This window comes from Dicentrarchus labrax, unplaced genomic scaffold (assembly GCF_905237075.1).
Source record: "Dicentrarchus labrax unplaced genomic scaffold, dlabrax2021, whole genome shotgun sequence".
In the NCBI taxonomy this organism is placed as follows: domain Eukaryota; kingdom Metazoa; phylum Chordata; class Actinopteri; family Moronidae; genus Dicentrarchus; species Dicentrarchus labrax.
Window position 1 is genome coordinate 19,698,796 of NW_026136703.1, and position 121,606 is coordinate 19,820,401.

General features: G+C 39.8%; 4 protein-coding genes, 2 long non-coding RNA genes and 1 other non-coding gene across 22 annotated transcripts; all 7 read left to right on the plus strand.

Annotated features, from left to right (window-relative positions):
* Positions 1-769: 769 nt before the first annotated feature.
* On the plus strand, positions 770-37,083 carry dtnbb (dystrobrevin, beta b). 7 transcript variants are annotated; one of them, XM_051389438.1, is made up of 21 exons: positions 770-948; positions 3,565-3,611; positions 5,175-5,242; positions 5,496-5,576; positions 5,720-5,933; positions 8,391-8,476; positions 8,844-8,998; positions 9,088-9,193; positions 9,715-9,881; positions 12,609-12,733; positions 20,044-20,118; positions 25,068-25,158; positions 26,627-26,715; positions 27,661-27,774; positions 29,744-29,840; positions 30,250-30,270; positions 31,785-31,944; positions 32,169-32,258; positions 32,506-32,559; positions 32,716-32,739; positions 33,424-37,083. In XM_051389438.1, the coding sequence occupies exons 3-20, from the start codon at positions 5,176-5,178 to the stop codon at positions 32,727-32,729; spliced, it is 1,806 nt and encodes a 601-aa protein (XP_051245398.1). In that variant the 5' UTR covers positions 770-948; positions 3,565-3,611; position 5,175; the 3' UTR covers positions 32,730-32,739; positions 33,424-37,083. The 7 variants fall into 7 exon arrangements, with proteins under 7 accessions (XP_051245398.1, XP_051245395.1, XP_051245397.1 ...); XM_051389435.1 differs by lacking the exon at positions 32,716-32,739; XM_051389437.1 differs by lacking the exon at positions 32,716-32,739 and having other exon boundaries at positions 9,091-9,193.
* A 6,936-nt stretch (positions 37,084-44,019) lies between these two features.
* dnmt3ab (DNA (cytosine-5-)-methyltransferase 3 alpha b) lies at positions 44,020-95,298 on the plus strand. Of its 6 annotated transcripts, none has more exons than XM_051389382.1 (23): positions 44,020-44,188; positions 45,349-45,566; positions 49,433-49,540; positions 55,074-55,419; positions 60,633-60,679; positions 63,065-63,205; positions 70,764-71,123; positions 71,798-71,956; positions 72,204-72,311; positions 72,533-72,689; positions 72,852-72,998; positions 74,443-74,487; positions 74,824-74,903; positions 75,101-75,213; positions 85,550-85,733; positions 85,845-85,929; positions 86,304-86,449; positions 89,959-90,049; positions 90,148-90,296; positions 90,756-90,856; positions 91,251-91,320; positions 91,876-91,994; positions 92,136-95,298. In XM_051389382.1, the coding sequence occupies exons 2-23, from the start codon at positions 45,486-45,488 to the stop codon at positions 92,275-92,277; spliced, it is 2,979 nt and encodes a 992-aa protein (XP_051245342.1). In that variant the 5' UTR covers positions 44,020-44,188; positions 45,349-45,485; the 3' UTR covers positions 92,278-95,298. The 6 variants fall into 6 exon arrangements, with proteins under 6 accessions (XP_051245342.1, XP_051245362.1, XP_051245351.1 ...); XM_051389402.1 differs by having other exon boundaries at positions 90,756-90,841; XM_051389391.1 differs by having other exon boundaries at positions 44,020-44,161.
* LOC127357419 (uncharacterized) lies at positions 76,900-79,532 on the plus strand. Its single transcript, XR_007882259.1, has 2 exons — positions 76,900-77,406; positions 78,080-79,532. It is a non-coding gene; the product is annotated as an uncharacterized LOC127357419 (long non-coding RNA).
* On the plus strand, positions 81,610-83,615 carry LOC127357401 (uncharacterized). The gene is made up of 2 exons (XR_007882250.1): positions 81,610-82,019; positions 82,493-83,615. It is a non-coding gene; the product is annotated as an uncharacterized LOC127357401 (long non-coding RNA).
* A 1,975-nt stretch (positions 95,299-97,273) lies between the features above and the next one.
* Positions 97,274-109,639, plus strand: dpysl5a (dihydropyrimidinase like 5a). Of its 4 annotated transcripts, none has more exons than XM_051389445.1 (13): positions 97,274-97,485; positions 100,044-100,314; positions 102,486-102,644; positions 103,146-103,325; positions 103,456-103,524; positions 104,036-104,080; positions 104,180-104,255; positions 104,678-104,834; positions 104,951-105,092; positions 105,278-105,420; positions 105,553-105,760; positions 106,919-107,087; positions 107,856-109,639. In XM_051389445.1, the coding sequence occupies exons 2-13, from the start codon at positions 100,054-100,056 to the stop codon at positions 107,939-107,941; spliced, it is 1,695 nt and encodes a 564-aa protein (XP_051245405.1). In that variant the 5' UTR covers positions 97,274-97,485; positions 100,044-100,053; the 3' UTR covers positions 107,942-109,639. The 4 variants fall into 4 exon arrangements, with proteins under 4 accessions (XP_051245405.1, XP_051245403.1, XP_051245412.1 ...); XM_051389443.1 differs by lacking the exon at positions 97,274-97,485 and adding an exon at positions 97,667-97,813; XM_051389452.1 differs by lacking the exon at positions 97,274-97,485 and adding an exon at positions 97,903-97,921.
* A 1,095-nt stretch (positions 109,640-110,734) lies between these two features.
* mapre3a (microtubule-associated protein, RP/EB family, member 3a) lies at positions 110,735-117,858 on the plus strand. Of its 2 annotated transcripts, none has more exons than XM_051395756.1 (7): positions 110,735-110,875; positions 112,828-112,955; positions 113,038-113,183; positions 113,326-113,518; positions 114,518-114,660; positions 115,282-115,434; positions 116,393-117,858. In XM_051395756.1, exons 2-7 carry the CDS (start codon positions 112,835-112,837, stop codon positions 116,459-116,461), a joined length of 825 nt encoding a protein of 274 aa, XP_051251716.1. In that variant the 5' UTR covers positions 110,735-110,875; positions 112,828-112,834; the 3' UTR covers positions 116,462-117,858. The 2 variants fall into 2 exon arrangements, with proteins under 2 accessions (XP_051251716.1, XP_051251717.1); XM_051395757.1 differs by having other exon boundaries at positions 110,736-110,875; positions 113,326-113,482.
* Positions 117,859-119,649: 1,791 nt separating this feature from the next.
* Positions 119,650-119,722, plus strand: trnaa-agc (transfer RNA alanine (anticodon AGC)). Its single transcript has one exon. It is a non-coding gene; the product is annotated as a tRNA-Ala (tRNA).
* Positions 119,723-121,606: the final 1,884 nt, after the last annotated feature.

Sequence of the window (121,606 nt, forward strand, 5' to 3'; positions counted from 1 at the left end):
AGAAACATCAAATCACTGACCTTAAAACTCTGCTCGCTGCTAACAGCGATCTGAAGCTAAAGATCATGCTGATGGGAAAACTAGTAACAAAATCTGCATCTTAAATTCATTCACTTTTGGATTCTGGGTATTTTTTGGATGATTTAAGCAACTGTGAAGTGTTTTGAATGTGCTAATGCACTCTGACTGGATTCTTCTCCATGGCAACGGAGGCTGAGGCTCACTGTTGTATTTAGGGCCGTTCACTGGATGGACAAAACATGATTTCTTTATGCTGAGAAAAAATCAATAAACTGGTTACTATAACATATGCCTGCAGGGTCACTACAGTATTCCATGTTAACACTGCAGATATCAATACATTTAATTTGAAATGGGAATAGGCTACAGAATGGGGGGAAAACTTCCACACAGACGCTTGTTTGTTGCATTATGGGAAATGTAGGATCCAGTGTATTTGGAGCTTGACTTATAAAGTCAGGCTATCTCATCCTCTGCTGCTTCGATTGTTCATTGTTGTTTTTTGACTTTATGAAAGCACAATAGCAAACAGCTGGAGTATCCCTTTAAATCAAATTTAATCTGCGTTTCTTGTTTTTCCTCCACTCTATTTTGAGGATCATCATTCAGAGTACAAGCAGCAATAGTAGTAGTGCGCCTTTAACCAGCGTGCGTGCGCACAAGCGTAAAGTATAGTAGGTGGCCGCGCATGGCATCTCCGTGCCTGCTTTGCGCTCTGCTCTGCCGTCCTCTGCCGCTGGGTCGCTGATGATGCCGCGCGGAGCGGGGCGCTTGTACATTTCTGTGTGCGGCTACAACCGCAGTTCCCAAGATTGAAGTCGAATGAAACGGGAGAGGAGCTTGAAATACGATGATGGATCGTCCGAGCCGTTTCTCATCGCTCGGACAGCTGTAACGTCGGCGGACACACGCGTGGATTCATCAAAGGTGAGAGTGCGGCTGTGAATCACGGAGGAAATAACCTCCTTATTCACCCTGGACCACTTATCCTCCCCATCTGCTGCTGCTGCTGCTGCTGCTGCTGCTGCCGATGATGATGATGATGATGATGGTGAAGCTCTAAACGCAACCTGCGTGATTTTCCCTCCGGTAAAAGGCCAGTTCCCTGCTATGCCTCTCATTCGGCTGCTGAGACACAGTGAGAATTGAAAAGATGCAGGATTGCCATTGTTTCTTATCCACATTTTTTTTTACGGGCATCACGACACACCATTCCCATTGCGGAAATAAGGTAAATAGGCAGTTAAATCAGCAATATGGCTGCGTTTGTGCCCTGCCGTGGCTTCAGAAGTGATTTATAAGTGCTGTAGGATTGCTCACGGTGAGAATTGAGGCTTGTAGAAACCGAGGAGTGAATGATATCAGTGGAAGGGAGGTACTGCAGTAACCGAGTCCTTATGTTGACTCAAAGGATGTTGTCATTACCTCGAAGCTGAAGGTGCGGTTACTGTAAAATGCACCTTTACGGGCCTGTGATGAGAACCACAGTCTCACTGTGTCAAGAAAGGGCTGACATCAAAATAACTATGAGTTTATGGTTATTTATGGACAAATGAGTGAATGTAATTGAGTAAAAATCCCACTGAATTCAGACCTTTATCGCACTGATTCTGGTCTGTGTGGATGTGCTCTGGTCTGTGGATTCATTTTGTCTATGAATTATTAAGAACTTGTCTCTGTTTCCTTATCTGGCATGATATAATTAACTCCTGTGTTAAGCTGTCATTTCCTGCCATGTACTGCTTACATTTTTTTCTGAAGATTGCCTGCCAATTCAAGGCCTTCAAGTTGCCTACTCATGAATTTCTGCAGTTACTTCACAGGCTGAATATTTACAATGAACCATTGTGTTATTTTGCTGACATGTGTCTGTTGGGTCTCCCACTGCATAGCAAACGTTTTTCTACCCTTTCCCCAAAAGTACAGCAGTGCTTCTCTAACACATCTATCCCTGAAAATGCACAAATACAGTGTGTGTTGCCCCATTCAGGACCCCATTTAATATGTGATTAGGCTGACCAAGTGTTTTCAAGTTGCCAAAGTCGACCATTAATCCTGAGTTATTGTCATGATTTGCCCACTGAGCTATAAAGATCCATACGGCTGTCTTAAATCGCTGTTTAATGTAGCACCAAGTGATTTATTGCAGTCGTACAAAGCAGCAGTCATAATTAGAGCTGAAGCAAATAGTCAATTAATTGATAAGTCGCACAACAAACAATGATTTTTGAAACATTATCTGGTTTCAACTTCTCAAAAGTGAAGATTTTAAGCATTTCTCCTTTTAATATCATTGTAAATTCAGTATTTTGAGGGTCTTGGTCGAGACACTTAAAATATGTCACCTTGAGCTCCTTGAAATAGTGATGGGCAGGGCTGCTATTTTCATTATGGATTCATCTTACGGTTATTTTCTCAATTAATTAATTAATTAAAGACTTTTGTTTCTAAAAATGTCAGAAAATAATCAAAAATGTCCCTTATAACTTCCCAGAACCCAACGTGATGTCTTTAAACGTCTTACTTTTTTCCGACCAACAGTCCATAACCCAAATGTATTAAATTCACTATATGACACAGAAAAGTATTCAGTTCTTACATTTAAAAAACCAGTAAATGTTAAATTTGATTATCTAAATAGTTGCCATTTAGTTTTCTGTTGATTGACTAATCATTGCAGCTCTGGTGATGGGCTTATTGTTTTTGAACAAGTGAGAAAAAGATTATTTGATCATGTAAATAATGATTTTTATTACCTATTGTTTTAAATTATATAAGAAATAATGATTGAATACCACTTCATTTCAGTAGATGGGGTCCTTTTAAAGACCCTTGCTGGTGCCTCTAACCTGTAATAAAAACCACTCAACACAAGCCAGAGTAGCAAGTTAGTGACTGGAAAGGACCTCTGTCATAACAGTAGAGATCACCGTCAGAGTGTCTCTAAAACAAGGCTTCATGCGTAAGAAAAATCCCCAAAAATAGAAAAATTCTCCCTGTTTTTAGACTTCCTGAACGTAGCAGAACCCTGGCCTCTTCGCTCACACTCTGTTGGTCAGCTGATCCCAACCCACAGTCAGTGAACGCACCCTGATGTGATCCAGACATGTTTTTGGGGTGCCTGGGTCCTCCGGTCTGAGGCCGTCCCGGGCTTCTCACTCATTGGCCAGCTGTGATGTGCTCTGCGTCGGTCATCATTAAGTGGGTTCTTTGCTGCTCAGTCGGTGTCATTAGCCCACAGGATGCATTCACTGCTGAGCGGCACGTCATGGGGAATTATCATTTGCACAGGCCAGGAGGCTGGAGTGCTCCCCAGCCAGCTCACCAATATCTCTACAGGAAGAGAGGGAGGGGAAACAAAAGCACAAATTGAGAGTTAATGAAGTCCTCGAAGGAGGGGGAGAGGGGAGGTGTTAATTACTTATTTAAGAGTCATCTACATTTTGTCAGCGAGGAATTGCTCATCTCTCACAGTAACGGTGACATCAAGTCGAAAAAGACACCCTCGCTAACTCTTTCAATATTGCTTTTTCCCCCCCGCAGGGTCGGCGTTTAAGGCTTCACTTTGTTTGACATTCAGCCAGCGACAGGTAAATATTTTTTAAATCTTTGTAAAATTAAATGTACAATGCTAAAATGATGTCTTATGTGATACAAGACTAATGTATCTGTCATGTATGGGCTTACAACAAATTTTTCCAGTATATTCTACCACACATTTATGTCACTAATAAATGGATACTACTATTAATTACCTTCAGTTGAAGCTTCAAAATAAAATGTTCACTGCTTAAGGAAAATAACACCTCCTCTGAAGAAAACATTAAAATCCATGATGACACTTTCTAAACAATAGTATGAATGAAGGAATTGAACGAACCAAGGACACTTGTATTGTTTCAAAGGGAGTACTGCCGAGTACTATGTTGAAACAAAAATCAGACAGTGAATCCTTTTTGAAAGGACACAACAGAGCCGACGCTGAAGGTAAAACAGGCGTCAGAACAAAAGTTAGACTTTAAATTGTTCAATAGATGTAAAATCTTTGGTGTGCAAGAGATGAGTGTCCTCTTTGTTCCTCCTCCAGCATCTGATACTGCGTCCTGAAGAGGAAAGTCTTCATACATACATATCATTTTTGTGGCGTTGATTTTAACGCTAAATACAGATTGTCAACACACTTTAAAGAAATAGTTTGACACACAAATTGCCCTGACTAAGATATCTTCCAGCACACAACCCCCCATAAAACCACAACTTGTTGTTTGAACATTTTTGTTTTTTGTACAGATTAACTGAATGAGATATAACATGTTAATTAGCTAATCGGCTGTTGGCTGTAGCTTCATATTTAGTGTACAGACATATCAATCTTATATTAACTACTGGCAAGAAAGCAAATAGGATATTTCCCAAAATGTGGAACTTTATTGCTTTGGATAAAAATCTAATTTTTGTCAACATTACACTTTCTTAGTGGCCACCGAGCACATGCGCTGGTATTGGCTTCCCACAACACTTTGCTGTATAACTGAGCCAAGATAGGTAGAGATTTGAATTTATAAAATTAGGATTTATCTCTGGTTTTCACTATCTTCAGCTGCACTCCACATCTCTAATATTTCAGCGAGTGTATTAGGTGAAACAAACTGAAAGATCAGTCTGATTATTAGGTTAGCTAGTCTTTAAAATTGGTTACATTTGGCATTCCACTCAGAAAAACAAATAATTTCATCCCTATAGCGGTTTTCATCTTCTGATAAAAATCCAACTAAAGCCATATAATCTGTATGTTTTACAGTTGGAATGATGACTAATACAGTCCTTGATGTACAGGCTAAATGAGAAAGATGAAAGAACGTACTGTATCCTCTGGTATACCGCATTCAGGAGCTCTCATGTACAATATAGCTGACCACATAACACATACACACATAATCAGATCCTCTATATCATATTTATGTCTCTTCTTCCCACAAAAATTATAACTCATAGTCTGGAACATTTTCTTCGGTTGCACTAATAATAAATCATCCTCATTTTCAGGGTATGTGATTGATTTTGGACAATGAAAAGAGCTGTGTGTGGCATTTGTGAACATGCTCCTGTCTGTACAGTAAGCATCGCATGCTCTGCTGTTTGATGTGCCACAGAATGATCGAGGAAGGCAGTAAACGAGGCAAGGCCATGGTGGAGAAGAGGCAGCTCTTCATGGAAATGAGTGAGTGGAGTCGACTGAGAGAAAATCTCTTTTCACTATTCATAGTCAGCTGCAGCTCATGTAATTCTTTGACTGGCTCCAAGTTGCACAGGAGATACGTGGTGCCTCACACTTACAGTATAATTCCTCCCACGCAAAGACAGTGATAGTGTTTGAATGTACCATCAGTAAGCCCGCTTGTGTTTGGAAAAAAAACATGTATTTCATTAAACTGGACAGGTGTAGCATTAATCTGAGATATTTCGCTTTGCAGGAGCTCAGAACTTCGATGTAATCAGACTGTCGACTTACAGGACTGCCTGCAAACTCCGGTTTGTGCAAAAGAGATGCAACCGTAAGAGCATGTAGATTCTTAAAGATTTTCCTCTCTTTTCAACTGTGATGACACCGTGTAACCAATAGAAACATTTGTTCCAACATGAATACAGACTTAATTGATCACAGTCTGTCTGTGACTCCCCTCCTCCCCCCTCACAGTTCATCTGGTGGATGTCTGGAACATGATCGAAGCCTTTCGTGACAACGGGCTCAACACACTGGACCACAACGCTGAGATCAATGTGTCGCGGCTGGAGACTATCCTGTCTTCCATCTACTACCAGCTCAACAAGCGGTTGCCCACCACCCACCAGATCAATGTGGAGCAGTCCATCGGCCTGCTGCTCAACTTCATGGTGGCCACCTATGACAGGTATGGGTCTGGTGATCAGTGCAGAGGAACACCACACTTTATTGAAGTAACTTAATATGTCCTGTTGACAGTCAACTGGTTCATGATTGAGTCGTTTTTGTGGCCTATCAAAGTCAAAGTCAAGATTTTTCACACATTATGTATTAAATAAAGTGTTCTATTACTTTTTCTGCAAGTTTTATTTAAATTGAGCAGTTCAAGGACATTTCTTTCAACTAACTGAAACGTCATTAGTCTATGCAGTCTATTAAGCAAAGATTTGAAAACATTATCAGTGGTTCCAGCTTCTTCAGTATGAGCAATTGCTTCTCTCCCTCTTGAAGTATAGTAAAATTAAATATCTTTGAGTTTTGGACTACTGGTCAGACAAAAACGACACGTCTTAAGACAAATCCTTAGATCAAATTATGATTTATTCACTATTTTCTAATATGTATGAACTGAAAGACTAATCCACAGCCCTGCTCTGAATGAAATACTGTCACAGGACATTGTTTCTTTTCCCTATGATTAGTATCAGATTACATAGTTTTTGCTTTCCAGGAAACTTGTGGCAAATTGATTTTAAATTATAGACCTATAAAATAAACCGTTAGCATTTTATTCCCCAACACAAATGTTTAAATGATGTTTTAAAGTCCGCTGCACGCTGCCAGGAATGAAATTCTGGTATAAAAAAAAAGAAGCTGAATCCTTTGTTTAACGCAGTGTCAAATACTGGAATCAGCTGAAACAATACTGTCCATGTGTCCCACAATTGCCAGAATAATACGCAGCACATGACCTCATTGTCCTCAATGGTAGCTGTGGCCCAAACAATCCATCCAGCCAGGTTTTAGGTCTCAGAAATCTTGGCAATAAGCTGACAAATGTTGGAACCAATACAGATCTGAAGCATCCCTGGTGATGTTTTACTGTATTATGATCCCTTCTGTTAATGTCTGCTCTGTGCTTTACAGACCCCAGACACTGTGCATCCCGGAGTACAGAGGTTTATTATTGACCGTAAAGCTCTCTCTCATTATTGTACCTTGTGTGCTCAAATTGATTGGCTGCCTGCCCTGTCCATTCATTGACCCATTCAATTGCTTTACTTTTATCTGTAAGGCCATTCTGGTCCCGCTCCGTTATTATTCATGCTGCCGTATCTCTGGGAAACTTTGTGGAAATGACTGTCTGCGATCACAGGAAGCAGTATTGCTATCTGTCCCTGCGGTCCAAACTGAATTAGGGAGAGGAGCTTTCATGTACTCTGTTACCTCTGCTCGGAAGCCAGAGCTAAATGAATCTGAAATGAAAGAGCTGGTCTCTCTTGGCGAATTAAAAAGATTTTAAAGGGTCTTGACGCAGCCTAATAATGACTTGGCTATACTGTGTTAATCTGTGATTTAAGGTTTAGTTCATGATTTTTGACATTTTGATGCAACATAAGTGCATTGATATGTTTCAGTCGTATTCTGGTAAATGCATTGCTGTATGTTGTGTTTATCATGGTGCACATTTTTCTCTGCTTTCATCTCAAATTCATAATCTTAGCAGAATTCTCAGGTTAAATTAACAAAATAAAAGTGTAACTTTACTGTGGCTACAAGTTACAGTTGTGGGATAGTATTATATTCTAAAACATAGGGTGACAGTACAAGCAAGAAGGGTTGGTTTTCAGCTAACTCACAAAGCAAACATTAGCAACCAGAAGCTACTTGTCATACCAGACCAAGTAAGGCTGTAGTGGCAAAACCAGTCAGTGTATTGCAGTGGTGGAAAGTAACTAAGTACATTCAGTCCAGTAAAGGTAGTACTTTGTATATGGTACTACATCTCAGAGGCAACTTAAATGGTCTGACAAGTTTTTTGGATCACAGTTTTTCATATTATTTTTGTCTAGTGAAAATCATATATTTTCAGATTTGCTGATTCAGAATTTTTCTGATAAACTGAAAGATGAAATGTTCCTGTATTGAGCGGAGAAAATCCTCCTACTCCTTAAGAAAATGAAACAATGTAAAAACAATGAAAACGGAAAGGTTGACTTGTAAGAGATACATGGTTCTCACAGCACAGCAACATTACAAACATAAAATAATCTAATAGAATATCATGGATTGCTGTCGATTAAACTACCCAACAGTATATAAAGTAGTTAAAATTAGCACAAAGTTAATCATCTACAGCAGTAAAATGCAACATACACAATGCAATTGCATTGCATTATTAATCCAAATCCAAACATCATATAATAGTAAAACACAGGGACAAGGAACAAGTATTTCAGTGTGGTATTAGTACTTTAACTTAAGTTAAGGATTTGAATGCTTCTTCCACCACTGGTGTATTGAATTGAACAAAGGTGCATTTTACTGCTTATAAATTCAACTTATTTCTTCTTTAAAAAGTCACAAAGTCTCTTTACTGTCCTGTCACTTTAATACCCCAGTGAACCTTTCTCTCTGCTTGCAGTGAAAGCCATGGGAAGCTGACAGTTTTCTCAATGAAAGCCATGCTGGCAACAATGTGTGGAGGGAAAATTGTGGACAAACTACGCTGTGAGTACATGTCGAATCACTTTACACATACCATGTCAGGACATATATATGTGAACGAGCAGCATTTTTAAATAAGCTTTAATAATTTGTGCCTAATTTTCTAAAATCTGATGTCATGGCTACCTGAATGTATCTGGGTTTCCTGAGACGGCGACTGCCTTCATGTAGTTGCTGGAGTTAAACACACAGGGGCACTGTTGGAACATGTATACAGAGCAGAATTAATTTGCTTTAGCTGTGCATATTTTAACTCTCTGCAGAGTATGTGGACTGTGGATCAATAATATACATCTACAGAAATGTCAAATGCCTGTTTTGCCCTCTGTTTTTGCTAAGAATAATAAGTCTGACATTTCCCCTCTCTCAGATATTTTCTCACAGATCTCTGACTCAAGTGGAGTCATGATGTTTGCAAAGTTCGATCAGTTCCTCCGGGAGGTGCTGAAACTCCCCACAGCCGTGTTTGAGGGTCCTTCTTTTGGCTACACGGAGCATTCAGTGCGGACGTGCTTCCCTCAGCAGGTATGAGGAGGTTCTTCTTTTTCTTCCTCTTCGTCTTTTAAACATTTACTCTTCTTGTTTAATGCATGCATGTGTGTGTTTGTATCTAGAAGAAGATCATGCTGAACACGTTTTTGGATGTGTTGATGGCAGATCCTCCCCCTCAATGCCTCGTATGGCTACCACTCATGCACCGACTTGCTAATGTTGAAAATGGTAAGATCTGAACTCTCAACTGTTTATTTTTACACTGTACATCCACACTGGAATTTTTATTAAAAGTAGTTAGCATGCGAACAGAGAGACAAAATAAATACTTAAAAATGTCATGGATAAATATACATTCAGTTTCTGTACCACCAAGTGGGCATACAAATGAGAACTTGACCAGAGAAAGAAATAAAGGAGCAATGACAATTCCTGGATTACTATATGAAACAATATTTTTATATAAATCATAATGTTATAACATCCAATTTGAAATAATTTTAAATGAAGACATCTTCTGATGCTATTCATTCTTAATTAAAAGTACAGATGTATTATCGCTAATAGTGGTAGTGTTTCCACCGCAGCGTTTCATTGATTTCAAGGGGAATCAGACCAAATCTAACTAATCTAATTTGTAAAATACATGTAATGCAGTAAAAAGTACAATATTTCCTTCTGCCTTTTTGTTAGTAACTCTGTAAGTAAAGATGTCTCTTACAGAAAATCCCTCCTTTGTTGTTTTTCAGTCTTCCATCCGGTGGAATGTTCCTATTGCCGGAGCGAGAGCATGATGGGTTTCCGGTATAGGTGCCAACAGTGCCATGGCTACCAGCTCTGTCAGAGCTGCTTCTGGCGTGGCCATGCCAATGGTCCCCATAGCAACCAGCACCAGATGAAGGAGCATTCATCTTGGGTAAGGCAAAGCCCTGATAACTCATAATTTTACAGTGTGTTGTTCCCTTTTCTAAACAATCCAAAAGTCAATATCCGTGTGAGAGAGTGGAATGATTTTACAGCATAGCAGACTATTCAGCCGTCTCCCTATATTTCCTGTCCTTTCAAAACAATCCAAGAGGGATTATATGGGGTTTTACTCATTTTGGAAAATTAAATTGTATTGATTGAATTTTCTGCGTTGCCACATTCCCCCAAAGTTCGATCATTATGTTATAAATCGAAACAAGGGAAGTCACAGGCGCTGGATCCCAAATCCAATTCCAGTCCCACTCAGTTTTTTCACAGAAAAGAATGAGTGTTCATAAAGCCTCAGGACTTGGATAACATGCATGAGTGCATGAAACATAAAACAGTCTGTAATATGAAAAACCATTTATAACACTTATCACGAAGGTTAGGTGGGTGAATCTGTTCTGGATGTTTTCCTCCTTCTGTGACAAATTGATGTAAATTGTATGTCTATGAAACAGATCTGTGACGTTGTTCACTACATTTCATTTGGTTTCCACTGCTACAACCACCTGTAGTGTTTCGTTTGTGTATCTGGCAGCATTTTCCATCTGTCACTATTCTGATTACTGGTAGTGTGACTGGTCATTTCTCTTGCTGTGACAGAAAAAATGGCTGCTCATTCAGGAGGGAGACCAGTGCTGGGTCTGCTACTTAATGCCACACTCTGTCTTTTTGTTTGTGTCTGTATTGTAAGGGTCAATGGCACTATATAAAGGAAAGGCAATTTTATTCATTAGGTCAGGTAATTTCAAAGATCTCAAAACCTTCTCAAAAAGTCACACAAAATGATAAAAAATGTCTTCTTGAAATATTTTTGCCCTGTTAGATGTCTTAAAAAGCAGCTCCAGTATTTTAAAATATGGGCCCTATTTGTTAATTTTTTTGAGATCTAAATGATTAATAGGTACAAAAAAGTTTAGGAATTGCTCCAGTAGGTCACCTCAACCGAACAGCCCCTCACCAGGCTGCAATGGATGCAACATAATCTTGGAGCAAAATCTTGGGGTGAGATGTGCCTGTCACAGTACGTCCACTAAAAGTGCTTGTTTTTTTTTGCCACTGACAGGCTCAGATTAAAGAAATAGATTTAAAGGGTTGTTAAAACTCCAGAGTCACTCAAACAAACTCACAGATTGAGGCAGTGGTAGACCAACAACTCCCATGTTCTGCGAAGTAAAATTACTGTTTTTGTCAAAGGAGTCTGGTGGCTCTTAAGAGAGCAATATAACAGCTTCAGCTCCCCATTGGAATGGGCTGTCTGAAAAGGTATATCTCTGTAGGAATCCTTTCCATAATGTTGTCAGACGCTTAGAATAACAACCTGAGCCAGTCAGTGGCAAAAACAAAGCACTTGTAGTGGACAGGCACATTTGCCCCAAGGTCTACATTGCAGCCTGGTTAGTGGTGACCGATTTCCTTTTGTACCTATTAGTCATTTAGACCCCGAGCTATGTAAAAATAGGGCACAGGTTTAAAAATACCGGAATTACCCTTTAATTACAGTAGCGCGAAACTACAGCTTTCACTGACGTTTTTACACACATGCATTTCTACTATTTTGGACGCAGCTCATCTGTAGAAGCAATGTGGAATAAATGCTCAGTTGCCAGTTTATTATGTACACCTAGCTAAAAATAATGCACTCTAATTAGACAGTCCTGCAATAAATCCTACCTTTGTGAAGGTTAAAGTGTTCAGTTATGCAGTTGCCATTGAGCTGTATTGCGTTATACTATGAGGTCAACATTCAGCTTTACAATGTTTTGTTTGCTTTCTTCACTTTCCTAAATTAGTGCACATGCTACACTGATCATCCTGCCTAAAGGGACTGCTATCCCGAAGCCTAACCTTACCTACAATGAATTCATTAGTTTGTGTTTCTGTTTGTGTTTCACTGGAGTGTTAAATTTATTAAAAACTTATTTCAAAGACCCTGCTGAATAATTAAATTCTGGTCAGATTTGACAGATTTGACACTGAAATTGGTAATCAGTGATAATAATACTGTATGTAAAAGTACAGTTTCAAAAATTCTATCTATTATTGTATGGTATGTTATGATTGCCAATTTTAAACTTGTAAATAGCATTCAAATTGAAATTAGGACTAGGAAACTGGGAAAGGTATGGTTAATCCATGGCACCTAATAAAAATCCTTCAAGCCTGATTAAACCCAAATTTGATGTATATGCTATTGTTGTCTATGCAAAGTATATTTAACCTTTAAGCCGGAGATATACTGTTTGGTGGTTTGCTGTTGCGTTAATTTCTAAGGTAACACAACCAACGGTCCAAATGGATGCAGGATACACGAGGCAGCCATCATGCATACGTGAACATGTTGTTAAAAGCAAGTATATCTCCGGCCTTACACAATGAACTCTGTAATGTCTTCAGCTGGCCATATGACATGAAGGCAGAATAATGGACTCATGAGTTTTGGGACTGCAAGGCAGCCAACAAAACTGCATGTGAAGTAGCAGATACGAGCACTGAATATGCAGAAACTACTGCTGATCCACACTTTTGACACAGTAAACAAACAGTTGACCTACTTATGTAAATTACTTGTGAAACAGCTTAAAGCTGTTTCTACTATTCCAACACGATGACAGCAGTGGATCCAACACGCAAGGTGACAGATACTTTGTTTGTCCTGCCCTCCTCACAGAAGTCTCCGGCCAAAAAGCTGAGCCATGCAATCAGTAAATCTCTAGGCTGCGTCCCCATCGGAGAGCCGCCACATCCTGTGTTCCCCGAGCAGGCTGAGAGACCACAGGAACTCACCCATACTGTGTAAGTGCCATACCCAAAGCATTCGTTACCACTCTTTGTGTCATTAATGAGGGAAACCCAACTGATTTGCTGATTAACAGCACAGCAGGGCCCAGTGTGCTCACGATCTATAGTCTGTTCTTGTCATGTAACTGCCTCCATCTTTCCCATTTCGCTATCACTACATGACTGATAGAGTCCCAATCTCGCGAAAGTGTCAAGCCCATGATTATTTGCTAACATGGAAATGGTGATATACTATGCAGGTTCAGCCGTTAACAGCACAGTCGTCCTCATCAGTCTGTTGGCAATGAAATGGGGACGTTGGTATAAATCTCACACTCCAGGCTTTGAGGCTTCTGGAAATCATTACAGGAAATGCATTATATTCTGCTGCTGTCTTAAACCCCACACACTCATTTACATTTCAGTTGAAAAATACTACGATTTCCATAATCAATTCCACTGCCGAGATACATCCGCAGTAGTCCACATCAGTGTGGTCACTTCATATTTTTCTCATCATTGTTTCGCCGAAACTCTGACGCTTTTGGCCTCCACCAAGACAAAATCTAATAATGTTTCAGATTAAAAAAAAGTGATTTATGATTTTGCTTGTTCATGGCATTAATACGTTCACAGAAAAAAATCTCTCAACTTTCTCATTTGAGCTTTCAAACATATCTCATGACACATTTCATAACAAAATCCTGCTTCATATTCCAGTCACGACCATAAACCTAAGCTGTCTCTATATGCTTTTGCTGCTGGCAAGTGTCAGTGAGTAATTGATAGTGAGCTACATGATGGGTGAAAAACTAGCTCAGTGAATGCCAAGAAAAATAGACACAACGTAAATGCATCAACATGATTTCCTGTTTTAGTGCCTGATAGAACCATCTTCTCTTAATCGGGCCTCACATCCAGGCTCTGCCCACTGGCAGGAGGATTTTTCTGCATTGTGCCCAAACTTATGCATTTAAGATGAAGTTTACATTTGCATAAATTTACAATTCATCACAACCTGAATTGTTTTCCTCTAGCTGAGAGATGAGGCGATTGGATTAGCCTGCGTGGTATAGGCTGTGTAGCATGAAATTACATCAAGTAGATTAATATTGATTAAAATAGAATTTGTGGCTAAACTACTTTGGATTATGTCTCTCCAGTGCCCTCAGCAAGCAGTAATCCATGTTGGTTTTTGGTTGTTGTTGGTTTTTTTTTACGATTTTGATTATTTCAGATGATGGAAGCCCAGAGAATATTGAGTTCTGTCCATTTGGGGCTCTTGGTTATATTGGATTTTATTGCACAAAGGCCTTTTATTGTAATTCTTTTCCTCAGAATGATTTTTCCATGAACCGAAGGGTCCAGTTTGAAGTCTTTTAGTGACTCATCTATTCAAGAACTGTATGTCATTTTGAGTATTTCCATTTTATGCTACTTAATACTTATACTACCCTATATCTCTGAAGGAAATATTGTACTTTTTACTCCACTACATTCAGACATAGTTACTACCTTTCAGATTTTACAGTAAAAAAATATGTAATAATCTTATGACATACAATGTATTGCAAAAGCTTGTGTCTAGTTGGGCATAGACATTTATCCTTTAAACTTCTCAAAAGGTTTCATTTGAATCACTCGTAGAAGCATAATCAGGTCAAATGATCCAATTTGGCAGAAAAAGAAAAGATTACACACAAGCAAAAAAATTCATACAGATTTGTGTCACAGAATTTTGTTTTTCTTCTTTCCTGTCCCATTATTAATCCCTCAGAGAGCCTGTATCCGGAAAGATCCAGTGGCATGCAGGTCTATGGAAATGTATCCAGATCTGTATATAATATGGTATAATATTATATAAAAATAAAAATTGTCAAAAATCCAGTCTGTAATCTTCTGGATTGTCCCTCGTATACTATACTATTTTTCAGCATTTATTCCAGCAACCCCCTTTGGTCACAACATAATTTAACTTCATATCAAGCTTGGTAACTTTATACAAAGTAGTTAAAACTAGCTTCACCTCAACCAGCTACAACTGTAAAATGCAGCTTGCACAGTGATGCACAAGCATTAACAATCTAGTACAGAAATATAATATTATTCCATGCACAGGTGATATTTATCTACAGAAAATGTACTTTTACTTCAGATACTTCTTCTGATAATACTAATATGCTTATAGGACGAATTTTGAATAGTAATTGTTGTAGGTACTTTTACTTGAGTAAATGGTCTGATTATTTATATATATTGATATGTATTAATATATATACAGTATATGTATATAATCTCTGTGAGATCTCTTAAATGGAAGTTTTGAGGTAGAAATTCCAGGAACTTCTTGTTATGTTCTCCTTTAAGAATTTAATGGACAAAGTGCATTCTCATGCTCTCGCAGATGGCATTTCAAGGTTGGTGGCACTATGGTGTGTGTGTGTATGTGTTCACTGACTTTTAGGATAATGGATGTGACTGTTGACCCCTGAGACTTGTTTGTATGGCTCTTCGTCTCTATTGTTATGTTTGACGCAGGGAAGGTATTTACCAAAAGTCCCCGTCTTTGACGATGGAAAAAGGTCTATTTTTGGTTCAAAAAGCATTTATGTTTTTTATCTGTGTGTGGTGATGAAGTAGCGGCTCTCATCAACCGTGCCATGAAAAGATGTTTTTTTAAACCTGACAACCATTCAAAATATGTATTCATCAGTGACTGCTATTCTCAATTTTGGTTCAGATTTAATGCTTCCATATTTATAACTGTGCATGTCTTTGAACTGCAGAATATATTGTTGACAAATCATATCCAAAGAGATGCCAGAGAGTCTATTTTTTACACACACAAGTCAAAATATCCAGATTTTATTTTGTTTATCAGTTTGGAATGTGACACATATTTTGAGATTATAACATTTAAGGGATGAGAAAATCAATACCACACAGTTTGTCTTTCATAACTGTTGGTTAAAAGCTAGCCTACAGCAAACAGACAGTTAGCATAGCTTAGCATAAAGACTGGAAATAGGGGGAAACAGCTTGCCTGGCTCTGCTCGAATGTTACAGGATACCTACCAACCTAAAGCTCACACATTAACATGTTATACCTCATTTATTTAATCTGTACAAACCAAAGTTTGTGCTTACAGGGACATTTGATGAGAAGATCAATATTCTCACATCTGTCCTCGATCCACTTTGCTGCTGTAACATTGGAATTTCCCCATTGTGGGACAAATAAAGGAATATCATATCTTATCTTATCTTATCTTATATGGAGTATATAAAGACTGGAAACAGTTAGCCTGGCTCCACAGCTAAAAAAGTCCACCTACCAGTACCTATATGTCACTAACGTATTTGTTTAATCCACCCAAAACAGATATGTTAAAGCAACAATTTGTGTTATAACCACCAGGCGGTCACTGCACCCGGCCATAACAGGCACATAACACCCCGTCCACTGCTACGTAGAATACAGCTAGCGTCCCATTGTTGCATATGCTGTATGGGTCAAACAAACACAAACTGTGCAGCTGTTAACTTGAGTGATCCACATGCACCTTCACATGCTAAGCTAAGCTAACTGGCTTCCCGCTGTAGCTTGATATTTACCAGCTAAATATGAGAGCGGTATTGATCATCTCATCTGACTGTTTGCAAGGAAGCAAATGAGCGTAATTCCGAGAAAGTTGACCATTACTTTAATCCGACATACCGACTGTAAATCTTCTGCACTCTTTGTAGCCATGGAAGGACGAGCTGGCACTAATGGAATAATTCCCATTAGTTAACGGCCTATTTCAGGGAAATTATGGCTGAATACAGTAATTTTCCGCCTACCATTCCCATGTTGATTTCCCTGCTGGCTACAGAAATCTTCCGTCAAACTGGATCCCTCAGATAATTAGTCACAGGAAAACTGCCAAGCCTCCAATTTTCTTCTACATTGACTTCAATTTATTGATGGTATATAGCACGGAGAGAAATGTGCTGCTGGTATTCTAAAAGTAGTGCAGCTAGTTGCCAATCCTGATGAATGTTGTCTGTGAAGAGGTGTTATTTAATGTTGTGAACCAGGAGACATCCATCAGCGTGGTGTCTCAGGTGTGTATGTGTTTGTGTGAGAGGCTGACGAAGCGCCTGTGAGTGAGTAATAATGGCAGAATCAGGGTAGAGCGTCAGGTTTGATCAAAACTCCCAAATCGAACGGACATGAGTCTCCCAGTTGTCCAACCCCTCGCACCGTCTTCAGACAAAGTGTATCTATTCTGATACTGTTTTGAAATATTTACTGGCGTCTGAAAGCAAAGACTAACAGCGAGCTGAGCTGTGAATTTCTCCCTCCACTCAAACTGTCAGCGAGATTCTTGGGGATTTGTGTTTTGGAGAGGAGTTATAGGTTTGGGATGCACCGTCTGTCTCAGGAACTTTAAATCTATGATACAGCTTCTTACCTTCAGATTTAGCACCGCTTCTGCCAAAAGACTTTAAGCACCGAAATAGTCTGGGAGTCGAAAATAGGCATCTTACCGTACTTTGCATTAATGTGGAACACACACTATAGCGTCACATTTTCAGTGCCATGTTTAATATTTAGCAACCAATTTTCCACTCTCTATATAATCCCCAGAAATCCCTTAACATTTTCAAAAGGCCTTCTTCTGTTTTACATCTTTTTTTATTCTCCGGGTCAATGCAAATTCCATCAATGTCATTAAAATGGAGAGAACAGGCATGTAATTCACTTTTCTGGGAGCGTGATCCATTGGGGTTTTTTTATGGCCTAGGTACTGACAGCCTCCCGGGGAAATAGGAGCACCTTTGCCAGCAGGAGAGGATGCTTCATGTTTGCGTATTATTTTTAGCCGGCTGAGGGCAATTGAAGGCAGCCATGCATCCGTCGTTGTCAGAAATAAGGTGAATGTGTGTATGTGTGTGTGTGTGTGTGTGTGTATGTGTGTGTGTGTGTATGAAGCTCTTGCAGACTTAATTTTCCCTGTACCCCTGCCAACTACCAAGTACAAGGAAAGGGTGGCACATTGTCATTCACTGCACGCAGGTAGCACAAGGCATAGCGCAATGCAGACTTTGATCTCTAAGTGCCTAAATGTTGTGTCAATTCACTCCCATTTGACCTCTGAGGCACCAGCTGAATGACTGGACTGCGCGTCCTTAATCAACATTTCTTCAGTCAGTGAACCACGAAGCTGCAGACACTGACGGGAATGAGTTAGGACGCCCGTTAGGATTAATCCAAATTCTAAGAGGAAAATGAAATACTTCTGCTGTCAAGCTTTTACATAAGAAGAAGCTCTTCTTTTATGGCGCCCTGCTGTTTCACAGCAGTTATATTGGTGTATTTGAAAGGGACTGATGATTATTTATAGAAAGATAGCTGTGAAGAGCTTTGACTTATGTAACTCACTGAAGATATGTAAATGCAATTATAGTATAGACTTTAGTATAGGCCAGTTTGTTACATGCTTTTCTCCTGAGAGAATGAGAATAGATTTGGGATTTTTTTAGAGGTTGTAATTGATTTTTTTTGTTTGTTTGTTTGTTTTTTGGAGCAAATGGCTTTTCCCTAATTTCAAGTGTGTATTTATGTGTTAGAGAGAGGTAAAAAAAAAGACAGAGTCAGAGCAGAGAGCTTCAGAGAGACAGAGAGGAGAGAGAGAGAGAGAGAGAGAGAGAGAGAGAGAGAGAGAGAGTGGAATCTACGTCGTCATAAAGTCACGTGACCGCCGAGTTTCCTTGGAGACAGCAGCAGTGTAGTACATTGAGATGCTCGCCTGCTCAGTTGAGGGCAGATTAGGCATCTGGCAACAGCAGCAGTTGGATGTATTTTGCCAGCCAGACAGGTGCTTTCTCTCCTCAAAGAGGTAAGTGTGGTGCCTCTTCCGTCTGGAGCTCTTCACCTTCGGGGTGGATTATTGTAACATAATGAGCGTTAAACGAGAGGTAAACATTTTTCACATGGGCTTTTACTTGGAGTGTTTGTGCTCACAGTCTGTCTGTGAAGGGGGACTAGAAGGCAGCATGTGCAGGTTTGAGTAGTGACAGTTGCTTTTCTTTTTCATGTTGTTAGATTACTGCTTTAAACATAAGAATTAGCAGGACTGTGTTTGTGCATATGGACCAAGGAACTTAAAAAATTAGGACTGATGAATTACTCATGCAGGACTGTCCACGGTTTTCTTTTGAATCTGTTAGGCTTGTCCTGAGAGAAATTCAAATTTATGGACTAATAAATAATTGCAGTTTGTCTTTAAAAAGAACACGCTAAACCCCACAAGCATCCACATGAATGCAGGGAATATGAAATTTGACTTGTGAACAAATAACGATGCCAATGATTTGAATACAATTAAGCGATCCAAAAATTATGCAGTTTCTCTTGCTCTTATTTTTGTTTTTTAGTAGGACAATAATATACAGAATGTTATGTTTGCTGTTGAGGCACTTTGTGGCACCATAGCTTAAAAAGAGGCTTTCAGTGCCTGATGCTGATAACAGTATTCTGCACAATGTGGATATAAATAGTTTGATTTTGGTCAGAAATGCTGATTGGACAAATAAGCATAATAGGACACAATGCTGCTCGGTGCTTTGCCTTTTATGTGGTAATGAGCGCTTTAAATAAAACTGTTACAATAGAATCAAGGCTGATAAACTACAAAGAGATACTATGTGCAGATGGAAGAGATGCAACTACAGAGACATGGAAATCGAGTGCTGTCGCGAGTGCCTGCTATTTGCTGCGCCGGGTGAAGTGTGAAGCTGAGATCACCTGAGATGTGCAGAGTGATATTTTGATCCCGTTAATGAGACTCTGTGGTCCGGGGGCTTGGGCTCCGATGAGCTTGCCGGGGCCACTGATTCAGCTGCCAGATGGACCCCATGGCTTTGTTTACTCTCACAAATTACCTCCCACAATGTCACCTTTCCTAGTTTTTCACAGACTTCCAGTTTAATTAGATTTCTTGTCTGCTGTTGTTGCTCTTGCTCATGTTAATTAGATTGAAGCTAATTGCCCTAAAAACATTTAGATTGCTGTTCCCGGAAAAGTCAATTACTTTACTACAATTTTAACTTAACTCAAGTACAACATGTTGCCTCTTTTGTGCAGCACACTCAGTAGTTTATAATGATCCCCCTTGCCTCCTCTCTTACCCTCTTTTGTACAGTTGGATTAAATTGCCGTCAAGATCGCTGATTCATGATTGCTAATAAAATGCAAATGCCCTCTACTCCATTCCCTGGTGACAAGCACCACAGGCATCTGCAGTGTAGCATTAAAGACCTCTAATCTTGTCTTTTAGTCAGCCGAAACCAGTGGCCAACAACATGAACGACACAATGCTCATGTCCTCTGGGGCACCTACTCCTACCAAAAGGTAAGCACTCCCCAGGCATAATGCACAATGTCTTTTTGAAGATATTATTCTTATGATTCCACAGAATTGCCTTCACTTTTGGGACTATTACCTCTAATATATTCTTTTTAGATGACAAAATGTCACTTTAAGTTACACACATGCAAAATAAGTTCTTTTAATCACGCACAGAATTCACTCTGTGCTCAGAATAGGTGACAGATTCTCTCCCATGAGTGGAAAAAACAAGGATAGCACGGCAAATCAGACTACAGATGTTATTTGTTCTCTCACACTTGACACACATTTTTGCATCTGAGCAGCATGCCCTTGTGAGTGTATTTTTAGAGGAAAATTTGTTACGCTGTCATGAAGAATATGTGAGCACTCCTACTTAAAGGGTTGATTTGACAAATAGATTATGATAGAATTGGAGCTTTATCGTGTAAGCAGAGAGCAGGCGAGGGCTCTGTGAAAGCAGCCTAATTGTCCTCTCATTTCAGCCTCTCTCAGTTAAAGGCCACCTCTATTATTATTTACTCACAGTGGTAATGAACCATTGTGGTTATGAATTCGATAATGGAGAGCACTCTGAGGCGGCTGTAATGTATCTGCACTCCGGTCTGCAGGTCTGTGCTGGGCGAATTTTCCTTTTGTGTCTGTCTATCGCATCTTTCCAGCAATTTGTGTTTGCAAGATGGGACTGCTCGGGGACTCAGGACATCCCGAAGCACATTAGAAGGGAAGAGACGTTACTGTCTGGTGTACAGAAAGAACAGAGGCCTGCATGTGTCTCTCTTTAAGATCAGTTGTTTGATTGAACTCCAAGACAGAGACTTTGGTAGAGGATTCAGGAAGAGCTTGAATGAAGTCTGTCTGTTGGCTGTTTTTTTCCACTTGTGCTCTTCTGTGCCGTGTTATTATACAGTACTACACCAAGGACCCTTCCCAGCTGAAGGGCAACATGCACACTGTAAAAAATGTCCATCACAGCAAGACTGAACCCTAGAATGTGTTTTAAACATACAAATCTGCCAATATTCTTTTACTTCTCTCTAGAAATTGATGTTACATTTTTTGTAATTATCTAACCTTGCTGTAAATTTTCCTTTCTTTGTTTAGGAAAATGAGACGCTAACAATCAATACCCGATTAAGTTTCTTGCCGAGATGAACATTTTGTGCAGTGCTGTCCTGTCTCAAAGGGCTAACAGTATCAAGATCAGAGCAGGTTTTGAAGGAAGCTGACAAGATAGGGACACCCAAGGCGGTAAACCATGCCTTGGTTCCAGACCCGTGGAGGTCAGTGGAAGGCCTCACGTGTTCCAGCATGTACAAGAACGAGGCGATGCTCTCCTGAGGTTTGTTTCAGTGTGGCAGTAATGAAGAAGCCTGATAACCTTTGTCTTGACATTTTGCTCTGTGAGTCAGAGCTGCTTTGGGAAGATGTCATGCACTGAAGATGCTGTTGCCTTGGGGGGGCATAACAAGTACAAAGCTGCCATATTTAGGGCAGAAATTGTGCATTAAGCCACCGTGACGCTTTTCAAAATAGTTTGTGTAGAGAGTCAGTGTGGATACCGGTAGATAAGGTGTTGAATGAGGAGGGAAGTAGCAGCCTTTGGTTGCAGAGAACAGAAGGCCAGTTCCTACCGGCCTCTCGCTGTGTCACATTTGGTTTGTAAATATTAATCTATTGTTATAATTACCCGGCACTGGCCTGCCTGCTTTCACATGAAGGGCCTATGAGTCAAAGATGCTACTGCTGAATAATGCAAAGCTCCTTGTGGCTCTGCCTCAGTTCAAGAGCCCCAAAACTAAAAAGCAACACCGGTGCTGTCCTTGTTTGTTGACCCTTTCAGATTCCACTTTTAATCAGAGACAAAATACATTCAGGATTGCGTATCAGTGCAGAGTCGAAACTGAATGCACCCTGTTTGAAAAATTTGTGCGTTTTGTGCTTCCAGCCTCCATCACAGTCTGCTCTCTGTTACTGTCTGCTCTGCTGACATGGCATCTGCTTCCTCCCTGTACCGCGCTCTCTCACAGACAATCGCTCACCACTAGCCGGTCCTCCAAGGGCGAACCGCAATTTATTACCTGTTAGTCATGCAGAACCACGGCGGCAGAAGATAAAATTTAAAAAAAAACGGAAAAGAAAATGTCTTGAGCTTGATGAGTTTTAATTCAGAGTTAACTGAGAATTTGACCAAATGTGAGTCAGCCAGGAGGGGAGCCGTTTGTGTTTCTATCAGCAGGTGTCATTATGTAAGACTTATGGACTTCCTAAATATGTAATTGAAGGACATATACTTAATATAAAAGATTAGAATAAAACATTTTATAATTAGTTTGTGTGTCTTATGGTGAATAAACTAACTCTGACTCTCTTTACTTCAAAATAACCACGATAAAATATGCTTAACACCTCAAATGGAAGTAGTCGGGGTCGGCAATAACTCAATATAATCAATGACTGATTTTCACTGGAATTGTATTTTAATGAAAGGATGATATTTTGTTATCATTTCACAAAATTCTGCCATCATAATTAATGACTCCAAGCTGATTTTAATGGAAAAACAAACAAATGAGTTTTGTTTACATGCGTGAAGAGTTTGTCTGATATATCACCGTGCATTGCAAGTGACTGTATTGCATTGAACATTGATTTAATTTCTTTAAACGTGATTTTGCATACCTGTAGCAACACTTTACTTTAAGTTGACAAATATATTAATAATCACTCGTATCTGCTTCCAATTACATTATAGTGTGATATAAACCATTTATCAAATGATTATTTATACATCTTACAGGATAAATGCTAAATAGTGGGACTCATTTTCATTAACTTGATATTTGTAGTTTTATTTAATGAGGTGGTCTCAAGGTTTCTTATTTAAGATAAAGCTGAGAACAAAACACAAAGACATTCAACAATCACAACAACCCGCTTACAAGAAACTGCTTAGGCAAAGTCAGACAAACAACATTCACATAAATATGCAATCATAAAGCTTTGAAGAGACCTTGGATGAACAAATATGTTAACTAATCTGTCTCTTTCTCTCCTGGAAGAATTATTATACCTCAACTTAGTACAATCCCATAACAGTGTTATCTTTTTCCTAAATTTCTTCATTGAGCTCTTTGGGGTGATTATTTTATGTAAGGTTACATGAGGCCAGGGATTGCTGTGGCTCTGAAACATGAGTCAGCATCTCTTGATGAATGTAACTAATAGCAGAAACACAAAAATATTATTAAGTGTTAAACTGTGTTTAATTTGGATCTGTCAAATCATGGCTGATTCCCAATACAGTTAATAAGCTAATCATTGTGGCCCTAACCAACGAAATATGTAGTTATAAAATTAATTCTTTGCTGAGTTAGAAGATTTAAAAAAGAGAAGAAATATAAGACTTTAATAGTAGGGAATTATAGATAATACTGTTAGAAAGTCCGTCCAACTTTGAGATACAGAGTAATGATGAGTATGAAATTTGTCTTCAGAGATATTTAAATAAGATGTAATATATATCAAATTCAGAAAACATCATTATATCAATCAATCAATATCATTAACATGATAATATCCACCATGAATGCTGCAAGATCAATTGGAATTATTCCTCTAGACAGTAAACAAATGTGTATCTCTGGCCTCAGACAGCCTTTAAAAAACAAAATCTCCACGTTTCTGACCAAAATAAGTTTGAGTAAAAAAATGTAGATATCTTCAAATGTGTGACAAAAATAAAAGATGCCTGGGAAAGATGCCAGTTCAGGAGGGCTTGAAGGCAGTTCATGCGTCTTCCAAAACCTGACGCGGACCATCAGGTGCTGCCAGGAAACTCCCTGATGAAACACGGGCAGGAGCAGGTTCTGTGCTGATAGCCTGAAGATCCAGACATGCAGTTCAGCTCCAAAAGACCTCGTAGGGTCACGGTATTTCCTGAGCCAACCCGAGCAGCTCCCTTACGTGCATTAATGTCTTACTTTAATCCTACAAGAAAACCTCAGGCTCCATGTATGCTTCAGCCCGAGGATAAGATTGTAAATTATTCAGAAAGTGTCCCATATAACAAGACATGTCTTGATATTTTCCTCAAAACAAGTGATTTGACACATTGGTGGAGTGATTTCAGTTTTGCCTAGTGCAGACCAAATGAATGTTTTTCGAGTCTGACACTATCTTCAAATGAGTCGAATGATCCGCAGAGTATTTTAAGATACCATCACTGGACTTAGAAAACTCTTGAAACAAGCGAGGTAGGAGCTGCAGCATCTAAAATTATCTCATCACACTGACAGCTTTTTCTATCTGCTCTGAGAAAGATAAGATTTTTTAATACAAATGTCAATTAAAAGGCTGGTTTGCAGTGTGTTTTGGACCTGGGTAGTCAAAGCTGCAGGGACTGTAGTTGTTGATGCAGCAGAGTTTGAAGCCAGATTGGGTTTAATGGTCTTAATCATCGCTCACTCTCCACTCAGAGTGAGATAGCGTCCAGCACCATTTCAGCTCTCCTTCACTCCTCATTGCAGACTGCGAGAAGGGACAGCATATGTCCTGTCATCTGTCCACGCCATATGCCACACCCATGGTCATTTAAAGTCTCATGCCTTATTTGACATTTCCCGTCAGTGATGAAATGGCCAGAATGGGCACTGGCACAGTGACAAATGCATTTGGCATGCTGCATTCTCTCTTATTCATGTCAGTTCATTGTTATGGCCAATTATTTCAGACTGTCTATCAACACTGGAGACAAAGCCAAATGTCATATAAGAAGGTCACCTCGAAGTTTATTTTATGCAAATTCCTTCATATAATCGCATAGACTGTACAAACTTTACTTACATAAGAGCTTTTTCACATTAGAGTCAGCGTTGCTGTATATATGTGTGTGTGTGTGTGTGTGTGTGTGTGTGTGTGTGATGTATTTCTCTTTCTCTGACTTTGGGCAGTGTCTTGGAGAGTCCCAGTCGGCTAGATGAAGAGCACCGCCTCATCGCTCGCTACGCTGCCCGCCTGGCAGCTGAGGCAGGCAACTCCACAGTGAGTGTCTCGCAGGACGCCCCGTGGTGGGCTTCACTCAACCTGCATTTCACGTTTAATGATTTGACAAGTTATTGTTAGGCATTTTGTTGTGGCTGGAGAACTTAAATGTTGAAGCTTCAGTGAAAAGACTACTCACACTTCCTGGCTGATTTGGCACCATCCACGGTCAACGTGGTAACAGCAAGTGCGATTTAATACTTCAGCAAACACTTGTAAGCAGCTACTTTGTCAGACATATAACAGAAGAGCAACTGGTGCATCTGTTTACAGTGCAGCCAAACAAGTCAGTTAATGATAACTGCAACCACACATCAGCAGGACACAGTAAAAGAGGTGGAGTTGGTTATCTTACTGAGGAACCGAAGGTGACAATATACATAGTGACAAATACACTGTGTTTTCTGTGACTGCTTCACAATAAAAGCCACCCTGCGTGTTGCCAACTGATGGCTTTTAATGTAAAGTAGCAGCAGTAGGAAAATGTTCTGTTTGCATTAGTGGTAACTTAATACTGCTTGAACAAGAGAATAAACAGTAAGGCTGATATCAATTAGATACATTTGTTCTGGTCACATGCTTTTTTCTTGTGAATTGAATTGTGGACTAGAGGTTATTAGTAAATGTAAATACATTAACGGCTATTGAAGAAAACTGCAAAAATGTGCTTTGCTTTCATAAAAGTTTTAACGATTATAACTGTAAAGCCTTTGAAAACTTGGTTTTCAAGTATTTCTCCAAATATTCATGAATAAATAAGCAATATTAAAGTTTAAAAACTATATTTCTTCTTTTGATTGACAAATACAAACAACTTCGTTAGAACATATGAGACAAGCTTGAGTAGGGTTACATAAAATTTGCAGGAGAAATTAACTACAACTTCCAAGTTACATTTTTATAATCTGCATATTAAATCAATGCACTTTTGGGGTCAACTGTGGGTGAATTCAGCAACTATGGCACCGCTTTTTGAAAGCTTTTGAAGCTCATGGGTTTTGTACTATTTAGAGCTCTCTGCTGTGCCAAAAATGACAGACAAGACATGAATTATCTGAAACGAAGTTGAAATAATTCCAACTGATGGTCGTAACGTAAACATATGTGAACATTTCATGAGGATATTGTTGAAAGGAAAAACTGAAATGGGAATACAGAACAGAGAAAAACAAAGCAACCCCCTACCACTTCGCAATGTCTGATTCAAACCAGTGAGAAAAGCACAGAAAAAGAAATATTTAGAAATCGCTCATGTAAAATAGCCTACATTTTCTAAGGCGGAAAATGTTCATGTTGCGTGGTAGTTTTTATTCAGAGGGATGAAGGAAAGCTGTGTTGAGCTGAAAAGGCTCCCTGTTTATACAGAAACATAATAAGTGTCCAGCAGCGAATCATTACTGCCCACTGTGGTCAGACGGTAGCTGTTGTTGTATTTTGACTTTTGACGTATGATAATTTTGTTTTTCAGCAACAATGTCCTCCGTCAGATCTGGGTTTCAACTTCGATGCCAATAAGCAACAGAGACAGCTGATTGCAGAGCTGGAGAACAAAAACAGGTACAATTTAGCATTTAAACTTCAGTGATACATTGGAAACAAATCTGTATTTATGTTGCTGGTTGGCAGTGGTTGAAAGCAACTAAGTATTATTAGTTTAGTTAATTTAGGTAATGTACTTGTACTACTATTACGGTACTTTTTATGCAACTTTTCTCTGATAATATTGCACTTTTTACTCCACTATAGTTATCTGTCAGCTATAATTACTACAGTTACTTTGTTACATGCAAAACAAAAGCTTATAAAACATACAAATGTAAACAATCCAGCACCATATACAATAGTTAAAGGAATAGTTTGACATTTTGGAAGATACGCTCATTTGTTTTCTTGCCAAGAGTCAGATGAGAAGATCAGTAAAACTAATTATATGGCTATAGAGAGCAGTCAGTTGGCTTAGCTTACAACACGGGGAAATAGCCTGGTTCTGTCCAAAGGTAACAAAATCTGCCTACCAGCACCTCTAAAACTCACTAATTAAAACGTTATATCAACAAGTTGGGGTTTTACGGGGAATTAATTGCCAGATAATTTCTTCTTGACATCACTGTGAGCACACCAGGCAACCCGTCGAGTGTAAGCGTATTTTCAAAAACAATTCTTTAAAAGGTCCATTGTGTAACATTTAGGACGATCTATTTCATAATCTATCTATGCACAACTATGTTTTCATTAGTGTGTAAGTCAAATAAATAAGAATTATTATGTTTTTGTAACCTTAGATGATTATGTTGAACTGCCATGTTTCTACAGTAAACCAAACACTGGCTCTAGATAGGGCTGTTTGCGTTTTTTTGCAGCTTTCACAGCCACCGTAGTTGCTTCTTCAGGCTTGGAAAGGGAGGGTGAAGCAAGGGAGTTGTAATCTGCAACTATACCGCTGGATACCACAAAATTTCTTCCAACACTTCAGTTTAGTTAACTAGTGATTAACTCATTCAGGGAGATCCTCCAGGAGATCCAGCGGCTGCGTTTGGAGCACGAGCAGGCCTCTCAGCCGACCCCAGAAAAAGCCCAGCAGAACCCCACACTTCTGACCGAACTGCGGCTCCTCAGGTATCATCCCCACCACCACCACACCGCTTATAAGGAGCATCTTCCTCCACACAACAGGACAAAAGAGCAATATATTAAGGAAATCAAGTAGTAAAACCACTCCAGGGCTGATGTATTTATGTAGCCGGGACCCATTCTTCAAGTAGAAAATAATGTCTTACTAATTCAGGAGGGTGTTTCTGAATTAGCTTCACCAGCTGCAGTCTGGGCATTTATCATGCTGGCAGGACGCTTTGGGTTCAGTTCTTGGAGGGAGACGCGTTACAGCACTTGTTGCCCTGAATGACTCATTGTTTGTCTGGTCTGACCTAAATAATGAATCAGCAATAAGGTTTATGGTCAACAACCTTAACCGAGATTTAAAATTTTATTTAATTTAATGTTTAATAACATAATTTATTGACTACCCTTCAGTGCTGCTCAATTATGTACAGTTACAGCAGAACCAGAGATGAATTTGAATTATACTGCCTCAGTTTCACCACCCACACAGCCCTTCATTAGCAGGTTAAGGGATTCTTATATCTACAGGAATTATATGTATAAAAACACGTGGTAATTAAACTGTAGAATAATTGCTTTATGTCACTGGAGGCTATATTTATTCCTCTTACTGTTTTCTCCCAGTGTAATTCAAACATATCTAGAAGCATTTTTCAGCTCACTGAGCCTGTTTGTGATTCAGGTTTTAGACCTGGATATTATCAAGTAGTAATTATTTCATCACAGACTTCGCACTGTGTTTGGAGCCCGGGTAGATAGTTCTGATATTGCCTTTATTCAGCCCGGGGATACATAACAGAGCAGCAGTGTTTACAGTCTGCAGATATTTGTGGTTTTTGATAGAATGACTCCGGACAGACAGAAGATTGTTACAGTTTTTTCAAAATGCAGTTACACTTTGTGAACACCAGAGGGTAATAATAAGCCAGACTCCACATCGAAAAGAGAGCCAGATATTTATATTTAACAGGGGTTACAAGCTCAAATTTCCCACGGGCCCACATTTATCTCTTTATTAAACAATGAATTTAAACCTTGTACACTCTGAAGCTGAGCAGCTAGTCTTTCCCTATTCCCTCTCTCACAAAGGTCACACTGCTCTGCTTGTTTAGATTGAGTTTCCTGGAGAATAGCACCTTTCTCCTTGCCGACGAGATGAGTAATAGTTGCAATGAATTAATAAGTACTCAGTTGTACATCTCACTTGCAACTGTCCTGTGCTCCAGGTCAGCATTAACCCTATCTTGGTTTTAACCGTAAATCAGTTCGGTTGGTCACAATAGAAGTACTTGTGTTGACTAGTAGTGCAACTAGGTGCAGCTTTGGAATGTTAAATGTAAAAAAAAGAGGCAGATTTTAAGTGATAACTGTAAAATAAAAGAAAGAATCACAGCAGGTTAGGCTTAGAAAATAATAAGAAATTGTGGGCCGGATTTAGCAGTCAATTAAACATGTTGGGGCTTTAATAAAATTGTCTTGTGGCCAGATGTGGCACCCCAGCGGGTGGTTTGAGTGCTGTGCTTTAGAGTGACCAGATGTGAAGTAAATGTCTTTTTTTTTGTGTTGAAGCAACCAATGACATGGAGACCAAATGGATAAACATTATTATACTAGACCAGAGCAACAGGAGCTTAAAACAGCGCAGTGGCAGGATGCAAATGATGCAGTATCAACACGTAGTATCTGTGTGTCTGCAGCTGATCCTTATTATTGGATCTGCTACACAAATAAATGAGTAACCTCCTCACATATACCTTTACTGGGAAGAAATATAAATATTGTTATTGAAATATATGTATTTGTGAAGTCATTTACAAACAATATGGAAACAAACAATCAAGGCTTTGTTAGAGAACTCAAAAACAGTTACATCTGCCCGTGCATTGTGCTTTAATACTATCAGATCCAAGCATCACTTCAACCCTTGTTTTTTAATGTATCCCCAAACTTCTTCCTTGTGCCGCAGACACAGGAAGGATGAGCTGGAGAGGCGCATGTCGGCCCTGCAGGAGAGCAGACGGGAGCTGATGGTGCAGCTGGAGGGACTCATGAGGCTGCTAAAGGTAAGACGATCACCTGTTTCTAGAAGATTTAGGTGTGATAAAAAAAGGCCTCTGAATCAGTATTAATAGCCTAGGATGCAGCATAAACACTGACTCATTTTCCTAAATATGCTATATATAGCATTTTACAGGTCTTGTCAGTTCTAATCTCGTTTATATGATTCGGTTTGTAAAGCTTGGTGGCATGTTTGATGAAATGAGATGTTGGCATGTTTGATTCTTTTAAACCAAGACATTGCATTGTTTTTTAAGTTTTGTTAATGTGCCTTATGGTGCATGCAGAAACCCCTTTCTCCTTCTTCTTCTTCTTCTTCTTCTTCTTCGTCTTCGTCTTCGTCTTCCGCTGCTTTAATTCTGTTGCTCTCACTCTTCTTGCTCTCTCTCACTGCTTACCTTTGCTGGCTGATAGGATGAGGAGCAGAAGCAGGCTGTAAGTTGCCCTTAATTCAGTTTGCAAGGCTCAATACCTGGCTCAGCACTTAGTTTAATGCTACTATAGGCCCCCCTTCACACAGATGTGATTGAAGGAAGTTTTTATAATAGATTTTTAAGCGGGATGTTAGCAAAGATAATAGGATTCCACTTTATAACTGGGTTACACTAATCTAGTCCTACACCACCACTTCCTTGCGACAAAATCTTCAAGATCAGTTTTGGTCTTTCATTTGGTCCTCGGTCCACACGAGTTGGGTGAACTATGTTTTTCTTAGCCCAAATGTCAGGAACCTGTTCCTTTCATCGGCACTAACAACCTCCCTTCTAATGTGACTGCAGTCTGGCCGGCCATCTGCTGCCTGGCTCCAAGCCATCGACCTGGGCCTGCACCAGTCCCAGAGACACACAGTGATCCTTTCTCTGAGATATATCTCTCGTCTCAGCGCAGGCCCCAGTTGCTCGCCCTCACATGGTTCTCATTACCCCCTTGATGCAGTAAAGGTGCACTATAGAGGCTACACAGTATATCCAGCCAGTTTAGGATTTCCAGAACGTTTCTTGCCTTGTTTTTGTTTGTTCTCCCTGTAAGGATTAAGTTCTTTAGGTCACATCTGTGTCTGTGTTTGTTTTAATAAAAGTCATCTTTAGAAGCAAAAAGGCCATCTCTCTCAGCAAAGCTGCAATCTGTGATTGCAATACGGCATCTTCCATTGAAATGTTCCAGAATTGGCTTTGTTGATGTAGAGCTTAATTGGAAAAAAGTTTTTTTTCTCTCTCTATCAGAAGCCCAGATTCACATGAACATTATTTGCTATCTATGCACCACCAATAAGTTGCCTAGTAACATCTAATCTTTTGCACCTGTCCTGGTAAAACATAATGTATATATCTCATTCTTTTGGTGATATAGTATTTATTTGCTTATGCAAATCAAGACTGCACCAAACGCATAAACATGTTTCAAAACCAACTTTCCCAAATTATTGTGAGCCTGAATAATAGTAAAAAAATATGAAAGAAGAAAATATGCATATTGCCTTATGTCTTATGGGATGAGTAAATATGATTTTAAAGAAAAAGTTGTACATTTTGGGAAATATGCTTTTTATTGCTTCTTAAGTTAATTGAAAGCATCAGTGCCTCTCGTGTCTGTACAGTAAATATGAAGCTACCCCAAGCAGTTGGTTAGCATAGCTTAGAATAAAGACTGTTAGCCTAGCTTTGTCCAAAAATCTGCATAAGCACCTCTAAAGCTAATTTAATTACATGTTATATCTATTTGTTTCAGTTCACTTGCGTATTTCCCAAAGTGTACATCTGTTTCAAGACTAACTGAGGTTAAACAAACCTGTATTGTGAGCTGACATATTTAAAAAGTTAATAACAAAAAAGAGGCATTTTCCATCTACATGTTAAACTCTTTGAGGCAATACGTGAAAAGACAAATTGTAAAGGTTAAATTTTTTTGCTGACGATACTGTAACTATCACGGGTGTTTTTTTGTTGCAGTCCCAGTCTGGAGGCTCCCCTCATTCTTCCCCCAGCCACGGTGCGGGCTGCTCCATGCCCATGCCCATACGCTCCACCTCGGCTGGGTCCACCCCAACACACACACCACAGGACTGCCTGGCAGGGGTGGGAGGGGACGTGCTTGAAGCCTTTGCTCAGGGTGAGTGTGCACCCCCACCTGAAACAAAGAGCTGTCATTGTGAAACTCCTGCAAATCTTTAACATACTGAGTAGTTATTTAGGAATATTTAAAAATATATAGAAGGACCCACATTCTCTTAATACTTCCCACGTAATGCACTTCAACCACCTTTGCCTATTTACACTTCCATACTAAAACTGCATTTGCTTTTAGTTTGATTTTAAAATGTCTTTGTTTTCTAGGTGTACCTAGAAATCTTCGGAATGATCTATTAGTTGCTGCTGACTCAATTACAAACACCATGTCATCACTGGTGAAAGAGCTGCACTCAGGTTTGTCCATACCACATGTTTAGAGTCTGTTTTATCATCTGGATTATGTTTAAGACTGTTTTGTTCCCTGGGTTTAAGTATCTAATAAGGAATTTAACACGCCATTACTGAGTTATCTTCAACACATACCTTTCTTTGCATTTATGTCATTCTTACACCCGTATCTGAAAAGTTTCCCTCCACATTTTTGAGTTTTTACATTCAGCAAAAAACAATATTACTGAAATCTTGGGTTTTATTTTTAAAGTGGATGACGGGGGAGACGAGGAGGAGATCAACATGAGGAACGGTGGGGACAGAGGTAAGTACATGCTAATAGTTTTCTAATTGAATCTTTCAGAGCCAGCCATACATATTTAGAGTAAGCCACTCAAAAACAGAATGCAGAATTATCATCATAAAGATTAAACAAAACATTGGCCAATAAAATGCAATATTCCCTTTCTTTTTTTTTCAGCTGAAGCAGAATGAACAACAAAAAGTAGGAATTAATTAATATTACATTATGCATATATAACATAATACAAAAGCCAAGAGCGGCCGTGGTTGTAACAATGATAATAATAAAAATTATGTTGTCTCGAGATCACAAGTTACTTATATTCTTATTTCAAGATACCAAAATATTGTGATGGGATAATTATCTCATTATCTCTAGAAAGCAAGCTGTTGTATGCCTTAATTATCCCATTATCTAAAAAAATCACATTGTTTTGTCGGGATAACAACATAATTTAACAACATAATCAACCTGTTATCACAAGAAAATGACTCTGATGATCTGAAAATTATTGCAACCACAGTCATTCTTGCATATATTAACTTTATATAAACAAGTCGCCTGAAGTACATTTATTTTCTGCAACTGAACGAACAGTAGTTGGTGCTAATTATGACAGCATTGCTTATTCGTTTGTTGGATTGGAAGAGTTGGCCGCAGCTAAACATTTGCACGACACCTTTATCAGCCAATAAAATACTTATTTGGCTCTTTATAATGAGCTTCTGCTTCAACCCTTCATCCAAAGTAACAAGGCACCATGGCACACAGCCACATACTCATTTATACCTTCTTTTTTTTTTTTTTTTTTTTTTTTTTACAAATTAATTCAGACTTTGCAGACTGTCAGCAGCACTAAATTTGCTCTTCTGTGTGTGTATCCAGGCACAGTTAGAGTACCGAAGCACTGAGGAAAAGACAACACCATTCCACCCTGTAAGGACAAACAGTCATCAAATGGGAAGAATCTGTAACAACAACAACAACAACAACAACAACCCCTGGCATTAGCACGTAGAGTAATGCATGCTGTAATCTAACAGGATTTCACTATGTGAAAAAAACAATTTCTTCACACCTTGCAGGTAGCAAGATGTGTCTAATTAGCGAGTGTGTATGTTGTTCTGTAAACAAAAACTGCTGTAATTACCCAATGATTTCCCTCATGACTGCTAAGGAATGGCTTGCTGTGCTTTCTCCCCCAACTGTTCCATCGCAGCAGATCATTCTGTATATAAAATACTGTAAAACACATGACCACGGGAACGCCCCCCGACATGAAGGTGACCTCCTGTCACACAACACGTTCCCTGTCATTGCTTTTGTATAATTAGCGCTAGTATTATTATTTTGTCTTCTTTTTTTTTTTTTTTAAATCATTTTTGCATGAAGTTGCACTCATGTCTGGATTTAGGTACTGTACCATGCTATGCCAGCTCTTTGTGGGTTTATGATGACAGCTGGGGTGTCAGAAGTGTCCTGCCTCAGAATTCACGTTGAGTGTGTTTACTCGCGCAACCATATTCTGAAAAAATTCTTGGAGTTTTGCCGTCACCGTGGGGGTGCCAGGCAACCAGCGGAGACTCCAGGAAATCTCTGTGCCAGCATATAATTCCCCCCTAAAAAACCCCAACTTGTCTTGGTTAAACAAACAAGATATAATGCATCAGAGTGAGCTTTAGAGGTGCTGCTAGGTGTCTTTTAACCTTTGGACGGAGCCAGCTGTTTACCCCTGTTTCCAGGCTTTAAGCAACCTAAACTAATCTGGTCATCCAAAGCCTTTGGCTTTTTTTAATTCATTTTATTTCTAATGCATTGTGTTCAATATTATACATACATGTTACCTTGGATGTATTATACCAGAGTTTGCTCCAAGATCATTTTCATCTGCAAATTTTAGCGTTTAAGTGTAAAAACAAGAAGTTGTAGTTTTTAAGGATGTTGGGGGCTGAACTATTTCTTGGCCAACCACAGTGACTTCCTGCAGTCATATTTTGAGAGGAGGTTGCCAACCAAAATAACCCCCGCAAAACCACAACTTCTTATTTTTATACAAATTAAACAAAGCCATAGCCAGGCTCACTGTTTCCCCCGTTTCCAGTCTTCATGCTGGCTGTAGCTTCATATTTCCTCACAGACACGTGAGGGGTAGTGATATTCTCCAAAAGAAAAAACATCATCAGATTTAATAAAGAAACTGTTAGTTGCAGCTCTTCCCAGAAGACCACTTCTTTGAATGTGTGCAGGCATATCTGTTATTGCAATATGAAGACACACATAAAAAAAACATGTCCCGGTTCAGACCTTAACCAGAAATAATAACTGGTATCCAGAATATTGCGTGCGTGTAAACACACTCCTTGAGTCACATACTGTACTGCTGCTACTGTGCTCTCAGTGAGCCACCCTTGCAAATAAGAGGGCTGCGCAATTAAGAGAAACCAAGGGGCTACTCCAAACACAATAATGAGCCGAGTCTCGTTGTTTCCTCCCCGTGAAAACTTAACTGAACACACCTGAATAGCTGGTAGTATTTATTGTTTTAAGTGTAGGGAAGCACCTCAGGATGTTTAAATAGTAATGAACTAGGCACTGAGTTTTAGTTGTGAGTTACAAAATGAACACTTATACAGTGCGTGGGGATGTAAGGTCGTAGTAAGCAAGTAGGACATGCTTTGATAGCTTTATTTAGTTAATAAAGGATTATTGAAAATGTTTATGTCCAATGAAGGTAGGTGCTCAGGGACTGCAGAGCTATACTAGGTGAAATGTGGTGGTGACGTCCTTTAAATGCTAGACGTCATTGGCCACAGAGGTTGAGGATGATTAATAATGGAGGGTTTCATTCCAAATACACATCCACTGTTCACAAATTCGTTGTTCAACTTCCTTGTAATCCCTGTCGTAAGATTGAGTTTCTCTTCCTAAAGACGTTCGTTTTATTCTCCCTTCACGAGTCAATTTGGTTCAATTTTGGAATGAAACTCTTTAAATATATAGAGGTGAAAACAACCGGAAGTGATTAAACGCAGGATAAAGAATGTGGATCCTTAGAAGGTGTTTTTTCTGAAGTGCTATTTTGGTGAAGCATGTTGTTGGATATAGTTTGTGTGTGAATTTGTGTCTTTCACGGAAAAAGCAAAGCTGTTGCAGAGGTAGCTGTCAACCAGAGAGGATGTTTGTTTTGAGACAGACAGAAATCAGGTCTAAGTTACCTTCACATTTTTGTCTTCTGGTTCAATGTTTTTTGTCTTTCAGGGTAGCTGTTCATCTCAAATAAAAATGAGCAATGTTTGCTTTTTAGTAAATGCAAATGTGAAAAAAGATCTGGGAGCAGTTTTTTTGAGTAATATGTTCCAGTTCTCAAAGCAAGTTGTGGGTAAAATCTGACTGAATTGAGCTGAAAAGCCTGAACGCTTTGTTTTGAGATTTGTACAGTAAGCCTATCCTATAAGCTAAGTATAAGGTTTCAGCAACCTGTTACACTGTGTCAAGAAAAAGAACAAAAAGAGGCTCCTCTGTTATCGACGTTCTAAATGTGATGTTTTCATTCAGTTCTCTGCTCTGCTCTATGTTATCATTATTGTTATTATTCTGGTTTACAGTATTAGTGGAGTATAGTCAATGTAATGAGTTTGTCAAATGCAGATTCATGTGCACACTCACACTTGCACCCGAATATAAATTACCATGAAGAGGTTTTTAGAATTAAAGTAATGTAATTTAAATAACAACTGCTGTTTATTCAGCGTAAAATGTCCAGAAATGATTAAAAATGCAGAGGTAAGAATTTAAACTGTCTTCCCCTTCATTCTGGCCATTTGACTTCAAAGGTTAGCTTTGTTTTTGTTCTTTCAGTTTGTGCCTGTAGCTGTTCCGTAAAAGTGCTGTATAAAGTATCCATTCAGCAAATAAGACCATCTATCAGCCTTTCTGTCTGTGACTTTGTAGAGATTTTATTTATTTATTAAATGTGTTCTGGGGAAAACTGATGCTCAGCCTTTACATTTGTGCCAAACTGTTTGCAGACATCGTGTTGTATTCAAATTACAGGTATATATCAAAGTATATCTGCATTAGTATGTTGTTGTTGCCCATAGTCTATTCACAGAATGCCTGGAGATGTTCACATGTTAATGTTTTCCACTGCTGGAAAAACTCACATTTAATAGAAAATAAAGCCAGAAAACACATTCCAAAACTACTGATAGAGAGTCACTGATGTCATTTTAGCCAATGTGAAGGCAATACTGTATACCCTGTCAGACCAAACTCGGGGTAATACGAATAAAACACAGCCGGTCATACAGAGGTGCATACATTGTGATCCTTTTATTGTTTGCAGAGAGACAACATGCAAAGAGGACGGCGTCGGCGACAACGCTCCCCTGATGTTATTTATCTATGTATGTGTTCTGTATGGTTATGCTTCTGGTACACATTTGTTTCTCATGTTGATTTTACAAAACATAGTTTTATGTCACAAAGCCACTGTCTTTTGTAAATAAATCAAATGTGAGATATATTAAAAAGATTTAAAATATGGCTTTACAGGGTCACGTCATTATTTTAAGTGTGTTTTTGAGGTTCTTATACTTTATTTGATATCTTTTTCTGAAATTCTACTCCACTACTACTACAGGAAATATTGTACTTTTTACTCTATTACATGATAGCTGGAGTTACTTATTACTTTTATTACAATTGTTACATTGTTACTACAAAATTAAAATGCTGCTTACATATATATGCATCAGTAATAATTCTAGCAAATATGCATTTTTTCTAAACTATTGAGAAAATATTCATTACGTTCATTCAATACATGAACCAAACATTACACACACTAAAAGTTGCAATGACTGTATACTTAATATTGTAAAAGTAATATGAAAACAAATAAAATTACACAACAAATACAATAGTAATATTATATAAAATAATATCTTAACATAGTGGTATCGAACACTTTTAGGTTCTGAATCTTCCACCATTGTTATTTATAAAGTCACTTCATAGACTATGAGAGACAAAGTGAAGTGACCATTGTAATATTAATGTAGGAATATAAGCATGTGATTTAAGCATCAGGAAGTGTTCTCACAGGTTTTTAAAAACCCCCTCTTTTTTTTTTTTAACCCCCCTTTTTTTTTTTTTTTTATTTTGTCATCAAGTAATTTAGACGTTAAACAGAACACAAAGGCATTACCTTCTGGGATGATTTATCAGAATCACCTCATCAGGATTCACTGAGGGAGATTTCAACATGAATTTTGTTTTCAAAGTACTGTCAATTAATATTTGTAGGTACTTTTAGCACTATTGTAGATTTCTATTTCATACCACTGTATACTTCTACTTTTCTCCACTACATTTATTTGGAGTATTTGAGCTTTAGTTGATATTTAGTTACAAAATCAATAAATAAATTATGTTGCACTGTTATTGATTAAAATACCCAGAGGTTTATAAAGTAGCTAAAATTGTCTGCACCCTGACCAACTACAATAAAATGCTGCTTACACATTAATGCATCAATAATTACAAATCAATAATATAATATATATCCTAATATAACACTCTGGAAGCAGGCTTTCTGCTGCATAATAAGTACTTTTACTTTGGCTGCTGTTGTCCTCTTTTTATTTCTCAACTTTTGCTGAAGTGAAATTTTGAATATAATATTATTGATTCTTGTGCGTAAGTTAAGTATTTCTTCCACCACCGAGGTATTTTATATTCTCCTGTCACCTTTTTGTGTTCATTATCCGGCCAGATAGATATAAATATTTCAGTCAGTTTCCTCGGTGTAGCCTGTAGTGGAGGGCTGGAAAGAACTGTATTTCTTTGTTGTTTTAAATTGTGCTCACTTTCAAGTGGTTTGTTTCTCAGGCACACTGAGGTAAATAAAACCCTTAAATTACACTGTGTCTCCTGTGCCTGACTATTCCCCTTGTTTCTCTTTTAAAGCAGAAAATGGGTAAACACTTCCTCTCAAAAGGGCAACTAAAAACAATGCCATATCCTGCTTCAACTACAAACCAAAATCAAAAACAATCTCCGGCCGTTTTCCTGTTGCTTCAGGCTCAGACAGTGGCAAAACAGGTGACATGAGGTCGAGCTACTATGACCTTATTAGCATCCTCCTCTGTGGGTTTCTTGGGCAATACAGAATTTCCACTAGCTGGTATCACACCCTCCTGACTGTAGATCATGTGGCATCGTCTTGCTGCTGCTGCTGCTGCTGCTGCTGTTGCTGTCCTCACATGAACCACTCAGTGCCATTGACTCAATGAGAAAGAGGAGACGTGGCTGCTTCCAGATCAGTGAACCACATCGGCCTGCTGCACACACAGTTCCTCTCTCTCCCTTGAGTCATTGTCCAAACACCCACACACTGCTCTCATAGGGAGTTGCCCTGTGAGTCTCTGGCTGCGTCCTGCAACCTCACGGTGTCTCCGTCTGGTGGGCATGTATGGGATTAATGTGGGTTGCAGTGGTAGGTTGGTGCTGTAGGGTTAATGGAAGGAAAGTGATAAGAGATTTGATATCTTGTTCTAGCTGCACTCTTCTAGGAAAGGAAACGAAGATGTGGTGCCAGATGAAGATTCTGCTGAGAGAATAAAATCTATAAAATTGCTAAAGATAAGACATACTCACCCGCTTTGATATTTAGATTTAAGGCCAAATAAATGATTAATCCAGTGCACTCAGGAATGTAACTGTTTTACAATAAGTAATGTGTAAAGTCGTTAGTATGTGTACTTGTGTATACTAGATATGTATACTAGGCAAATGACATATTTTTTCCCTCTTTCTATTAGTGCAGTTATGTTGCCATTATACAGCAATATTGTGCACAAATGACTGCTGTGGGACTGTTTACAATCTTCACTTTCATTTGGTTTTCAACAGCTGCATAAGTTTAAAGCCTCTTCTTGCTTGTTTCTAGTTTCTGTTATGCAAATGAAAATTTCCAGTTAAACTTTAGCCCAAACTGAGTTTTTACACACAAAAGACACAAGAATTTCCTGCCTTTAGTAAGAGTAACTCCATTATTCTGAATTTTACTAACATGTTTGATCAGCATGAGTAGCATCACCGAAGTACAAGTCTTTCCATCCAATACTTTACATATAGTTTTTGCTCATATGTTGTTGTATTCTCACATTAATCTTGACAGCGTCAAAGCACTCTTGTTTCTCTATTGCTCATAAATGAATCAGATGAATCAAAACTTTTTCACTGCAGACTTTTTTTGACTCGTCTTAGCAGGAAAAGCACAGCTGGAACAATAATCACGGCTGTGCTCCAGCAATGAGTGCAATGCAGCAATTACCAATGTTAGTAGTTACATCTGTGTTTGACCAGTCAAAATGTATGCTGTGAAAACAGTCAGTTCAACCCGGGATAGGACAAAAGGACACCGTATTTATCCCTGAACACAATTTCAAGGGTCACAGCAGCCAAAGAATTTACAGATCAAAATAGAAACATATGAAGAATAAACACATTTTATACAAGAATGACAAAGGAATGTCAAAAGTGTACCAATGTAACCACACGTACTAGAATTGGGCCTATATGGTGTAATAGCTGAGGTTTCTGTGATGGAATGTGCAAATGTCAGCAACCACTATATATATAAACTTAGCGCAAAGAGTAAGGAAATTTGTGTTTGGTTGATTATTTCTCTGTGGTTACAATGCTTTTTGGCAATAAATCTTATACCGTTGGAAAGCCTGTTTAGTTTCCTTTCAAATGGTGCCCCATTTGTAAGGAACATGCACTTGTGGGATGAGCAGCAGAGCTGAGTATGTGAGTTGCGCCCATGAAAAATGTGTCAAATCTTTTCTGCCATTGCCAAACAGGTTATTTTGCTGTTGCTACTGACACTTGTCTCCCCCCCTCCCCCCTCTGCACACTGTGTCAGCTAGTGATCCGATGGGCTTTAGGACCCTGCACAGTGCAGGCCGCTGCCAGTGTTGTCAAGTCCGCTTACTATAAGCGACTTTGGGCTTGTTTTTCTGTAAAGTCGCTTACAAATATTGGTTGTCGCGGGTCGCGTTTTTTTTTGGGGCTTGTTTCTAAAGTGTAGTTGCTTATTTGGGCTTGTTCCCAGCTCCATAATAAGATGTCAAGCAGATATTTTCTATATGTTATTCAAACGTAAGAGTTTGTCTTGCCTGCTCCCTCTGTCCCTCCCCTTTCCCCATACACACAGGAGACAGCAGAGTTTCTTCCCACCCACATCCTGCTTCTAATTGGCTCTGACCTAGATGGCAACGAGTACTAGCCAATCAGAGGCAGAGCAGGGCAATCTGTTTTTTTCTGGTTAGGAAAACGTCAGTGAGTGACGTTTAAATGAAAATACGCGCGACTGATGGTGGACTGTAGGAGAGTTTTTGAGGAACAAATGCCCGGGACAAAGTGGGCGAAATACGGGAAGAAATATAATAATATATACCCGTTTAGTTTATTTAAGTCTTTTCTATCTCAGTCATTTGTTTATCAGAGCAGGAGCCACTTTATTGCTGCACACTAAGATTATCAATAATTTGTTTTCTCCTGTTTCTGGGTTATAGTTATTTAAAAATGGGATCTTCTGCAGTCCCTGCAATAATAAATAAAGAATTTGTGAATTCAGGATGATATTTATTTGTGTGTGCAAATTTTATTTATCAGAGGTTTACTGTGTAGGCGCTTGCCTAGGGCGCCACTTTGTGAGGGGCGCCAAATATGCGGCGAGAAAAAAATTATAATTAAAATTATAATGTCTATTTACTTTTTCAACAGTGTTTGCCCTCCCTCTATCTACAACAATACTTTGACATAAAAAATAAATTAAACTTAAGAAAAAGAAATGACAATTCTGACGTGACCTTTAGCTGTTACACGTCACGGTCACAACGTGCTGCACAGTGAAAAGTCTATTATTACTGTCCATATAGCAAAATTAGATTAGATTCAGTTTTGGATTAGTTTTAACTTTACTGTCAAGTTCAAGTACCGTGAAATACAGTTTTACATCTAACCAGAGTGCAAACTAGTAAAGTGCTGAGTGAGTCAGTGCCTCATATGCAGATATCAACATGTGGACTTTATAGACAGAGGTGCAAAAGATAAGCATATGTTATATACTGATCAACAGAAATAAGTATAAGTTACATACTGATGGAATATTGTATCAAAAAAGTTATAGCACAATAATAGTAAAGCTGCAAGCAGCGTTGGGCGGGACCTCGCACTCCATGCAACTCGGGGCGTGCTGCGGCTGCGTCACATGCCGTCGTAACACGTTCGGACCACAACATGAAATTTTCGAGTCACCCCACTCCCAAGCCCTCATCGCCAGAAGCTGAGGGAGACCACTCTACCACGTTGTCACACGTTTCAGACACTGCAAAAGACTTACGCTTTCATAGAGAGACTCTTCACTGCAAAAGGTGAAAATTCAGCGCCATGCCACGGACACACAGTTTGACACACAGTAAATATTTGATTAACTCATGATCACCAATGTGTCTAGATTGCAGTGATCGAATTTGAAAATCACTGCAAACTGCTGAAAATGGCATCACAGTTTGACATTCGATTGATCCTGGCAAACTTTGATGTCATGCTACGGACACGCCCTTCAACGTACAGTCACAAATTGCACAAATTTTAATGAACAACATTTTTTGACTGTACTGACCAATTTTGAAGCAGATCTCAAATTCCCTACGAGGTGTTTGTTCGTTCAAATACAAGACCACGGAATTCAAAATGGCCAACTTTGATGGCATGCTACAGACACGCCCTTCAACATACAGTCACAAAAAGCGCGGCGTTCATTCAGCAACATTTTTTGACTGTACTGACCAATTTTGAAGCAGATCCAATAAATTCCCTAGGAGTTTGTTTGTTAAAATACAAGGCGAAAAAGTGCAAATGACAAACAAAATGGCCGCCGAGAGTGAAAATGAAAATGAAAATAGCCGACTTCCTGTGGGGTTTGGGGTATGGGTCCAAGAGGCTTTTCTGTAGGTCTCGGCACCTAACATGTGCCTACCGAGTTTTATACATATTGGTGACACGTGGCGCCAGGGCTGCTTTGTTGAAATACTGTAGGGGGCGCTAAAAACACGACAAACACGATTTTTGATATGTGAGCTAAAGGTACCAGTCTACATGTGTCCTGTCAATTTCATATTCATAACTATTACGGTCTCCGCAGAGTGATTTACCATGCCACCAGAGCGCCACCTAGTGGCCTGATTTTTTTTCCTTTTTAGGGGAGCCTCAGGGAGCCATGGGCAATCATCCTACCAAGTTTCGTTTTAATCACACTTGCCGATGTGGAGATATAAACTTCTTTATTTTAAAGAACGCCACCTTGTGGCGATTGCCTGAAATAATGCACGATGCCTAATGAAGACATGAGGAACTATTGACCCAAGGTTGGTGTCAATCAGACATACCAATGTGGAGGAATACCCCACTTCCTTTTTTGACGAAAAATCAACAGGAAGTGCAAATTTTATAACATGTTTATTTTTTGAAATATCAAAATACTTTAAATTACTTTTTTTCCCAGGACGGTCTCCAGATGCTACGTGCAACGTTTCATGCGAATTGGACAAAAGTGCATGGATGGAACACGAAAACGTAGTTTTTGGACATTTTGCGCTCTAGTGAAAGAAAAACACATCCTAAGTGAATTTATATAAAAAGAACGTCAAAATTAAAATGCTTAGCAACTTGATAATACACTTTAGATTCACTATTAAAATATTTGGGACCACCTGCAGCTGAATCATCAGACCGGGAACAGCCATGCGCCTCAGCTGCTCCGGTTTCCTCAGCTGAGTTTAATGTGTCAGTGAATGTTTGTGATGATAAAAATTTATTGACTTGCGTGAAAATGACAATATGTTGTGCCATGTCTCATCCAGTCAATGTATTTGCTCTTGTGTGTTCTCTCTCTGTTTATGCACCTAGAGCCACCAGAAGAGACACTACAAGAGCACGCTGCTCTTCCTGCCAACCTCACATCACATTTTACAGTGTCTAATTTTGCACACAATGTTTTATTGTTAGTTTAATTTTTTTGTTTTGATTCTTTAGTGTGCACTTTCTGTTCTCAGATGTTGCACTACTGTTTTTGTATATTTATTATTGAACAGGTTTATTCTTTTGCACATATTGTTATATTGTTTGTATTATCATTGTTTAAATAAATGTGCAATTCTTTGGACATGAGTTCTTTTCTCCTGGGGATGGGGCGCTATCAGTGAAGCTCGCCTAGGGCACCAAATGGTCTAGGACCGCCCCTGTGTGTATATAATGTACTTGGTACATCAGTTTATATTTGATATAATTTAACTCCCTCTTGTTAAACCGTGCACATAGTTAATTTGTTTTTCTCTTCCCGGAACCTAGGGGGGCTCAGTAGAAAAAGTCGCTTGTTTGGGGCTTGTTTTCACAGGCTTGGTTGATTATTTGTCTCGCGAGATCTGGCAACACTGGCGGCTGCGGCTGCAGTTAGAGCGGTGCATCTGGAAAGGAGCTCACCGGCTGGGTTGGTGGAGGACTGGGAGAGAAGAGGAAGGAGGCTCCGGGAGCAAGCGAGACAAAAAGGGTCAGGCCTGGGACTTGGGAAAATCGGGTAACGAACACACAGCGATTCACGCATTTAAATCCGTTTAACCCGGCACTAGTAACTGCGCAGGAAGGGTTTTTGTGTTAACAAAACCGTGAAAGAGCGGAAGGCGAAATGAGGAAATAGCCGATTTAGGGCTTTTTTTTTTCTTCTTCTTCTTTTTTGTTCTCGCTGATGTACTGATTGGACATCGCGATGTGCACTTGAACTTGAACCAAATTTACAGCACAGAACCAGGATCCGATCTGAAAACACTGACCTCATTAATTTAAAAAAAAGATAACGGGGATTTATACTTGAGTGGCCGTGGCCTGCGAAAGAGCCACCAGCCCCTGTGTCCACACTGCAGACTTCCCCTGCTGCACAGACGCCTAAAACTTTGCAATTTTTAACGCATAGCCAATTGAATATTAGGTGCAGTGAGACGATGGCAGGAATGTGAGCGTGTGGCCTGGTTGTAGCTTGATGTGTGCGTGGTGGAAATGTGACATTTAACGCCTCTGTGGCTCTATAATAAATTATTTTTCACCTGGTTGTTGCCTGCAATTATTTTTCCAGCATCTTATTAGACCTTTATTTTTTTTTTTTTTTTTTAAATAAATCATAACCGGCTGTCATCAATCTTGACTTAACCTCCTTGGAGGAAATTAAACACATCCAATGTGAATATAGATGCATTGGGGGTTATTTATTTTACGTGCACATTTTCCAGGAGTGTAACTGTGGCTACGCTATGTACGCATGGTTGACTAACTTTAACCCAGACACATGAGGTAAAGATATTAATAATTAAACAGCAATATAATATAACAATATAATCATCCTGGATTTATTTTGCATCGTTTTTCAGGTTATATATGGCACATAACAGCCATTTAATCTCGACTACTGTACACCAATACATCCATGTCGTGTAAAAAAAAAAGAAAAGTGGCCCTATAGGCGATAGTAGCTATACAGTGTTCTATAGCAGCCTGAGAGGATCCTATACATGACGTGCACTGAACAAATGAAAGCTGATGCTCAGAAAAGACAGAAAATAAAACTAAACTGAGTTGTGGAAATGTGCACAAAATGTGTCACTGCAGCATGCATTTAATTGCAAGTGTGTCTTAATGTCTGAGGAATGAACAAGTTGTCATTTTCCTTTTTTTTTTATCTTCCAGGAGAGCGGAGAGAAGAGGGGATCATCTCTCATTTCTTTGGTTGTTTTTTTTTTTTCCTTTTGAGAAGTTTATTTTCACCTCATCTACATCGCCCCATTATCAGACGTTACCCATAAAGCCCACAGAAACCTTCGAAGATGCCGTCCAACACTGTCACCAACACCAATACCACTGCATTCAAAAGCTCAGACTACGCTGATTCACCTGGAAAAAGAATGGTAAGATATAAACAAAAGTATGACTCAGGAGACTCTCTCGAGGTATTTTACGATACTCCTCTGGAGCTATGATGTTGGCGAATGACTTGATTTCTCAACTTTATTGCTAGTGGGTTCAAAGAGTTAATTCGTGTTCTGCCCTTTTTGAATGACTGCTGCCTATTAATTTTGGATTTGATTCTCCATCGCTGCAAAATGCAATTTTTTTTGGGACACCCTTAACTCAACAGAGCCTATTTAAAAGGAGATTACTCCCTCCAGGACTCATCCAGCAACAATGTAGTACAGTGTGCCTTTATAGTATTTTCCTAAAAATATCTCTTAGTGTGTGTATGTGTGTTTGTGTTTTAGTGTTATTGCTTTGATGTTGGGCGGCTGTGGCTCAGAGGTCAGAGGTAGAGCAGGTCGTTTCCTAATCCGAAGGTTGTGGGTTGGATCCCCGGTGCCACATGTCGAAGTATCCTTGAGCAAGATACTGAACCCCAAATTGCTCCCGATACCGTGCATAGGTGTGTGAATGTGTATGTGTGTATGAATGTTAGTTTCTGTTCGATGGCTGTGGCTCATTGCTGTGTGAATGTGTGTGAAAGGGTGAATGTAGCACGTAGTGTAAAAGCGCTTTGAGTGGTCGGAAGACTAGAAAGGCGCTATACAAGTACAGGTCCATTTACCATTTACCATGTTGCATTGATATAAGAGGAATGTGGCTTGTACAGTCACGTCAGGTCAAAGCCAATTAAAACCTCTCCCAATTTTATGAATGGAGTCCAGTCAGTCCAACTAATGCCTTATTGATCTCTGCAATCCTACGACTTACTGGAGCTGACTCAGTCGCATCAATGTCTTCTGTTTATTGACAAAATTGTCAGATTTTCACTGAAGAATCCAACAGTACGTGGAGTGCCGTGTCACCTTTCATAATGCAGACCGGCTCATTAACACAGTCTGTATGTAACTGCAGCATCACTGATGCTCCACAGTGGCAGCGGTAGCAGCATCACTGAGCAGGCAGAAGATGCAGCTGTATTATGAGACATTTGCTGTTGTAATGGTGGTTGGTGACGTGGGGCGTTGGCTGGTATAGGTTGTGCTGGAGCTGGAATGGCTCTACAGCTCTTTTACTGGGGGGATCTGTCCTCTTCCTCCACGTTCCCATTACACAGTACTGCCCTTAGTCTTGTTGCCTGGCAACAGACTTTGCCTTAAATAACCGGCTACCCAGACAGAAATAGTGCAGAGATATTGACAATGTAGGGTTCACTCCAGGCAACAACAAATCATATCTCAGGTTTTTCTGTTGTTTTTTTCCCCCAGAAAATATTAGAGTGAAGCTGTGTGTGAAAAATAGCGTGTTATTTCCATTCAGTGTGTTAGCGCTCGGGTTGGGAATTGGATGAGCGTTGTGGTGTGGACTGTTCCTACAGGCACCACTGAATTGTGTCATCCATGTAAGTGGTTCCCAAATGAGCCTGCACACCAGGCTGCACTCAAAACGTGTTATTATCTATGCAAATTCTGCACCAGGCTCTCTATTAGTAATCACACAATGAACGAGGACCATCTGCAAAACACGTCCCTTCACAAAAGCATCTGTATGTACATTTACAATAACCTTCGTTGGTAACCTCTGTATTTTTATCCAGAAATTCATTGATGAATATTCTGCGTTTTAAAGCAATGTTTATCAATTATAACCCTGTGCCCATTAATCACATCATCAGTTACTCTGATCGCATCTATCTCTTTATGCAAATCAGTTTATCGCCCTGGGACTCTAATGGATGATGGATTTATTCCATTTTAGCAGCAAACACTCTCAGGACGTAACATGGTCTGACCTTTGAAATTCCTGCCCGTGTTTATTAACATCCTCTATCTTTTAAATTATTTAACAAGTAGTGTCTGCTGGAATCTGGAGCGTGCACGGGTCCAGATTTGTAAGAATGTTTTTATGGTATTTTTGCTTTGCTGGGTAGTTGATGGGGAAAAAGTACAGAGGTCAGATTGTGTGACCTGATAAGAAATTTTGTCTGTATGGCAACTGCAACAGTTTTTGCTAAGTGTAAAACTGTATTTGTTTGCTGTTGCTAATACTGGTGACTCTAATTAGTTAGTTAGGAGTGTTATTTATTGTAGATACAAGTGCAAAACCCACATGGGCGAAACTATTGTTGCAGTGGTGAAACAAAACCCAAATGCTCTAGTATGTAGATATGTTAGGTTACATACGGTATTTCCATAGCAGTTATGAATGCTTAATAGTATCTTGATAGCGGTGATATATTATTCCAACCTGTCAATATTTGATCAGCATATCAATACTAGCATCACAGAATCTGACGGGTTCATCTCACAGCTTAATAGACTGCTCAACCACCAGGACTCCTCCAAAACCTCCTGTTTGCCCCACCACAAGCTCCATTTAGTACCTCATCTTCATCAGCGAATGGAGTTTTCCTAGTTGGAATTGTAGATGTTTGAATTTCCCCATTTATCTGAGCAGTTTAAGGACTTGAATGTGAAATATGAGGTTCATTCTTGAGTTTGGAAACAGCAGCAACAGAAATAATATTCTGGAGTTCTGGAGCTATACAATATCACATGATCTTCATAAGCAGATGGGCTTTGCCAAAGGGTTTAAATCTAACAAAGACAAGATAAGTCCTTAAAGTGCTTGGGAAAAAAGGGAAAATTAAACATCTACAATTCCATGACAACTGGGCAAACTCCATCAGCTTACAATGACCATGTGATAAGATCGAAAGCTCTAGAGCAGCTAAATGGACTAAGTGGCACATTTTTTCATGCAAAACTAATTGAAAGTTCCAGTAAAGGAATTGATATAGATGGCTAAAATACACCAGTGATTTCTCCGTTGCCTGGATAGCATCATGTTATAATGGAGTCTTGCAGGCAATTTTGTTTGCAGATAGCTTTGAAACAGCAGGCAGATGTATGTATGTAACATGTGTGCAGTGTCACTGTAGTTTCCTTCTGTTTGAAAGATTTAATAGGTGTCCGCACGTGTCCCTAATCTCCCCTGTTTGTCTTGCTGTATCTTACAGTAATCTTGTTTCATGTCATTTTACGCCACAGTGCCTAACATTAAAATGATGGTACTTAACAACAAGTCCTAGAATGACTTACAGTGCGGAGAGCCCATTTATCTTGGGGGGAATCTCACATTCAATACTAAAGGAATTTAATAAGGACCCCCCCCCGCAGCTGTCAGGAATGGCCTTGCAATCTCATTTGCATTCAGACCTGGTGCTGGTGGTCCTATTCAGCCAATATTGAAACTCAAAGCATCTACATTAGGATCATCTTTTCTCCCATCAACCCCAGGGGTACTTGGTTGTGGCGGACATGAGGCTTTGTTCATGGGGGTAGACAGTTTTATTAATCAAAGGGAAATTGCAGCGGGGGGAAGGTGGGGGCTGGTCGACGTCTTTGTAACGGTGTCAAGAGGGGATTGTCTGTGGAAGGTCAGCGCTGCGTCTGTGGAGATTTCACTTCAGCCTAGTTCAAAGGAACGTGCCATTCAGTTTCTATCTGTCTCATTGTCCACTCACGCCAAAGACACTCAAGGACTCACTGCAGTCCCCCCCAAATGTTGAAGTGTTTCAGTATGGTGCAGTTTTGTGCGTCTCCTGCAGATCCTGTATCACTCCTGCTGCATCTTTGGCTAAGGTGAAACTTCCACTTAGTTTACTGTATGCACTACTACAGTCTTTCACAACCTTGAAAAATGTATAAATCTTGTGCATCCAGGCCTCCTATAGATGTGGTCACACAATTATTACAGGATACTGACTTCAAATCATGGTTTACGTCATGTGTTTTGTTTTTTGTTTTTTCATTGACAGGGTGAAAGCACAATACTGGACATGGACCTGATGACAGAGGAGTACTCGGCTAAAAGTAGTACCTCTTGTAAAGTTGGCAAGCCTGGAAGAAAGCGCAAGCCGTTTCCTGTGAGTGTTGATCTGACATGTCCGAAACTACATCCATCCATCCATCCATGCATTCTTCTCGTTTTATAGTAATTATCAGCTCAAAGTCAAGATTAGATATCAGCTAGTCCTTAAGCACGTCAACATAAAAAAAAACAAAAACGTCATGTTTTACTTATTTATTGTTCGTTTGGTAGCGTTTCTTCGTGAAATAATTTCTAAATTCAAGGATTTTATGAAAATTTAATAAGAGTGGGTCTATGCCTTTTAAGAATCTTCCAACCCTTAAAGTATTTCTGTAACCTTGGTCTTAGGGAAGAGTTTTAGTGTCCTGTGCAGCTCTAAATGGGTTAAGGCTTTGGGTATACTCAATAAGAACTAGAATGCTAACTCGAATGCTTACAGTATGTGCCACATAGCTGCAATATCCACGGCTCTATTCCAGCCAGTGTCCTTTGTTCCCTGTCTGCCTCTTCAATGTCAAATAAAAGGCAAAAACATGTTGTCCAGTCACATCTTACAGCAGCTGTTCCCAACGTTCACACTCACAGGGTGAAAATCCTGCTGTCAGTATGAAGGGCGAGACGGCATTAATTATTAAATATAGTTATAAATAAATGCTGAGAATAAATGCACAACTTCTCAGACAGTCTTTCCTGGAAAACAGGCATCTTGTTGCACTCTTTTGTTCACATGAAAAGTGACACAAATAGTTGAGGAAAGACAGCATGAGAGGTTCAAACCTGGTTTACTTTTTCACTTCTACATAGCTGGCCAGTCACTGCATGAAGTTGGTGTGAATGTTAGAAATTGTTGGACATAGCCCTCCGTAGCTCTGTTATCAGAAAGGTGTGTGTGTGTGTGGGGGGGGGGGGGTGTTTCAGATGCTCTTTGAACCATCCAATAAGCACTTTAGTCGGAGCATAAATGTGGCCTCAGTATCCTTCAAACAAAGCGCTTGTTGGATCGTCAAACCGAGTTATAAACCCACTAAACCGACAATTGAGCATTTCATGCAGCGGCCAGATGTGTGGAAGGGAATAAGTATGCAGGGTCTAAACTCCTCTCTCAAGCTCTCTTTTTTTCATTCTTCTTCAAAATGAGTGCAATTCCATGAATTCCTTTGAGCAGTCCTTCTCTATGATAGTGGGCTTTCACCCCAGCATCAACTGTGACCTTTTGGGACGACTATAAAAACTTTTGCCATAATAGACATCATATGATAGAGTTTGTTTTGAGCATACCCAGGCTTTGTGGCACATGATGGTCTAAATGCTAATTCAGAGGCTTTAATTAGTAAAATGTCTTGGTGAAATTCTGGCAGATTTCTATGTTTTGCTGCTATGAAACTGAACGCATTAGAGAATATTACATTTCTGCACAAGATAACACCTTTTGAATAAAAATAAAGGTGTTGTTTCAGCCTTCCGAAACACCACATATACTACTTTGTACTCATGCATAAACATCACACAGTCTTCATCTTTCTCAGCTACGTACAAGCACTACACAAACACTATTTGTAACCTGTTTGTGATGTCTTTTGTAGTTAAAAGCCCTGATTTAATAATGACTCTTGGGCCAACATTCCCTGAGATCTTACCATTTGCATAAGCCTCTGCTTAAAATCATGTTAATTAATTCTCACAGTGTAATTCAATAAACCAAAACAGGGATTACAAAAATATTTACACATATGTATGGTATGGTGGGGGGGTTTGTGACAGTGTCTATTTAAAGCAGTTGAGTGGTACTACCAATAACAGATAAAGAAAAGCTATAGTCAGAATCAGAGGGCCTTAGTGAGTGTTTTAACAGCTGTGGGAGGATTGAGCACATGTGCCAGACGCACCAGTCAAATAGGTGTTTCATTTTTGTTCTTCTCTGCATGAGAGTCAGGCGTTATTTGTGTTTGAATCCTGAACTGACTAAAGGTTGGAGGTTTCGTTTTTTTTTTCCCCTTTGTGCTGATTGTTAAATGTCAGATAAAAGCAGAATGTAAAGCCTTGAACCTTTCCCATAAAGTACACAGACATAATGGACAAGGTCAAATTAGTTCCTGAGAGAAAATGTTGAATGAGTGCTTGAAAAATGCCAAACAAAGTTCAGTTCACAGGGTTTTATTTACATATTAACAGACCCTGCTGCCCTTTTACTATCACAGGTCCAGGCTGTAACATTTAGTGCCTTCAGCTAGTCTGAGGAAGGTTAAGAATACAGAATCTGTGTTTCACCAATCAAACGTAGTTGTGCAGTCTTGTCACGTGACCATACTCAATCTCAGCGGCGGGATGGGTTAGCGTTACAGTCGTAGCAAACAAAAATGTCAGAATCAACTGTCGGCAATGCAGACACAGATGAGGAGGAACACCCCTGGCCTCATATTGAAAGCATGTTTACCTTAGTAAAAGTGCAAAACAGCAGCTACATTATGCTGTGTCTTGTCACTCACACACACACACACACACACACACACACACACACAGTTTATGAGAGTTTATGGGCTGCCTTGCTCTAGTTCTGCCGGCAGAGCCTGCTAAAAAAGTATAAAGGTTTGGAAATTTGTGTTACTTGTGCTTATTTATTTTTTATTTATTATTATTTTATTTATTTTATTTTTTAAGTACTTGAATTTACCTGGATTATTTTAATTTAAGCTATTTTGTAATTAATTCATTAATTTTAATTAATTTTATTGATTGGATGAATTATAATTTGCCTAAAGATGATTATTTTGTATTTTTGTCTGTCTGATTGAATACTTGTGTTAAAAAATAAATCGGACGTTACTCAAAAGTTACTCAGTACTTGAGTAGTTTTTTCACCAAGTACTTTTTTACTCTTACTGAAGTAATTATTTGGATGACTACTTTTAACTTTTACTTAAGTAACAGTACTTTTACTTGAGTACAATTTTTGGCTACTCTGCCCACCTCTGATTATTTATATATATATATTTTTGAAACATACTGTATGATTTTAAGAAAAAAATCCTGCATTCTGGCATGTATCTTGGCCAAGTGGTTTCATTCATAAGATTAGGAATTAATTGATAAGTTGATTGAGAACTTACTGATCAATAAATAAATATATCTAAATATACATAGATGAATATATGCAGGCAGTGGCATGAATGACTTTAGTGAACCTGCTACTCTCAATATAACGCACATTTTCCACTCTTGTTTTAGCTCTATTTTTAATCTCACTATGGTCACCAGCTAGTCGCTTACTTTGTCTGTCTGCCATTTGGCGATGGGCAGGCAGCGTACAGTGGCTTTATCTGAGCTTGTTCGCTGTAAACAACTGCCTGATGCAGCTGTATGAGAGTGGTGAGCGTGAGCCTCAACAGTAAATCTATGGACTGCAAAACCAAAACAATGAGCTGAACACTAAAAATATTTGTAGAGCTGCGGGGAACTTCAAAGTTGGATGATAATTCTCCGTTTCTCAATACAAGTGATGCCTTTCGTTAGGGGTGGGCGATATGGGCAAAAAATAATATTTATTTTTTGGGGGATTTTGGTGATAATGCCCGAGTCATGTGACCCGAGTCATGTCATGTGACCCGACCTGAGTCATGTGACCCGAGTCATGTGACCTGAGTCATTATCGAGTATTTAAATTACTTCGCCACTCCTCACATCCACTTAATACACGGTGCAGCAACGCTCTCTACAACAGTGACGATATTATCGCAAGCGATATATATCGCCCACCTCTAGCTTTCGTGTTATACATAGTCATTTGTTCCATTGTTATTGATTGCTTTAACAGTTACTGAAACGTATTATGTGTAAGCTGTAATGCTGCAGCTGGATCAATCTGTCTGCCTGTCTGAGCTGCCTGATTTACTGACTGCGACCTTTGACCTCTGGCAGGGGCCACATGTAGTTCACTGGGTCAGTCATGTGTTGCGTAATTCTTTCAGCAACAGTTTTGTGTTCTGTTTGTCCCTGTGAGCGTATTGCATGTGTGCATGTGTCTGTCTGCACTTGTGTGGCTGTTTGCCTAAACTCACACACTCCAGTTGTGAGCTGTGTCAGAATATTAATAATGGCTGAGCTGCGGATTCGTTGTTTTCTTTCAATGTGTCAAACAGATTTACAAGGGTGCCACACTTTGTAGAGTGCAACTGTTCAACATTTACAGTTAATTTGTTCTCAGTTACTACAATGATGAAGTCATTTAGAGGTTTGTGGCCTGCGAGGAATGCTACAAAACCAACTTTGGCTTGATGTAGCTTGGTTTTTTACAATACAGTACAAGTTTGACTGAAGTTTATCTGTGTTCCGCATAATTTGCATTGCAATCATTACACAGACATTTTATAGGTCTCACGGTGAGATTAAAGCCAGTTTTGCATTGTGTTTTCCTCTTCAATCTGCAAGAATGAGATTACATTGAACCTTTTAGCTGGTAGCACAGGATCTTGTGTTTGTTAAATATCGTCTGCTGAAAGACAGATGTCTCCTGAGGCATCCCGCAGCGAGCCTTAAATGCAAACTGCTGTACCTACATCTACAGGAGATGAAAGCTTCAGTGTCGCTCTCATCAGTGTTGACAGTCTGATCTCACAAGACATGCTCCACTTTCTGCTCCCAGTGACCCAGTAATGGGATTGTCTGAGAAAGTGTGTTTTTTGAGGGCTATTTTTAGGCAGGAGCAGAGACACTATCACATTTCTTCAAAGTGTTGAGTTGAAACAAATCTTTTCTAGGTCTTCCAAGTCATTTGCTGCTTTTATTTTTAAAGTAAGGCGATGTTTAAGAACAGAATGTCTGCCGCTGAAACTCAAACTGCAGCTTTAGATGGGTCAGCGCTGGTTGAATTTAGTCCTCTGCATAGAATGAAATACTTTAACTGGGCTTTCCAAACTGAAAAACTTCTTTGTTGTCAAACAGCCAACATTCCTGAAACATTTTCCTGCTGATGTAATGATAAATGCACGGCTACAGGAAGCTCAGTAGTGTACCTGATGAACTCTAATGTAATCCCTTCCCTCACTCGCAAGTTAATGGCTGTACCGCAGATTTACTGGCACAGCATTGAAGTTTACAACCCTAGTTTAACAGAGCTGAATGGGAAATGCCATAATTCACTGACTAATAAGTGTAGAAGTTGAGCTACATGTTTGATTCTGTCCAGATAGAGCTGATGAGGCTTAAGGGAGGAAATTGAGCTTATCCAATATGAATGGATGAATGCTTTAATTCCCATTTTCTTTCAGATAGCCCATTTAGCCCATAGAGACTGAAGTGTTTATCCTTACTCTGATAATGCCAGCTGTTTATCATTGAGATGACCTTTTTTCAAGCATGCTGGGTGATTTGTGTTGTAACTCCTGAAAGGTTTTGTTTATTACTAGCTACAGTGGTGTGTGTGTGTGTGTGTGTGTGTGTGTGTGTGTGTGTGTATCCAGTGATATGTCATAACTGCTGTCAGGCACAACACTATGTCAAATTGTAACATACTGCTACAGCAATAATAATCTCTAAAGCTGATAGATGTACCAGGATGTTAACATTTAAACCTCCTCTTCCCCTGCCTGCAGGTCGAGAGCTGTGGCTCTATCAAAGGCAGTATGGGTGTGGGCAACAGCTACACTGGGATGGGTAGGCCGTCCATGGCACAGGTCTTCAATGGAGATGTGGACGGGCACAGAGACAGGACGTCCGACGCCTGCTTCCCCAAACAGGAGAAGAGGGAAGTGGAGAACGGGTTCCCGAGAGACCCTTCCTCCTGCCGGGCAGAGGATAGCTCCCAGGGTCAGAGCCCGTCCCAGGAGAACGGATTCCTGCCCAGCCGGGAAGAGCAGGACTCGGAGAAAGACAAGGACAACAGCCTGACGCCGCCACGCAAGAAACGAGGGAGGCGGAAATTGGAGCGCCCAACAAAATGTGAGTGTGTTTGGCTTCTGCTCGTTCAGCTCAGCTATGTTTTGATCTGCTCTCTGTGGATCCAGCAGGAAAAGTCATGTGATTAGTACAAGATGTTGAGTAAAGAACTGTAAATGGATGTCAGATACACAGAGCATGGACTCTACCAGGATTAGTAGCACTGAGGCTAAAAGTGTTGCATTCATGCTGCTGCACAGTGCTGTGAAGGAAAGGCACTAGTATATATTAGGGCTGCAGTGTAAATCAGACATAATTATAATATTTATACTGTTAATATTTATCTTATACATATTATACTGAATGTTATGCATGCTATGTTTCACTGCTTTTGAATTTCTTGGTGTGGTTTACCAAATGCTTTCAATATGCACAACCAGTTGACAAAATAACAAATAACATTCATGACTGAGAAAACAGGCAGCTGCAATGAAAAAGACAGCGAGAAACAATACATTGATTATCTCTGAAATCATGTGGCAAAAAGGGAAGTGGAGCCCTAATATGGAAATGTAGAAACATTTCAGTTTCTATAGGTTGATTTCATTGTATCTATGAGCAAAAGTATTAATGCAGTAATTATTTACATGTAGCACTAAAACAACTAGTTGACTGATTGATTGGTCATTTGACAGAAAATTAATCATTTTTCAAGTAAAAAAGAAGATTCTCTGGGTTCAGCTTCTTAAATGTGCATATTTGCTGCTCTACTTTATCTTAAGTCATATAAAAACAAGCAGTTGAGTTTGGATTGTTGGTCAGAAACAAGATAACTGTGATGGAACTTTTCTATTCTATTTTCTACTTTCCTATATTTTATCAAATGATTAATCGAGACAATAATGTCAGATTAATCTATTATGAAAACAGTTGTTAGTTAGCCCTAATTATGTGAATTTCTTGTTATTAAGGACACAATAACTAGCCAAGACAAGAGGAATGAAAGCAACATTATTTGTTCTAATGCAAAATGCAACAAAATATCCTCCTGAAATAAAAATTATAACTCAAATAATAATAAAATAAATGATTAAAATGCAAACTGTCCACATTTTTGTTAAAACAAATTATTTTAAATTGAGTTTTGGTCCTGCAGGAGTGAATCTGTACCAGCCACAGTGCAGCAGTAGATAACATTAGCCTATAAAGATGATATAAATCACGGGGGCATTGTTGGGAGAGAGTGGTGCTGACAGCTAGTTTTTAGTCCAAGGTGGAGATTAACAATATCACTTAGTTGCTCCCCCACTCTCTGCTTTTTAGTCCTCTCTCTCTCTCTCTCTCTCTCTCTCTCTCTCTCTCTCTCTCTCTCTCTCTCTCTCTCTCTCTCTCTCAGCCACGTGTCTCTCTTGTTCCTCTCTCGGCCACAGAGACACTGGCTATGACCTTGATGTTGGGAGCAGGCAGGTCTCTGCTGTGGCCGCCTCTCTGTCGGGGGCCCTGCCAGGTGGATGGCATGATCGTGCCCAGAACTCTTTACAAACTGAGTCTGCACTCTGCATTCACCTGATCTGTGCTTCTAGGATCTGTTACTTTACTTCAAAGCAGAAATCTGGGATAACCCTGTTTGCTTTTGGTGTAAATGGCTATAAACTGGTTTTGCTAAGCAGGTCTGCAAGTCTGCTCCCTAATCTGGGTTTGGGTCCAGTGATGTGCTTTAATATGACACAGTGGTGAACACAGAGGGCATGACAAATATCGAAAACTCTCATATTTACTTTAAAGATTATAAATACATGATACATTTTTAAAATGTTCAAAAACATTGTTTGATAAATGCCATCAGGGTAACAACAACAAGTCTGCTTTATATGATCATTAATATCTTTAAGTAAGTGTGCTAGATTTTGTGGCATCTAGCAGTGAGATTGCAGACAAAAGGAGAATTACATTGGCCACAAAACTCGCAAAAAACACAGAAGGGCCATGTGTTTGGTTTGTCCTTTCTGGGCTACTGTAGAAACATGGTGGTTCCACATGGCAGCCTCTGTAAAAGAGGACCCACTACCTCCGTAGGTAAGAATGGCTCATTCTACACACAATTCTATTCTTATTTGCAGGTGATTATACACTAATGAAGACATGAAGACCTATGTATATTATATTCCATTTCTGGTAGACCTTAACATGCTGTTACGATATTTTGTTTTCAAGTTTCAGTTAGAGCTTTTGTATGAAAGGTCCTCTGACTTACAGGAAGTGATGTCTTTCGCATTTCATTGAATGAACCGAAAGAGGAACTTTGTAGTCAGTAAAAGCAATGCGTGACATTCTCTCAAGGCTGCAGGCGAACCTCTGCAGTTACGTTGTAATGTGTGAACATGGTACAAGATGGGGAGGTGTTGATATTTGCAAGCTGCATGCACGCACGCACGCACGCACGCACGCACGCACGCACGCACGCACGCACGCACGCACGCCAATAATGGAGGATTAAGAAAGTAACAGGCACACTGTACAGGTTGTTGCAGGTAAGTGAGTGGACTTGGTGCAAAGGATTGTGGGAGCAGGCGACTTTAAAGCAAAATAGAGCAGGAGTGGGCATGTGCAATCTCTCTAAAAAAAAAAAAAAAAGGGCCACACAGACTTTTAATTTAGATTACATCAGCATCAGCCTACAGTACTGCCCAGAGTTTAATTGCCAAGTGATTTCTGGGAAGTGCAAAAAAAAACACCACACTCTGTTGCGCCTGCATGACGTCTCGGCTTACCTTAAATGCACTTAACAGCGAAATTTGGCTGTGACTAAAATATATTAATCCCACTATGAATACAGTTGCGAATAGAGGGAGCATTGGTATATTCATCTCAGAGAGGAGAGTCCTTGGTGGGGGGGCAGTGTGGTGGATCGATAGTCAGCTAAACAAGGTTTCTGCTATCCATCTGGAGGGCACAGGAAGGATTTGAGCTCCTGCTGGAGTGGAACTGAGCTCTAGCAATACGAGAGCTGGAATCCACTCAAACTGGCAAGGTATACTCTATGGGCAACGTTAGCCAGCTCCCCTCACAAACCCAATGACCTTGGCAGTCCACACTGCCTCACCGATTTGTTATATAGTCACTTATTCCCGATGAGGACGAGGAGACCAGACCAGAGCAGAGAGGGATGGAAAAAAGAAAAGAAAAAAGAGCAAGGGTGAGGGAGGAACAGGGGGCTCAGCTACACATGGAACCAACTTGAAGAGGCTGCTAAGAGAGCGGACTATTGTTTGGACAGGTCTGTAGGGTACTTCACTGACAAGCCAGAGTTGGCTGTGCAAAAAACATGCCATCAAAAGTTGTCCTTAGCCTCTCAGGGCTCAAGTGTTATGATAGTGTTTGGGCTTCGACTCGATGATAGTCATGTTTACTCAGGCTGTGCCATCATGCTAATTTAGGGCACAGCTGCTTGAATGATGTGTATACTCCACTGGTGTCATATCACTGAGCCCGGGCACTTTTAGAAACACTTGCGTACACTGAAATTAAACATTGTGAAAAGTAATACCAGAGGTGTTGGTTTGAGCTTCTGTGATGAAGCTGATTTTGGCTTCCTTATCTATTTTTCTTGTCCGAGTGTTTCAGTTGGGTGCTATCCATGCTCCCTGGCTAACCCCTCACTGCTCTGCTGAACACAGGAAAACAATGCAGTTTAACAATGAATAACATGGCCTTGTTGTTGTAGACCTACAAATCATGGCCAAGTTAATGGGAAATCCCAGATGGGGCATTTATTGTGTTACATTGTGGTTTCAGTGCATGTTTCACCAAATATTTTCTGTGCTTTTCTTCGACAATTTTAAAGCCTGCTGCTGCCTCTTTCACTTTTGGTTTTGCAGCTTTTTCTGCATATATGGGCACTGTCTTTCTTGTAGAAAGTATTTTTTCTTTGTAAAAAAACTGCTGATAATATTCAAGAGTTTTAAATCCTTACACCAGTGTTGGAAAAGTACTTAGATCTTTTATTTCACTAAAAGGAGCAATACTTAAATTTAAAAATAGCCCATTACAGGTCAAAGTCCTACATGATAGATTTTACTGAAGTAAACGTCAAGAAGTACTGTGTCAGAATATATTGAAGTGTCACAATTAAAAGTACTTATTATTAGAACTGGATCGATAGTGGATTGGAAGAAAATCAATTATGTAAAAGAAGACACCTGTCATAGACTATATCATATTGATATAACTATTAAATATTTGTCAATATAAATATTATTTATTGTATTGTATATATGTCAAATTTACTGTATGTAGTGTGGTAAAAACTCATTATTTCCTAGAAATATCATTAAGTAGTTTATTTAGGAGTAGTCCGTTTAGTAGCTGCTTTCAGTTATATCATATGATCTTCACAGCAGATGGAGTTCGCACAGTTGTTGTGTTGAGGTGATAAAATTTCTTCAAGTGCTCAGAAAAAATAGAAATGTGAACATCTGCATTTCCATGAAAGATCATGTGATATGATCAAAAGCTCCAGAACAGCTACTAAATGGACCTTAAGGTGAGATTATTTTGTCATCTCCTGTTTCCAAGGTATCTCACTGTTGTACTCAAAGTAAATCACGTACTTTTATCGTAAAACATAACAAAACCAAATAACAGACAAATACTCTGCATCTCTCCACCTTCCATTTGTACATAACTAGCTAGAGGAGTCTCATGTCTTGGTCCTGTTGAGGCTTTGGAGATTGGCAGGGACATTATATACGGCCCCAGAGCCACAGTCAAGTGAAGCAGTATGTTGTTGCCTTTACGGCTCAGTGTCAGCGGCCATGCTAATAGCTACCAGCTGTGTGTCTTATGAAGGGGGATATAAGGTCAGAAGTGTGACCTTTGCCAAAATAAACCTGGCCCCTCTCCACACTCATCATAACCTGGGCAGCCACTCCAAACCCTCTGGGTTGCATCAAACCCTCATATGGCACCTGAGCGCACAAGCTCCCGTGATTCCAGACGATTGCAAAATCTGAGCACATATGAGGAGTTTCCCCCGTAGCCACTATCTATCAGCAGTTTTATTAATTTGTCTTTAATTTGATCAAATCAAACACACAGTTAATGGGACGACTTGGAGGGCAAGTGTAACAGTTTGGGTTAATAAATGTGTCATATGGTTTATTGATGAATGTGAGGGCAGTTAAGTTTAACACAGATACGAGGATAAGCATTGTGGTCAATTTCCACTCTCCTATGAATGATTCAGGCCACCCATTGTGTTGCTGTCTTCTCTCTAGATGTGGAGCACAAGGAGGAGAACGGGGATCATGCACTCAAGACTGAGGTAAGATATCTACTCTGCCGAGTCTTTGTTCTCTGGCTGATGTAACTCTTGAGTTGTCTTTCACACTTGCCGGGGCTGTAGCTTCCTTTTTTGGGTGAGTTACCTTTCCTGTTACAAACCGTGAATCATCTCCTTGCCAGCATGATAGATGGTTGTGGTGCAGCTCAAACAGAAGCTTGTTTTTATACTATATTAAAGGACCGTTTTAGTGAAAGAAACACTGAATATGACTGAATTCTCCAGCGGACTCCATCATACTGGTATGTTATAAAAACATCAGCCCATCCAGTTTTCTTCATATTCTTCATATCGATTGTGGAACAGGTTGTATGTTTGATATTGGAGTGTTTACATGTTTTGCATGACTGTAGCTGTGTAGGAAAATTAGTTTTCTTGCCGAGAGTTAGATGAGAGGATTTATAGGTAAATATTAAGCTACAGCCAGCAACCAGTTAGCTTAGCTTAGCATAAAGGCTGGAAACAGGGGGAAACAGCTAGGCTGTGCAAAGTCTAGTATCTAAGCCACCTTAAAGGAAAAATTTGACATTTTGGAAAATACGCTCATTTGCTTTCTTGCCAAGATGAGAGGATGAGAAGATTGATACCACTCTCATACCTGTTAGCCTAACGTAAAGACTGGAATCCAAGGGAAACAACTAGCTTGGTTCAGTCCAACTATTAGGGTTATGTGCCAGACTACTTCTTGGCTGGGAGCAGTAATTTTCTGGCATTACAGTTTTTGTAAGGATTAAACAAACATTTGTGAGCTTTAGAGGTGCGGGTGGGTGGATTTTAGTAACTTCAGACTAGGGATGTCACAATACCAGAAATTTAGTTGTCCATACCAATACCGGTGAAAGCTTTTTTGCTCCTGATCCCAATTTAACATCTGCTGATACCTAGTCCTGATCCAATACTTGTATTTTCCTTAATAATACAGGTGAATAGCTCTGCATTGCATTAAGGAAAATGCCTAAAATCAAGCTGTTCCTCAATGTTTTTATACTTAATATATTCATATTAATATATTATAGATTTTATATACTAAATAACTAATAAACAAGGCAGGCTATTAATTAGCGTAACAAACTCTCTGTAACCTTTTTTGGTCTTGCAGTTGTCTGGAGGGAATTTCTCTTTCCCTTTAAAAGTGTCCTGCAGAGTTTGCTGCTTCAGTGCAGCCTTTACCTGAGTTACCTGAAAGAACTGTATTCTGCTGAGTGTTGCTGTCTCTTGTCCATACATATTTTGCGCGGATTACATCAAAAAATTCCTTTTTTTATTTGTGGGGCTTTTGTTGCACTTGCAGCTGTGTGGTGAGTGTGCGGCTCTCCACCACTCTCTGTCTCGCCGCAAAGCAGCAGCTCAGCCATGCACGTGGTGGTGTTTTACTGCAGGTGCGACTGGGCTGACACACGCAGCACAGCGACAGAGACACAGACAGAGGAGAGAGCTGATGACGGAGAGCTGTGTGTGAAAGTTTTGCGAGTAAATCACCTGTGCAGCTGCACTTGTTGCTGTCTTCTACATGTTCTTCTTCTTCCTGGGGCAGACTAGAATGTTTGTGGGCGTACATGCTGCCCCGCCAGGTTCGAAAGAATCGCGCCCTCTGTTCTTAAAATTCTGGTGTCGACTTGGTACTGAAGGTATCGGTTTTCTTGACATCCCTTCTTCAGACAGAACCAAGCTAGCTGTTTCCTCCTGTTTCCAGTCTTTTGGCTAAGCTAAGCTAATCAGCTGCTGGCTCCAGCTTCATATTGAGAGTGCTATAGATTTTCTCATCTAACACTTGGCAAGAAAGTGAAGCTTGTTTCTCAAAATATCAAACTATTCTTTAAAGCTTTAAGATTTTTGTGTATAGTCAAACTTTTGGACACCTCCTCTCCCACAAATGTATCTCGAAAGCTTGCACTGAAAGTAAACTGTATCTGCACCATTGCTTGAATAGAAGCTTTGCATAGTCACCTATCTTCAAGTCCTATGTTTAAGGTCCAGGAAAGAAATGGTACCTAATGGTGTATAGATTTGAAATATCAAATACACTTGGGAGCTTCTCGTATCAGTTGGTGCTGGTGACCTTGAGACTGTTGCCAGGGAGTTGTGATTAGACACTGTGGCATCGCTCCTTGCTGCCTGACCAATCACAAGCTGATAGCACCATACGGCACACCAACATGTGAGTCATCATCGTTTTAGAAATTAGACAACCCCATCGCCTCAACCGCAAATTACTGACTTATGAACTAGAGTCTGTCACAAGCTCTAGTGACAGATTGGATGCACAGATTTAGAACAAATCTGCATGCTTCCTAATGAGACAAACTCTAAAAGAAAGAATCAAAAACTAGTAGCTAACTTTTTTTTTTTTTTTAACACCTTAAACAGGGAGGTCGAGGCAGGCTGCGAGGGGGAGTTGAGATCAGCCTTCGTCAGAGGCCTGAGCCCCGAATAACCTTCCAGGCTGGTGACCCTTATTACATTAGCAAGCGGACCAGAGAGGAGTGGCTGGCCAAGTGGAAGATGGAGGTGAGTACCCCAGCACTGTCCCAGCCACTGTAGATTACAGGGTGAGTGACAGGCGTGGACCAAAGCTGCCAGGGTCAAAGATAGGGCTTGTGGTGTATTCACGGCCAAGTGTATTTGATGGGTCATTTGATATCTCATGAAGGTACCATTTATTTCAGTGGATTTTTCAAGGCCATTGGCTCAGTCAGCTCCTGTATTTCCTGACTTTGTTCTTGTCTGTTGTATCAGCAGAGGAGAAATCACATGCAGCTGCGTTGATCACATCTGTTTGATGCCTTGACATGATTGATGTTTCCTGGATGAAATTGTTGCTGTAAATTTAGATGTGCATCATTCTGACTGCCTTTGGTGTCTTAAAGCTGTGTGAAGTGATTCTACATTAAAGGATCAGTTCACCTAAATCACCAAAAAAACATATTTTTCCTCTTACTCCTGATGGTACTGAGCCATGCAGATGGTCTCTTTCCAGAAAAAAATGTCCTTATTAAGCTGGATAATCCACAGATGAGCGACAGAGAGGAGTCCTGTCACCACTATGACAGTTTGATGGAGCCAGCGGAGGTGACATACTGCGAGTTGAGCTGCTGTCATTGGCTGCACAGTTTCAACTTGTCCACAGCAGGAAACAATGGCGGACCACCTGGTCACACACAATCGCGTATTAGAGATAAACCGTACAATAAAGTTTGTTCCTGAAACGATTTAAGGTGAGAAATGGGGAACGGTAACAGAATCTTGATCTGTATTTGATCAGCACTACCTAGTTTGACTGTTTGCTCTGAGTTTCATGGACAGATTCACTGAGAATGACCTGTCAATCACAAGGTAGCCAGGCCCCAAAGAATACGCAGCTTTATCGTCTGTTTTACTCCAAATTGGACCATCGTTTTCTAAATTAACATCACGCTGTGTGGAAGAAGCGATTGAGACCATAAACTCATTAGTAAACTGTTTACTGAGCTAAAGAATCAAGTGAGAAGTCAGGTTATTTCTCCATAAGACTGAATGGTATAGTTTTTTTTTATTGCAGCCAATGGAGTTGCCCTCTGCTGGCCTTTATATATAATGCAGGTTTAAGACACTTCCGCTTCACTTCACAGAACTGGAAGCTCTGTCCATTATATACACTGTCAATGGCTGGTGGGCCCATGTTGCCTCAAGGTATTGGTCAGTTCGGCAATCTTGATGAGATCTGCGATTTTGAGGCTTATCAGACGCCAAAACGCTGCACAACAGTTTATAAATTGATGATGAATGATTTTCACATTAAACTCGGGTGTAAAGGAGAAACAAATTATGTTCACAAAGTGATCTACCTGTGCTGGCGTTGTGGTGAAAGATAACCCAGAGTCAACTACTTTTTCAGATGAAATAAGTCGGTCTGAACACAGCTTGCTGTCAATACATTTATTTGGGACTATTGCTTTGATGGAAAATAGTTCCAATTAAACTCTCCATGTAAATGTAGAGCAATAATAAACTGTTGAAAGTTCATTCTTGACCTTAGAAACAGTCGTTGACAAAATAATTTGTTTCATTAAGTAATTATGTTGGAGCTTTCAATCTTATGAAATGATCATCCTCAAGCTCCAGCTACTAAATAGACCTTTTGGTGAGTTTTTTATTTTTATTTGTCAACTACTGTTTCCAAGGTCAGGAACTAATTTCACCTCATCAGGACATGAAGTCCTTAAAGTGTTTAGAATTTTGTTTTACAATTTTATGACAACTGGGCAAACTCCATCAACTCACAGAGATCATGTGATTCAATGGAAAGCTTCAAAACCCCTTTTTAAATTATAGACATTGTAGATTTCTTTGCGAACAAACTGGTCTTTTTTTAATCCTTTTTCCTGGATTCAGGGTGATCACACTGAACTCCTGCTCAGCAAAATGTGGCAACTTATCCAATCTGATTTCCTTTTGGGCCGTATTTAAAAGCACTTAATGCAGGGGCGCCCGGTTAGCTCAGTTGGGAGAGCCATGTACCGAGGCTGAGCCCAGGGTTCGAATCCGACCTGCGGCCCTTTGCTGTGTGTCATCCCCTCTCTCTGCCCCCCTTTCCTGCCTACCTTCGGCTGTCTTTATCAATTAAAGGCAATAAAAGCCCCCAAAGAAATATAAAAAAAAAAAAAAAAAAAGTACCTAATGCGGCAAGATATTAAATCTTATAAATATGAAGTTCCTCACATTAATGAGTCACGTTAAATATGACTCCTGGTAGTAATGTGATTAGTGCAACTTCATCTGTTACATAATAAGGAGTCTCCGTAGTATCAACATGGGGTCTTCCATTTCTTCTGCCTCCATGCCCCCCCTCTGCGCTCCTCTAGAGAAGGCTCGGAGAGCGGCCATAAAAATGTCTCCAGGGAGGAAATATTGCCAAATTAGCAGGACATGCTGGGGTCCCACAAGTGAAAAGTCATAAAATACGAGGCAAGTAGGCTGTTCACGTTTTCCAAACAGAGGTGGATTTTCTGAAGCAAGTAGCTCTACAAGGCTGAGATTTAAGGGGATTTGCAAGATGCAAATTTTGAGTGTGCCTGTTTTTTCCCCCCTTTTTCTAAATCTTGCGTGTTGCAAGCTTTGATCTAATTTGTTCTGGCATCAAAGCCCCTTTTCCTGAGGAGTAATATGATGCATAGCCTTTGGTTTTGGTTCTGCTCTTGTCACAGAGCCTTTTGCTGTTGCATGTTTCTGCAGCAGGGAGGACATGGTGGCTAAAAAGGTTACTGCCGTCTTGCACTTTCTCCAGGATCTCCCTCTCTCTCTCTCTCTTTTTTTTCATGTGCCTTGTGTTACAGTGGACTTCTCCGTTTCTCCCTCTCTGTTTCCCTTCCCCATTCTTCTCCTGACCCCTCCCCCAGCTATGGAAATGAACTCTGTGCTATGGATATAAGGGTGAAGATAAGGTTTGCAGAAAATTTCTCTGTTCGCAAGCTACCTGGCTCGCTGCCAAAATTCCTCTAGCCAACCAGAATTCCTGTCGGCAATCACCTGACCCCTCAAATTCCCAGACAAAGAAAATGTTCATGCTTTCCTTTTTCAAGCGAAGTCTTCTACCCTGAGAGTGGGGGTGGAAAAAAACTCAAGCCCCACACTGGATTATGAGGGTTGCGCAAGCTGGTGTGTATGGGTATGTGCACTGCATTGTTTGTTTGATGACACGGATAGTGTGCATGTTTGATTAGCCTGCTTACAGTGAGGGGAATATGCTGACTTCAGGTATTTCCACGAGAGTTGTCGTGAATCATCTGCTCTGCACGGCTTAAAGGGAAACAGTCACTTTAAGAGGAAGAGTGAGCAGGCTTTAGCCGTGTTTGGGAAAAAGTTGCTTGCATGAAAAAAAGTTTTTCCCGTGGGGGGGGGCTTTTTTTAAACTATTTCCTGTTTCATAGCAGCGCCTAAAAATGTCAGAGTAGTATAATTTTGTTTTAGGTCAGATATATTTACCTTAAAAATGTTGCTGTTTTGAGAGCCACCATGATTTCACCTTACATAACATTTAACTGGGAAAAGGGTGAAGTTGTTGTGTAGGCGTCAAGTCCCTTTCCTTCCTATCATTGTGTACTTTGTTCTGTTTGACTAAGGACATAGATTTACTATAAGGAGAATAATTGATTACTTGAAAAGATTTTAAAGGGCTTTGGAGTAAGCCGAGCAGCCTCCTCAGGGAGCTTTTTTAACAACTCCACTTGTGGATTCATGGGGAATTCTGTTTATGTATTCATGGCTGACTCTGTAATATTCCTAATTATCTCTTAAAAGGAGAACCAGATGGCCTATTTTGGTGTGACCCCCCAAGGCCACTCATGAAATACACAGCCTTTGTAGGGATCTGTGCTAAAATCAGGCTAATGAATGCAGTAGCCACATAGCTGCACAGCAGAACTTGCCACTTGTGCTTTTTCAGACAGTATTTCCACTTTAAAAGCAAAAGTCTTTTTTCTTTTCTTTTTTTTTTTTTTTTTAAAGCTTCAGGATTAGTTTTTGCAGCTTTCTTGGTCTGATGCATCTTGAGTTAACTACACCTGTCGTGACTTAAGGAAGTTTTTGTTATTTGTAAGCAGTCCTCCACCACAGATAAGTTTAGGTCTTTGCACCGAAGACATATCTCACTGTATTATCCATCAAACAATTACACAAAACAGTCCCCGCTGTGTCTCTACTGCCTGTTGCGCATGAGAGACTACTGCATTCAAAGGTCAAACTCTTTTGTGTTGCTTCAAAGGCTCGCTGTCACATTGTGCAAGGAAGTAATGTTAAGTGACAGTTTATTTCATCTAACTTTTACCTTTAACCAGAGTTTGCAGGGCGCTCGTTTGTTTTGAACTGATGGCACCTGAACCAGTACTTTAATGTCCTTTTTTTTCCAATCTAGTTTGTTGGATCCTTGTTATCTTTGTCCCTATATTACATGTGAGTTTTCAGGGCTTACACAATGGCGTTTCATCTCAACATCTACACTTTTGACACTTTGAGACTCCAAAATTTTCCTCGTAAAGTTAACAACTGTTATAATAGGCTGTTGTTGTCTTATAAATAACTGATGCCACGCAGTAAATGTGACCTTTTTGTTAACAAGTACAGCCCAGATTAGATACTAAAGTATCATCTGCGCACCCCTGAGACCAATATCTCTTCTCTTTTTTTCTGCCTCCCAGTGCACTCTGTCACCCCTTGAGCCCTCAGGGTATCATGCTGCACAGACCTCTAAGTCAGATTATCCCTGATTGTGCACCCAACATGTCTCTACACTCTGCCAGAGGCCTGTAGAGCTTCTGTTTTCACTACAATCTGTAACAAAATCCACGATTACTGTTTGTACAGTAAGGTTTGGTTTTTCATTGTATTCGTATATAACATAGTTTTTTCCAAGGGGGGAAAAGTGTAGATGTTTTCACTGTGAGGTTATTTAAACACATTTTCTCTGCTGTGTTTATACATCTAGAGTATGTCTACTGACATTTTTGGAATTTGTCTTCAGCACGGCGTGACAGCGGATATAAGTGGTGGTATTTTCCGAGCTGTCAGTGACAGGCAGGCGTGCGTAAATGATAAAGACCGTATTGTGTCTCCACTACCTCCGTTCCTATTTTCCCCTTTAGACTCGGAGGGGCTGTCTTGCTGGTGGAGCTGCACACACACTGTGAGGCCCCCAAAAGGGGATAAAACAACTGAGTCCAGAGAAAAATCTCTGGTTCTTATAGGCACTGTACTTCTCTCCTCCCCCCACTGGCATTTTCAGTGTCACTTTCTCATTGGCTCCGAGGAGAAGGAGCCCTGGAGTCAGTCTGACCCTAACACACCAAAATGAGCACAGTAACAGTAGCTTAGCAGCTTTATGTACATTTACATTTCTCTCAGTATACCTGTGATTGCTGGTTACCACTGATGAACTATCTCACTCATTCACACAGCAGTTATTCTCAGTCAGCCCATTTCTTCCCATCTGCACCGGCAACTGCTCTCCTCACATATGATTACAGATTGTTTCTCCCCATACACATAACGCATTTAGCAGTTTAATTGACATTTGTTATTTTTTGCAGTTTACCATCTGGAACCACACATCCAAGCAGGCTGTCGAACACTAACTCCAATGTGCTTGTGCTGGAGCCAAGAGGTCTAACACATATGGCCAAGGGCTTTGAACCATCTATCCAGCACTACAGTACAGATATTTATAAACCACAGCAGAGCCTCTTGATTGAAGAGCACATGTTTCTACTCTTCTGCTCTGAAACCCCCTCCCCATGCCGTCTGGGCACCACCTCCCCTTAAAGGCGCTATTGTTTACGAGTCACACTGGGAGAGAGTATGGAGGACTGTGCTATGCTCTCAACCAGTCGCTCTCCTTCTGGACTTTTTTTCTACTCTTCCCACACCCAGTCCACCTCTGGACATTTACAGTGTGTGCAAGAGACCTGAGAACTTGAGAAAGACTTGAGGAAAGTAAGCACAGCTGTGCAGCACTGCTGTCACGTGGAGCCTATAGTATGACCAACACGTGTTTACATACGGGACTGCAGATATATATTCTGTGTGTGCGTGTTTCGAAGAAAAAAGAGTGAGAGGAGGAGAAGACAGTTAACATGTGTGTGCATGCTGAGTCCTACCGTGTGTGTTTGAGAGAGAGAGACATCAGAATGAGTGCAGCTGTTGGGGATTTACTGTGAAAGGCTTAAGTCCCGGCTGCGTCTTGTCCTCTCTGATCGACCTAGCGGTTTAGTGTCAGGTACCACAAACCCAGTGAACTTTCCGCTGCAGCTATGGACACTAGAGAGTTACTGTATACTGTGCTGTTGATGAATGGGCCTTACAGTCGGAGATAAAGCTATGTTTAAAAAGGCTGTCAGGCTCCCACAATCAAGATTCTGCACGTACACAGAAATGAAGTGCACAACTTGTGGTGTACAGCTAAATGGCTACAAATACTATCAACCTGTATTTATACTGTGTTTGGTAGACATACAATTGTATTCCGAATGCTGCATGGTTATTTTGAATACAGAATATATGATTACATATATTGTATGGTTACAGTTCACTGGTCTGATGGACAAGTATGTACCATGTAGCATGCGTTTCTGCAACAATGATCAGATGACTGCGTGTGGAAAGTGATGTTGCTCGTAGTGACAAACCCACAATTCTCACCCATCTCTGCAGTTCCCTTCAGCTCTACAGGGTCTATTTTAGTGTCTTTCATCTCATTGTTTTGGTTTTTGGTTCTTGTTCACCGCTCTCATTAGCATCTTTTCCATCAGACAGCAGACAGTTGTTTTCAGCGAAAAAAAAAACTAGTAGAGTAGAGCATTTAAAAAGCATTTAATATTTCCCACACAAGCAAAAAGTCAATTTAGACTTATATTCATTGGGTGACCAGAACTCCAAATTAATGCTAATGTTGCTCTATGTCTGCTAAATAGGCAACTGTTGGCTAACATATTAGCCATAACAATTCATAAATTCATAATATGTCAATTCTGTGTTTACAACTTGATCAGCTGCTTCCAAGTGTAAAGTGTAAATCCAATTACAGGGTTTTTTAGAATTTTTAGCACAAAGCTCTTTTTACCTGCTATGTCTTTTTTATTCAGCATTAGGCAATTAGGCATTGGAGCCATCTACACTTGCAACTTAATGCTCGGTTAGATCTGTTTGTTTCTTTACATTTTTTCCTGATTTATTTCCATGTGTGTGGTTTCCAAGTCATTTCACTTTTATTTCATTTCACCCTTCTCTTTTGCGCAATGGTTAGTTAGACACCGTGGCCGACATTAAGAGTTTCGGTTGAGCTTTCTGAGGTTTCGGTTTTGAGTTTGTTATGTCTACCTTTTGTTATGGCCCTATGCTTTCTATTCCTTGTAGAACTATTTTTTGTCAAGTCTTATCAAGTTCAAGGGCCTTTTAATCTGAATAGTGGGAGACGATTTTTTGTACAGTAGATAAATGTGTTTATATTTAGAAAAGTAGTCTTGAAACTAACCTTAAACAGGACACGTCTTTTGAAAAGGCCGGTCCTTGTAATGGCTGTCACTGGGCTGTGTTTCAGGCAGAGAAAAAGGCCAAACAGATGTCAGCGATGAACGCGATGAAGGATCACGAGCAGAATGAAACAGAGACCCAGAAAGAAGAAGCCTCAATAATCAAACACCCATCGCCTTCAAAGCTGCAGCAACAGCAGCAGCAGCAGCCTCAGTCGCACACTCAGTCACAGCCTCAGTATCAACAGCAATCACAGCCGTCGCTGCCACAACAACAACATCAGCAGCCACCTCAGCAGCAGCAGCAGCAGCAGCAGCAGCCTACTGACCCTGCTTCCCCCACTGTGGCCACGACCCCTGAGCCCGTCGCCATCGGAGGTGGAGACAAGCCATCCCCTAAGTCTGCAGACACTGAGCCCGAGTATGAGGTGAGATCATTTTGAGCTGAATTCACACTGATTAATGTCTGACTGTAGACCAAAGGGATTTTACTACAGAGATCTCTATTGGAAAAAGGATTTAGTTGAAGACCAGGGTTAATCTGTGTCAAGTTCATTCGTGTTTTGGGAATTTATTCAATTCAGGTGTTTTACAACTGTCAGCCTTGTGGAGATCCAAAAGTTTCCAAAGATACCAAATATAGCATGTTGAATTTGAACAAAATGTGTATAAAATGATGCAGGAAAGCCTGCAGCATAAAGAGGCGTTGTATCAACACTTTACTGACTAAAAATAAAGCTATTAATGAAGAAAATAATTGTCAGATTAATCAATTATGAAACTAATCTTTAGTTGCATTTCTACTATGTGCATACGACATCTATTGCATGTCTGTCCGTCTTTAGAGAGGAATCCCCCCTCTGTTGCTCTTCCTGAGGTTTCATCCATTTTCCCCCTGTTAAAGGGTTTTTTGTGGAGTTTTTACATTGAGGGTATTGTATGCTGTACAAATTTGAAGGTACATTTATGGTTTGTGATATTGGGCTGTAAAAATAAAATTTACTTGACTTTACCAAACTGAGACAGACAGATTAAAAAGGTTTTACAGTTATGCCGAGAAGTTAATACATTGCGGATTATTTGTCTTTTGTTTTGGCTGCAGGACGGTCGTGGTTTTGGCATTGGCGAGCTGGTTTGGGGAAAGCTGCGAGGGTTTTCGTGGTGGCCAGGCCGTATCGTATCCTGGTTGAAGACGGGACGGAGCAGAGCTGCTGAGGGAACCAGATGGGTCATGTGGTTTGGAGATGGAAAATTCTCAGTGGTGAGTCCTTAGAGCCAACATTAATATTGCTGTCTATTTTTTTTTTAACCAGAAATTAAGCAAAACAGCCTTCCGTTTATAGTAACAACCACACACTGTATAATGAGTCTTCTTGTTTTATTTGCTCAACTAATTACTATATTCCAGTATAAACATAAAAACCATTAAGCTCTCCGTTTTGCCACAACAACACAATTTTCAGAACACATGAAGTAAACATTTATTTAATTTTCTTTTTATTTTACAGGTCTGCGTCGAAAAACTCTTGCCTTTAAGTTCCTTTAATAATGCCTTTCACCAACCAACTTACAACAAGCAGCCCATGTACAAGAAAGCCATCTATGAAGTGCTTCAGGTGATTTATAACCTGCCTTTTAACCTGAGCTCAATGTTTCTTTCAAATAATAGCAAATTTTATAGTTACAGATATGAGGAATAAAGAGAAAAGGATTATAATCCCTGTTTGGGATAAATTGTAACTGAATTCTTTAGTTGAAACTTTGACTGCACTGATTTATTTCTGTAGGTATATATTGAAGATGATTTCAGTCATCAGTGTTTTTTATGTGTTTGTAGGCGGCTAGCAGCCGGGCAGGCAAGGCCTTCATGGCCTGCCCCGACAGTGATGAAACAGAGACCTCCAAATCAGTGGAAATGCTAAACAAGCAGATGATTGACTGGGCTATGACAGGATTTCAGCCCACTGGACCCAAGGCCTTAGAGCCACCTGAGGGTAAGAGGAAGTCAGTATTATTAAGCCCATGTTTATCAACGCTTCTATTTCTCATAGAGAAAAGCTTTTAATTTGACCACAAATGTCTCTAATTAAGCATGTGATTGAATAACTCATAATGTTGCTTGTAATATTAATTGTCTGATATGCTGTGCACCCCAGAGGAGCGTAACGCATACAAAGAGGTTTATCCTGAGATATGGGTGGAGCCTGAAGCAGCAGCCTATACGCCCCCTCCAGCCAAAAAGCCCCGCAAAAGCACAGCAGAGAAACCGAAGGTCAAGGACATCATTGATGAGAGGACACGAGGTAAGGTGCCTCGTTTATTACGTTAAATAGGAGTCATGAACTCTATATTCCTTCCCATGGGGAGGACTCAGCAGAGTTGTACATTGAAAGTGAGTGGTCGGAGAAGTAGTGTGCGGACAAGAAGTACATTAGAGTGGCAGGTTCAAGATGAAAGTGAGTGATGTGACAAGGCAAAAAGGCTTGGGTGGTTCCAAAGACAATGAATAGATGTTTGCTTGGGTTTATTCCCGAACATGCTTTATTGATATTACTGCAGAGTGTCTTGGCAATGAGTACCTGATTCAGTAACATAACAGAAACCAGTATTGGTCTAGCCTAGAAAAGCTGTTAATCTGTTTTTATACTTAAATACGTATTACTTTTATGTTGTTGTATTTCTCCATTCTCTAACATTCTTGTTGCATTTCATGAGATTGCATTAATTGTGCACCTGTTAAGCACCTTGTAACTTGATGCTGTACATATAAAGTTTACTTACTTACCGACTCAAAGGTCCAGTGTCTAACATTTAGGAGGATCTATAGGCAGAAATGGAATATAATATGCATGAGGTATGTTTTTATTAGTGTATAATCACCTGAAAATAAGAATCTGTTTGTTTTTAGTTACCTTAGAATGAGCCATTCTTATCTATGGATGCTGCAGGTCGCCTTCCATGGAGGCCGTTATGTTGAACGGCTATGTTTATATAGTAGCCCAGAACAGACAAAACAAACACTGGCTCTAAAGAGTGCCTTTTGAGTTTTTTTTCATGCAGCCACCGTATTTTCTCCTTCGAGCTTAGAAAGGCAATCTGCAACTACACCGCTAAATGCAGCTAAGTCCTACACACTGGCCCTTTAAGAGTGTTTCAAATAAATAAGCTGAATGCTTTGAAGCTCTCAATATAATTAATTACTGGACATCACCTCTCATATATCAACCAATTATCTTCTGCTCAGACTCTTGTTTCCATTAGGATCTGATTATTTATCCAACTTTGACCCTAAACTGGATGATTTACTGAGGCAAGACAAAAGCTTTTTAGCTGTAAATATACTCCAGAAGCCTTTAATGTACCCCTTTACTTGTACTGTTAAGGGTAATAATCATCTATCCTTCCTACATAAAAAACAGGTAGCCATGATGGATTTAATGCCAAACTGGACCCAAAACATTCTTCTTTATACCTGATTTCTAACTTCATAACTTCCTCTGGGTTTTATATTAAAAATGATTTACTGTATAGATTTATGTGCCATTTATAAGAATACCTTTAGTTTTGGATTTACACAGACGGTTGAATGACAATTATCTGTAGTTATATTGTGTTTTTTTTTTTTTTTTGATCCGTGTAAATAAATAAACTTAAGACAACCAAACTAAAATTGGAGGTTGAAAGGACACAAATTTTGAGTGTGGATTTTATTCACCTACATTTCTCATTTGTATTTTGTATTTTCAGAGCGGCTTGTTCATGAAGTGAGACAAAAGTGCCGCAGCATAGAGGGTAAGTGATGCTATGTTTGCTCTAGCTTGTGGCAGCACCAGGGGGCTCTCAGGGGATGAACAACTAGACGCCTTATACTCACCCTTGTTGACAAGCAAACCAGCAGAAATGTGTGCGTCTATGTTAATCGAACGATAAAAGAGTAAAGATGAAGAAATTTGACTCCCTTATGAGTTGTCTCCAAGCATACCAGCTAAGATCATTAGATCTACACCTGCATGACAGCTGTTCAAATAATTTAACTGATGTGTGAAGTTGGGAGCATTGCAGCAGCATTGTTCACACCTCTCTGACCTCTGCCTGTTAAATACTGACATACTGCACTCCTGTCTACAGACATCTGTATCTCCTGTGGAAGTCTGAATGTCAGCCTTGAGCACCCGCTGTTTGCTGGAGGAATGTGCCAGAGCTGTAAGGTAAGCTGTGATAAAGGTCATTAAAAGTCTGGGACTCCAACTACTGTGTCGTAAAAAGAAATCACAGCTCCTTTCAAAGCTGATAATAAACTGAACATATTTCCATCAGCACCTGATGTGACTCCATAACATTTTTTTTTTTTAATACGTCAGACTGCTCATTTCTGATTAGTTTTATTTTTCTTCCTTTTTTACAGAACTGCTTCCTAGAATGTGCGTATCAATATGACGACGATGGCTACCAATCGTACTGCACTATCTGCTGCGGGGGACGCGAGGTGCTCATGTGCGGAAACCACAACTGCTGCAGGTGAGGTTTCTATTAGGTTCTACTGGTGGGAGGGGGTAATAGAAACCACAATAGACACAATGTCTTCATAAACAATGTAAATGTGAAGCATGACAGCATGTTTTGTCTCTTTTGTATTTTGTCTCATCTTCTCAATTTAAACTGCACTTCAACCTGTGTTGTACCTCAGGGAACATTGGTTATATTCATAACTTCCAGTTCCCTTTTGGTCGGTACACTCAGTACATCATGTAAGTACCAGGGAAATTGTATCACGCCCAAGACAACTCTGCAGCTAGACTGCGAAGATACAGCCCTGGCACAGCAGTAACTGTGATGTCACCCACATCACTTCCCTGCTGTCACATTCAGACAATAAAACTTCATGAATGTGTGTGGAGAAGCCCAGCTCGTGGCGGAGCAGACATCCTCCACTGAAACGCCTTTAAAAAGAGCCCAAGATATAGTCATGCCCCTGGTGGAGTGCACGTGCACCCCTCTGGGCATCTGTGCGCCCTTACATGCATAAGCACAGGCATATGTTACACAAGCGCAGCTGTACGGCTAATGCAAACGGGGTGGCGAGAATGATGTCAGTTCACAAACTAACGACAGGGCAGGCACCTTAGAGATGTATGTGTAACCCACTGATGTGAAGACTCTGCGTTGTGTTTATGGTTGTGATAGGTGAGAGAATGGAGCTGGATTGTGGTGAACCTGGAGACACTTTTTGGCACCATTGACAGTCTTGGTCCTTAACTGGCTGATGGCTCCGCACCCTTACAGGACAATGAATGAAAACATTTTTTATAGTTTTTCTTAAAAACTATATTCTAGTGCAAATAAACAAATATATTGTGTCAAAATAATACTCTACAACTAAAAAATTATAAATTACAGGAAATTAAATAAGGCACTCTATAAACATATGACTTCATAAAAATAAATCAAATAACTTAAAACAGCAAACTGAAAGAATAATGTTTAATCCTGCACTATTTCCACTGAACAGGTGCTTTACTCATGCATTACAGCCAAAGTTTTCATACAAAAGTGTTGGCTTTTCAAACCCACACCGAAATGTAAACTTAACATGTAAATTAACACATCAGATGAACATAATGACTAGATGGGTGTTTTTAGTTAAGATATTTTTTAAATTTATATAATTGTGTGCTACATTCTGCAAATTGAAATAATGTGGTTGCCTTTAGACAAAAAAAAAAAAAAAATCTCCATAGGACATAAATACACCATCTTTACACAAATCAGTAGTTTGTATGGAACTGCTTCCAATGTACAATTGTTTTTTCAATACAGATAATAGGATTGTGTATGAGGGGCTGTACAAGACATTATTCATTATGGCCCTCTCACATACATACATTCTTCTTTCACATACAAATATTTTCACTCTCACATTCATTTATTTGTACTCTCACATACATATATTTTCACTCACACGTTCATATATTTTCACTCACACATTGATACATTTTTACTCTATTATAAATAATAGATGTATGTAAGAGGAAAATAGATGTATGTAAGAGAAGAATATATGTGTGTGTGTGTGTGTGAAGAATATATATGTGTGAGAAGAATATATGTGTGTGTGTGTGTGTGTGTGTTAGAGAATATATGTATGTAAGAGAAGAATATTGTGTGTGTGTGTGTGAGAATATATATGTGTGGGAATTATGTGTGTGTGTGTGTGTGTGTGTTAGAAGAATATATGTATGTAAGAGAAGAATATATGTGTGTGTGAGAAGAATATGTGTGTGTGTGAGAAGAATATATGTGTGTGTGTGTGTGTGTGAGACAAAGTATACATGCAACGGAAGGACAATAGTGGAAACGGAAGGCAGGCCATGGTAACTTAACTGGAAATTACTAAATCCCGAATGCTCGTTTGCTAATTTGGCTACAGCCAATGTGTAGGTTACATGTTCGCAAAACCCGTAAATGTCCGTAGTAAAAACAATAAAGGCAATTAAACAATTTTGAAATGACAGAAAACAGACAAAAAAATGTATGCTGGATTTATTTTTATTTTTGACGCCAATGTCCGTCGGAAAAACCAGAACGTGTGAAACACTTCGTGTCGGACTGTTTTCACAACCTCGGTCAGTACAACACTGGACTGACTGAAAGACTGTTCCTGAAAGAGGGATTGTACCAACTGTCTGTGGAGAGACGGCAGAGGAAGTAACTGTAAGTATTTTTAAGAATTTATGCTGTTTTTATTGTTCGTGTACCGCTAGCACATGCTAACCGTTGTTAGCTACAGGAGCCTCAGTGATGCTAACGTAGTTATTGTTTGTTCAATGTTTGTTTAATGTGTGCAAGATGAACATTAAACTTATAAGGTGAGGTTCATTTATTAAGCCCGCTGGTGCAGATGTCTTCTTATTCTCCCCTGCTGATATTTTTATAGAGATTCACACAAAGTTTATGCCGTTTTGTAACCGGGCTAAATTGGCTTTATGTTCGTCTGTATTTTGTTAAACGTGCCCAGTCAGTAATATGTTTGTGTGTCGCTGTTAGAAAGAGCAGAAAACCTCCGAGTGAACAAACTGTAGCCGCTCATCAGCTGTTAGATCGTTGAGCTGCATGGAACCGGGAAGATAACGTTGCTATTCCGCAACCCTGACTTTTTTTGTACAATGAGTGTCCAAAATTTTAGGTATATTTCAAGTTATGTCCGCAAATGTCATTGTAAAGAACCTATAAGATTTTTCATGGCAGAACATTAAAATGCCAGATGTACCTAATTCACTGCACACTCAGTGTATGTATGTATATATATTTATTTAATCCATATGTTATGTATTTGTTATTAGCAACTCTGAAGTGTCAAGTGTGTAAAGTTTGATTATCTTTTCAGGTGGAGCTGTCACTTGAGCAGCCATACATAAGGGAGACACAATGCAACTGCAAAGCTGGCTTGGGACAGTGCAACCATCTCACTGGGCTGCTCTATACTCTGGCTCACTTTGTCAAGATGGGCTACGCGTCTGTTCCCCCAATGACTAGCAAGACGTCGTTGCCTCAAGCCTGGCACATTCCATCAAGGGCCCTGGGTGTCAGTCCAAGAACGGTGAGCTCTGTAAGTGTTTCGAAGCTGAAACCAGCAGTGACCAACGCACCCCCGCCAAAGAGGCAACGCTCTTCTGAAGTTGTCTGATGTCGAATCTGTACTGCCCTGTGTCACTGCCGCTTCCATCAAATGCCTTTGCAGAGAGTCTACACCGAAACCTGAGTGCAATACAGAGCAAGAGTCAGATGTTCAAGCTGCTGGAGGAGAACAGAAAGCGGTCTTTGGAGACCTTCCAAAGGGATCTGTGCTTACCACACAGCACAGTCTACCAGGGCTGGTGATGATCCCCCGTTTCCTCTACCATCACAGCCATGCTCATTCAGTACAGTTCTGGATGACACTGAGGCGTGCTTCTATGGTGGCCTGACGGTCACTCAGGCTGTTGCAATACAGCTGGAGATCGACACTAGGGGACAGAGCCATAGTAAGACCTGGCATAAAGTCCGAACCAACTGTCTTACCGCCTCTTCCTTCAAGAGGATTTGTTCAAGGGTGGCAGACTTCAAGGTTTTAGCTGACAATCTGAAAAAAAAGACAGTGCAGACAAAGGTGATGAAGCGAGGCCTGGAGCTGGAGCCTGGAGCTGGAGCCTGTTGCTGCGGCCGACTATCAAGACCTCACCGGTTTTGAGATCTTCCCCTGTGGTTTTGTCATCAACCACCACGCCCCACACCTAGGTGCCTCACCTGACCGAAAGGTGATTGACCGCAGTGCCTCACTAACGCACGACCACACATGAGTACTATTTTCAAGTGATGGGGCAGATGGGCACCACTGGGTTGAAGTGGTGTGACTTTCTTGTGAAATGCAAAGATGACCATCACTTGGAGCGGGTGCACTTCGAACCAAAGGAGTAGGAGAACATGAAATGTAAATTGGACACATTCTTTTTCACCCACTTTCTGCCTGCTGTGTGTAACAACATGTAATATGTAATACATCACTGAATGTATATAGTAGTTCTATAGTTCTCTTTTGTTAATGTTTTTTAATTGTTTGTTCCTAATGTAATTTCTAATGTTCTTTTCCGGTACGTTTTTCCTTACTTACAATATACAAGCATTTGTATTCCCCCATACCAATTTTTATGTACAATGTTACCTTTACAAACCTAGACCAGTGTGCCTGTCAATGTTTTTGAATGACCTCTTTCTGATATTCTGACCAGTTCTGGTTCCTGTATACTAAGTTGTAAAGTTATGAAGGACATCATCCATGTGTAATAAAATTGTACTTTATTCTTTAGATAAATTTACATGGAGGGAAATTCGGAGGGAGATCCAGTAGCTTATACATACACATATCTCAACACATAAAAAAAAAATCAGTCACCGGTATATCAAAGAGCATGTGAAGTGATTACCACGTCAGATTCTTAAAAAAAAATGGAACAATAAAGGTGAGTTTTGTATAGATTCATAAAAATTAACAATTCCGGTAATAACGGTTAAGGTGTTATATAGATTTGTAAAGATGAACAATAATAAAAGTTTGAGTTTTGTATAGATTCCTAAAAATGAACAATAATAATGGTTAAGGTTTTGTATATATTCGTAAAGATGAGCAATAATAGGGCCTAATGGTTAAGGTTTTGTACACATTCATAAAAAGATTAGCACTTCTTAAACAAGGTTTGAATATATTTGTGGATATCAACATTAAAGTTGTAGATATTTACATAACATTGGTAAATATTTACAATACAATTTCAAAAGAGAGGACCTGGGAAATTAGTTAAAAGGGCACAAACGACCCACAGTTGGTTAATGGAGCCCACCAGTGTCATGGGTAACACTTTATCAAATATATGGTACTCTTTAATCCGCCTAATGGCATGCATGGCAGTGAAATGCCCACTTGGGCCTTTAAAAAGGAGGGATTACAAGGGAGACGTATTTCATAGAGAAGGTCCTTGATGAGAAAGCCATAATCCGCCATGACCATATCTCCTTCTTCAAGCACAGAAAGGATACCTGATTGTTTTGTAATCTCCTTGACAGATATGGAACCTGTATATAAGTCACTGACAAAAGTCACTTCACCTGAGGGCGCAATGCCAATTAGACCCTTAAATGTGGCGTTACCTTTGAAGTGTGAGTAAGTCACTGAGTTAAGGACCTTGGAGCTAGGTTTCTGTACATGAATTTCTGTGCAATTCAATATAACTCTAGTACCTGGGAACGTGCATTTCAAACAATCTGGCATAAGCTCATCCACAGTTTTCCTTGAAGGCCAAATTGGAAGTGTTCCCAACATAGTACAAAAAGTTGACCCAGGTCACACAGATCCTGCTTACTGTTGACTGTGATATATGGAAACGAGTTGCAGGGTCCTGCTCAGGAAATCCCTACCTCAACCTGCAAAGAAAAAGAAAAAACTGGTCCATAGTGGACAATTTAGAGGCGCTAAAGCCTTGCCGAATTACCTCCACATTTGTATGTTTGAGTCGCTGAGCCTGACTCCATCCCACCATATTTTCAGCAGTAGGTTGCAGGGCCATAAACACAGCTTTAAATGTAGCATAATCTGGGAACCCTGTATAAAATAATACCTGTTTATCATCACCTTGAAAATTTGACATTCATTTTGTTGAAGCTCTGCTATTAACACTTCTTGCTCACAGATGGTCTTGCGAGCTTCCTCAAGTTGATCTTGAAGTGAGGGAGGCAGTGCAGCATATTCATGGTCTGGGTGGGGAGGGGGCGTCTATTCACTGGAAGTATAAGAGAAACCTATTGATGGACACATTAGGTCTTTTAAAAGGATACATGGATTAAGCATGTTTATGGGTTAAAACATGGATTTTTATGTCGCATAGACTGTAAAACGTATGAAATAGCATTTGGATGTTTGTAATTAAACTTTACACTGATATAATTCACGTTAGACCACCGTTCATCAACAGCAGCATAATCATTGGCTCAGTGACAGTGTTATAATTATTACACCTTTACATACCTCAACACATTCACACCATCAACGAGGTCCGTGGAAACATTACTGGAAATAATCAGCAGAGAAATAATGTCACTACACAGTTGATAAATGCATTACAAACTGGTAAATCCACTCATCTAAATACTACCTTGCAGTTCTAACAACGATCCTCCTCTCTGGTCTGCGACTCCATGCAAACACAGTTGGACGTTTCAGCTTGGTGATGCCAGTCTGGTTTTTACAAGGGTCTGGGGGAATGTCGAGACCTTTGTGTGTGTTTTTATCTGCACCAATAAAGAAATGTAATCGTTTAAATATTTTTAAAGATAATTTTATTGTCAGACTCCTGCTCCTGCCTTTCCTAGCTAGGGACACTGATGTGAACACTGATGTGAACACTGATGTTCCCTTGGTTAACTAGCTAGTGACTAGAAGCTAATACAAACAAGCTCACTCAGAATATACTTATATATGAGTGAATCTGTGGTGGTAGATTTAAATAACATACTATTAATTTTGGACTAGGCGGTAAATGTTAACAACCTGGCTCTCTCTAGTTATGGAGACTGACTCAAAGCACCAGCTATCTGAAAACTTACCTTAAAATTACGACCAGGATCCCTTCTGATTTTTTTTATCCACTCTCGACGTAGTCCCTTATCCTCTGGAAAACGGTGAAAGGTTTGTCCTCTGTTGGATTTTTTCCTGTGTGATGAAGTGCACTGGGGAACACAGCACTGCGGCGCCATTGCCGCTAAGAGAAATCGCGACGCAAGAATTCCCGGAAGTGGTAGGTGTACCCTTCAAGCTCCTTAGAATGTTCGAGGTGAATAATCAACCAATGTTGACGATAACCAAAACTGCTAACTGCAACTTTTGGTATTTTGAGCGTTCTGGAATTCTAGCTTCTAGTTCTAACATGCGTAGCTAAAGTCCATATCAAAATATTGTCAGAACATGCAGTATGTTTAATGGAATGTAGACCAGAAATACAGAACATTTTCACTTTTTTTTTCATTCCTAAATGACAGTAGAGGGTTATTAATGTAACTAATGTAACCCTCTAAAGATATTGACAATGCCCAGTTTAATGTACAAGGAGTTTTATTGCAGTTTGCTGTTTGGGCAGCCTTCTTTGTCTCGTTGTTGTTTATCCATCAGCTTGTTGATTTAAATGAATCAAATAATTGTATGTACTAGTATGCAACGTTAAAGGGCATGTAATTAAGGATCCAAAAATAACAAGTCTGCTTTGTTTTGTAGGGCCAAAACACATTATCACGATACTTTCAACAAAGATGTCATCCTTCTTCCAAAATCATCGAGCAGTGCTGTCGTCGGGCACAAAGCAACAGTTACATGAACAGGGACAGAGAAACTGTCACTGAACAAATATGGGATGCCTTTGGAGAAAAACTCTCTACTGATGTAAGGTAATTTGTTTTTATTATGTCCAAACTGTGATTATAAATGACTAACTGAAATAAGCAGTTCTTCTGGTCAGGTGCCAGTATGTCCACTGGAGAGCTGCCCTTCTACCAGACAGCCTTCTACCTCATCATCAAGAGGAATAACTACAGTTGATCCAACTCTGGTCCTGACTTGTGAAGATATCTCAACTTCACCCTACCAGAGCAGCATCCCAGCAAGTTATTGTTCTGCCTATACCTCAACACACCATCAATCAGCAAACTATGAGAACTACCTTTCAGTAATGGCTGCACTCTCTGAAACGTCTTCTGACGATGAGGAATTGAACCTGGCGATAATAGCAAGTCTGGAGAGTGAAAAGTTAGTACATGATGCAGATGTTTTATGCAGAGCCAACCCAACAATGAAATTATGTCTGCTTACAAATACTGTACCTGTGTAAAATAAATGTAAACTGATATTATTTTGTGTTGTTAATGTTAGTAATGTTAATATTTTCAAAATATTGTGCTTTTCTGTTGACTTGAATGTTGAAGTGGCCCTACTGTGAGGGGTCATGTGTAACGCAAAGAAAAATTAAAGCTGCAAGCAGCATTGGGCGGGACCTCGCACTCCACGCAACTCGGGGCGTGCTGCGGCCGCGTCACGTGCCGTTGTAACACGTGTGGACCACAACATGAAACCTAGCATAAAAGTGCACCATTTTAGCTGTGGGGACTAATAAAGTCAAAATGGTAGCTCTGGGGTGATCCAAAATGGTAGCTCGTGGCTACAGCCAAAATACACTCAATAAGTGTATCCAAAAACATAGCTGTTAATGTTCTCTTCCTAAGCGTACTTTAAGGTATTCTCATGTTAAAATGTTTTTTCACAAAACAGCTGTTTAGCAGTAATATGCAATAATAATTAAAAAAATGTTATTGTACCTGTTACAAATAAATAAAATACACATGAATGTGAAGAAGTGAGTGTTATTTAGGGAGGGAGAAGGTGAGGGAGGGGTGGGGTGGAGGTGTGGAGGAGGGTGGAGGGGGAGTAGGGATACGGCTCAACTTACCCCATACACGGGGTTACATTAGTTACATTAATAACCCTCTACTGTCATTTAGGAATGAAAAAAAAAGTTCTGTATTTCTGGTCTACATTCCATTAAACATATACTGCATGTTCTGACAATATTTTGATATGGACTGACTGAACCTGCTACTGCTGAGAACTCTTCACTTTAGCTACACAAGCTAGAATTAGAAGCTAGAATTCCAGAACGCTCAAAATACCAAAAGTTGCAGTTAGCAGTTTTGGTTATCGTCAACATTGGTTGATTATGGTGTTAAAAGATATATTATAATCTACTGAAAGATCAAATATGATGGAGCTGGGAGAGTGTCAGCCATGTCTCTCCTCACCTGCTCTATAATGCTGGCTGACTTGGGAGTTTCGAGGTCTGAAAAGTTCTCTCGTCTCACTTTCCGCCGTGCTGTGAGTAACGTCAGGTCCTGATGAGCTTGTCCTCCGCTGCTCAAGGGACGAGGACAACGATGTGACTGTTTCAGATGATGATAAAATAGTTCTTAATACCCCAACGGCTTGCTGCAGTGCACAGGTCTCCTCTTTTCCTTCCATGTTAATCATGACCTGTACATGACCTCGCACCAACTTATCAGCCAATCACAGCGCGATAAAATGGCCTGCCTTCCGTTTCCATTATTGTCCTTCCGTTTCATGTATACTTTGTCTCACACACACATATTCTTCTCACACACACATATATTCTTCTCTTACATACATATATTATTTATACTAGATGTATACATTGATTGCACATGCATGAGAACAAAAATATTTGAATGTGTGAGTGAAAATATATGAATGTGTGAGTGAAAATATATGAATGTGGAGTAAAAATGTATGAATGTGTGAGTTAAAATATATGAATGTGTGAGTAAAAATATATGAATGTGTGAGTGAAAATATATGAACGTGAGAGTAAAAATGTATGAATGTGTGAGTTAAAATATATGAATGTGAGAGTAAAAATGTATGAATGTGAAAGGAGAATGTATGTATGTGAGAGGGCCAGAATGAATAATGTCTTGTACCCCTCATAATTGTGCCATCATTGCGCATATTGAATACATAATAGAGGCTTTGTAGTGGTCTCACAAAAATCTCATAGCACTGATGTCAGCACCATCATGGAGGTCCAGTGGAGAAGCAGCTGATCACAAATATTATATAAAGTGTGGTTGTATGTCAGTTGAATAGACCACTGTCACGTATAAAGAAATGTTCATAAAGTGTCTTCACACAGCTAAATTAAAGTCTAGAAAAATACCATTGAGAACAGATTAAGCCTTGTCAGTCACATGTTGGAGGCCAATCAGCAAACAAAGGATTGCTGTGTATTTAGATGATGGCATTTGACATTTGGATGATAACTCGCTGCCTCAAAAAACTCCCAAACCTCATTCAAAACCCTTAAAATTAGGCCTTGAAGATGTGAAACGAAGAGTGATACTGTAATTGTGTGGCCTGTTTTTTCTTTCCTTTTTTTGCCATATATGATAGTGGCAGGTAGACAGGAAAGAGGGAGAGAGAACACTAGCAGGAATTGAACCATTTGGCCACGTGGCATGCGCTGTAACCATTTAGCTACCAAGGTGCTCTGTGTGACCTGTTTCTGACTCTGGTGGATTTAGAAATTGATTTTGGGAGGAGTGAACTGTCAGTTAGCCTTATCCTTTAAATTAAGCTGTGCAATAAATGACTATTGTCAACAATCCCATTAAAAGACAGAAATCAACAATGCGTTCAATGATTTTTGACTTCACTTCCCTGTCTGTGACACTTTTAACTAGGTACTAATTAACTTTCATGGTTTTTCTTCAGGTGTTTCTGTGTGGAGTGTGTCGACCTCCTCGTTGGTCAAGGAGCGGCACATGCAGCCATCAAAGAGGACCCGTGGAACTGCTACATGTGTGGTCAGAAGAGTGTGTTTGGTCTACTGGGGCGTCGCGCTGACTGGCCCAGCCGTCTCCAGCACTTCTTTGCAAATAATCACGACCAAGATTTTGTGAGTTATGCGCCTTTTAGGCTATAAATCCCACCAACATTGAATCATTGAGGACTCTTTTTTTCTACGTCTCATTTTCTTACCCCCCTCTCTCTCGGTGTTGTGTTTCAGGAAACACCAAAGGTTTACCCCCCAGTCATGGTGGAGAAGAGGAAGCCCATTCGGGTCCTGTCATTATTTGACGGCATAGCAACAGGTTAGACAAGAACTGGATCAAAGTCTGTATGAAATCCTCTGTTTGTATCAAGTTACACTAAATCCCCGTTTTTGTTTTTTTTATTAAAACTGACATTTTCATAAGAATTTTGGTCGTGGCAGAATAAAAAAGAACTCTTATTGGAGATTTTTTTTACTTTTTACGGTGCCTAGTTGTCAATATGTCAATATGTGACTGACATCAAAGCATTATATTGATGAGGGGAGAGTGCTTTTAGCTTGAAATTAAATTGAGTTGTCTGTTTCAGTTTTACTCAGCATAGGTTTTTTTTTTTTTTGTTTTAGTCAGAGACAGCTGCCGCTCCAAGCTTTAGTTTTCTATGTTCTGCCTGACCTTTGACCCCATCCATGCAGGGCTGTTGGTGCTGAAAGAACTCGGCATTGAAGTGGATCGCTATGTAGCTTCTGAAGTGTGTGAAGACTCTATCACTGTGGGTCACGTCAAGCATCAGGGTCGCATCATGTATGTTGGCGATGTGAGGAACGTCACACGCAGAAATGTGAGTTTAATTTATTATTTAATTAATTTATGTCTATTATATTTGGCAAAGTTGTCGGGCCTGGTGCGATCTTGGATACTCTATGCATCACATTCAGGTCAGCCACTAGGAAGGCCACTAGGTGGCGCTACTTTTTAGGCAAATTTCAATAGGCTAATAACTCCCACATTGTTTGTCTCAGATTCAAAAACCTTATTGCCATGCATTCGGTGAATGGAGCTGAATCTCCCTATATAGGCCACGCCCTGGCAAAAAAAGTAATTTCAAGTATTTTGATATTTCAAAAAATAAACACGTTATAAAATTAGCACTTCCTGTTGATTTTTCGTCAAAAAAGGAAGTGGGGTATTCCTCTACATTGGTATGTTCGATTGACACCAACCTTGTGTCAATAGTTCCTTATGTCTCCATTAGGCATAATGCATAATTTCAGGTCATCACCACAAGGTGGCGCTGTTTAAAATGAAGAAGTTTATATCTCCGCACCGGCAAGTGTGATTAAAACTAAACTCGGTACAATGATTGCCCATGGCTCCCTGAGGCTCCCCTAAAAAGGAAAAAAAATCACGCCACAAGGTGGCGCTCTGGTGGCAGGGTAAATCTCTCTGCGGAGACCGTAATAGTTATGAATATGAAATTCACAGGACACGTGTAGACTGGTGCCTGTAGCTCACGTACCAAAAATCGTGTTTGTCGTGTTTTTAGCGCCCCCTACAGGATTTTTAAAAAGCAGCCCCGGCGCCACGTTTCACCGATATGTATGAAACTCGGTAGGCACGTGTAACGTGCTGAGACGTACAAAAAAGCCTGTTAGACCCTTGCCCCAAAACCCATAGGAAGTCGGCTATTTTCATTTTAATTTTCACTCTCGTCAGCCATTTTGTGGTCATTTTCACTTTTTGGGCTTGTATTTGATGGAACTCCTCCTAGGGAATTTATCGGATCTGCTTCAAAATTGGTCAGTACAGTCAAAAAAATTTGCTGAATGAACGCTCTTCGTTTTGTGACTGTACGTTGAAGGGCGTGTCTGTGGCGTGCCATCAAAGTTGGCCATTTTGAATCAAATTTCACACAGTGATGCCATTTCTGGCTATTCGGGTTTCTATTTTAATTAACTCCTCCTACAGGTTTTATTGGCTTGACTTCAAATTTGGTCAGTACAGTAAAAAAATGTTGCTGAATGAACGCCGTGCTTTTTGTGACTGTACGTTGAAGGTCATGTCCATGGCGTGCTGTCAAAGTCGGCCACTGTGATGCCATTTCCGGTATTTCAGGGCTTCTATTTCAACTAACTCCTACAGATTTTATCATATTGACTTCATATTCGATCACTGCAATCTAGACACATTGGTGATCATAAGTCAATCAAATATTTACTGTGTGTCAAACTGTGTCCGTGGCGTGGCGCTGAATTTCCACCTTTCGCAGTGAAGAGTCTCTCTATGAAAGTGTAAGTCTTTTGCAGTGTCTGAAATGTGTGACAACGTAGCGTGGTCTCCCTCAGCTTCTGGCGATGAGGGCTTGGGAGTTGGGTGATGTGAAAATTTCATGTTGTGGTCCGAACATGTTACGACGGCATGTGACGCGGCCGCACCACCCCCCGAGTTACGTGGAGTGCAAGGTCCCGCCCAACGCTGCTTGCAGCTTTATATTTATTTTTTTGCTTAGGTGGTTGTGTGAATTGTGTATGGTCTTTTTCAGTTGAACTATGCTTCACATTCATGCAATAGTTGGATTATATAACAGCAGCCTTGCTGGTAACTAATGAGTAGGAACGAACTCACAAAGACTGATCAAATCGCGGCAGAGACAATGCGTGATAGTGATAGCATGAGTGATAGTTGGCTACGATTACAGATGTGTTGCTAGGAAACCGCAGAAAACCTGCAAGAACATGAATTCTCTCTGTTCCTGTAACAAAACAGAAACCCAAATTTGTCCAAAAAGAGTTTGAACACTGCTCATTTATACTGTTATCTGTGCAGAAAAAGGTAAAGAATCTGTGTTTGGACGAGACGGTAGATGGAGAAATGATTGCAACATGAAACATAAACTCTACTGAAAGAAGCGAATTGGAGAACAAAGTGTTAGAATTTCTCAACACCGCACACTATGTCATTTTATCTCCCAAATGTCAACACCAACCGACCCAGACTGCAGCTTGATCCGATCTGTCGCAACGTGCAAATAATATTTTCATAACAGTTCTAATGTGTGCCCCGCCTTAAGAAGCTCAACTGCAACAGAGCATGGTTGACTCTCTGCTGTCGTTAAAACTATATTAATACTACATATAAAATACCTGCTTATCACCCCTCATCACAAAACAGGGCTCCGATATACATGTAGTTACCCCCAAGGAGGATGTAACACGTTCTCCCTGCTCAAAATTCTGATATACAGATGTTTTCTCACACAGAAGAACCACTCTTTCGAATCGATTCGTGGGACTTATGTGGGATTTAAGAGAATTTGCGGCATTCTGAATGAATTTGGAGTTCAATATTATATATATATATATGACCTTAAATAGAATGTTTAACGTATATTTAATATGTAAGAAAAACTATAGAGTACATTCTGTTCACCAGATCATTGTCATCACAGTTTCCCAGCTGGGTTTTTATATATTTTATTGGCATATTCAGCTCCGTAACACATACAGTTCGGCATTTGCGAAAACATTTCTGTCACTTCGACAGCTGCAGCGCTGCTCTGATGACACGCCGTTGACAGCTGTACTATTAATATTGTTTTGTGTAATGCCACTGTACTGACTCTGCTACATTTGTTTGCCGATCTCTGACAGCAGGCCTTGAAGCTCTGAGGTGTGAAATTCTTTTTTTTTTTACTATTTGGTAACATTTTTGTGAATGAAACGTACCCGCAGACGTAGCAGTTATTGCGTTATTTGACAGTTTTAGGAGTGGAGCTTACGCTAATGATGAAATCTCACGCACTCATGAACAGGTGGCACTCATCAGGATGAAACATGTGATTTACAACAAGTTTGTGCAGCTAAGAGAGTTTGGTGAATCTGACATGAAACACAATACAAGCAGAAAAAAAAGAGAAGTTTAGGATAAGAATGCAAAAATGTTCTTGCGTGAGACCTGAAGTTGCCTAAACAACAGTAACTGCACACTAAGCCTCCCGAACATAATACTGTAGACTCTCTTGACCTGACTATCAAAGTCCTTAACATGCCAGATGTACAATTTACTGACATAATATTACATGATTCCTGGCCAGTGACATTCAATATGTCCAAGAGAAGAACAAAAATAATATTACCAACGTGCATGAACTGATTAAAGGTAGAGACTGGAGACTAGAACACAATAAAGACATTTTTAAAGCATCCACCAGACTCTACAATTAAGACTGAATTGCTTCAATAAAAAGTATTTGTTACACAAATGCCTGAAAGTTGGAGGATTGTAATGCTTGGTCACTTTATCTTACAACATATCATTGTCTATACTGTCTCTGTCTTAATCTGTATACAGATACAGGAGTGGGGTCCCTTTGACCTAGTTATTGGAGGAAGCCCATGCAATGACCTCTCTATAGTCAATCCTGCTAGGAAAGGTCTTTACGGTAGGTTTTTTTTTATGATGTTGTTTATCAGAATAGACAGTCAGTATGTGCCCCTTACTGTACTTCAGCACTGTTTAATGACTCTGTCTGTCCCACAGGAGGCACCGGCCGCCTGTTCTTTGAGTTTTACAGGCTGCTCCATGAGACTCGACCAAAGGACGGAGACGACCGGCCTTTCTTCTGGCTCTTTGAAAATGTGGTTGCCATGGGTGTCAGCGATAAGAGGGACATATCTCGCTTTTTAGAAGTCAGGTTCTTTATCTAATCCTACAGGTCGTAACTTGTCATAACTTCTACCAACTAGTTAAATCTTAGACTTCAGTGTAGATACAGTGCGACGTGACTCCACTGACAAAAGGATTGATGGATTATGAATGCCCCCTTGTGGCACTAATTCATTATCTTTAGGCAGGAACACTGACTCTCTTAATCTTGATCCAATGATGTGTTTTATTGTTCTTTAATGTATTCTTAGATAGCAGCTTTGTTTGGCTTTTGACTCCCCTTTTAAATGGTAGTGAAAAGTGCATTGATGCTGACTTAGGTTTACACCTGATCCTAAATTGATTTTAGTCAGTTCAAACTGTTGCCAGTAATAGTGAGCTATCAAGTATCAACTATGTATACAAATAATATGTAAAACAGCATATTACCTTGATTCCTCTCTAACTGGTGTCTTTTCTGCTCTGCGTTACTTTGATTTCAGTGCAACCCAGTGATGATCGATGCCAAGGAAGTGTCTGCTGCCCACCGTGCTCGCTACTTCTGGGGTAACCTTCCTGGCATGAACAGGTTGGTGTGTGAATGGTGAGGGAAGCAGGAGTCTGTGACATACACAAAGAGAGAACTGTTGTTTAACATAGCCCTAGTTAAGAGAGTGACTATTCCAGTCATATATTAACTAAAATTGGGAAATAAATTCTCTTTTTCATATGCAGTCTTGGTTTCGTTCACAAGCGCCAATATTTGTAGCTTTGCACATTCAGACTGCATCCCCTGAGCTCAGTATGAGAAAACGAACACTTTACAATCAGGTAACAGCTCTCCAAAACCCTAAACTTAGTTTACAGCTATTAAATTAGTTGTTGTAGACAAGTCAAGCCTATTTCTGGCCTACTTTCAAGCTGATCTTGGTGGATAGTTCAGGAGAAATTAACATCTAAATAACAACTGTGGCTCCTGTTCTTTTTTTGCTTTTCAGGCCTTTGAGTGCTATGTGCAGTGACAGGCTGGACCTCCAGGAATGTTTAGAACACGGCCGAATAGCCAAGGTACTTGTGTGATATAACAAATATATTACAACAACGTGCACCACCTGGTGATTTGTCCGCAACTTGTTGGATGCTCTGTATGAACCTGTGGACTTCAGTCTGACACCTCTACATTCCTTACATTAAGTTAATTCGGTTGAGGCAATAAGTGTATTAAACCAGTCTGTGACAGTCAAAACTGTAATTTAAACTTAAAAAACAAGCAAATACAGAAGAAACAAACAACATATTTAATTGTATCGCTCCAAGCTGGAGAAAGCACACGGGCGGCTCCCAGTGGCAGCAAGAGGTAACAGTTTTACTCAATCAGTCAGTACTGAAAATATCATGACATTTCATGTATTTAACTGAATCCAGAAACCTTATGTTTATTAATTGATGTGTGGACTGCAGCAAGACCAGCAACCACTTTGTGGAAGCTAATGGGGAGCCAAACAAAAAATCCTATCTGTGATACAGTAAATCTCTGTTTTTTTTGTGTCAAAGGATGAAAAAACATAGAACTAGTTAGACTCACAGACTAATATAACTCTTATTGCCTTTTTTCTCTGTCAGTTTGGCAAGGTGAGGACCATCACCACCCGGTCTAATTCCATCAAGCAGGGCAAGGACCAGCACTTCCCAGTCTTCATGAATGAGAAAGACGACATACTTTGGTGCACTGAGATGGAGAGGTATGTAAACATCCTACCTTTCACAGCTCTTCCAGGAATCCGAATCTTTTAAAATGATCTTACTGTGTCTTCCCCTGTTCTGCTCCCTGCCTGTCTGTCTGTCCTCTTGGTTGTTTTGTGTCGGGCTGGTTTCCCTGTCAGGATCTTTGGCTTCCCAGTTCACTATACGGACGTGTCCAACATGGGCCGACTGGCAAGGCAGAGGCTCCTGGGAAGATCATGGAGTGTCCCGGTTATCCGCCACCTGTTTGCACCACTCAAAGAATACTTTGCCTGTGCCTGAGCAGCAAGAAAACTCACTCGGAACCATTTAGGAACTACAACTACATGTTGTGAGTAGAAATAAGAGCCTTGCTCCTCAAATTATACTCTTGTATAATTTACAAGCGAAACATTGACGTAGATATCACATTATTTCTTGTATTTGAATTGTAATTCTTATTCTATTTAATTTTGATATGTCATTTTACCTTTTAGCAGTGTTATCAAATATTGTTGATTTGTTTGTGCAAGCTATACTTGAGACTATGCTTTCTTCTGAAGACACTGAGACAGAAAAGTGCTAAACATGAATTTTAAAAGAGACGGTAACGCGATGGGAAAGATCTGAAAGATATAGGACATGGTTTTAAGATATGTGAAATGTTTCTGCTGTGTGAGCATACTGTACGTCGTGGCTGTGAGATTCCCACCTGCAGTGCAGCCATGCTTCCAGCTACTGAGCCTCACAGAGATGTGAAAGAGAAAGCCGACTTTCTTCAGTGTCAGGAGAGCTGTGTCTTTAAGAATCCAAAACACCAGATCACATATACCTCTTTGTTTACAGTTTCTATACACAACTGAAGGTAATAACGGTACTACTGTAATATGGTTACAATACCATGGTGCTCCAAGATGATGAGAAACATCATAGCCCATGTGGCACTATGACTTTAGACAATACGGAGCTCTTCAACCTGTTGCTGGAAAAAACATGTGATGTATTTACACTTGATGAAAAAAAAAAACAATTCTGCTCCGTGCCGTTTTGTTCACTTCAAAGACAGTAGACTGCAAAATAGAGTATCTCCTCTTTTTTTGCATTTTACAGCTTTTATACAATTTGTACTGGTGCTCATTTAATCTCTCAGCCTTGCCACACTCAGGCTCACTACCTGGATCTGCACAAACAGAAAGTGAAGCTAGCCACATGGGAAATGATGTTTTCTGTCATTCAAAAAAAAAAAAAAAAAAAACCATAAGATCAATGTCTGTGAAACTATTTTTTTTTTCTAGTTTCATCCTGACCAATGACATTACTGTACAACTGTTAGCAAGTGTGGTTGCTGGAGGGAGGTAGGTTGACCAGGCCGGGTATCTCTGCTCCTCAACTTTCACCTCTCTAAACTGAAAAACTGTCAGGTGCAAATCTTCAACAATATGGTGCGGCTTCACAAAGTTCTTCTACCTTTTTATAGCAATTTTGTGCTGGTTTATCAACATTATAAAGCACTTTTATATGTATACTTTCTTTTTTTTTTTTTTTTCTTGATATTTTTAAAAAAAATATTGGTTCTTGTGAATTGTTTATGTTGTTATGTTTTATGATGTGAATCTGCCCTCGTGTAATACTTTTTGTATATAGTAGGGCTGTGCCAATAGAAGTGGAAGAATGGATTTTGATATGTGAAACCCATTTTTTTTGACTCAGTGTATAGTAGATGGATTGACATTTGTAACCCCAAACCCCCTTTCCCTCCTCCATCATCAATATTGTTCTCTGTTTGAAAACAGCGATACAGTATGTTACTACCCAGATTCATAAAATATCTATTTCTATTAAGATTGTAAAATGTAAGACAGAGTTTAAGAACTATGTCATGCGCTTTGTACAATATTGTGTCCATTGTGAAGGACAGTTGGCCCTGATAAATCGTAGTCGTCATGTTGACAAATTTTAAGTGCTGATCCAAATTTGGATTACATTAACAAACTAAATTCTCTTGATTGTAACCTCTAAGCTAAATATGGAGGATTTAGGCGGCAGTTTGTCAAAACGTAAAACTGACACAGTGCTTGTCAGCACTCAAAGAATAAAGAGGGTAATAAAAAAACAGATGTTATCGCTTATCTATATCATATTTAAGATTCAAAATTTGAAATTTAATTTCTTAATGTAACTAATTTCTTAAGTGACCTTATTGACATAATTTTTGTCCACGCACACCAGGCTCAATATGAGATATTGTGCTTTGTGATATTTTAACCAGATGTTATTTTCCCCTCCTCCTATAATACTTAACATACCCTCATGTTTGTATATATGTACATAGAGTTTTCCGGTTGCTGTTTTTTAATTTTTGTTTTTTTTGTTTTTTTTTACCTATGAGATGTACAAATATAATTCTTTGCTAATATATATCATCAAATTAGGAAAATTCTTAGGTTAAAAAATAAAAATCAAGTGACAATTTTGATTCAAAACTTGCTTTTAGCATTAGATGTAGGGAGACTCCAAGTCGACTTTATCGTACCGATTCTTTTTTGTGTCAAGTGAATCCAGATTTATTGTTGTGATCTTAATAGTGGCCAATGGACAGCATTAAGATGAACGGTCTCTACTTCACTGCACAGCCCTACATTTTTTGTTTTTTTTGCTTCTGTTTTCTTTTGTAAGAGGGATTGTAGGTGTTTCCGATGGTGCTAAACATTTTATCTAAAATATATTTGATTGGAAGAGAAATAAACATGTGTCGACATTGACTGTTTTTAAGTTCCTTGTAGTAACGGAAAAATAACTATTATTTCACTCATATAAATATATTAACAAAGGCATTTTAACTTTGTACTTGAAAAAATAAGGATAAGGAATAATGAAAGGTTTCCTATATTGTTTTAGACTAGAGATTGCTGTAGTTGGTGCTTATCTGTGGGAAAATCGTGTGAGAAAAAAAAAACCAGTAATACGTTTTACTGTAGCATAATATATGCTTAATACGCATTGCTTCTTAATCGTACATTCCATGCCGTAATATTCTCCATGTCTGTTTTCAAAATGTTGTTTTGAATTCATTGTTATTTTTTACCAGAAACAACATTTCATTTTTAATGTTCAAGGCAGGTCAATAATTCTATATGTCATAACTGTTTATGGCCTATACGCTTTCTCCTCAAGAACAGTTCGTACAGCAAATGTAGCAGTCATTCTCCACTTTGACCCCCCCTCCCCCAGACTTATGTTTAGTGTCCAGAAAGAAGATACAGGCTCCCTATGTACTTGTGCTGGAGAACACTTGAATAAATGTATTGTTTTTGTGCAAAAAAATCCACCACCTCCTGTCCGTTTTTTTTAATTATTCATATTTAATTTAGTTTCCAATCTCAAGCATTTCTCCATAACATTATAGATTCACTATTAAATGTGCCACAATCCAAGATAATGTGTTTTTTGGGGGGGACAACATTGTCGTTTGTTGGATTTAGTAGCATTTTGGTCTCTACACCCTCGTCTTCCAAGCGCAAAGGAGACACATGGCAGACAGAACATTTTCTACTTGTTATAGTAGAAAGCAGAGATCTTACTAATAGAATAAAAAGTAATTTGTAGATAGTATCACACAATAATTGTCATATTTATGAGAAACTCAGTCAGGATTATGATAAATCTTGTAATTATGAAAAACTATCTGATAATCATGATATAATAAAATCTGAATTATGGGGAGAAAAACAACTAATAATGCAAAACTTTTCACAAGTGGCAGAAATGGGCTTCCAACACTGACACACAGTCTCATTATGATGATGATATTTTGGATATTGGAGCATTTTAACCATAATAAATATTCATGTGACTCTGTTTCAGCTTCTAATTGTCAGGGGTCTGATGGGGGTAATGGACATTGATATTCAGCTCCAGTTTCCATGCTATTGTGCCCTCCAGCAGGGTATTTATTACTCCGGGTCTTGACACCTGGGTCTTCACCACCCTCAGTCCTTTAAATAAGGGTGTTGCCCTACAGCTCCTCTCTGATCAGACCTGAACATGTTGCCACTCTGCAGTCTTCCATTCAGCCATCAATTTAGAGTTTATTGGCTTGCACTTACATTTCCTACTAATGCCATTTGCTCATAAATATATTATCTATCTGTTTTATGTTTATTTTTTCTTCCATTATAATTGTGGCAGATCAAGCCCGGGTCATGTAAGGTAAGACATAAGAAAGACTAGACTATCAATATATCCAATTAAAGCTCACAGAGAAATTTAAGCCATTAAATCCATGATAACAGTCATAATAATACATTATAATAATCTATTATGCAGTCTCACTCTGCTGTTATCTTTATGCCACCCTCTTTTCCTGATAGTGGTACAGCCTCCTCACAGTGGACACGCCCTAAGTCCAAAGTAATTGGTTGCTTAGGCGACCAAGCCTTCACTCGGCGCTGCTGATTGGAGCGTCGCACCGTCTCACGGCCTGGATGCTGCGAGCCGCATCAAGTTGACCACAGAAACATAGAATGGCACCGGAACACTAGCGATTGGCCTACAAAATAAAAGCATAAAAGTGTGTGCTTGTACAGTAGTCAAACTCTTTAAGATCACACTGGTTTGTTGACAATTAAGCCACTGTAGGGCCTATTTGTGTTAGATAATACAAAGTTTGATCAGATGATTTTAAATTATTGCTTGTTATTGCCTGATGTACATATTTGTGAAGAGTATGCGTTTCAGCAGTTACATTGGCATATATCACTGGCACACTTACAAACATATACACGATTGCATTTAATTGTAGTGGCCTACTAGATCACACAGTGAGCAATTTGCAAAAATGTCTTTAGTTTTGAGAGGTTTTTATTAACTGATTCATGTTAATCATTACTGATGATTATAGTCCTATTAAGTATATACAGTATGAGGCAGAAGAAAAGCTTTTTCCAAAAGCAGTATTTTTAGACCCATGCAGGGTATTTTCTAGCCAAGAGCATGGCAGGAGAAAATATTTTGCACAAATATGAATGAGGCTGGTAGTAAAGCTCTTAAAATCACATAGGCCCTATGGGTGAAAATGAATTTTAATTTCATACAGATGCCTCATCAGTCAGTTCAGTCATAGTTTGCTACCAGACCTTGTTCAGTGATTCAACTAGAGTGAATGAAGTGAAACAAAACGGCATTTCAACCTGATTTTAAAGTTTTGTCTCCCTACTCTTTTGCAAAGGAAAATAATTTGTTGGGGTTTTTTTTTTTTATTTTGAAAGCCACAACCGGAAGTCTCCCTTACATCTCCTTGCTGACTTGATGGTGATGATGCTGCGTACTGCTGGTCCCGGACCGGCCAGGAAGGCATCCATCTGGTGTGTATGTGTGTGTAGGTGTGTGTGTGTGTGTGCGTGCGTGTGTGTCTCCTTGGGAAGTGCCATCCACGGATTGTGTTGCATTCTGTTCCTGTCAGAAAGTAACCAGAGAGCCGAGTGGAACAGCAGCAGCAGGCCCATAGAGGAGGTATGTGGACCACATCATCAGCATTATTCTCACTAGTTGGCTGCAGCGGCTCTGGTCTGCTGGGGGGGGGGGGGGGGGGAGAGAGAGAGGAATGCCCTGCTGGACTTTGTTTCCATGCCCCCTGGCTAAACGCCTGGGTTTTTCTGCCCTGCCTGCTGTGCCTGCCACCCTCTCAGGATAAATACACACCCTGAAGTACAACTACCACCTGGCCGGAGGGCTGTGTGCTTATAATGCGAGGCCACCGTAGCGCCGTTGCATTGCAAGCTGGTCTTTATTGTGGAGGAGGGACTAGGGAGGACTGCGAGTTAGAGAAGGCGGTTTCTAGGTCGGTAATGAAGCCTGTGCAGCCGATCATGCCGGATGGAGACCGGTTTCTTTGTGTCAAGTCGCAGAAGTAGAAGTGTCATCATGTCACTGCGATCACATTGTCGCTGTAAGATGGTATTATTTAGGCTGGATAGGCTGCTTATGATAGCAACTGGCATATAGTTGAGATTGCATTTGATTTGTAGCAAATGTAATAGAAGGACAAATATAGAAATATAGGCTGTAAGGATATTTGAGCAATATAGTACCAGGGCCTGTAGTATTATAATTGTACTCCAAAGTGACTTAAACTGTAGGTCATATTGTGGTTGCATATCTTGAATCTGCAGTCGATGTATGTTTTATTTATAAAAAACACTTTCTTTACACTGATTCATCGTGCAAGTCAGCAGGTAAGCTCACCTGTTTTATTATTGACTACCCGGCGTCAACTTCCATGGTGGTTACTGAGCAATAGGCCCCTTTAATATAACAATAACTTTATTATAGCCTGTAGCTGCTTCCAGGGTTTAATCCACAGAGGAAAATACTGTGCTAGTGCATCGTCTTCTAGCTTGTGGCCTGATAGTATCAATGCATGAGCATTTAATAATAAAGCATCCTCCACATTATCAGCCATCAGATCTGGATGTGTGAAGGAGTCCATGCCATGCAGTAAAGTTGCCGCACCCTCATACGTACGCATCCTGGACGCACACATGCACGCAAGCACGCAGGATGGGCACACTCCACACACACACACACACACACACACACACACACACACACACACACACACACACACACACAAACAATACCTCACATCATTAATACAGTGGTGTAAAAGGGAAGGGAGGAGGCAGATCTTCTTTGTTATTGTTAAATAGATAATCACTGATATCATCAAACCCAGTCTGCCCAGTAACTGATTTAAAGAAATTAATGTTTGCATTATTTTGCCTGTGATTTTTGTGTTGTTTAGATTAAAGAGCAGAACAGAGTGGAGCAGCCTTGTGGTTGTGCCCAGGACTGTAGCCAGAATTGTAGAAATAAGACCCCACCCTCCTCCCAAAATTCACCCCCTGCAGTTCTGCAAATTGCACTTGAGAACATAAAGATATACTTTTCATTATTTATATATATTATATGTTATATATTCCATTATTCATTTTTGTGGTTCAAAAATCCTGGAATCAGTCTGTAACATACATTACACATAACATAAAATATACTGAAGACATGACCTCATTATCCTCAGTGGTTTACTTTACATGTGGATGCATGTCTATGAGTTCAACACCAACACTGATTCAGAGATTGTTTAGTAAGAATCATTTTAGATGCTGAATGAGTAAAACTATTTGACAATTAAAGAAGCAAAGAGTATAGAAAAGTTTTAAAAATGAACATACTTTTGTGTAATATTTTTGCATTTTGGTCTTTATGACAGAGGTGATAGCATAGAGACAGACAGGAAACAAGGCAGAAAGACACACAACAAAGGTCCCTGGCTGGAATTGAACCAGGGACGTTGCATTGACATAGTATGTCTCTCAACCACTTGTCCAACATAATACCCCAAAATTAGTTTTTACATTATAACCTACTGTCTAATGCCTTATCATCTGGCAACCCCTTAGATATATCTTGCAACCCTTTGTGGGGTGCTGACCCACTGATTGCGAAGCCCTGTAGCAGAGAGGTAGAGTAGAGCTATTTGGCATGCGTGTTGTGGAAGAAAACCCACCTCAACTCACTTAATTCTTACTTTTCAGCCATTACGATTCTTTCTATATAGCTTCATTGTGAGTGGACATCATTGTAAGTAGCTTTACACTTTCAAAATAATGGCCTTATTGACTCTTGTCTGCCTGATTGTGATCCACAACTGGATTCAGCTTCTTTCTATTTACCACTACATCACTGTCCACTGGGACGTCAGGTCACAGGCAGTGACTGACACAGCCTACTACTCAGTCCTGTAGCTGATGTCAGTCACAGCCTGACAGACTGGCCACAGAGCAGCACTGCTGATTCTTGTCTCTGCTAGACTTACTACACTGTGTCAGAATGAGGTACTTTAAAAAAGTAAAGAAAAAGTTGCTGTAGCTGTAACTTTTCTTGGGCTTTTTGTAGTTTATTGGTTTTACATTTGGTCAGTTTACCACAGTTTTAGCAGCTGCCAACTATACTTGAGAAAAAAAGGTTAAAAATGTATTAATACCTAATTTATCCCCTCTTCCTTACAGAGCTATAGCCATGTCTTCCAGCTCAGCAATGGTGCGGATCCTGATTAAAGGAGGCAAGGTGGTGAACGATGACTGCACCCAGGAGGCCGACGTCTACATCGAGAATGGCATCATCCAGCAGGTGGGGAAGGAGCTGATGATTCCAGGTGGAGCCAAAGTGATCGACGCTTCTGGAAAACTGGTCCTGCCCGGGGGTATCGACACCAGTGTCCACCTGGAGGAGACCTTCATGAACGCCACCACGGCAGATGACTACTACAGCGGCACTAAGGTAAACGTCCTGCTGGAAATAGCAGGAAAGTAGGACAGCTGGCATCGTCCTAATTGTAGAGAAGAGCAAAAGCAAACCTTAATGTCACAGCATGTTTTTCAGGCAAAGCATGAAAGAAGCCATGTTTCTGCAAGATTTAGAAACTCAAACTATTCAGTGCAGTTTTTTTGTTAAATTTGTCAGAATCTCTTGGATATCCCCTTAACTTTGATATTGCTTATGATCACAAATGTGCTGGGTAAAAGTTTTCCTCTGATGATATTTTTAACCAAGATGGCAGTGATGCTTTTTTAGTTCGGTTTTGATGAGACAAGACTATATTTTGGCATCAAATATGTTGGTTAGTTTAGACACAACTACTCCTACTGTATTTAAAATGATGCATTTAGAACATAATGGAATAATAGTGAAATAATATTAAAAGTAAAGCATTAAAATACAATGATAGGGGGCAAACAGAAAGTTTAAAGTTATTAAAACTAGGCAGATGATGGTGAAAGGGAGAGCTGTATTGCCTGGAAGTATGGTCAGTGATTTAGTAGTTACATACTTTGGATGTTCTTACAGCAAAGACATCAAGTTGGAGGTTGGAGGAACCACAAGAACTGGTTGATTAATTAATCAGCAAATGGACAGACAGTTAATCAGACACTATATTGATAATCGTTTGTCATTTTCTAAGCAAGAATTGCCTGGTTTCTGCTTCTAAACTGTGAAGATTTTCTGGCTTTCTTACTCTTCTTTGAGTGTAAACTGAATATCTTTGAGACATTTGAAGACATCACCTTGGACTCATATCTTGCTGAAATGCTCCTCAGAGAGCCAGACGTCACCAATCCTGTGTTAAAATTGTAAGTGGTTATCATTAAACCAGACCAACAGATGACATAACTAGGGTAATTGCTTAAAAACATGCATATAAAATAGCGATTTAAGCATTTAAATATCTTAAATCTTTTATACTTTTCTGACATTTTACAGGCAAAATTATAAATAGCTTGTTTAAAAAAATAACCAGTAGATTTATAGATAATAAAAATAGTTTTTTAGTTGCAGCCGTGCTTGGTGTTTTGATTTCTGGAAGTGTCAGAAGGTTGTAGAGTCTGTGTTTCACGAACATCACACAAAGATGAGTTGGCACTTTGCTGCTGGCAAGACTGCCAGAAAGTGTGAAATGGAGTCATCATGGCTGCTGATAAGACTGGGATACCCCACTCTGCTTCAGGGCACCATGATGACTCATCACTCTGTAGCACTTTAAGATGATGGAGGTTGAGAGATGACTGATGCTGAGCTCCAGTCGTTTTCAGTGACTAAACAGACAGACCGTAGCCGGTAGACGCTGGTGACAGACACTATTCTCCGCTGTTCCCTATCCTCACCCCTCATTCCTCTCTCTGTCACTCTCTCCTCGCCCCTCCCTGCCTGCTCCAGAGACAAATGCAGATCAGTATCTGTTTCCATGGATACCAGGGGGCTGCTGCAAAGACTGCTGCAAAGCCTTTTCACTCACGCCATTGTGCTTGTAGACAATGGTTCTCAGACCCACTCCCCCTCGTCCTCCCTCCCACTACACGCTACTCGACTCTCTAGGGTCAGCTGACAGATGCTTGCTGGAGCATGCACTTATACACAAAACACACTCTGTCCTCACTTGTTGTGGATATTAATGTGAGATTAAAACATCTAAAACTGTTTTTGAAGGATAAAAAGTGTTGATGCTGTAAAGAAATTATATAGTTATTGTAGTTATTGCTTTAAATGCCGTGAGGGGCAGTCAAGCCTGTGCTTTAAGTACCGAAGGATTTATATTTCCCTTTGCAGTCATCTTCAAACAACCATAAAGATAAACATTAATGGCAAATTAAGCTTTTATGTTTATGTTCGGAGCAGTATCTGTGTTGATTAGTAGACTACTTCAGTATTTATGGGCTTAATAAATCAATATCTTCTGCTTGAATGTCACTTGGTGTCTCAATTAATTTCAGATAATTTAAAGTTTCAGTTAATGTCAATTCATTTTAGTCTTTAATAGCCATTGATAAAATAACACAGGAAAAATCAAGGCAATAGAGTTTGCACACTTGAAGATCCTAATGCAAAAAAGTAATCATCACCACGGATTAAAAAAAAGTGACAACCATATCCAAAATGTTTTGCATTTCTTTTAGGCTGCTCTCGCTGGCGGTACCACAATGGTGATCGGACACATTCTGCCAGAGAAGAATGAGTCTTTGCTGGAAGCCTACGAGGCGTGCCGCAGCTCGGCAGACTCCAAAGCCTGCTGTGACTACGCTCTGCACGTGGGAGTCACTTGGTGGGGACCCAAGGTACTCCAACACTTCGGCTTCTCTCTCCACAAGATTTCCAGGACCATGTATTTTTAGATTGTTTCTTACTTCTGCTCTACCTCAGTTAGTTACTTTCTACAATTCCCAGAATGCTTTTTGAGAGCCTCTGGAGACTAGATGTTTACATGTTTCTTTCAGCCCACTTATATGTGAAGGTGGAGAAGTGGAGATAATTGAGATGACATGAAATGTGGCCATGTTGCATTCTGGTTAATTAAGGCTGTTCTACAATGAATATCTGGCTGTAAACTTGTTAAACAGAGGTTCAAGGTGGTGACAAAATAAAGAAGCTCTTGAGGTTTGATTAAAAACAACTGATGTTTGCACTAGATATTTTTACTTATCCACAAAAATTAAAGAAATATACCACAACATAACAACAAGGACATACAATAATAGGACACCAATTGCTGTGTTCCTTCATTCAGACCTGGATTATTCTCTGTACAAGAGCTCATTTATACTTTCCCTTTCCTGCAGGTTCGAGCTGAGATGGAGAAGCTGGTGAGAGAGAAAGGAGTGAATTCCTTTCAGATGTTCATGGCCTATAAGGACATGTTCATGCTGAGGGACAGTGAGCTCTACCAGGCTCTGCAGCACTGTAAGGACATCGGAGCCATAGCAAGAGTTCATGCTGAAAATGGTGAACTGGTGGCAGAGGTGAGGGAGAGCAATTTCACTACCTTACCACTCATATTTCTGTCTATTATGTATGAGGTATTGTAGTATACACAAATTAAATGAAATTCCAATTGCACTAAATTGTATACATAATTCATTCTCTTCCCAGGGTGCAAAAGAAGCACTGGACCTGGGCATCAGTGGCCCAGAGGGGATTGAAATCAGCAGGCCTGAAGAGGTTTGATAGGATTATTTTGATTTTCCTCTCAAATACTGTCAGTCAAGTTAAATTAAACTTTTATTATATCCAGACTCTTGTCAGGAGTATTATTATCATTTCTGTGATTGAATAAATCCAGTCGATATCTTACATTCACACTACAGGCACAGGTGGCCCCAAATTGTGTTTTTTTTTTTTGCTCATATGTGATTCTGATTTTTGCCACTTTCATATGTTGTCCAACTTAGATACAGGTCAGATTATTTGCAATGTGATCTCAGTGTGAACAGCCAAATTAGAATTCATGTGGATTTTATGTCACCCTAGGTCTGCATTCCTCATGCGGGTCACTTCAGGACTATGCCCTGATTACACTGTAATCTGATATGGGCCACATTTCAAAATGAATGTGAGCCAAACAACAAAAAACAGATCTGAGCAATAAATCAGAAGTGAGCATTAAGGCCAGTAGTGTGAACTTAGCCTAGTATCTCACTATGATTCCTCACAGTGTTTTGTTTCTTTACAGTTGGAAGCAGAGGCGACCCACAGGGCAATTACCATCGCCAACAGGGTGAGAGAGACACCTCCAGCACAAACAAAGAAGTATATAATGGTTAAAAGATCAGTTTTTCTAAATGTCTTACTGTACACTGTGTGTTTTTTCTATTAGGCCCACTGCCCAATCTATCTTGTCAGTGTATCCAGTATGGCTGCAGGAGATGTGGTGGCTACAGCAAAGATGCAAGGTGAGGTCTATTTTCTGTTACAATCACCATTATCATACATACTTTTTCTATAGACACAGTCAACTATTTTAGTTTACATGAAAAAGATGACTATTCAACAGGGGTGGAAAATACTGGATGAGATCTGATAATTACTCTCAGGAAACAGACACGGACATTTTTTGCCCTTCCAGGAACCATTTTTTAACATTCTTCTTTATTTCTCCTTTTTGTGTTCTGCATCACAGTTTTTCTGTTAAATTTATGTTATTTATTTATAATGTTTTTATAGTTTAACATTTTCTGGTGTTTTAGAGTCAAACAAGTCATGGTTCGCTCGCCTAATCTTTCAATCTCTTGCTTGCTTAACCTCTGCCCCTTTTCTTACAACAGTGTTTTCACTTTGAACCAGTGTGCATCCCTATTGTACTGTCTGACCCCAGGTAAGGTGGTCCATGGTGAAACAACCACAGCCCACGCTGTGCTGAACGGCATGCAGTATTATCATCAGGACTGGGCCCATGCTGCTGCCCACGTTACCGTGCCTCCTCTCCGGCTGGACCCCAATACTCCCAATTTCCTAATGAGCCTACTGGGAAAGTGAGGAAAACACTATAAAAACTCACATTAAATGTAATATGATGTTAAGTGAGTCCGGTTTCTTCCACCGCTACAATAATAAACGTGACCTTCCGTCTCACTCTCTTCGATCGCAGTGACACTCTGAATGTTGTGGGGTCCGACCACCGTCCATTCACCATCAAACAGAGAGCCATGGGCAAGGATGATTTCACAAAGATCCCCCATGGGCTCCCGGGCATTCAGGACCGCATGAGCGTCATCTGGGAGAAAGGAGTGGTATGTGTAGCTCTTTTGTTCCTGTCAGGCTGCCAGAGAACTTGCACAAATAGGACATCTGTTTTGGTTTGGTGGCTAACGATTTTGTTTTGCTTTTGTTCATCCAGTCAAATTATGTGTATAATTGAAGTTCATCCATAAGATTACAAACATATTTGAAGTTGTGTCTTTGTTATAATTCACAGATCGGAGGTAAGATGGATGAGAATCGCTTTGTAGCGGTCACAAGCTCAAACGCAGCCAAGATCTACAACCTCTACCCCAGAAAAGGGAGGATCATCCCAGGAGCAGATGCTGATGTGGTGGTCTGGGACCCCGAGGGATCCAAGTATGAAACTGGATCCATCCATTCATCGATCGGCTTGTCTCACTGCAGCTTTTATCTCGACTCTCTGAAGCTGATATGGTTTTTATGTCTGATTTAACTGGGTCATGTTTGTCTTTCCATCTCTGTCTACAGGACTATTTCTGTGGATAACCAGGTCCAGGGTGGAGATGTAAACTTGTATGAAGGTCTCCGTTGCCATGGCGTACCCCTGGTTACCGTCAGCCGTGGCCGTCTGGTCTATGAAAATGGCATGTTCACGTGTGCTGAGGGCTCTGGAAAGTTTTGCCCCCTGAGAACCTTCCCAGATTACCTTTACAAGAAGATGGTTCAGAGAGAAAAGGTATAAGAAAGAAGTGTGTTACACTAATGTGCGCACTAAATATCAACACAGATATCAGCTTACTATTAGTTAGAGTGACACAGCCTTTTTTTTGTGTGATAACAAAAGCTATTTATCAAATATTATGATTATAAAACATTGAATTTGAGACAGCAGTTCAGGTTGAAGTGAATGGTCTTTCATTAATTTCACATAAACACTTGGATATACAATATGTTGCCTCATTATATCATTAGTGAGGCTGCTGCAGGCAAGAAACACTTTATACACGATACTACTACTTCTACTACTACTACTACTACTACTACTACTACTACCATACTACTACCACTACTACTACTACTACTACTACTACTACCCACTACTACTACTATTACTACTTCTACTACTACTACTACTACTACTACTACCATTACTACTACTACTACTACTACTACTACTACTACTACTACTACTACTACTACTACTACTACTACTACTATTACTACTACTACTACTACGACTACTACTACTACCTCTACTATCACTACTACTACTGATGCTGCTGTTACCACTACTATGCCTACTGCCACTAACACTGACAGCTGTACTAAAACTGATGCTACTGCTACTATAACAGTTACTAATACTGCTGCAGTTGCTTAACCAGCACTGGTACAACAATCAGTGCTATGACTAGACATTAATACTGTGACTGAGGGGTCAAAAGTAACAAACAGTAACCCTTGTTATTACTGTAGTAGCAGGAGCTTTATGTACTTGTACTTTATTTCCTTACTTCTTCCACGTTTCCTCATTTCCTTCCCTTCTGTTTTTCCTCATTTCCTCTCTTCTTTTGTTTCCATGTGTACTTTTTATCTCCTTTCTTTCCTTGTTCCATTTCTTACTACTTTTATTTCCTTGTCCCTGTCTTACTTTCAAACGTGTCTACTGCCTGTATCCCATAAAATAAAACTGGACACTTGTTTTTAATACTTTTATTAAGAAGTTGTTTATTCTCGGATGTGTTGTTTTCTTTCCTTTTTTTGACACAAATCACAACACATTTTCTCCAAGAATACAGATCAGTACGAAACTATTTTAAGTTCTTTGCTTTAACACTCAACATTCATTTGCATGCGTAATATATATGTTTCTGTGTTGATTTTGACCTACCAGTGCCAGGCTGTGAAAGCTGTTGAACGGGAGCCCTACACCGGTGACGTTGTTGCTCTGGCCAACTCAGGAAAGAGGGACTTTGGGGCTTCAGATCTAGACACTCCGACACGTCCCTGCACCCGGCACGGTGGCGTGAGGGACCTCCATGAGTCCAGCTTCAGCCTGTCTGGTAAGAACTAACAGATGCATTCAGATATCAGTGAAAAATGACAACTTTTCTTTCATAATGTGATAGAGTGTAAGAGGGAAACTTGGAGGAATTTGGTCCTTGCCTTTTTCCACTATTAAAACATACAATAATTGTCCAGATGATGGCGCCACATTTAAAAAAATTTGGAGTGACAGTGCCTGTGTCTGTGAACCCCATACAGTCTATGTGGAGGATTTAACTTGTATAGTATTTTGAGCTTTTCATATGACAAATTTGTAAATGTATTTTTAAAATTTAAAACATAACATATTAGCTTTGCCAAACCAAGGTAGTTATACATATTCAGGCATTTTTATGTCTTAAATGAAAGAGATCTGATAGAGAGCTGACAGAAAATAAGGGGAGAGAACAGAGGTCTGTGGCCAGCCTTGAACCGGGGATGTTGCGGTTTGCTGTCAGATTACCAAGATTTTTAGGCATCAGATGTACAATATTTTGGTGCCTGGGGATTCATTTTGCCTTGGAAATTGACATAGTCTTATGGGTATAACCCTTATTACTTTATGTATGTTTGATTGTAACCAGCTTGTTAGACCAGCATTTTAAATGGGATGAGAAGAATTGCTTTGAAGTACGCTACATTGCTTAAATCTTCCTGGAACATAAGCTGTTTAGAAAACCCTTTGCAGTAACCACAAGATGACTGAGCTGCACATAAATAGGACAGGAGTTCCTTGTGTTTCGCTGCTGAACCAATGCACATGATCCTGTTCCACGCTGCTCCAGGTGCGCAGATCGATGACAACATGCCGAAGAGATCCTCGGCCAGGATCCTCGCTCCTCCTGGTGGGAGATCCAGTGGGATCTGGTAACCAATCAGACGGCCAGTACATGAGGTGGAAGAATGATACCTGAGGGAAACATATGGCCAAGCAAGATGACTTGTTTTTCTTTCTGGATGCTTAGAATGTGTGTGTGTCGGGGGGAGGGGGAGGTAATGAAGTCATGTTTTTATTTTAAACTCAGCACAGTTACATTAGACTGTAAAACATTAAACTGTATGACATTGCCGTAATAATATTGGAATGTGGATCAAGAACAAGTATTGTTAAATGGTTATAGCTACCAAATTTCAGTCAAATGTTAACCAAATATAAGCAGCAAATAAAAAATGAGTTGCCACTGAATTACTTTGGCTGATGGATCATGTTAGGGAAATATCTTACTAATAGTTTTAGGAATATGAAGGTGAGTCATGGTTTTTATGATGCGATTGTGTTACCTCACTGTAAAATACGATTTTGCACTTATATCATGTACTATTTAGATGCCTTTTTACATGATTTAATGTCACAAATATCACAAATGTCTTTTTACTGCGAGCCATGGTGAATGAAATGTAATAAATTATTACATGGGTGTCGGCATGACATTAATGTGTCCGTTCTAGTTGCAATTGACCAATTGATAAAAAAAAAAATCACAATGCAAGCTAACCTTTTAAATGTGTTTATTTATTTTTTTATATTTCATTATTTGTGGAACTTTCCGTTGATGCTACTGTGTCAGAATTATTTCCTAAATAAGAATTAGGTCTAGGTTCAGTAGTTCATCATTGTCAGATTAGCATTTCAGATCATGTTTACAGCCTTATAGCAGAATAGACTTCTGTTCCACCCCCACCAAATGTGAATGAACCTATGCTGTGTGTACTGTGCATGGTAGCATCGTTAGAACTACTGTAATAAGCACTAATATTGCATATAGCATTCTTTTGTGATCGTATATCCATTTTTCCACAGAGAGCAAAAAGTCTCACCCAAACTGCCTTTTTCTCACCTGAGAACACTGACACCCACAAACACATCGTCCCATACTGCCGGCACAGATCGTGACATGTTGATCGCTGTCGTTTCTTTTAGAGTGGACACTTTTTACTGCTTTGATGCGTTCTGGTCTGAAACGCAAGGGTTTAAAAACGTTCCTCTGACTGACACTACCAATGTAACACGCCACTGTGAAGCATACAGCGGAGGTGATGTGATCCTCTTTAGCATTCACAGAGTTGACAGCAGACATGTTAGTTAATTAATGCCATTTCTTCAGGGGATCAAAAGCCTTCATACTGTATGTCACTGAAACTGGAAGGCATGCTTGTTTAGCAACTACAGAAAAGCACTGATAATACTACTGTATTTTTATTGTTTGTTTTTAGTTACAGAAGTCTTCTTGTGAATAATTGTCTTAGTAATTGTTTTTGTTGTATTTTTGTCAATACTGCAGCGTTAAGCAGGGGTGCACACAAGATTTTGATCATGTTTAGACCCAGTTACGTTCAGGAGATCATGTTACAGTAAAAGTCCTACATCATTCTTTGTTGTTTTGTTTTTTTGACTGATTTCACTTTTGATCCTTAGAAGCTCCGGTGAATCTTGTTGTGTCTTCCCCCTCCCAAATGTACACTGGTGCTGAACAATGTGTCGTCACATTGAATTCCTTTTATCTCTTATTTTGTCTTGCAGCTCTTTATCACATGATTTGAGTGCAAATAAACCACAATGAAATCTGAAGCTGACTCCTGTGTCTGATTTCTGACCCGTGGTGGAAAGTACATTGACTCGAGTTTACTTTGGTATTTCTATTGTTTGCTAATTAAGTCATACTTCACTGCATTTCAGAGAGATTGTACTTTTAACTCGACCACATTTATTTTACAGCTACAGTTCCAACTTTTTTGTCGTGTGACCTTTAATAAACTCACGGTGTCTGGTTGGGGTTCATTGCCATATTTCAAATGTCTACGTGTTGTTAGCGGTCTCACCAATAACGGATTTTCCCTCTACTTCCTCAGATGTAGATGTTTTATGTAAATATAAGTTTAAGGGCCACAGAGGTAAATCTCTTTGATATTTCACTGAATATATTATATATATATAATATTTCCTCTTTCCTAGACATTTAATCATCTCACAACCCCTCGGATTGATCTTTTGACCCTTAGGAGGAGAACTCACTCACAGGGAACATTTTCTTGTAGAAGGAGTATTATTACTTTTGATACTTTGAGTACATTTTGCTGATATGTGCTTTCACGTGAGTATTTTAACGTTAGAGCTGAAAGAATTAGTCGATTAATCACAATTTTTGTAATCGATCAAGTCACATTCTCTGGGTTCAGCTTGTCCATTGTGAGATTTGTATGCTTTTCTCTGTTTTAGATCATTGTAAATTATTTATATATTTAGGTTTTAAACAGTCGATTGGACAAAACAATAGATTTGAAAGAACCAGCATTATGAAACTGTAATGGATGGATTTTCATTATTTTGTGTCATTTTAAACCAAACTATAAATTGCCTAATCGAGAAAATAATCCCTAGATGAATCGATAATGAAAATAATAGTCAGTTTCAGTGCTAACTGTGGTAATAGCACTTTCACATCAGTAAAGGATCTGAATGCTTCCTCCACTGTTGCTGACATGTCCTATCCAGCAGCAGACATCAACATGAACATTTTTTTGTGTAGCCCTGAACTCCCTAAAACCTCACCCAGCGGCAGGCCTACAACCCAACCACACACATCATGTGTCTCTTAGCTGGAACAGGCCAAAGTCCTATTTATAATAAACCTTTAACAGCATGGAGTCGGGCGCATGCGCGGTCGGAGCTGGATTGTTGCAGCCCCAGACAGGGCGGCCCGTTACCAAGCACTGCACCGCGCAGGGTCTGACAACGACGACAGCAACGGGCATTCACATAAGGACTACTGCCAGCGTGATAACAACACAGACACTCCTGAACACAGTGAGTATGAATGCACGAAACAATCCACTGACACACTCCGTCTCATTTCTTTCTTTCTCTCTGTGCGGGTGTTTGCGGGGGAGCTGCGCTTTATTCCCATGCAGTGAGGATATTATTCCCGTGCGCTGACAGTCCTGAGGTATTCTGGGAGGCCTGTAGAGGGGGCCGCTAGCAGAGCAGCAAACCAGCGTTGCGGGGTTTTTTTTTTTTTAACCAAAAGGCACCCAGCATTCGGCCACATTTATTGTTCTCGGCTGGGGCTTGAAATGTCAGCAACCCCCCTCCTCTCTCTCCCTCTCTCTCTCTCCCTCTCCTCCGCCCATTTGTTCTTGCTAGACTTCGGGTGTTTTTGCAGGATTTTGCTGCAGTCATTATCGGAGCTTTCTCAAAAGGCCCTGGTAGTTCTTTTTTTTTGGGGGGGGAATAGATTGACTTTACTCTCGATACAATTATCCACATTTATTAGAAATTACACCCGCTGCAGGGTATGCGCCCTTTAATGTGGCTCAATCTGCTTGGTTTTGCCTTGTTAGCGGTTTTTTTTATTGTTGCTCATATGGTTGTAAGTTATAATCATGTAATTGTAGGCTAGCCAAGCCCCCCCCCAATGGGAGGCTGCTGCTGTAATGCACGCTGCTGAAGGTGCATTCACAATATTGTCAGTGTTATCAGCACAAATCACTGCTCGCATTTTGCGGGACTCGGTTGTTTTTGAGTGTGACATTTGGTGACATGCTGCAGTTTCTCTCTTCTGTGCTGTCAACCTGCACACACAGAGCGGAGTGTGACCTTTATGATCATCCTTTCACAGTTTGTGTGTCTTTTTTTTTTTTTACTGCAGGGGGGTATGTCAAGGGTGTTACCGGCCCATTTTATCATGACACCACTGGAAGGTTTTTATTTTTTTAAAAGCAGGCAAGCAAAGTGAGCACAGATGAGGGGGAGAGAGAGCTGGAGCTGCCAGATGTGTAAAGCTGCTCACAAACATCAGGATATTTCTGTTTAATCTAGGGAGGATTATGCTCACAACACATCTGTAGATTAAAACTGAAACTAAAGATGCTTCTCAGGCGCGGTGTTTACAGTCAAAAATCAAGTGTATTTCCCATTAGGGCCGGTGTCACCGGTCTTTACAGGCCCACAGCTGCAGTCTCCACCCCTCTAAACCTTTAGGATGTAAGGGAAAAATAGTAGAACCTTCCAGAAAGTCAATTTACAGAGAGATCCCTCCAACGTAGTGACAGATATTTGTTTTTTATAGGGATTATAGTAGGGTTTAATACTACCGTAGTACAGCTTACATCAATAATTAGATCAAGAAATGGAGTCAGTGAAATTAGACCAGTAAAGTAGGTCCAAGAATAAGTCCAGAGCTGGAACAATTAGTCTCTCAATCGACATAATGACAGAAAACTATTTTAAGGTAACAAATACCAAACATTCCCTTGTTTCAGCTCATCTATGTGAGAATTTTATTTGATGTCTTACATGATAGTAAATGGAGGATTTCTGGGTTTTGGACGGTCAAAACTGTAACGTTTTTCAGTGTTTTGTGACATTTTTTATAGACTAAATGATTCATCAAGTAAAGAATCAGCAGATCGATCAGTAATGAAAGTAACTGTTAGTTGCAGACCTAAATATGTTCATCAGTTCTGCATTCTTTTAAGTGCAAGATGTCTGAGAAGTTGGGTAAAGGTTATGGGGAAGATCAGTGAATGTGGTGGGCAGCTTGGTTTAACAGAGGGCGGGATATCTTGGAACGATGGAGACGCTACTTGATTACATGATAAGCGCAATCTGTTTATATTTTTTACATACAGTAAACAATCAAAGACAGATTAAGTAATGAATAAACCCCATGACTAAACTTTCAACCAAAGTCCACTGAAAGTCTTTGAGATGCAGCTAACATTTAAACTAATTCTCTCTTCTCATGTTGTTTCTTCCAGGTAGGGGATGGCAGTGAATGTGTACGCCACATCTGTGTCCATTGACAACCTCAGCCGACATGACATGCTGGCATGGGTCAATGATTCTTTGCACCTCACCTACACTAAGATTGAACAGCTCTGTTCAGGTAAGGTTCAACGAATGCACTGTTCAACAAATACATCAAAAGAAGACAAAATTACTAACTGTTGTGTCTTTGTGTTCTTCAGGAGCGGCATATTGCCAGTTCATGGACATGTTGTTTCCGGGTTGTATCCTTCTGAAGAAGGTCAAATTTCAAGCCAAGCTGGAGCATGAATTTATACACAACTTCAAAGTTCTTCAGGCAGCTTTCAAAAGGATGAGCGTCGACAAAGTCAGAATACTTTTATGTTCTCTCTCATGTTTTCCACTATACTTTTGATCATATTTAAGAAGATTTTTTGTTATTCTGCTTTTGTATTAGCAGCATAAGATCACATGGAGATATTCAAACATTTCCTGTTTCCACCCTCCAGATTATTCCTGTAGAGAAGCTCGTAAAAGGGAAGTTCCAGGACAACTTTGAATTCGTGCAGTGGTTCAAGAAGTTCTTCGACGCCAACTACGACGGGAAGGAGTATGACCCTTTACTAGCCAGACAGGGGCAAGACGTGGCCCCTTCCCCCAACCCAGGTGATCACTTTATCCACAAACCAAAGAGAAACCCAGGTAAACCAAACAGATTTGCCTTTTGCTGCACGGTCTTCCTGAGCTTTGGATGGCTCAAAAGCGCTCCCTGCAAGCAAGTGGTGTGAGCAGCACGATTCACAGAATGACTGCTGTCTTCTTAGATCCATCTCACTGCCCAGCATTCACAAGCAACATGACACTGTGTAGGTATGAATGAGTCACTGGTGGGATTGTCTTAATCACCACAGTGACTAGTGGGATGCAGCATTCGTGAATTTAAAAATACACAACATGCAACTCCAATTATAGTTTGCTTTCCCAATTCCAATTGATCACGATCGGTGATGCCAGAAGTGTCCTGCATCGAGCAGCTGATGCAGCACTGTCGCAGCTCCATCTCTCTCTGAAAGCTGGACTGAGAAACAAGAGAGTTTGTCTCATTTTACTAACAAGAGTAATGTCAGCCTGAGCAGCCTTGCTATGTCTCTGTGAAAGCTTTTTTGCTTGAAAATCATGGCGAACAAACCTAATTTGATTTGACTTGTAGTGTGTCATAAGCCTGCTTTGTGACTTTGTCACTGGTAAGCAGTGTGATTGTAAATGGGCAGAATGACTGTGTTTATTTTCAGAACTGTGATAATGCGTGTGGGCATGTTTTGACTTTGAGTTTATTTGAAACACCTCTGCTGAAGCACTTATAGAGGTTTAGCAGGACGCAGGTTTTTCTTAAAGATTTTGACTCAAATAAGTGTGACATTTAGCTCTTTTAAAGTTTTTTAATCTATAACCTGGCTTTTTAAAATATGGCAATCCAAATTTGTGTCTTGTTATATCAGTTCTGTTGAAAAACAATTTGAAACCCTTTTACAAAAAATGGCATACCAAAGGCACAACATTATGCTATAAGCTGACATCATCAGCTCTCTATAATGTGCTATATCCATCGCCACAATTGCTACACAGCCAAACAAAAAACGCAACGTAAATCCATTTAAAATCAAATGATTAACTGTCTCTGATCATCTTTGACCACTGCAGGACCACAGAGGACATCTCCAACAGTTCCCAAAAACATGCCAACACCACAGCGGGTCCAACACAACACTCCAGCTATGAGGAAGAATCCCGCTTTGTCTAGAAATGGGGGCAGTGATGCTGAGATCATGGAGCTAAATCAACAGGTACAGTTACATGGAGAGGAAGGAGAGCTACACTCTTAAACCACGTCTGTCTGTAATGTCTATGGATCCTTTGGATTCACACATATTGAAAGAAGTTGGTTTAATACATTAATAGGCCTTTTTTAAAGAAGACATGTCACAGTAAGAAAGGCACATGTCTAAATAATCAAATTAATGATGGTTAAATTCCATTTATTGTGCATGCTGGCTCACTGTCAAGCTGTCATGGTTTACTGGGAGCAGTCGTTAATGTTACATTACAAGGCAACACCTGGGCTTTCCTTTAGTGACAAGTCAAAAACGTCTATTGCTTTTAATGCTAGTTGGAGTTTCAGACTTATTTTCTTGTGATAATTAATGATGTAAATTGTGCCACTTACACAGATTGTGGACCTTATTTTCTTTGATTTGCTCTCTTCCTGTCCAGTAGGATTGTTAGACTTTCCCTCTTCTTACATTACTTCTTTCTATGAGGCGAATGCATAAGCAGAAAATGCTCTCATTCGCTGTTACATGTGTCCGAATAGTGAAAAATGAATAGTTTTCTGTGTGACACATGGTTCACAGTAGTTTTTGGAGACTGCCTGCGTAAACATATATTTTCTTTCTTCCCTTACTAAGTTGATGGAGTTGAAGTTGACTGTAGACGGACTAGAGAAGGAGAGAGACTTCTACTTCAGCAAACTACGGGACATTGAGCTGATCTGCCAGGAACACGAGAGCGAAAACAACCCGGTCCTCAGCAAGATAATCGACATTCTCTACGCAACAGAGGTATCTATCCGTTATCAACAACAAACACAGGCTGCGCTCCACCATTTCAATGTGCACGTTCTTTACTCAAAGCTAATTACTGTAGAGAGTCGAAGTGAAATCTCAGCATCCGGGTTCTGTTCCAGAAGGAAGTGAACCTCATTCAAAATCCCATTGACATCTGTAATAACACAAATTACTTAATTATAGCCTGCGAATATCAGCGATATTTGCACTACATATGTTGTAAATCCTAAATAGTCAGGGGTTAAGTATCATGACTCGCCAGACAAGGTAAGCCAATATTCATGGCAAGTTCAGACATGTCTATAATAACAGGTAACAGGAGGACCATGGATGCAATGAGGAGAATTGGATACCGTGTTCAAAGGTGGCGCCCCATTCAATGCAAACTGAAAGTTGTTCACTGGGCATGTACGCCCAAAACGGCCTCTGCAGCCTTCCTCACGTTTCCACATTTTTGGGCCCACAGATCATGCGCACCAGAGTCCTCTTCCAGCCGCTTCCCACACGCTAAAGGGATAAAATATGTTTCCTTCTAGACTTTACAGACGTAATTGGACAAATGTGTCAAAATCAGATGATAAAAAGAGTAATTTCAATGAATATGAATAAAACTAAGTTATGATGACAGAAGTACCTGCTTTAGTGAACTGGTACATTTTTATGGGGGCTGCAGTTTTTTTTTTTTAAACCTCAAAGGTTTCCACTTCTAACAGAGAGTGTTGTAGTGGTTGTCTGATAGTATATAGACAGTAAAATGAATGAGGTTGCAGTGAGCTAGTGGAACAGAGGCTAACCCTGATGTGACGTCAGGACTTGGGCCCTCTCTACATAGAGGACATTATTTATGGTTGGATGTCGGCTTTAATCAGAAAACTTTTTTATTTATCAACAGAAAATAAAATAGATCCAAAAAAAAAATCTGAATACTATCTTTTTTTTTTCTGTTTCTCAGGAAGGTTTTGCGCCTCCGGAGGATGACGAACTCGATGAACAAGCTCACCTGGACCAGGATGAATACTGAACCCTTCATTTCCCCTCCCCCCTTCTCTAACGTCTCCATCTTCCCTTTCCTTTTCTTTTTGCCCTCGTTTGTTTTTGTACTCTCTTCTCTCTCTCTCTCTCTCTCTCTCTTTCTCTCTCTGCACGCTCTATAAATACTCACCATTATTCCTGCTCTCTCTGTCCGTCTTTTCCTTTTCTTTTCTCATATGTATATCTGTTTATAACCTCCCACCCCTCACCCTCCATTCACCCTCTGGCCATCTACATACTACACACAACCACTCTGCATCATCATTTGCTGCTCCTCCCTGCCTCCACTTACACAGTACCAGTAACAGTAATAATCAACATATCCCAGTTATTTCAGCATGAGTAACGCAGAACCGAGCCTGGCATGGAGGTTTTTATGGCAAAACAGTGAATTTTAAGTCTGTAAATATTACCGACATTGCAATTTCTGAGAGAACAATTTCTTTGCTCGTAATCGAGTTATTTATTTGCCTTTGGTGTGCTGTGATACTTCTATTAGAGCACAGAACAACGGTGCTCTGATGTGCCATCAGGACACTCCCAGAGCTACTAAAACTGTAACAAAAGTGACTTTTTAATAACAATTTCTTATTTATTTAACTTATATTTCATTTCGATTAACTTTCTGTAGCAAAATTGGTGCAAAAACCTACTGTAAATGAACTGAAAGCTGAGGCCATGTGTGTTATGTCAGTTTTGTTTTGTGCTTGAGTCAGCATCAAGCTTTTAGTTTCTGTTATGGTGGGTTCATGGCATGTAGAAACGCTGAAGGAAATTCTTTGGTGTAATGACTCAAGGCATACGATCAGTGCTCTGCGATTATTCGTTATTGATCAGCAACATATCTGAGCATGAGAATGTTACACATTGACTGTGAATGAGTGATATTTTGTATATGTATGTATTTTGTGTGGAGATTTTGTCCGATGTCGCACGATCCTGGTAAATTGCAGTCGTATCTTTTAGGTCGACGGGGTGGAAAAGCCACCTGCAGACTGACAATATGGTTATAGATTGTAGCAGTTCTAATGTTTTATTCTAAAATATAAAGGGAGCCTGACACTGAATTAACACAAACACATTTTTCACATGACAGCTTTCATCATGACTTTCCTGCTAATCTTGTGTTTGCACTTCTGATTTGCTGTTATGGGTTGCCCAAGTTGTAGTTTTGGAAGAAAGTCAGTAATAAAGAGATCTGTGATCAGTTAACTGGTCATCATAAGAATCCAGTTAAACCAAGGAAGACTCCTTGTCCTTCCCTAGCTATTTTTATTTTGCAAACTGGCTGTCGTCTGCTCTGGAACTTGCATTCATCGACCATGTAAACATCTACAGAACACTCATCTTTTGAGTTTTGAATAAATAAAACAGTTGTGAAAGAAATGGTTGGGGTTGTGTGTCTCTGTGGATATGTAGTTTCAAGGAAAAGCTAACAAAAAAACTAAATTTACCATAGATAGAGAATTAATCTGAGATTGTATGTGGTTCACATTTAGGTGTATTTAAATCTATCAATATAACAATCTATTATCTTAAGATATACCACAAATGAGGCTATGAGCCTTAAACCTCTTAACGTGCAGGTCAAGCTTTTAATGTTAACACCGCAGAGTCGACGACGCTGAAGTTGGCTTCCGATTCGCCAGCCTCCGATTCGGCACTTAAGGGGAAAGTTAAGGGGAAATTAACTTATTGTGCAGTGCGACTGTTTGTCCACTGATTGTCTGTTTTTTGTGACACTTCTTGATGTGAAAACGTTTTAGACATTTTAGGTAAGACATCAGCTTTGCCTGACACCTACGATTGTATCTGTGAAACTTTTATTTTATTTGTGAAAATGCTAAAGGGGAGATTTCACCGTTTTTGTTTTACACCAAGACCTCATTAGACCAGGTCCAGATCCAAAACCACTGCACCTAGACCTCTCAAATCTGGACTGGATTGATGAACAGACCCTGAAGATTCATAAAAACACAGTCTCTGATTTGTGAAACCTTTATTCTATTTGTGAAAATGCAATAAAGACACATTTCACACTTTTTTCAGCACATAGACCACTTTGGACAAGGTCCAGATCCAAAACCACTGTACCTAGAACTCTCAAATCTTTTTACATGGAGAAGTTGTTGAAAAGGCACAGAGCCAGTAAAAAAGTCAGCAATTTTCGTTCTTTTAAGTTTTTATGGCCTCACCTCTGTTTTTGTAACGTTGTGTCAAGGTGCCTCTTTGTTTTCTGCTTCTCTGCTTTCCTTTGCAGGTTCCAGGTCGTGGGTCGTCATCTTAATATTTTTAAACTATGGACAATCGGGTAGGGTCAGTATCATGTCTGTAGGTAGGTAGTTGGTCAGGTGATGAGGAAAGGGAGGAACACAAAGAGGACAACTGGTGGCCGGGAGAACAAGAACAGGGTCTGAAATGATGGCAGATGTTAGTAAAACCAACAAACTATTTTTATTTTAAATACATTTATTTTGGTGTCTCAAGTATCTAACCCGGTAGGACCTCAGGTACCAAGGTTAAGATCTTGAGTCTGACCTGTAGACCTTTTAAAATAGTTTGTTGGCTTTACTAACATCTGCCATCATTTCAGACCCTGTTCTTGTAGCAGTGGCTGATGTCTTACCTAAAATGTCTAAAACGTTTTCACATCAAGTGTCACAAAAAACAGACAATCAGTGGACAAACAGTCGCACTGCACAATAAGTTAATTTCCCCTTAACTTTCCCCTTAAGTGCCGACTCGGAGGCTGGCGAATCGGAAGCCAACTTCAGCGTCGTGCAGAGTCGCGAGTTCGCGTCCCACCTTTCCACCATCTTACCTTACTTACAGTCAAATATTGAAACTGATACTTAACATAGATGATAACGGCTTCTTCCAAGTAATATTGGAAGTGTTTTTTTTCCTGTAACCTTCACCATAAGGTTACCAGTGGCAGTGAGTAAGTCTAACTTAGCTAAGTTAACGTTGTAACGTCAAAATTCCGTTTGAAAACGTAACGTTTGCCAACAGGTTTAACGTTAATTTCGGTGACATTAATCTTTAGTTCAAAACTTATGCAAGTTACCTCATATAAAACAGCTCAGTACGGATGTAGTCAATAATCTCTGTGCTCCACCAGTTCTCTTATTCTGTAGCTAACTTTAATTTTTCTGGGACTTCGGTATTAGCTCACACGGGGGATTAGCTCAGATGGTAGAGCGCTCGCTTAGCATGCGAGAGGTAGCGGGATCGATGCCCGCATCCTCCAATAAGCTTTTCGATTTTTTTCCGGCTCGACAACTTACTGTGTGTTTGAAGAACCAAGTAAATAGCTATTTAATCACCCGTTAACGCTAAAACTAAAACCAACTTACCTTTTGGTAACTCGTCCGTCGCCGTGTTTATGGCGAAAGATTAACCTGTAGCAGTCAGTGGTCCCATATGCCGCTTCACAGCTTGAAAATGCAGATTTCCGATGATATTTGCATGCAAAATGTATACGACCCATTAATTCAGAAGACCCGGTGGATAGAGAGAGAAGCAAAAAGGAGTAGTTTATTCTTTATTTACGACCAGCAGATGGCAGCACAGCACCACATGTATGTTGTGAGGCGCTGCGAGAGGGCTAAACTGTCACAAAGACTAATTAGAAGTATATTTTTTACACATGAAATAACATTTAACTCCTACAGAGATATTAAGAGATATTTCTCTGCTATCTCTCTGATGTGAGAAGTGTACTGCTGGAACAGCTGTTTATTCCCTGACAGAGGGTTTACCTGCGCTCTTTCCTTAGAAATACTATGCACTAAATACAGTGCATAGCCAAGACTGTTCAGCAGGAGCCATCTAAATCTCTGGCCCTGGTCCATGCATAATAATCGACAATGAATAATCCACAAGGAGTGCTTTGTTCGTTCCTTTTACTGAGGTTTGTAAAACTGCACAAACAGAAATAAAATACATACATTTCTCATAAAAGAAATATTATGCATTTGTGTCTGATACACAAAAGCTGGTTGGATCTGTCGTTATTCACATCAAAGGATTTAGCGATAGCACCTACTGGCTGTTAATGCTAGCTATATCTGCAATGGCAACACCTAGGGACGAAGCAGAACATGTGTCCGATAATGCCACATCACGTCTTAAAAGCAGCTCTTACCTTATGATTGATAAATGGAGGAAAACCATTAAAACACCAGAGCGACTGGGCAGTACCCGATAGCTGACATTGATAAAACTGTACCGAACACCGAAAAGTAAGCTCAGGGGAGAAACGTGATTGGTCAAAAGTAAGCCCCAGGGAGAAACGTGATTGGTCAAAAGTAAGCCCCAGGGAGAAACGTGATTGGCTAATTGGGCTTACTTTGGGCTTACTTTGGGCTTACTTTGGCGAAGTTAGCGGAATCGATGCCCGCATCAGGAACATATTTAGCCCAACTGTTCTTTATACTTCAAAAAGTGACAGAAGAATACCAGTGAGCTCAAACATCTCCCTGAAACTGTGCCGGTGTCATTGTCAGCTAAAGCCAAGATCATACTGGCTCTCCTTGTATTAATAAAGCTGTCTAATCTACTCTAACACTGTAGTGGGGTCATGAATTTGGCTCTAAATGATAACATAACTTGATTATTTTGTGACCAATTGGGTTGGATCAATTTCAGTGGATAGCCAGTCATATCACATAACCCAATCTTACAACACAACTTTACCTGACAGCCCCTCAAAAAGTTAAATATAGTTTATTTTTATAGTTATTTTTAATTGCCAATAAATAATTTTGAAAGACATGAAGGCTGCTGTCTCTGGGCAACACTGGAGAGTCTTACTGTTGGTACAGGTAACATCCATGTATACGAACAGATGACTGGACAGATGATGTTAAGATTAGAAACGTTTGTAGTTGTCACTTTATTCACAAATTCAAAAGTCAAGACAAATACTGCACACTGTTGAGTTCACAATAAATCAGCACAAAGGTGACAGTCAGTACCTTGTAAACAGCAACAACCACGACAACCACAAGAACAATAGTAGTACTACTACTACTAATAATAATAATAATAATTTAAGAAAGGTAAAACTAACTAATTGTGAAATAATGTGAAATAATAACACATTTGCACCACTACATTGCAGTAATGGATT

What these genes read in the sequence shown, in the direction of transcription:
- dtnbb (XM_051389435.1), top strand. Translation starts at nt 5,176, where the DNA reads ATGATCGAGGAAGGCAGTAAACGAGGCAAGGCCATGGTGGAGAAGAGG. An exon ending in CAGGAACTCACCCATACTGT is followed by an intron (nt 12,734 to 20,043) that starts GTAAGTGCCATA and finishes CTTGTCTTTTAG; the next exon opens with TCAGCCGAAACCAGTGGCCA. An exon ending in CTGAGGCAGGCAACTCCACA is followed by an intron (nt 25,159 to 26,626) that starts GTGAGTGTCTCG and finishes TTTGTTTTTCAG; the next exon opens with CAACAATGTCCTCCGTCAGA.
- dnmt3ab (XM_051389382.1), top strand. Translation starts at nt 45,486, where the DNA reads ATGCCGTCCAACACTGTCACCAACACCAATACCACTGCATTCAAAAGC. An exon ending in GAGATGGAAAATTCTCAGTG is followed by an intron (nt 71,957 to 72,203) that starts GTGAGTCCTTAG and finishes TTTATTTTACAG; the next exon opens with GTCTGCGTCGAAAAACTCTT. An exon ending in GAATGTGCCAGAGCTGTAAG is followed by an intron (nt 74,904 to 75,100) that starts GTAAGCTGTGAT and finishes CCTTTTTTACAG; the next exon opens with AACTGCTTCCTAGAATGTGC.
- dpysl5a (XM_051389443.1), top strand. Translation starts at nt 97,719, where the DNA reads ATGCGAGGCCACCGTAGCGCCGTTGCATTGCAAGCTGGTCTTTATTGT. An exon ending in CAATTACCATCGCCAACAGG is followed by an intron (nt 104,081 to 104,179) that starts GTGAGAGAGACA and finishes TTTTTCTATTAG; the next exon opens with GCCCACTGCCCAATCTATCT. An exon ending in GTCCAGCTTCAGCCTGTCTG is followed by an intron (nt 107,088 to 107,855) that starts GTAAGAACTAAC and finishes ACGCTGCTCCAG; the next exon opens with GTGCGCAGATCGATGACAAC.
- mapre3a (XM_051395756.1), top strand. Translation starts at nt 112,835, where the DNA reads ATGGCAGTGAATGTGTACGCCACATCTGTGTCCATTGACAACCTCAGC. An exon ending in GATTGAACAGCTCTGTTCAG is followed by an intron (nt 112,956 to 113,037) that starts GTAAGGTTCAAC and finishes TGTGTTCTTCAG; the next exon opens with GAGCGGCATATTGCCAGTTC. An exon ending in CAAACCAAAGAGAAACCCAG is followed by an intron (nt 113,519 to 114,517) that starts GTAAACCAAACA and finishes TGACCACTGCAG; the next exon opens with GACCACAGAGGACATCTCCA.